The sequence below is a fragment of the Haliotis rufescens genome, unplaced genomic scaffold (assembly GCF_023055435.1).
Source record: "Haliotis rufescens isolate VD_foot unplaced genomic scaffold, xgHalRufe1.0.p SCAF_8, whole genome shotgun sequence".
In the NCBI taxonomy this organism is placed as follows: Eukaryota; Metazoa; Mollusca; class Gastropoda; order Lepetellida; family Haliotidae; genus Haliotis; species Haliotis rufescens.
This window is the reverse complement of record NW_025964372.1, coordinates 32,303,088-32,434,697: the sequence shown is the minus strand read 5'-3', so window position 1 is coordinate 32,434,697 and position 131,610 is coordinate 32,303,088. Positions and strand designations below refer to the sequence as shown.

At 40.3% G+C, this 131,610-nt stretch overlaps 2 protein-coding genes across 2 annotated transcripts; one reads left to right on the top strand and one right to left on the bottom strand.

The window, feature by feature from the left end:
- Positions 1-11,354: 11,354 nt before the first annotated feature.
- Positions 11,355-67,429, top strand: LOC124115979 (DENN domain-containing protein 1B-like). The gene is made up of 22 exons (XM_046477163.2): positions 11,355-11,677; positions 24,087-24,148; positions 24,558-24,601; positions 27,387-27,436; positions 28,120-28,227; positions 29,965-30,124; positions 32,374-32,427; positions 33,536-33,597; positions 34,740-34,838; positions 35,449-35,499; positions 36,214-36,259; positions 36,761-36,862; positions 38,021-38,129; positions 38,616-38,752; positions 39,719-39,850; positions 40,941-41,000; positions 43,594-43,626; positions 53,334-53,387; positions 54,119-54,226; positions 55,288-55,343; positions 56,956-57,115; positions 59,589-67,429. Exons 1-22 carry the CDS (start codon positions 11,661-11,663, stop codon positions 60,660-60,662), a joined length of 2,778 nt encoding a protein of 925 aa, XP_046333119.2. The 5' UTR covers positions 11,355-11,660; the 3' UTR covers positions 60,663-67,429.
- Positions 67,430-76,692: 9,263 nt separating this feature from the next.
- LOC124115980 (histone H3.3-like) lies at positions 76,693-83,380 on the bottom strand. Its single transcript, XM_046477167.2, has 4 exons — positions 83,261-83,380; positions 80,649-80,812; positions 80,324-80,398; positions 76,693-79,752 (listed from the first exon to the last, which is right to left on the bottom strand). The coding sequence occupies exons 1-4, from the start codon at positions 83,337-83,339 to the stop codon at positions 79,618-79,620; spliced, it is 453 nt and encodes a 150-aa protein (XP_046333123.1). The 5' UTR covers positions 83,340-83,380; the 3' UTR covers positions 76,693-79,617.
- Between the last annotated feature and the right edge of the window lie 48,230 nt (positions 83,381-131,610).

Genomic DNA, 131,610 nt, shown 5'->3' with positions numbered 1-131,610 from the left:
AGGTAGATCACCATGCTAGGGACCATGGGGACTTACAGTACTTTAGCTTCCTGCATGGAACCCAACAGGATTTACATTATCCCTTCAGCAACTAGCGATTGTACGCAAAGTTAGCCACAATTATAATTACAAATATACTACGTTTAAAAGTGTAGTAGGCAGAACTATTCTTTGAATGACATGGACTTACTATATCCTCTCAGGGGGACAATTATTTTAGACTTCGTCAACCCCCTTTGAGGATACAGCCAATAACAAACTCAGATATAAATTCATTCTACCAATTTAAAAAGTCAGTCATTTTATACAAGACATATTATCAAATTTTACCATACAATTCTATTTCATTTAAAAACTCAATAATTATATGAAAATTAATATTGTTAATAAGATCCTTTAGAGAAGATGATTTGAAATATTTATCCCTTGTGATGACAAAATCAATACAGTCAAGCAGGACATGCTTGACCGTGATTCTCTCATCACAAGGGACACAAAATGGAGGATCTTCACCTTTTAATAAATATTCGTGACTATATCTACTACGGCCAATACGACATCGTCGTAAAATGACCTCTTCAAATCTGGACTGACAACCCAAGTAGGTGTAACCGATATTTGGTTTAATTTCATGTAATTTATTGATACCTACTTGAGTGTCCCACTTCTGTTGCGTTTGATCTCTGATGTAACATCTAATACCAGGTTTGATATCGCTGCATCAGAAGTGGTGTCACACATTTGTTGAGAGCTGCTTTTGCAGCAGCATCGGCCACTGTGTTCCCAGTGATTCCAACATGGCTGGGTAACCAACAAAAGACGATGTCATATTGGCCAGTAGGAAGTTTATTATATAATTCAATAATTTGGATTAAAAGTGGATGGTAACATGATATATTTTTGATAGCCTGAAGACATGAGAGAGAGAGAGTCTGAAAATAATACAAATTACCTATGCTTAGATTGTTTACCAATACATTTTAGAGCTGTTAAAATAGCATGGGATTCGGCTGTAAAAATGGAACTATGATCTGGAAGTCGTGAAGAATCCAATGACAGTGGCGCTGGCAACCGCGTCACCATCCTTGGATCCATCTGTGAATATAGTTTTGTAAGTTTTATATGTGTTCCGCAACTGATTAAATTCTTGTTGGTAAATTAGTTGGTTTGTTTCGGATTTCTTAAGTTTAGTTAATGACAGGTTGTACCAACTGCAATGGTGGAGATGACAAAAGCTGATTTGGAGCTGTATTTATAAGATCGATATTAGCAGCTGAAATAGCAGGTTTGATTCGTAGACCGTGTGGAGGAATAAGGGGTGGCTTTTTAAGGTATGTGTCCTCATAGAGAGGATGAAAAACGCAATCATATGCAGGATCAGTTTGATTTGAATACAGCTTTGTAAGATATTGTAATGAGAGTTTTATCCTACGTTGATTAAGTGATGGCTCGTCAACCTCCACATACAGACTTCCGATAGGGTATGTTCTGAAGGCTCCTAGGCTAAGCCTCAGGCCTTGATGATGAGTACTATCTAATATTTTTAAGTTACTTTTACAGGCTCCACCATAGATGATGGAGCCATAGTCCTGTTTAGAACGGATAAGTGCTCTGTACAGTTGGAGGAGGGTTTTCTGATCCCCTTCCCACTTTGAATTTGAAACGACTTTCAGAAAGTCAAGGGCCTTCGGGCATTTATTTTTCAAAGGTTTTATGTGTGGTAAAAAGGTCGGATGGTTGTCAAAAATAATGCCCAAGAACTTGGCTTCTTTTACAACTTTAAAAGAAGTGCTATCCAAAACTAGTTCTGGGTCTTTATGTGATTTGTATTTTCTACAAAAATGTATACATTTCGTTTTTGATTTTGAAACTTTAAAACCATTTTCTAATGACATTTATGGATTTTATTTAGACAAAACTGTAATTGTCTTTCAATAGTATGCATATTTTTACCACGACATGAAATGTTAAAATCATCCACGAATACCGATCCATCGATGGAATCATTTAAAAACTTAGATAAGCTGTTTATTTTAATACAGAACGATGTGACAGACAATATACTGCCTTGTGGGACACTCTGATCCTGACTGAAATGATCAAACAGGTAGGAGCCCACACCAACTTGAAATTGCCTGTCTGATAAAAATTTGGAGATAAATTGAGGCAAACGACCTCGCAACCCAACATCATGTAACTCTTTTAAATACCATGTTTCCATGTAGTGTCATATGCTTTTACTGAATCGAAAAAGATAGACACTGCATGTTGTTTGTTTATGATGGCATTTTTAACAAAAGTTTCCAAACGAACTAAATGATAGATGGTACTTCTGTTTTTACGGAAACCACATTGTATATGTGTCAGTAGATTATTGGTTGCCAGGTACCAAACTAAGCGATTATTGATCATTCGTTCCATAGTTTTGCAAACGCAGCTGGTCAATGAAATTGGTCGATAATTTGAAGGATCAGTATGATCACGACCAGGTTTAGGTATTGGAACAATAATAGCTTCACGCCACGAAGAAGGAAATTCTCCTGAAGTCCAGATGTCATCAAATATTGTTAAAAGGGTTTCTAGACATGATTGTGGTAGACATGATTGAGTTGATAAGGTATATTATCAGATCCTGAAGCAGTATCATGAGCTTGCCTAAGAGCAGTATGGAGCTCATGCATGGAGAAGATTTCATTATAATCTTCCCCATTATCTGATTTGAAATTAATAGATTTCGTTTCTTGCTGCTCTTGGTAGGATTGGAATGTAGGGACATAATTCGACGAGGAGGAATGTTTAGACACCAAGTTTATTGGTAATATCTGAAGTATCTGTCAACAAGTCATCCCCATTTGTAAGATGGTGGATGCTAGTTTTCGAACCCTTACCTTTAATTCTTTTAATCATGTTCCATACTTTAGACAATGGAGTACGTGAATTTATTTTAGAGACATATTTTTGCCAAGATTGGCGTTTGTTTTGTTTAAATATGCGCCTGGCTTTAGCATTCATAATCTTGAATTTATTTAGATTATGCACCATTGGGTGGCGGCGGAAGTAATGCTTGGCCTTTTTCCTGGCCTCCCTAGCTTGTTTGCCAGCATCATTAAACCATGGTTTTCGTATGTAAGGAACCGCAGAAGACTTTGGAATACATTCATCAGCATTTTTTGTTAATTCATCAGAAAAAACATTTGATAGGATCAGGAACACCAATAAATAGATTACGTTTAAGTTTGTTTGTACAGAGAGTTCCATCGAAGGCCCAGTTTGCTTTATTAAAGTTCCATCTTGATGATGGAGGGACATCAGATGGGGTCACAGGCTTTAAAATAGTAGGGAAATGGTCACTTCCACAGAGGTCATTGTGGACTGACCATTCAAATTCATTCAGTATTTCTGAATCTGTAATTGACAAATCCAGAGAGGAGTAAGTACCTGTTCCAGGACCTGTGTCCGACCCATCATTATATATGCTCAAATCGTTATCAGAAATGAAATCTTCTATGGTCTTTCCTTTGTTACTTGTATGCGCACTGCCCCAAAGCGGATTATGTCCATTGAAATCGCCCATAATAATACATGGCTCGGGGAGCTGGTCATACAGGGCCTGAAGGTCAGTCTGCGTCATAGAAGACGATGGAGGGATGTAAACGAGCAAAGGGTAGGAACAATGTGCATAGTTATACGGACAGCGACAGCTTGAAGTGGGGTATCAAGAGGTACAGGGCTGTGAATAACACCCTGGCTCACCAAGACAGAAGAACCTCCAGTTGCTTTAGCACCCGGAGGTGAATAGAAATGGTTACGAATTATATTGTCTGATATCCATTAGATCAGTAGTTTTCAAGTAAATCTCTTGCAGGCAAAATGCTGATGGTTTGGGAGAAACTTGACATAGATGTAAAACCACTTTTTGCCAAATATCTAAAATAATTACATTAAATGAGAACCAAATAAGTCAAACAGAAAGATGATGTGTCTATAATTCGCGAAAACACATGCAAAGCACATAAACGTAGCGTTTGGGGATCAATTTTACAGCTTCATCCAAACGCAACCGCCTGTAAAAAACGTGCAGCACAGGATCCTGCATTTAGGCATGCAGGCCCCCTGCTGATTGGGTATAAAAATCCACATCTACGGCTGTTCATACAGTCCTTATAACGGCAGTAGAGGCGGTGACAGAATGCCAAGACTGAATGCAGCTCAACGGAACAACGCCATTGGGAGATTACAAGCTGGAGCAACTCAGCAAGAAGTGGCCAGGCACTTTGGCGTATCCAGACAGACAATCTCCGCACTGTGGACCCGATACAACAACACCAACAAAGTTGACGACAGACCAAGGTCAGGAAGACCAAGAGTGACAACCCAAGCACAAGATCGATACATCCGGCTGGGACACCTCCGAGACCGCACTACCACAGCCACGTCTACAACCACACAGATCCCTGGGGTACGCAGAATATCAGATCAAACGGTGCGCAAAAGACTGAGGGAGGCTGGACTTTTTGCACGAAGACCTGTTCGACGTCATGTATTGACCCCACGTCATCTAGCGGACCGTCTGCTTTGGTGCCAACAGAGGGTTAGATGGGCACGTGCAAGGTGGAGAAATGTACTGTTTACTGACGAGTCCCGTTTCCTACTCACACGTGCTGATGGGCGCGCACGTGTCTACAGACTTCGGGGTGGACGTTACGCCCAACTGTGTGCAGCAGGTTGTCCTATTTGGCGGCGGGAGTGTCATGGTATGGGCCGGAATTCATCACGGTGGTAGGACGCCTCTCGTGCATGTGGCAGGTACATTGACAGGTGTGCGTTACAGAGACTTGATCCTACAGCCTTACGTTCTTCCTCACGTCAACGTTCATGGCGGACAGTTCCAGCAGGACAACGCTCGACCGCATATTGCACGTGTTTGTCAGGACTTCTTACAGCACAACAACATCCAGACATTACCTTGGCCAGCCCGGTCACCAGATTTGTCCCCGATTGAGCATCTGTGGGGCGAGTTGGATCGACGCCTTCGCAGAAGGAATCCACCACCCCAAACACTTCCGGCGCTTCTTGATGCACTTCAGGATGAATGGCAGCACATCCAACAGCGTGTTATTGACAACTTGATTTCATCTATGGGTCGTCGGTGTCAAGCGGTGATTGATGCACGTGGTGGGCACAACCGATACTGACTGTATCATGTACGTGTGTCTGTCTAGGGGACACGATTAATGTTTTGAACATTGTGTACATTGATCTTCAAACAGTGTTTCAATTATGGTTTCTGTGTCCTATTTTGAAACAATCGCATTATATTACATTTTGAAAGTCAGTGTCAATTTTCTTTTTTTGAAGAGTATATATTTCATCCTCGGATTAACAATATAATGCTTATTATACCCCCGTTTACGTTTTTATTTTTTGCCGTTTCCATGGACACATTAAGAAACATCAAGAATGTATGTTATGCTAAGCATTGATTATCTCACACTAGATTGAAATATATTTGCAAAAACATGTGTTCATTTCAAACATAATGCATCCTCATGGGGTTACAAAGGAAAGGGCAGTTCCTCTAACTTAAAGCAACAGGTATATGTAATTAATTAACAAACTATTTACTATTTGTTGTTGACCAGCGGGGATAACGGGGGTATGTCAGCTTTGCTCACTTCTTTCTTGTTGAATATAGTTCAAGTTATAACTTTGTTTGTTTTCGCTGTAGCCAGGGGTCAAAGGAGACAACAGCATTCAAGGAAATACAAACGGAAATGTTAGGTATATATTGAGGAATACACCAAATACACAAGGGGCTGTGAATGATGCAAACGTAAGTGCAGAAAATGTTGTTAAATACCATGAGCTACTAGATGAAGTATCTTTTGAGGGTTTGTGGCTGTAAATTAATGCTAAGAATTGGATTTGTATCTGCACTCAGCCACTGACCGTTAAGTGGGTTGGGGTGTTCCTGGTGTACCACTTTTTGTATTCAAAGTGATGCTTGATGCTGTAATACTATTACAGTTACCACAAGAATTTATCAGTCTCTGAATGAATATTATAATATGTTTCCACCAAACACCGACAAATATATTATTGTTAGAAAACTGATGTAACGTTATCTTAAATGGAATATCGTCTCTTCGGTATGATGTATCTCTCTCTCTCTCTCTCTCTCTCTCTCTCTCTCTCTCTCTCTCTCTCTCTCTCTCTCTCTCTCTATATATATATATATATATATATATATACAAAAATGAGGTAAATGTTCACTCGGTGTACATGTAATATATAATAAAATAATAAAGTCCACGTTAGTCCATCATCTTCTTTATATCAGTTTCATACATAGTACTTTCGCTGTCTCATGACAGCTCTTCAGTGTAACTGACATTGACATATAATGACGTCATACTTATGATGACGTCATAAATTACAACTGTGACGTCATAATGTATTTACACACTCCAGCGACGACACCAAGTAATTTAACAATTGTAGGGAGACATTTGAATTAAATATACAGTATTTGTAAAGTAACAGTGCAACATTTACGATTGAAGTGACAAATCTATTAATACATTCTAGAGTTCAATTTTGGTTTCATCAATTGGATAAACATTTGTTCTTTTTCCAGTCTCAGCTGCTTGTTACTTGTATACAATTTATAAAACGTAAAAATAGTAAATTTCCCGTTTCCGCAATCATCAATGTGTTTGCTGACACCTAAGCATCGAACATTAGGGTCTCTAATCTGCTGTTTGTGTACAGTGACTCTATCTTTTAATTCCATGCCGGTTTCACCGATGTAGTTTTCGCCGCATCCCGAACATCTCATAACATACACCACATCTTTGCTGCGGCAGTTCATGTCGGCTTTCACATTGAAACCCTTGCCATTTGCAAAAAGGAAAGTAGTACCTTCACTTATAATGTTACACGTGCCGCATCTTGGTGTGTTACATCTACTTACACATGCTACACTCTCTGTACAAGAATATTTGGATGGACACAGAATTTGCTTGCGATTTTTTGGTTGCCTGGTACTTTTTATAATTTTAAATTTATTCAGTCCTTGTTTCATTTTATCGCTTTGCTGTAGAATTGGGAGGTTGTCCCTTATGACTGGCATGATATCACAGTTATTAGGATTGAAGGTGGACACAAACGGTATAATTTGATCGCCCACAGATTTTTCATTAGGTTTCAGGAGAGTATGTCTTGGAATTTTTAAAGACTTTTCTATTGCGTCATTTATGACGCGAAGCGGATATCCTAGCTTCCTGAGATACCCGAATAATTCTTTCAATCTTAAATCTCTTTTATCCATTTCCGACACGATGGTACATACTCTCCGCGCAAGTGAATAAGGAATGTTAGTTCGTGTATGCCTGGGGTGACATGAACCGAATTGTAGGTATTGATGGGTGTCCGTTGGTTTGTAGTAGATATCAGTTTTCAATTTAGTATCTTCCTTAACTACAAGGACGTCCAGAAATGGAATTTCGCTCTCGCTAGTCTCCATAGTAAAACTGGAAGGATGGAGTTTATTAATAATATCCAGAAAAATGTCTAAATTTTCACGGGTTGAGAGCCAGACTAAAAAGCAGTCGTCCAAGAATCCAATAAATGACGCAATAGAAAAGTCTTTAAAAATTCCAAGACATACTCTCCTGAAACCTAATGAAAAATCTGTGGGGGATCAAATTATACCGTTTGTGTCCACCTTCAATCCTAATAATTGTGATATCATGCCAGTCATAAGGGACAACCTCCCAATTTTACAGCAAAGCGATAAAATGAAACAAGGACTGAATAAATTTAAAATTATAAAAAGTACCAGGCAACCAAAAAATCGCAAGCAAATTCTGTGTCCATCCAAATATTCTTGTACAGAGAGTGTAGCATGTGTAAGTAGATGTAACACACCAAGATGCGGCACGTGTAACATTATAAGTGAAGGTACTACTTTCCTTTTTGCAAATGGCAAGGGTTTCAATGTGAAAGCCGACATGAACTGCCGCAGCAAAGATGTGGTGTATGTTATGAGATGTTCGGGATGCGGCGAAAACTACATCGGTGAAACCGGCATGGAATTAAAAGATAGAGTCACTGTACACAAACAGCAGATTAGAGACCCTAATGTTCGATGCTTAGGTGTCAGCAAACACATTGATGATTGCGGAAACGGGAAATTTACTATTTTTACGTTTTATAAATTGTATACAAGTAACAAGCAGCTGAGACTGGAAAAAGAACTAATGTTTATCCAATTGATGAAACCAAAATTGAACTCTAGAATGTATTAATAGATTTGTCATTTCAATCGTAAATGTTGCACTGTTACTTTACAAATACTGTATATTTAATTCAAATATCTCCCTACAATTGTTAAATTACTTGGTGTCGTCGCTGGAGTGTGTAAATACATTATGACGTCACAGTTGTAATTTATGACGTCATCATAAGTATGACGTCATTATATGTCAATGTCAGTTACACTGAAGAGCTGTCATGAGACAGCGAAAGTAGCCTGCAACCTCGGGGTATCGCGGTACTTGTCATGTACGCTAAACGGAACAAAATGAACTCACTCACCTTTTTGATTATTCGTGCTCTCTATATCAGATATCATTAATTTGATCAAACAATGCATATTTTACTGATAAAAGTTCATTATTTACGTCGGTAGCTCCCAGTAAAAGCCGGGCCTCGCGCTCTGTTTTACAAGGGAGAGAATTCCATCGTATCGCGGTACAGAGAAAAGTTGTGTATGGAGGTCCGAATTGGACAAAAAGAGGACATAATTCTACCAACCACTTGGTATGATCATGCCAGACATCAGTGATTTGTCCAGACAAGTGCAAAGACAGCACAAGTAAAATTCTAAGTGTGTTATCAGCAATAGGTATTCAATGCATATTTACCGAAAAGTAAGAGAAAAATATTTTTATAAGTCAACATCAAAATATCAGAAATGATATTTTAAGATTGTTTAAAAAAATTGGATGACAATAATTTGTCACAAAATGGAAAAATGTTAAAAGTCAACAATAAATATATAAAAAGCACTCCTAGCATGCCCAAAGTATGTATTTATCTTTTGGTTACTAGTGAAGAACGTATTTCTAAGTTTGGCATCATGGCCCCTTATGATCTCACAATAGATTCTGGGCACAGAGCGGGAAAAAATGTGCGGACTACGTAACTTCCGTTACCTCATTAGTCGCTATGAATATGCAGATGATCTAGTTCAGGTCGATAGAGAAAGCTTACTTGGGGAACTCCGGGTTATGTCGTTGGCCATTGATAGATGGGGGTAAGGCAATATTACAACAGATGCCAGAAATATGTATCAACGGATTAATAACTCCTTACTTACAGCAGACGGAACATTCCGAGGAAATTGAAATTGTTTACGAAGTGAGCACTTCCTGGTTACTGATTTGCATTAATAGACAGCCGCTAAGAGGCGTGTCCCGCGTGAACTATCGGAAATCACAAATGCCGCGATACGATGAATGCCGCGGTACCACGGGGTCCGAGTATACTATGTATGAAACTGATATAAAGAAGATGATGGACTAACCACTCTCCTACTCAGAATTCCATGCGGCCGGCAGCCAGCTAGCATAGTACCTCTGCCACAGGCCAGCGCCATGTGACGATTCGTCACATCTTTCACAGTCCATTCAAGATATTGCATATGCTTTTCATCCGTTTCATGTTTGACAAGTCTACACATTTTCATAAACAAATGTCAAAGAATTGTTAACTTTCATTGAGAAAGTATACAAATACGTAAAAATCTACTTGTTTTTGCGTAGTTATCCTATGTTTACATTGGTTGTACGGCTCCACGTGCTGTCATCGAAGCGCAACGGAGAGCAAGCGACACGGTCACTTTGATGCATAAATATATATTGTCATGCAACTCATTGTCGCAGTTGTAGTAGCATATCTATATAGATATGCAAAACAATATGTAAAGCTCCCCCAAATACTTGCATTAGTCCGTTCTATACTGATTTCTGAAAAAGCGCGTTTATTTACAAACAAGAGAAAAGTCCGGTCACGTGATATGCAAATTAGCCTGTGGCAGTGGTGTTATGCTGAGTCACCACTGCGACGGAGTGTGTGGACTTTATTATTTTATTATATATATATATATATATATATATATATATATATATATATATATATATATGTTGTTGTTTTTAATACCTGCTTTAGATTATTTCAGAATTTGTTTTATGTTTCAGAAACGTGGATCAAGGCAAAACCAAAGAAAGAAAACTGTGACAATCAATAATTTAGAAAGGTGTAAAAGGTTTCTAAACATATTGTTATCTCCAGAGAACTGAGTCTTGGGGTTCTTTGTTGACTGAATGTTGAAGACACGGCATGGATTATCACGTCGGTCAATGATATTGTGTTTTCTGCAGTACATGCCTGAAGGGTATACAATCCCTGACTATTTGTCCTAATCTTTTTATCTTGTTAACTGTGAGTTGGTGTTGTAATCAAAACACTGAGCTTTTTCAACACCCTGGTTCGTTTTCAAAACATTTTGTAACGTAAAACCAAATGTTCACAGAAAACGTTCCTGAAATGTTTCCGGGACCATACAAATTCACTTGAATAAAACGTTCCCAAAAGCATTTCTGGAATATTTTACAGAAACATTTAAGAAACGTTATAACCAAATGTTTCCGGAAAATGTTTCCAAAACGTTGCTGGAACCATACATTATCACGCGATGAAAACAATTTTTAAAACATTTCTGGAACGTTTCGTAAAATGTTTTAGGGATGTTTTTTATAACATTTTCGAGTTAGCTGGGTTCAAGCAAAACATCTTATAAATGTGCCTACTGCCTATGTTTGTGAAATATACACTAGAATACTTTGGTTTAAATGTTTTATTTCTCTAGAAAAATGAAAAGGAGGACATATGAAAGTGGCATTTCCAATATAAAAAGAACGATTTGTTAAATCAGCCTGAAGAAATGAAATAGATTGAGATCTCGCCATCTGGAACCATATAACGTTATATGTTTTATAACAAATAAAAATCAACCGAATTAGTAAATTCACCGAATAAACACACACACAAAAATAATTAGTAAACACTTTCATTCTTTGAAAGTTCTCTAAATTTATTTCAAAACAGTTCAGGACACACTGAAAAGAAATGACACAAAATAGCTTTAAGTTAGCATGTTCGATCTATTGGTGTTATTCAAATTCACACTATTAATTCCACGAAATATATACCAGTGAGTCGACACTCATTTATATTCTGTGCGCTTGTGTATGACTCATACGACGGAGTTATCTGCCCCTGACGAGCACTTGTTGATAAGAGATTTCCTAAAATACCGTCACGACTACAGCTACTTAGTGACATCATTGTACATAATGATACACAAGTCGTCGCTATGTGTGTGTGTGTTCATAGTTCGTACATTTCTCTCAAATTGAAGATAAAAATGCAACAATAATCACGTGACCATCCATCAAGATGGCGGACGAGGGTGTACTTCCGCTCTTATGATGTAGATTGTGAAAAGAAGATTAACGTTCATCAAATGCTGAGGTGTCTTTGGAATATTTCGTGGAGCGCACCTGCTGTGTAGTTCCCGACGTGAATCTACAGACATGGGATCGCGTGTCAAGTATGTCGATACTGTTTTGTTCAAATACCTGCTTCCGTGTTGTTGGGGACACCTTTCATTTGTCATTGATACAGTTCAGTTTTGACAACTGTTGCAAATACCGCAGGGGAGGAGTAGCGTGCTTGTTGTGCATGTAGCTTAACATTTCATTCATTTGGGGAAATGTGCAATTTTAGTTATAGAATTAGGGTTGAGATAAAGTCAAAGGAATATATTCTGGAGAAATGACAATACTGTTAAGATTCCAGCTGGCATATAAATCGCAAATCGTTGTGGATCACATGACAGTATGCGTACAATAAGTTGACAGTTTCATGTCAAGGTGCTTCTATTCAAGTTTAAGATACATATTTCTTTACAATATAATTTACCACATATTTTGAGTATCCTCTGGGCCTAATTATTCAAAGCCAAATGAACAGGTTAGATATTAAATATTGACAGGTATTCAGCTGGTGATGAAACTATGCTTGTGAAGATATCCAGTAACTTTAATATTTGTGAACAATACTTTCTTGCAAGTCAGTGCAGGGTTTTAACTTGACCTACCAAATAGGGCTGGGACGGGTCCAAATTTACTACCCGGGTACCCACCACCCTATTACCCGACCCTACCCAGGTACCCGCTGTAGATATTTAGAGATAGGTACAAACTGTTGGATTTGGAAAAGTTTGACCGTAGCCATGGCAAAATGTATTCAGATACACGTGTAAAACGATCTGGTCATGCATACACTGAAGTTTAATGCATTAGGTTTTATCTTTATTCAAACATATAAAAGTAAGAAGTAATGGGTACATTATCAGAAAGAAATGGGAACATTAGTGTCTTATATTGTCACCAGAGTTTCAGATAATTTTTGTCATTAAACAATATATATCACGTGACTAACCACGGGTCCGGGTAGTTCTGCGGGCATGGTGGGTACCACCCGACCTGAGTTACCCGTCCTAGCTCTACTACCAAACTAGGGCTCCAGGGAAACCCCAATAGTAAATTTGAGGGTCCTGTAAAGTAATGAAATAATGTAGTGTACTGTATTGTAAGATTTCATAATTACTTAAATTAAAGGACCTTTATGTTTCTTGTCAAGAATTTGGTAGAATGGCATGGTAGGTTATCCTTGTGAGTCTCGCATGCCAAGTCACCCATGATACAGTACCTGTGTCCATTGAATGGTGAAATCATGGGGAATGTGTCGATTGATACCCAAAATATCTCTATCCCCCAAATTTAACATGTCTTCCTCAAGTGAGAGTGGGGCCTTAGAGCATACACTGTCTTCTTATTCCAAGAACATAATACTTCATGGGCAATGGATCTACAGGAAATATCAGCTGTTTCATCTGATCCATAGTGATACTTGTGCCATCAACATGTTTAAACAATACTTCCTTTGTTTGTGTATTGTTTAACTCGGCAAAATTCCACCTATATGACGGCGGTCTGTACAACACCTCTTTTCCTGTAGCAATACAAGAGTTTATCTATTTACCAGGCATAGAGAAACAAGACAAGTCCATTTGCTTTGATATTAAAGGCATCTTCTGGGGGCAAGTGGGTTTTTTGGATGTGTGTGTGTGTCCTCGTGTCTTCTTACACAAGTTATTGCAATTTGGGGTAGTGAACATTTTATGTTGAAAACAAATATTCTACCACTGAAACACTCATCTTGTACATTCAACATCCCCCATCTCCTCCAGGGAATATAAAAAGATAAATATTGTTTCAGAGTATTTATATTTTGTATGACAGAAGCAAAATAAATTCTTCATCTGAATCTCTTAAAAACTTCCATGCCATTCACACCCAAACCCAGAATATTGAGTGATCAGTTCCATTGATTCCTTTATCTTCAACAATAATGTAACACAGCATGGTCAGAGTAACAATAATCTTCTAGGTGATTGGTAAACGGTTGCTGATGATCCTGATAATGATATTCAACATTTTTCAGTGGACACAGTTACCATTACTTATCAGCTTTGTCATAACTTTGACAATAATGATTACTCTTCAGTTGACGTGTTAGTTACTCTAGTAGAGTTCTCTTGTAGTCTTGCAGTGCACCTGTACTAAGCAAGCATCTGTCACCTGTAGTAGTAGGGGATAACAAGGGATAAGGGATCACAAGACTTACATCGGAACAACGAGAAATAGGGTTGTCTCAATACACCGATGCGTTGCAACTTTACACCTGGTGATATGATACAACACCTACCCATGTGTCTGTCCAGTCATGTTGTAAATCTGTAATTCGATTTTCAAAAAGTAATATTTACTACATTTTGCAATAGGCCTAACCCAGGCAAGACCTTCAGGGATTTATCTAGGATTCCATGGTTAGTGCCCTTGGCAAGCAAATTGGGACAAAATTGTGATATTGTTCAAAATTTGATTTCTAATGTTCCTTTTTGTAATTTTTAAGAAGTAGGAAATGTTTAATTGAAATTGGGAATTTAATCATTTGCTGCAGACTTTGACCTGAATATCGGCATCTGATCAGGTCCAGTTAACGCCCAGATCATGAATGGTTCCTCATGAAGTACAACTGAATACTAACTAACATTCCACTCAGGGACATGAATCAAAGGAGGATATGACTTTCATCAATGGATGAGGATGAAAATCTGATAGTTATATATTTCCTTAATGCAATATGTCTGATAACTTGACTAGCCATCAGATCTTTTGTCAGTACATGTCATTGTGAAATACATGTGACTGTTCCTTGTAAATAATTTTGTGTCCCTGAAAGCACTTGATGACATTTGTTCTGCAGTATGGTATTCTGATATTGTGAAGATGTGTCTAATTCCACGAACAATGAGAGTATATTTTAAATCATTTCTCAGTGGTAGTTTAAGAGTTGTCTTTCCCTGTCTCCTATGTGACAAGGTCCAAGGCACTCATCTATGACAGATTCAGTGGTTATTGTGCAATTATTGTAACAAAGAAACTCTGACTTGAAGCAGTGGCTATATTCTAAGGTTGTTCTGCCACTCCCAACAATACTGCAGTTAACAGATATCCTGCCAAGCCTTTGTCTAACTATTGCATAAGATGAGAATATTGCATAAAATGAGAATCTCATTTCCACCATGGTGATGTCAGCTCAGTATATGTCCCCTTGACTCCATCCTTGTTCAGAAAGTTGACTTATATGGGGGATTGGGTGTTCATTGTGCTTACTTGTACTTTGATAGTTCTTGATAAAGGAGAGTAAAGAAAATAAGTGTAAAATAATTTTTTGTATTAATCACAATTCTGTAATCATGGTAATAAATTTAGCAATGCATTATGTTTTTAAAAAAAATCTAATTTGTTATTTCCTACTACCCCCCCCCCAACTCCACCCCATCCCAACCCTGGCCTTCAGGTATTTTGGTGAAATAAATATGTAAAACTTGTTACTAAATTGGTTTCGTCTATGGTCTGACACCCTTTTCTAGACTTCACTATTGTGACTGTAAATCACAGGTTTTCAGTCTGGTCAGAAGTGAACTGAATCCAGAATACAGCATCATTTGCCACAGTCGTGATGGTCACTCTATCTCATATCGTGCTTATCAAGATTGTGAAGATGTGGCTGTAGGTTATCTCAAGAAAGTCATGTGATAACTTATCATATAGCCACAAGTCTTATTGCTGACTTGACATGCTGAATGTGAATCCTGAAATTGTCTGCAGCGTTGAAAGAAAGGGACCATTATTTCAAAACCATAGTGTTTCACGTAAAATAATTACTAGATTGAATTTGAAGTTCTTGGGCAATAATTGACTAATAGTAATACGATGTTGAAGTCCCCAGGTTTTGTATTTTTTAGTCTTAACACTGCAGTATAGGTTGGTATTGATCTGTGTATCACCGTAAATATCTCATTAAGATACATATCCCGATACAGACAGACGATATCCCGATACACCACAACAGATACTGAATAGTAAGCAATGATGAAATCACAGAAATACAACTCTATAACTTCTTGATTCATACATTTGTTTATTATTGCCTCAAAGACATTAACAACATAAATATGAGAACAAAATAAAACAGTTCTTTTAGACAATGGGATGGTTATTGAATACTTACTGTGAGTGCCATGCTACTTGCATCATTATGGGAGGTAACTCCATCAGTTCCTGTTCTATTTATAGCGTGTCACGTTCTCGCAAACTGACAATTCAAGTATCCTCTGTACCTAAGTATCAATGATATTGTAGGTATTGGTGAACTGTTACGGCACTTTCATCGCTAAATGAGGTCTTAGAAATTATAACTTATGCAACGAAAATGATTTTTCAATAATAGTATCAATACAAATTATCCAGGGAGTGAAATGTTTTCAAGCATGCATCAGGCACACTTTACGACAATACTTGTCATAGGAGGCGACTATCAGGATCGGGTGGTCAGGCTCGCTGACTTGGTTGATGCATGTCATCGATCCCAATTGCCTGGATTGATGCTCATGATGTCAATCACTGGATTGTTTGGTCCAAACTCGATTATATACAGACCACCGTAATATAGCTTGAATATTGCTGAGTGCGGCGTTAAACAACAAACCAACCAACCAACCCTTAGGGATTCCAGGATACACTGCTGATGCTTTCCAATACAAGATTAGCCCGCGTGGTATTGTTGATCAGCATGTGTAGTTTTCAGCAGTCGAAATAAAACATGAAAGTCATGTGGTCATTATCGTAACGAGTGTGAAAAAACGTAGGATTTAGATCCTGGTAGTCCACACCGCCTGCTCAAAATGTAGGGGTTTCTTTTCATTACAGACTAGAAATGGATGAATTTATAATTTATTCATTGTGGTAAATGCCACATAAATATGAAAACTAAATGTCAAATTGAAAATGGCTGGCAGTAAAAATGGTAAAAGTAATTTTGTGATAAAATCACATTCTTGGTCAATAATATGGACATGTAGACTCTGCTTTTGGACAAGTGAATTTGTACTGTTTATCTGTGCATGGACAATTCTTCAAGGGTTGGTAAAAAGTTGAGAGTTCTTTCAACTATTGGCCATAACAATGTGAACTGGTCAATGTAGTACATTGTTTGAGTAGTTCATTGCAAGTGTATTTGGTCTGTTGAGGCTGTTTGTGTAGTAGTGACAGCCAGTTGAACGTGATAGGGGTCCAAATTGACACAGAAAAGGAAAAGAACGAGTACCTATCAGTCATCAAGTTTTTGACTTTAGAGAGAAGTACTCCCCAAGAAATTCATGACCACTGGTGTCACAAGTGTATGGGGATAAGTGCCCTAGATATTCCACTGTTAAATGTTGGGCAGCTATGTTTAAGACTGGAATTATCGGTGCCTACTATGCTGATTTGCTTCATCGCCTGAGAGATTCTATCAAAGAAAAGCTGTGAGGAATGCTGACTGCTGCAGTTCTAATATTTCATACGCGATTCGCTGTGCAGAGTTGCGTCCCTTGGGCACGCCAGAAACCTATGATTGTGGGTTCGAATCCCGATTCGCCCCCATTATGTTTCTAGGTTTGTCAGCACCATACCCATGCTCGTGGGTTTCACCGAAGTGGTAAACGTCTGAGACCTGCATCACTTCGGGCTTTCCTCCCACATTAAGCTGACACGCCGTGATATAACTGGAATACTGTTAAAAGCGGCGTTAAACCCAACTCACTCGCTCACTCACTCTAATATGTCATGACAATGCCTCTTCTCACACCTTTCAATTTGCAAAGGCTGCTGTGTGACAATGTGGGTTTCGAAGGGCTTCCTCACCCTCCATACTCTCCAGACCTGGCACCAAGTGATTTCCATCTGTTTCCTAAACTGAAAGGACACCATCGTGGAAAGTGCTATGACGACAAGAATTACCTCAAAGCTGCTGTGAATGAATTTTTCAGGGTGGCTTCAGAAAACTTCTTTCTTCCTGACTGGAATTGAAAAGCTTCACTATCGATATGAGACGTGTGTTGAAAAGCAGGGAGAGTATGTTGAATTTGTTTTTTAAAGAACACTTTCACAATTATCATGATTATTGGTTTTGTTGTTTAGGCTTTACCATGTTGACCAGCCCTCATAGTATTATGTTTAAGACCTGTATTGCCCTGTTTAGGCCCTCATTAACATGATTAAGATGACACGATATCACAGAATTATGAGTTTAGTCAGTGTTTGTTAGGTAAATCAAAGTAAGTGAAGTAAATGAAGGATTTCTTTCCTCGTTTACATATTGTCATCTGAGCCAAGGGATTTTTATGTTGTTTTACGCCGCACTCAGCAATATTCCAGCTATATGACGGCGCTCTGTAAATAATCGAGTCTGGAGTCGAATCAGACAATCCAGTGATTGATATCATGAGCATCGATCCACGCAAATTGGGATCGATGACCTGCATCAACCAAGTCAGCGAGCCTGACCACCCGATCCCGTTAGTCGCCTTTTACGGCAAGCATGGGTTGCTGATCTTCACGGGTCCTTGTCATAACGCTAATGTTTAAAGTTGATTTTTGAAAAGGCCACTAGATCATGTGGAGATTCAAGTACCATGGCAACAGACTGGGACCTCCTTTCATTTGAACACTGCTTTTGGGGTTTGTCTTGAGTATTCACTTGATGATAGAGCATGTCTCCATAACATGCACAGTATGAATGAGTGAGTGAGTGAGTGAGTGAATGAGTTTGATTTTATGCCGCTTTTAGCAATATTCCTGCAATATCAAGGCGGGGGACACCAGAAATAGGCTTTACACATTGTACCTATGTCGGGAATCGAACCCGGGTTTTCGGCATGACGAGCATACACTTTAACCCCCTGGCTACCCGACTGCCCCCATGCACACTGTGACCACTGTCTTGTTTTCATTTATTGTATTTTGTCGTGTATGGGGGCGGGGGTGGCCCAGGTGTATAAGACTGCAATTCACTGTGGAGAGTTGGTCCCTTAGGCACACCAGAACCATTCAAAATCCTGGATTGCCCCAATTATGTTTCTGGGTTTGTCAGCACCACACTGTGCTCGTGGGTTTCACCAAAGTGATAAACATCTGAGACCTGCATCACTTCAGGCCCTCCTACCACATTATTTTTTATTTTATTTTTTATTTTTATTCCATCATATTTTACATTTCAATATCATACATGAATGTGCATGGATCCTACCACATTATTAAACATGTTACTGGAGTACTGTTGGAAGGGTGTTAAACCCAACTCACTTACTTGTATTGTGTATAATATCACAGCATCATGTTTCGTTCTCTCATTCTCCCATGATGTCAGTTGGTTTGGCCTGTATCTGACAGATGAGGTGTAAGATGGCCATCTGTAGCTGAAAGTCCCGCTGACCACAGAGTTCCACACACATAGCCTTTGACATTTCAGATTATTCATGACTCATTGTATTGTTCACTGGGAGTCAGAAATATTTGAGTCCTGGCCCTAGCATCAGATAAGCTGAGGATTTGTGTAAATATGCAAAACAAATCGCAATTACCCAATTATTTTTGGGTTGCTTCCACTCAAACATCCATGAAAATATTCAAACCCCAAATAATGTTGTGGCACTGTATAATTACCCAATGTATACATGTATCAACTTGTGTGCTATATTTCTTCACAGATCTGTATTTACTGATTAAATGCAGGCATCACATATACTTTAACTCTTGTTTACTGCTGTTGTGGCCTAGTGGTTAAAGCGTTCGCTCGTCACGCCGAAGACAAGGGTTCGATTCCCGACATGTGTACAATGTGTGAAGCCCATTTCTGGTGTCCCCCCACCGTGATATTGCTGGAATATTGCTAAAAGCGGCATAAAACCATACTCACTCACTCACTCACTCATAAACAAGAGGCTGCATCTTGCTTATTGTAAATTTAGTCATGTATATGGCTGTTGTGAGTTTATATGACATGTTACCATGGTTACGCACTTAAGGCATCAGATCTGTGTCACATTTAAACGGGTTAAATCATTCTGCCAACACCTCATGCTGCCTACAGTTTATAATCCACATACAATAAGTTTATTAGGAGATTAGTTCCACGTGATTGAATGCTTACTGAATACCTGTCTTCCCCTTCCCATAATGGACTAATCCTTTTAACACAAATTACAAAGACCAGTATATAAAGAAATGTGAATGCATAGCAACCTACTTTGTCTCATAACATAAAGTGTGGACTGGCATTTAGTGAAAACGTTTCACCTTATCTACTAGGGGTGAAATGATACAAGATATATTTTTTTCTGTATCTATACAAGACGATACACTTTGCATGGATCGATGCTCATGATATCAAGCACTGGATTGTCTGGTCCAGACTAAATTACTTACAGACCGCCGTCATATAGCTGGAATATTGCTGAGTGGGGCGTTAAACAACAAACAAACAAACAAACTTTCTAAAATACATTTCTCACTACTTGTTTAACGGCCCCAGTGTGTTTGTCTGTCAAATATCACAAAATGTGTTGTAATTAGAGTTTCAAGTTCACTACTGAAAATAGCCACTACAACATGTCCACAGCGTTTGAACCTGCTCTGAAATATTTATAGTCAAGTAGTTTCCATGCGAATTGAAGTATCGCTACATGTATCGTACCCTGATATATGTATCATGATATCATATCGTGACATTACTGTATCATTTCATCCCTACTATCTGCTGTAATAACATCAGAAAACCTGATGTAAAGAGTCAGTAATGGCTTCTAGTGACAAAAGGGCGGTCGGGTAGCCCAGTGGTTTAAGTGTTCTCTCGTCACGCCGAAGACCCGGCTACGATTCCCGACATGGGTTACAATGTGTGAAGCCCATTTCTGGTGTCCCCCGCCATGATATTGCTGGAATATTGCTAAAAGCGGCGTAAAACCATACTCACCCACTCACTCACTCACTCTTGTGACAACATGTCACCCGATCTACTGAAAGACCATATCCAGAACTGGCATCTGACTGCTGAACATAAGTGTGTAATAAGTTATGATGTGATGTCATGTGTGATAATGATATGAATGCAATGCAAATGCAAGAACAGATTAATAATGCTGCCTTCAGTTTATCATCCACATATAATAATTTTATGAGGGGATTAGTTCCACATGATTGAATGCTTACTGAATACCTGTCTTCCTTTTCCCATAATGGACTAATCCTTTATATACAATTTACAAAGACCAGTATATCAGTGGTAGATAAAGAAATGTGAATACATAGCAACCTGTCTTCATGGTCTTGTCTCATAACATGAAGTGCAATGCAAATAAATGAAGAGATTAATAACCTCCGAAAATAACCTAATAATTTGCTTCTGTCAATGTGTTAACAAATGGTCCGAGGTTAGTCAGCTTGTTCTAAGTGCAGGCGCAATGAGCCATAGGCAGCATGAGTGCCCCAGGAGGCAGGGGAGTGTCGGCTGTATATTTATAGATATGACCCAAGAAATAAAAACAATAATGGCCGTAAATTGCAAGATTGACTAACACTGCACACATGACAACAATTAAAATCTAAATCTGTACTATCTTATTTTATTTTACTTCCGACCGACCGAATACTCTCTCTCTCTCTCTCTCTCTCTCTCTCACTCACTCACTCACTCACTCACTCACTCACTCACTCACTCACTCACTCACTCACTCACTCACTCACTCACTCACTCACTCACTCACTCACTCACTCTACTGTATCACAATACACATTTCACAATACACATATACCTGACCATGAATTTTCTCTCACAAGTCACAACAAATACAGATAAGCTCTTGAAGGACAAAATAAACATCTGTACTATCTTATTTCATTTTATTTCTCGCTTTCCGACCATGAATATACTCACTCACTCAAGGTGTCACAATACACATTTGCCTGTCATTGTCAATACTCATCCCCAGCACTGTAGGCTATATCATGTTCTCCATATGAACATGATGAAGCCACAGCCTTGCAGCATGCAAGTCTAAGGCTGTAGTGACTATCTGTGTCATGCTTGGGTAATCATTAACTGCAAGATTGATAGTCATCAAAGACTCATCATAAAATCTCAGCCGAAAGGTAAACAAAGCAGAGTTTTCAGTCCCTGACTCTAACTTGCCAGGACAGCCAATTAACCTAAACCAAGCCGACATTGCAGTGTGAAGTCCGAGGCCTTGCTAGATGCCTACAGTGAGCCAGTGCAGTCCTGCTTGGGCAACTCCGGCCAGTATTGCCACGGGGCATACAGGTGTTAACACTGTGGGATTACTTTACAGGAGCTGTCAAAGTGATGTATTCCTTTCACTTGGGACATTCACATCCTAACACCACATAACCCGTAATAAGATTGGTTTGGGTTCCACATTCCTGACTAATGTGATCATAAAATGTCAAAAGGTTAAGCTTTTTGTTATAATAGTACCATATGCAGCATAATAAGTGCCCTAGGTGCTGAGAGTGAGATAACTGGAGCATGCTTATTAAAACCATGCACAACGAGTAAAATGTATTATCAGAGATATAGGTAGTGAATTAACTTAGTTCAAACATCCATTAAACCAAAACATTTCGATAATAGTCACTTGTCAATTATATACCCCTTCAGCGCTGCTGGTTTCTGTAACCATGGTAACAAATGTTTAACATTCACCAGAAAGTATGGAGACTCGTGGGTCTTGGGCAGTTCTAAAGATTTCTTACAGATTGGTCTAGGTGTTGTTTATTTTTGGAACAGGGTGCTTAATACAACAGTTATAGTATATTTTTAGTAATATTTGTAACATATTGTATATACATGATATAAGGATTTCTGTGAAAGTAAGAAACATTTTTGCTGCTGCTGCTGCTGATGATGATGATGACGACAATGACAATAGTAATGATAATAATAATAATTCGAATGATTACAATTGGGCTCTACAGCCTTTCAGCTTAGAACCCTAATAATACTACTAATAATGTGTGTACTTATAATGCGCTAGCCCTGATACACACGGTGCATGCTCAAAGCATTACACTACAAGCATGAAGCTGATTGATATAGGAAGTGCAAGTTGTTTATTAAGGAAATGGCTTGGCAGAAACCGTAAGCATGGTAAGTGGACAAGTACTGGTATACTTAGAATTGTTTTGATGGGTTGTGAGTATAAATGTTTACTTGTCCTCATTCAGGAAAATTGTCAATGTCTGCTTGTCCTGAGTGGAGGTTACTTTTTCGAAATTTTGTGCCCACAATCTGGCCAAATCTGGTAAATCATGGAAATGGGATGAACAGCTGAAGATATGTGATATGTGACAAGGAGATGTTTTCTGGCAAATATTGGTCTTTGGAAACTTGAGTTTAATTTCTGGTAAACTGTTTACCTGAACAAGTTAAACACAAAGTTCTAACGAGAATTTATCTGTCAGTTTTCCACACCAGGTTTTGGGGTGGGGGGTGTTGATAGTGGTTGGGATTTGGAGGGGGATGTTAGGGATGGGGAGGTGTAGGATACAGGTGCAATGTGTAGGATAGATATTAGATAGTGTCACACACCCGAATTATCTCCTCAGAACTGTGCCAGTGTGAATGTTGCCAGTGAAGTTCCAACCAATGATATCACTCCCATGGAAGTTTGAATTTGATCCACCACAGCAGCCATATTGAAAAATCTATTTAAGGTTATCACTTGGCCTTTTTTGTTCGGAATGAAATTTGGCATTTGTTTACCGGTAGTTTCCACAGGGTTGTTTTTTTGTGGGTTTTTTTGTAATATTTTGAATTTTGTATTGTTTTGACCTTGATCTTTGATACTCACTCATTGGATATTTGCCTGAGGTATCTAAACGTTGGCGTGTATGTTTCTCCTGATGATGACATCGTATTTTGTTCAAATCAATAAGACCGCATCCTTGGTCTTGTGGAAGGTCTGGGGTCTGGGGTCTGGGGTCTGGGGTTCAATCAAGGTGCGCCATACCAAAAGACTTTAAACCTGATACTTGTTGTTACCCTGCCTGGCGCTCAACATTTGGAGCTTAAACTCATCATTGGTTTACTGTGTCTTAGTGGGGTATTCATGTTAAACTGTGGCATGGTATGCCAGTTGGCTAGCACTAAAAATATAAGTGCAATAATCTTGGACACAATGTTAAACCCCATTTCACCTTACCTCGTATCATTAAATTCTAGTTTTAGTTTTAAGTCCTCAGTATTTATGTACAAAGGCTTTGATTATCAGTGCTGACAGTTACAGCAACTTGTTTCAAGTGTGTCAGTGTTGACATTTTGAACTTGTGACTTCACGTCTAGGTGAGCTACAGTGCCCTGGCACTATTTGTTAGGGGTTTTATTACTGACCATGATTGACAGCTGGCGTCAACATTAAGACTTCAGGTTTGCAAATGATATGGAAACACATTTGAACCATGTTCAGGGTTGTTTGTTTTGTTTCTATTCAGAGAGAACCCGGTGAAGTTGTTCGAAGTGTTTGTGGAGGTGGCCAAGCCTGAAGCTGGGCAGGGTGAGTTTCTTATACATGTTACCATGGCTAGGGCACATTGTAAAATGAATTTGTGCTGCAATCTGATTGGTTGAAAAACAGAAATCTTTTAGTCGTCATGGTCATTATCATGATTATAATCCTTAATGTGATAGCTATTTTGTCAAGCCGAATTGCAAGGGTTTTTTTAAGTCTGACACTGACAAAAACAATAAGGATTATAATGTTTTATCAATATTTTTCAGAACAACCATAATTTCTCTGGGTGTTTTAACCAGGCTGGTTTCCTAATCATAAGCCAAGGTGTGGAATAAATAAGAAAAATCTGTCCTAATAAGAAATATATTGGGATATAATGTTTTGGCACTATTTAGCCGTAAGAAAAATGGTCATTGGATTCCAATTATTTCATGCCTCTTGATTTTTTCAGATGCTTTCATCCTGCAGCAGTATCCTCCAGAGTATGATGATGCGGTGAGTTGCATCATTATGTTTAGCTCACCTGACTGTTTGGTTCGATTCGCCGCGACCACGTCATACCAAAAGACGTTAATAGATGGTACCCTCCTTGGCGCTTGGCATTATGGGGCTAAAACATGGACTGGTCTGCTGAGAGGCAGTATCCCGTGTCTGAGTAGTGTATTCATGTGAAACTGCGGCATGGTATCTCAGTGGGCTAGCACTATAAAATCAGCAAATGACTATTTTGTGTTACAGGAAACACAATGCTAACCCACTCTGTGAATTTTTTACTTACTATCAACATGTAAAACAAGGCTTCTGTAAACAATGGAAATGTTTAAGTATTTTATTCTTGAATTTTAAAGTTACATTTTCATTTCACGACCATCCTTGTACGACAGAGACAGTTTTCACCATTTTGGCTGGACTTGGCATGTCAAATTGTATCCCAGTTAGACCTGCATATGTAATTATTATGGGGACTATAGTGGACCTTTTGGTTCCCACATGGGGCATGGGACATGTGGGAACTGCAGTGCAGAATACGTCTGGTGTAACCATGGTAACAGCAGACTTAACAAGGATTTGATGGTTACCATGGTTACCAATGGATCGCCTGACTGGTCATGTGTCATGGACCTCAAGGTCATGGATTATTATTTCAGAATTGACTTCAATACTTTTTGTGGTAATGGAGGTATAAATGTGAAAAAACAGTGTGCATGCTCTTTATATCCGCTTTTTTTCAATCTCAATAAAATCAGATCTAAGTTCTCGCTGCCACTAAACAAAGATCTGAGGACATCCCATTACAGGTCACATCAGAACGACCTTTCACAAACTTTGAACGACCACTGAAACGAACAACAATAAGTCGATATCAGCCAATGAGAAAGCAGCTTTCTTGAGCTTTACGGCACTCGTTTCAACCTGGCGACTTCCATTTCAGACTACGCTTGAAAAATGTGTTGACACAGTTCTCGATTAAAATTTTAAAAACTGAACAAAAGAACAATCCGGAATGTCTAATATATGGTTACGATTTTATGGCAGTGCTTCCCACATACTTTGCAACGCCTCCTCCGTTCATATGTTTATCCTACGGAAGCGAGAGACAGGCCATAATTTTGACGGAATCAGTCGTACAGGCCATAACTGTCGTTCGGAATACCCCATTTTAACGTTTTTTAGGTTGCATGTTTAGAAAACACATTCCGACTGTCACTCTCACGATCTGGTAAGCCACGCTTTAATTGGTCTGATGAAAGGTCGTTTAGCGATAGCGAGAACTAAGATCTTATTTTAATGAGATTGGCTTTTTTTACTCAAAGTGTGACTAGGTAGACACAATTTTATGGATAACACCTTCTTTAATACTGTAAAAAGCAACGTTTCGGTATGGATCCTTATACCATTGTCAAGCAGGACTGAATGAGGGACAAAGTACAGAATATATATAGTAGGTGGAGGAGCTTTTTACAGTATCAAAGAAGTTCTTATCCATAAAATTGTGTCTACCTTGTCACCCGTCAATTTCTAAGGAATGCCTATCAAACAAGTCAAAGTGTGACACCAGATTTGATGTGTGCACTCCAGAAAACATATTGAAATCAATTCTTAAGAACAAGAAAGACATGTCAACAGTAATAACTTCACAGAGTGCTTATGTAGCCATTAACACAAGAAACCAGACAACAGTATGAATCGGTGATAACATTCAGCACAGTAATGCACCCCAAGCCCTGCCCCTTCTATTACCAGCCGATCAGGAAACAGTAGCAGAGCTCCAGATAAGCTGCGTATCTGCATGAAATACGCGTCAGAAATGCAGAAAAACACAGTAAAATAAAATCCAAGCGTATCAAATACGCAACGAACATTACAGATACGCTACAAAAATAAAACTTGAGCGTATCATCAAAATATTGTGAAGTAACCGTGCGTATTCGATTAGCAAATCAGCAACTTAGTTTGAAATTATAAACGGGCATTCTGTCAACCTTGCCAAACTCCATGATGACAGTTACATCATGATCATTTGCCATCACACTTTCTTGTGGAAGTATCGTGGTATTTTTGAGTCCTATAGAGCTCTCGAACCCACACGACACCAGTTTGCAGGGCCTAGATAAATAGAGTTTTTAAATATTTAACTTAAATACCCACATGTGTAAAAACTGGTGGGATAAAGAAATTTAAACACCCAGATAGAATTACTGATACCCAATGATTTTAAAATGCATGGGTAAAATACCCACAACACCAAAAGCTTATCTGGAGCTCTGAGTAGTCAGCTGGTGGGCATGGTGCAATATATCATGTATATTTTTTGGGTTGCTTGGTTAGCCCATCAAATGCCGCAGAATCACTTGCAATTTAAACATTAATGCTAAGGATGACTGTTTGGCAATGCCTATATTTGATTATTTAGGAATATATACAGCCTGGCTTGAAATTGCTGGAATATTACTGTCTCAACAAGTGTACCTCAATGAACTTGTTGAAGCTGAGTGCATCAGTTAAATCAGGAAGTGATATGGCATGGTTGCAAGGAAAACTTTGTTCCTGTCATTGAGTGGTTTTGAAGTATTGTTATATTTAACTGTTCATGTTATGGTCGGGGAGCATGTCACGGTTGTTTGTGGTGAAGATTCAGTACACTACTGAATTAGATTGCTTGTCGGATCTATTTGATTCATGTATTGAGAAAAACAATGTTTGATTTTGTTTAATAAAAGCAAGCAATTTAAGCATGTTAAGATTCAGTGCTATTAATGGATATTTTGACCTTTTTCAGGAAGTACTTAAGACTATACCAAGGTTTGTCTACCCTTGTGAGATGGACTGGTGAGTTCAGTTGTTTGTTATTTGTTATTTGTATCTTCTTTTCTTTCCCACCCGTGAAGATTTGGGGTAGAATAGGCCTTCAGCAACCCATTCTTGCTATAAAAAGCGACTATTCTTGTCGTAAGAGGCGATTAACAGGATCTAGGGGTCAGTCTCGCTGACTTGGTTGATGCATGTCATTGTATCCCAATTGCTTGGATCGATGCTCATGAAGTCAATCACTGGATTGTCTGGTCTAGATTCGATTATTTACAGACCGCCGTCATATCGCTGGAATATTGGTGAGTGCGGCGTTAAACAACAAACAAAATACAAACATCTTTCCTTTCTGGCCCAGGTGTGGTAGAGTTGTCCGTCTGGAGAGCGGAAATTCAGGGTGTTCAATAATCTTGGACGCGATGTTAAATTCCATTTCACTTCACCTCACCTGGCATGCTGCAATTTGCTCTGCCAAAATTGCTTAGTTCCAAATTATGCATGAGAGGTATCCATTCTAAAGTGAGAGGACCCCAAATCTCCTAATTAAAAGTATTAAGAAATGACATCCATAAGTCAAATTTAACTTTATCTTTGAAACGATTCATTGTGGCTTAAGAGAGCTTTAGTTTGGCAAGTCATCTTGTTTGTTTTTTTAAATAACTTTGTTAGATAGACACATCTGATGGGATGATTCACTGTTTCAGCTCCAACGTAGATCACTTCACCTTTGTGTTGACCGACCAGGACAGTCAGTACAGGTTCGGCTTCTGTCGACATGCAACCGGCGCACAAACCTGCCTCTGTGTCATCAGGTAATACGTTCCGCATGTCTCGCACTCAGGGTTCGTACTGTTTTGAAATGACCTTGACTTTTCTAACTAATCCCAATCTCAAATATATTACCTAGAACTATTTGAAAATCAATGTTGATATCTGTTAACAATAACAATGAAAACAGTTTGTATGGATCTGTATTAAGTCAGTAACCATAGTAACCATAGCGTTATCTGCTATCCTGCTAATCATCTTCTGCTCTCTTTAGAGTCGAATTTGCCAGAATCCAAAACAAAATTGAATTGATAAATATCTAATGTCATTTGAATTTTGGGGTGCGAACATGTTTTGAACATGTTGGTAAGGTCATAAATTTGTGACTGAATTTGTGAATGCATATGTCTCTGTTCATATTAACAGAGGACCGCCTCCATGGTCTAGTGGTAGAGCGTCCTCCCGGAGAGCGGAAGGTTCGGGGTTCGATCCCCGGCCGCGTCATACCAAAAGACGTTAAAAGATGGTACTTGTTGTTTACCTGTCTGGCGCTCGGCATTAAGGGGCTAAAACAAGGACTGGTCGGCTCGGAGTCAGTATACTGTGTCTGAGTGGGGTATTCATGTTAAACTGCGGCTTGGTATCTCAGTGAGATAGCACTTTAAATTGGCAACAGTCCGGACTAGTACAAGCAGCCACAGACACACACGCATGCACGTCGCTATATAAGTGCAATAGTCTTCGACGCGACGTTAAACCCAATTTCACCTCACCTCACCTCATATTAACAGAGATGAAAATTGGCAACATTCACAAGTCCGAGTTAGTTCATCTAATGTTAAATGTATTCAAGGTTACAATGTTAGCTGGCATCTTTGTATTACATCACTTCCTCTGTGCTGTGTGTTTTGAGCGTCCGGAGAGTGGAAGGTTGCTGGTTTGATCCCCAGCCTCGTCACACCAATAGATGTTCTAATGATGGTACTTGTTGACCTGCCCGGGGCTTGGCATTGAGGGGGATTAATCAAGGACTGGTCGGCTCAATAAATATACTGTGTCTGAGTGGGATATTCATGATAAACTTCGGTATGGTACCTCAATTGGCTAGGACTATCAAATCGGTGTTAGAATAGTACAGGCAGCCGCACGCGCGCACGCACACATCACTATATAAGTGCAGTAATCTTCAATCTCATTAAAATCAGATCTTAGTTCTCGCTACCGCTAAACAAAGATCTGAGGTCATCCCATTACGGGTCACGTCAGACCGACCTTGCGCGAACCTTAACCGACCAATGGAATGACCAATCAGAAGGCAGCTTTCTCGTGCTTTACGGCACTAATTTCAAATTGGCGACTACGCTTCGAAACATATTCTGACAAATCCTCGATTACAAATTTGAAACCTGAACAAAAGAACATTCTGGAATGGCTAATAGATGGTCTAGATTGTATGGATTCAGTCGTTTAACCCGTAACTATTGTTCAGAGTTAAAAGTTTTCGGGTTGCATGATTAGAAATCACATTCCAACTGTACTTTCATAATCTGGTAAGCGACGCTCTGATTGGTTGGATGAAAGGTCGTTCTGACGTGACCCCTAATGGGATGTCCTCAGATCTTTGTTTAGCGGTAGCGAGAACTGAGGTCTGATTTTAATGAGATTGCAGTAATCTTGAACGCGACGTTAAACCCCTTTTCACCTCCCGTCACCTCACCATTGTGTTACATCCTTCTGGTTTAATTAAATGTTCCATTTAAATAACGACTCCCTATTTTCAGCTTCCTGCCATGGTTTGAGGTGTTTTACAAGCTGCTGAATATGGTAGCGGAGCTGCTGAACCGCACGGACGACAACAGCCTGACGCCCCTGCTGGAGAACACCTTCAATCATGAGATCCCCATGCCGGGGGTGCCTGTCACCATCCTTGCCCAACAGGAGGTAGGCCTCGGCTCCAGATAATGGTTGAAGCCATTGATGTTTTTGCTTACTTGTTATCAATCACGCTGCGTGTTTGATTATTTTCTTAGGGTATTCCATATATTTTTACTCCCTTTGATCCAGTTTATTTGGTGTACTAAACCAATGATGTGCCATTTTAAAAAATACTTCTGCTTAAAATGCAGTTTCAGTAACTTCTAATTTTCTTCCGTTTGTGTGCTGCCCCAAATTCACATAAGCGATAATGTCTCGGTTGCAATGTGCAGAACGTAGTCCTTTTGTGCATTATGCCATGCAGTAAAGTTTATGAATAGTTGATGCCTGCATTCGATCAGTAAATAAAGATAAGTCAAGATATTCAGGTTCGCAAGCTGAAAAGGTGTGTTGGGTAATCTTGCAAAGTGTTGTGCTAAAAACAATAATAGTCTTGGTTCTCAGGCATTGCCCGCATCATCATAAAGTTCACCGCACAATTCGTTTGTATTTCCATTTAAAAAAAAAAATCCTTAAATATTCCAAGTCCAAAGGTAGTCAAATACTGTATTCCAGTATTTTACTCATCAAGGAATACATATATGTAGGGAGGCCCTTTCCCAGATTGATTGTACCCCATTGTTTATGTATTGGAGAAAACACGCTTACTCGGTTTTGGTAGACAGTATGCTTCGCCCCCATGCTTTTTCCCGACCCCCAGGGCATGCTGTGTCTACCAAAACCGAGGGAAAGTGTTTTTCCATAGTTATAAACCGAAAACAGAAACTTAAAACAACATTTTTATGATTCGAACATACTTTCCATGAACCTTAGGAAACGCGCGTAAAATATCTGTTGCTGGCGTACGGATCTTGAAAAGGACATTCTTAAAACCAGTGTGGCTTATCAACACCTCTGTAGCCTCGTGGTACACTCACTGGGCTACAGATATGAAGGTTGCGAGTTCGATCCCCGGGAATATAAAGAAAACATTTGTAATTTGATTTTACATTTCATTACATGTTACAATCTGAACGGAAGTTACATTAATAAAATACCCAGGACATCAAATAAAATCCCTGGGTTATTATAGCAAATATGACTTGAATATCCTATAAAATCCCAGGGATATTATATAAAATGCCAGGGACATTACACCGTCCCTGTTTATGAGATTTAACCCGACTGGAAAGTAAAACCTCACAATAGGTTTTAATGCCTATTAAGTCTCTTACTTAATAGCGATCCCAATGAATAGGTTTATGATGTAGTGCCCGCCAACACAATATTTTCAAAAGCCATTGCCTGAGAACCAATTCTTTTATTTTTTTAAGCCTTATTCTATTTGTTTTGGTAAACTTTTTATGTGTATTTGCAAGTATCTCAAAGTTAATTGGGTAATGGTGATTTATAGGGCGTATTTTCTTTACTTGTCCTCCTGAACCCTCTCTGCAGAATATCTGTGTTTAATGAAAACCAGTCTCGGTTATTGAAATAGGCAAAGCATAGTTAGGTTTATTCCACATGAATATATAAACTACTCAAAAGAAGTTAAGAACATGACAGATTGACTTTAGTAGTATGAAAGAATTGGATGTTCTTTAACCACTTTTGATTAGTATGTGTAGATAAATCAGCATCGGCAGCGGTAGAAACTAACAGTTTTAGTCCACTAGTCCTTATAATGATAGCATATAGCAAACCCCTTAAAAAAGGCAAATTACTAGTCATTATGATACCTTAACTATTGGGCAATTTGGCAAGGACTACAGGACTAGTGCCAATTTCTAACACTGATCAGGAACAAAATGGAAGGGAGACATTTATTGTGTTAATAAGAGATTTCAATGACTATATGTTAGCCTGGAGGTTGAACCGGCAATGTATAGCACCGAAGGTTCATATGACTGTCAGGACACCATTGTGCTAGCTGAGGTACTGGCCTGAATTACACAATATCTTCCAGGGATTGAAGTTGTTTTGTCTTCTTGGTAAGGTAGTAGAATTTTAGACGTTACAGAAATGTCTTGTTAGGTAAATAACATAACCACGACTTTGCCTGGTTGATTTCTACTGCTCTGAAGCAGTCTCAAAGTGTGTATTTGGAAATCCCAAGACAAATGTGATCCATTATCTGTAATTCCTTTGTGCATGGTATTCTCTTAAGGGCTGGTAGGTTAGTGGGTGGCCGAGTGGATGAGGTGTGTGATCATCGTGCTGAAGATTAACAACCAGCTTCCCTTACTTGACAATATTCTTTGATTGATCTGTTTCAGATGTTCAGCTTCACAAGTCCTGATCTCTCCCAACTACCCAATATTCCTTCTAGTGTAAGTGTCTCACCGTGATTGTGGTACCATTCAAAGACAACTGTGTGTGTGTGAATGCAGGTTTACAAAGCCACCAGTGAGCACATGGTCATTACAGGAAGTTTGATCGGAGTGGCCTCCCCTTAGACAATACTGCCCAACAACTATCCCTAACTCATAAAATAAGCCAATACTTGTGCTGTTACCTGTCAATGACAATAATAATGCTGAACTAGTAAAGCCTAGCCTTCCAGGTACATACAGCTGCTCAGTGGATTTATAGAAAGACATTAAAAATCATACAGGTTTGTTTGTTTGTTGTTTAACGCCATACTCAGAAATATTACAGTTATATGACATGGCTCTGCAAATAATGAAATTTGTGACTGACAGTATGAGCATCGATCTACACATTTGGGATGCCATGACATGCATCAACCAAGTCAGTGAGCCTGACCACCCGATCTCGTTAGTCGCCTCTTATGACAAGTATGGGTTGCTCAAAGCCTTTTTTAACCCAGATCTTCACGGGTCGGAAATACAGGGAAAATATCTATAAGCTTGTGCAAAGAGAAAAGTTTATGAGTTGACGTTGGAAAGAATCATGAGTCTACTTGAGTTCCGGAGCTTTGGACTGATAACAGAGAAGGAGAGTTCCACCAACTTTGTTTTGGTGTCTTTCACTTTTAAGGATTTCGCTGCTTGCCTTGGATAAGATTCATCCAGGGCAGGGGGCACGGGTGGACCAGTCATCTAAGGCGCCGCGTTTCGCTGTGCAGAGTTGCGTCCCTTGGGCACACCAGAAACCTATGATTGTGGGTTCGAATGCTGGTTCGCCCCGATTATGGTTCTAGGTTTGTCAGTACCACTCCCGTGCTCGTGAGTTTTACCGAAGTGGTAAACGTCTTAGACCTGCATCACTTCGGGCTTTCCTCCGACATTAAGCTGACACACCGTGATATAACTGGAATACTGTTAAAAGCGGCGTTAAACCAAACTCACTCACTCATCCATGGCAGAATGAATTTCCCATGTACTGGTATGAAGAGCTTGTGTTGAATCATCCATGAACCTCCATCATTTGATTTTAACTATGTCAGTGCATAATGAAATTCTCTTCTGTTTTCAGCGTAATTTAACAGAATACTACAATGCAATAGATACAAACAATATGATGGTCATTTTTGCCAGGTGAGTCTGATTTTCCATAGTATCCTAATGTTTACTGAAGCAAAAATGTCTGAAATGCTATTTGCTTAAACTGACTTTATTTTTTCTATTATTATTTCAAATATCAAGAAAAAGTACTTTATATCCCAAAGGTGGCAGTGTTTGATATTTAGAGGTGTCCAGGGGTCCCTCAGGACTTCTATAGTATTTGAATCTAAGGTCCACTAAATGTTTAACACTTACATCTGAGTCTTGACACAGCCCCTTTGACTTGCTTGCTTTATTTAAAACACTGGGTGTTACCACTTAATCTATCTTCTTCACTTACATATAGATTTGACTTCATTTGCAAATGTGGACAGGCTGATATTCTGCCCCATTGTCAGTAAATATTCCAAAATTGGAATTGAAATTCGCCAGGTCATGTTATTATAGCAATAACAAGTGTTATTGTTTTGTAGACATGACTGCATTTCACTGACAACATGTTTCAACGTTTAGTTTTACATTTTTGCATTGAATGAAATATCAACATACTCCTGAATTTAAGAAAATACGAACTTGTGGTTTTTTTCCCAATTTGTTTGCCAACATCTTCCCGAGGCAAGAGAGTTAACTGACTTTAAAAGTCCAGTTTCCACCCTTGCTGAACTATGGCTACTACGAGTTATGTCCCTTCTATGCCTCTCCTATGGACCAATCACCTACCACCTCTCGTGTCACTTGCATTTGCTTCAAACAATACAGCGGTGCCCAGTCAAGACGATCTGATCGATAATCAAGATCTATATATTGTGATTCAAATCAGTGATCCCTTGATTAAAAACATGAAAAGATTTAGAAAATATCTGTTGACAACTAGTTAGCGGTGCACATGCATTGCAAATCCTGCAATCGACCGAAATCTGCATGACAGTTTACGAACCGTATTTCGATTTCGGAGGGCAATTTTGATTGGTCTATGCATAGACTCGTTAGTCCAGCCAAAATGTAACTCAATAATACCAGCCTAGTTCGGCAAGGGTGGAAACTGGACTTTTATAGTCAGATAACTCACTTGCCTCAGGAAGGTGGTCTGACAGGGGACCTTGGTTTAGAAGCCTAGAAAAATCCCTGGTTGATCTCCTGCATATAACATGGTGGTTATTATTGAATCATTTCAGTATGCTCAATGAAAGGCGGTTGCTGTTTACTTCGAAGAAACTGAGTCGGTTGACGGCGTGCATCCACGGGGCCGAGTCTCTTCTTTATCCTATGCATTGGTAGGAATTACAAAACACTTTTTATATTTTTAAGTGTACAGACATGCTGACCATGTTAAAAAAAACTATCCCTGTGAAAATACAATTAACATTATTTATGATTAATACACTGTTTAATACCTGACACACCTTTGTGACTATTAAAAATGGGAACAAAAGTAAGCTGGTATAAGGATGGACAGAAAAAAATGTGAGAAACTGAATAAAATGTGCCATGAAATCAAACTGTGGCACTCACTCAGGTAGAAGTGTTTTTCTTTTAAAAATTACAACCAGCACTAACAATCATTCTGAAAAAATAGTGTGTAAGCTTAAGAAAGAAAATCATTTTAAAATACAAGCCTCACGCAGCCTGAGTAAGGCCTTGAAATGCCTTAAATGTCAGTAACATTAAAATGTTAATGAAAAACTGATGACTTGGTAATCTACTTTTTGTTGATTTCTCTAAAATATAACTGCAGAAGAATTGATTTTGGAATCAGATAAGAAATGATGAACAATCAGCTGATGTCAAAAAATAACTTATGAATTGGCGTATTTAAGAAGTAAATGCATAAACCTTTTTTACATGATTTATTGTGAAGTAACTTTTGACATGCTTCTGTTTCAGGCAGTACCTGTTTATACCTGTATTACCTGCCCACCTAATAGATTATGCCTCGTAAGTCGTTGTAACAATATGGCTCTGTGTACTAAGTTGAGTGAAGAGTTGTGTCCCTTGGATACTGATTATAATAATTGTGTTCATATCTCAGTTTTGGTACAATGATGAGTTTTTGTCTGATCATTTATTTCTCCATGGTACTCTGATAATGTGCACCAACCAATACACTTTATAGAACATTTCCACTTGAGCTGCATGTACCTCAATCCCTGATATGTAATATTGCTGACAGTGCATCTTTATACTCCCAATATGTAATATTGCTGACTGTGCATCTTTGTGCCTGATATGTAATATTGCTGACAGTGCATCTTTTTGCCCTGATATGTTATATTGCTGACGGTGCATCTTTATACTCCAATATGTAATATTGCTGACTGTGCACCTTTTTGCCCTGATATGTAATATTTCTGACAGTGCATCTTTTTGCCCTGATATGTAATATTGCTGACAGTGCATCTTTATACTCCAATATGTAATATTGCTGACTGGGCACCTTTTTGCCCTGATATGTAATATTGCTGACAGTGCATCTTTATACTCCAATATGTAATATTGCTGACTGGGCACCTTTTTGCCCTGATATGTAATATTGCTGACTGTGGGTCTTCATGCTCTGACATGTAATATTGCTGACTGTGGGTCTTCATGCCTGGACATGTAATATTGCTGACTACAAGCCCCGTACATGACCTATTTGTGATGTTTCAGAGCACCCATGCCGTATGTGATAGGAGTCCACACAACACTAATGGGCGTGAGTTCACTTGCTCTTCCTCTATTTGTTTAGAGGGGTGAAAATTGTAATTGACGAAAACTTTACCCATTTTCAATATTGCCCACATTTTATGGACAGAAATGACATGATGGAGACTTTGCGACATTTCATTTATGATAGTTATTTTCTCAACATGTTGGAAGACATACAAAGTATGGGTAGGGTGTACAGAACCATTCTAGGAATTATGTACTTCAAAGTTCTGTAATATCTGCATATCCATTTTGGTTAATCTAAGACGAAGTCAACTCTAAAAGGCTCATATAAAATCTTAATATGGTCCACAATAAGAGTTAGAAAAATGTGCAGTAATAATGATGTGCCTTGTTCTTGCTGGGTAAATACAAATACATTTACACTCTTTTCGTAAAGTTCTTCAACACACGTGTAATAATCTCTATGTTGGGCATATGTAGTTACCTCCCTTCTTCTCTTTATAAGTGTTACTATATCCAAGATTATATTTTCTCTTTGCCATAGAAATTGCGGCCATCTGAACTTGGTGATGCTGTGATCGTTGATGCAGACAAGAACACAGTTCAGACAGAACATAGCGACCTCGAGGACCTGCCAGAGGAAGTGGTGAGAGCAGTGGGGGTCCTGGGTTAGAATTGGCCCCCAACCTGCTGCCAGGTCGTTAGAGGGGATGTAGTTTGTTCCTCGTAATATCAACCACTGGATTGTCTGGTCCAAATTTGATTATTTACAGACCACTGTCATATAGCTAGAATATTGCTGAGTGAGACATTTAACAAATTCACAAACCAACAAATACTGCATATTAATAGCGTTAGAAATTGTCACAAGTCCTGTAGTCCTTGCTAAACTACCCAATAATTAAGGTATCGTAAGGACTAGCAGAATTGGCCCTTTTTAAGGGTTTTGCTATAAGGACTAGTGGACAAAAACTGTTAGTTTCTACTGCTGCATCTACTAGTCTGAGGCTAGTATGTTTGAAGGGCTAGTGGATTTCTAGCACTGCATCAAAGATCATCCAGGGATCTCTCATAATGATAAACAAAATAAATAAAATGATCGAAATACAATTGAGATGTTATGCTCTCGAAGTCAAATCTCATAAAACATTAGTACAATATGATACCTCTCGGTATGAAGATCTGACAACCCAGACAACCAGAAGGTTGTATGAGGTGAACCCGCAGTGATCTTTGACCGCCCAATCTAAACGAAGGATGAGAAGAAAACACAGAACGATAATATTCCTTCAACGGTACTCCTGTGAGTGTAGATTCCATGGCACTCGTATATGACGAGATGTGTACAATTTTCATTAAACTATAAGCCCATGTAGATCCGGGGTAGGATAGGTCTTCAGCAACCCATGCTTGCCGTAAAAGGTGACTATCCTTGTCGTAAGAGACGCTGACTTGGTTGATGCAAGTCATCGTATCCCAATTGCGTGGATTGATGCTTATGATGTCAATCACTGGATTATCTTGTCCAGACTCGATTATTTACTGCCGTCATATAGATGGAATATTGCTGAGGGTGCCATTAAACAACAAACAAACAAACAAACATAAAACTATAAAGGCACACTCATGATATTGTTTCATTCAGAACTCACTAATTATATTCTTTTCAATGGCTGACGTTTGGTAAACTTCATGACTCGAGTCACTTCAGTCTGTCCTACAAGCTGAGACACTTCAAGACAAATGAGATGTACTTATAGCATGAAACCCAACTCACTCACTCACTCACTCACTCACTTTCCAGTTGGCCTACCTCAAGAAACATCTGAAGGGGGAACGTGTGAAGAGTTCCATGCTGGAATCGGGGGACGCCATTTCTCGTGCATTCCTCAATGCTCTCGTCAGACTCATAGGTATTCTTAGACAATAAATTCTTTCATTGGTTTATATATCTGACAACCCTAATAAAATAGAAGACTGGAAAAATATAACATGAAAAGCACTTATATTGTTTTAATCTGCTGCGTGCAAACTGCATGCACAGCTTTTAACTGTTAACTTGATGTTTTGAAATACAGAAATAGAAATCTGCAATTTCGTATTTTTTGTTCCACCCACCTACCTATTGGATTTTTTGTGTTATATGTTTGTTAACCAAGAAACAATAAGTAGGAGCCTAGTGGCAAATTGTGTCCATCTTCAATTTACTATGATGCTTGTTAGGAAAGAGGAAAAAAGAAGTAGGAATAGAAAGAAAAAGTAATCATGCTGAAACTGAATCTGAATATTGAAACTGAGAGATTATTATCAATAGTTTCATGCAAAAGTGATATTCAAAAGTGTTTTTTCACATGCTGAATTATTATTTCATGTCAAAATATTTTTATTTTATTGTCAAGGTGGATATCGTGATGCGCTCAAGTTCCACACGGGAGAGCCAATCACATTTGAGCCTGACGCTTTCGTGACATCACGTGCAACTCCCTCCATGCAAGCGTTCCTGCAGAAGATGCTCCAGCTGCAGATCTTCCAGCAGGTGCCCAAATGTTGCCCTAATGTTGCCAATAATTTATGCTATGATAACTTATCATTCCACAGGAGATATTGTTTGGGTGAGATCAAACAATATCTCTGAGAAGATACTGATGTTGCTGCAATGAAATTGCATGACTATGCTTTGAAGACCATTGTGACATCATCAGTTACCATGACATCACAATCAAATGACATCACTATTCTCTCTGGCACTGAAGTTGTCATGACTCTGGTTATTTCTTTTGATAAACCTAAAACGTTGGAAGAATGATTTTGGGTGATACATAGCAATCTCACACTTCTGTCTTCCAAGCTTAAATATACCAGGACTATTTAATAAAAGTAAAAATATCCTGAGCATTCCTTGGATATTTCTAACTTTTATCAACTTGTCTAGTATATAGGTGGGGGGGCACTTCGGGCTTTCCTCCCACATTAAGCATTAAAAGCGGCGTTAAACCCAACTCACTCACTCACTCACTTGTATAGAGTTGGCCTCGGAAGACACTCAGGTGAGATTCTATATATCATGTACCGGTATTTAAAGCTAAATGTATACTATAGGGGAATTTTGTTAAAGACAGAATATTTGTTATTATGTCACTGTTTAATGTGTTTCAAGAAATACATTTTTTTACTTGGAAGGCGACAAAGAATATTTTCCAGGCCATCCAGTGAATAAAACCTGAAGGAATAATTTTTTCCTATATTTTCTTGACACAAACTATTTTTGTTAAAAAAATCTCATGGATAACACTATCCTTTAATAAATAAATGATCTGCTTTGAGTTTAGCTGTTAGACCATACTCCTGATGAGGCTTTCATCATCAAAACGTTATCCGTAGCTTTAAATTGAGTTAAGTTTAAATAATAAGATTACTCTGTTTTTTGCAATAATTTTGAAAGGTATTTGTGAATCATAAGAGCTTAATTTCTGATTGTTTGGCATATTGTTTCTTTTTTCAGTTCATCAATGGCCGCCTTGAAATCCTGAACTGTGGTGAAGGCTTCAATGACCTGTTTGAGAAGGAGGCTGTGCTCCACGCTGACAAACTCAATACTCAGTCCAAGTACAAGGAGTGGGCCGGCAACATGAAGGTACAGCTACAGTGGTAGACATTGGCACTAGGCCTGTAGTCCTTGCCAAATTGCCCAATAGTTAAGGTATAATAAGAACCAGTAGAAATTGGCACTAGTCCTGTAGTCCTTGCCAAGTTGCCCAATATTTAAGGTATCATAAGGACCAGTAGAAATTGGCACTATTCCTGTAGCCCATGCCAAATTGCCCAATAGTTAAGGTATCATAAGAAACAGTAGAATTTGGCACTAGTCCTATAGTCCTTGCCAAATTGCCCAATATTTAGTGAGTGAGTTAAAGTTGAACGTCACATCGGCAATATGTCAGCCATAGCCCTATATTTAAGGTATCATAAGGACTAGTAGAAATTTGCCATTTTTATGGGTTTTGCTATATGTTAACATTATAAGGACTAGTGGACTGTTAGTTTCTACCACTGAGTTGCCTCCCTTTCCATCACCCCCTCTTCAAATAAATTTTCCAAGCATTGAACACTCATAGTTTTTGCACCAAGGCTTTGGGTTACTGTTGTTGTGCAATTATTTCACCAGTGACCACCCAGAAATGAGTGACGCACTGTTTTCCACTCTGTCCACCCAGTCTAGCCAGTTTGCCTTTTGCTACTTAGGGGTGTTTAGAAATTCTGTTTCCATGGCAACAACTTTGATTTTGACTGTTCATATTGGTGTGTACCTGACAAAGTTCCGAATCCCAATTCCATGGTATTGTTATGATAGCACAATAACTACTCTTGTATACGGACAGACAGATTAGAAGGAAATACTCTCATCAAGTTGGACCTAATGTGACAGGCAGGGGGGATTGTCATCTTAAGATGACTCTTGTTTTGTCTTTTTTAGTTCAAACTGGTATATAATTATGTAACCAAATAAACAGTTGTGTACAATCAGCCTGGGCAAGGGCCTCCCTATATAAATGTATTCCTTGATGAGTAAAATACTGGAATAAAGTACTTGACTACAGATGGACTTGAAATATTTAAGGATTTAAAAAAAATAAAACTATAATGGAAATAAAATCGAACCAAGCAGTGACGCAGGCGGTGCCTGAGAACCATGACTTTTTTTTAGCCTTATGTTTGTTTTCCAGCGACAAGGGAAGAAGTTCCAGAAGAGTGGGAAGGAGGTTCTGTCTGACGTGAGAGAGAGGGTAACTATCACTGTTCTCTGTACATTAACCCCACTGAGTGTCAGCCCTGGACCCACCCACTAGCCTGAGATGTGCAGCCAGTTCTAACTAACACAGACAGTGAGGGTGCACTTTGGACCTCATGAAAAAAAGCCTTTGTTAGGAAAGGAGACTGATCCTGCAACTAGCTGTGTGGGGAAAATAGCAATCAGCTTGTCTGTTTGTTTGTATGTAATCATTAAACAACTGCCCAATCTACCTATCTAATTTGAAATTACTGGATCACGTTGCCAGAGGTATATTGAAATAATGACCTCATTTTTTGGTTTAGACATTCCTATTGTAAGGACCCATGCTGTTATTGAACTGACAGAAACACAGGTCATTGTAAAGGGAATTGTCACATCAAGGGCACTTTCTGACCTAGGGAATGAATGTAATGGAGTTTCTCTTGTTGTAGACAATGATTCAGGAAAGCAATTAATCTCACCAAAATCAGATGTTAGTCCTTGTTACCCATGCACAAGGATCTGAGGACATCCTATCACGGGGTGCATCAGAAAGAGCTTTCAGCTGACCAATCAGAACGTCGCTTATGAGATTACGAAAATGAATATTCTAATGTGTTTTCATGCAACCTTGAGGAGGTTAACTCGGAGTGTTCTGATCATCAGTTACAGGCTGTACGACTGATTCTGTCAAAATCCTTTTGTGTCTCTAGCTTCAGTGGTATAATCATTTGAAACGGAAGAGATTTTCTATGGTCTGTTGATGGAATTCGCCATTTTGGTAACTAATTCCGTTAAGCTCGAGAAAGCTGCTTTCTGATATGTAAATGTCTACTTCCTGTTAATCAATTCATTGGTCGGTCATAGTTCCCTAAAGGCTGTGATGTGCCCTGTAATGGGATGTCCTCAGATCTTTGTGTAGTGGTAGCAAGCACTAAGATCTCATTTGAATGAGATTGAAAAGAAAGAAAATGTGATAGAGGGTTGGAGTATCACAAAACACATGTGGCTCTCGTGTGTAGATTTACTGGCTGAAACTCCCTGCATGTCTGCCTCTTGATCAGTTCAGAGCAGGATGGGACATCTTTCCACACTGGACAAAATTTGACAAAAACATCATTTGTGAAATATGCAAATTCATTGCTATAAAGTTATTGAGTAATATCTGATTCATCTGATTCTGAACCTTGTATGTCTCAAAATGGAATTTTGTCAAACTTGAGACCTAGTCATCAATGCTTCACATGTTTGAAACTACATTCCTCATCACCCGCGAGTATGTGCGACCACTTTACGCTATTTTGAACCGGCCAATCAAACCATGGCCTGGCACAAGTGAGAGGGAAATTAGCAAGTGCTCTGACCAATGAGTGCCCAGAATACAGTGCACAAACAGCACGTCTTGTAACATGTCATTGCCTTGCGGCCATCTACAACATACTCTATACATTGTTTCAAAATCAGGCAATGGCAGGTTTCACAAAAAAAATATCCTAGAGGAGTAGGGCTCATTTGTCTTCAATGACTTATGTACTGCCTCAGTTTATTGCTTATTAAGTAGATATGAGTCCTTGATATACTGCAAATTGGCCAAATGTGTTCATGACGGGTGATGGTGGAACGTGTAGACAAACCTAAGTATTGATGACAACAGGGCAGTTGATGAAGTGTGACTGTTTTCTGACTCATAGTATTGTTCGGTATAGCATATGATGCAATATAGACACCACACCTTTGCATGGTGCCATCATGATAATATTCTATTTACAATTTGTTCCTTCTTTTTTTCCCTCTTCACCTTGAGATTTAGGGTCCAATCTGTCCCTGTTTGGTCACAATTTATACTAAATTTTGATAATAATTTGACAGTATCACTGAAGCCCAACTCTGAGTTGAGTCATCGAAGGTTGATAGGTGCTCACATTATCAACCACTGGTTTGCCAGGCTCGACCAATCATTGAAATCCTCACATAGATGAGGTGATAGTGGCTGTGGTATAAAGCCCCGTACATCCACCTTCCTTGTATTTCAGCATATTGAGGTATAATAACCATATTTTATAGGCCGAAATTGTTTGGTTTCTATTACATGCTGTTAAAATCAGTGAAGAATTGTTATTAAAAGTTTGATATTTTCACAAATTTGCATCAAAATGATCCTCAAATATTTATATTTTATTGTACAATTTAAATGTAAGGCCCAAGTAACTTACCAGGTAGAGGTGGTATGTAATAGGAACCAAGCAATTTGCTTTAACATGTTCAAAGCACATTGGCCCATGTCTTTGCCTCTGCTGGAGGCATGGGATCACCCAGTGGTCTATGATGCCATAAGATGCTTTCAGAGTTATGTCCCTTTGCCATGCCAGGATCCGCTGATCTGGGATTCATCTCGGTGATGATCCCAGGTATAGCACCATACCATGCCTGTGGTATTGCCATAGTGGTACCCAGCTACAAGTTATGCCACAGTGGACTATCCTCCTATGTAATACCGACCTGCTGTGATGTAACTGAAATACTGTTCAAGACAGCCCGATACCCATCTGACTGACACACTCATTCTATCTTTGCTTCTTCTCATGTGACTGACTGTTTGTCAACAGGCACCGATTATGATGAATTCTGCTGTTCAGTCTGTAAGTGACAGTTTGCATGTCCTGTCCGACGCCTTCCTCGATTGTTCAGTGTCGTGTGTCTCTGTTCCGTTTCATAAATACCATGGACTCATTCGCCACCATAGTTTTATCTTTCTTATCACAAACTTGGCACAGAATTTCTCTGGCCCATGAGCTTCAACTTAACAGCACAGACCAGACTGTCTTATGAACAACAAGGCGAGCATGTACACGTCATATGCTACTAGTTTCAGCCTGGAAGGAACTGCGGTTTGAGTGGACGGTATTTTTAGCATCATGTAAATCAAGTTATGGCAGTAAATTGGTCCAGGGTATTTATCAACACAGGATGGAAAATCAGGGCTCGAAAAATTCTTAAATCCAACTTGTTCTGCAGGGCAAGTCGATAATATTTTGTGCTCGTCCTGCAATATTTTCAATTGTTATGTTAAATTTTTAAAAGTTTTATGTTGTTATTTATGTCTGACAGTAAAATGTAATTCAGAGTCCCCGCCATCTTTTTTTTACAGTCATACTGTATTTAAGAAATTTTCCTTTTTTTGGCCTGTTTGTTAATTAAATCATGTTTTTTTTGTCGTTAGCCCCACCATCCCCAACAAAAAAACTTTGTATGTCAGCCATTTTCCTCACAAAATCAATCATCAGCTGTTCACTATCACTTTGACATTTTAGCGTTAGTAACGAGTCACTTACAACAAAAATTTAAAAAATAATGATCTCCCATTAAAAACTAGCTTTGATAACTTCTGCGCAAACGCACTTCCATTTCTGAGACAGATACCAAGTATGACATCCTATTTATGATATGGGCGACATATATTTCATTGTTATTACTTTGATCGTGCGATATCTATATTTTAGGTTCAAAATTATCTTGCATCTTTTACTGAAAACGATTAGAGATGAATTGATACAATTGATACGCCCAGTAGGACGAGAGTTTCTTCAATTCGTTCTCGCCCTGCACCTGCTGGTCAATATGAGTTGATTTTTCGAGCCCTGGAGATACAATACACCTGATGATCGCAGACGGTCAGACCCGCACGTCTCTCCCCTAACCAGCATGTCCTTACAGTTTTCTTTCGTTTCCTGATTTCTCACTCTCCTCTCCAGAACAGAAATATGTGAATCTGTGTAAAAACATTGTTTTTTTCAAAACATGATTATTTGAAGAGAGTGTTTTTGTAGATATCATGTTGCAAGGAATTATGAATGTTCTACTTTAAATGTTGCATGTATATAACTGTGGAAACTTCAACCTTTGTATATATGTGAAGTCAGCATCTTGTAGTCTTACAGAAAATTACATGTATCGTATCATGGGCTGTGGCGTAACCTAGCCTTTTAAACATTGGCTCATCAAAGACCCAGGTTTAATTTCCCACATGGGTTCAATGTGCGGAGTCCTTTTGTGTTGTCCCTTGCTGTGATATGGCAGGAATATTGCTTAAAACTACAAAACACTCACTCACTCACCTTTGCATCTTCCTGAGTCAAGGGAGTTAACTGACTGTAAAAGTCCAGTTTCCACCGTTGCCGAACTAGCCAGGAATTTCTGGGCTTGATCTGAGTTATGTCCCTCCTATTAGAAAATCAGATTCCACCTCTCATGTCACTTGCATTTGCTTCAAACAAAATGGTGGCACCTTTTCAAGACAATCTGATCGATAATCAAAATCTATATTGTAATAAAACAGGTCTTACTTCACAAAAGGCATCAATTCAGGTGAGCACCTTGATAAAAAACATGAAAAGATTTGGGAAATATCTGTTGATGCCGAGTTGGCAGTATACATGCTTTGCAAATCCTGCAATCGACCGAATTTGTATGGCAGATTACAAACCAGATGCCAATTTCGTTACGCAACTTTGAATAGACTATGCATGGTCTTGTTAGTCCAGCCCAAATATAACTCCATATATCCAGCCTAGTTTGGCAAGGGTGGAAACTGGATTTTAAAAGTCAATTAACTCCCTTGACTCAGGAAGATGTCCTCTTTGTACCTCACATGTATGATGGAATGTCACATATAGGGAGTAACTCCTACATGTCCTATCTGTGGTCGATCTTACTATGTAATGGTTAGAAATAAATAAAAGAAGGTCAATTTTGTATGAATATCACCATTCTGACTTCAAAAACCAATCTGACCCTACAGTTTCTAAAGGTGCCCAAGGGCTAAGAGTGTCAGATCAGAATAATTATTTCATAAATTTGACTTGGCTATATGCCCTCGTCAATATGCCCACATTATATAACAGAATATGCCCAATAACATATCTTCTTATTTACATTATATTTGAGGCTGACGGATAAACAATGTTTGCATGCATATGTTATATATCTACCTAACTTTATCATACTTTGTCAAGGAGTATTGGACATCAGTTAACAAATTTGCCAGTAGTAATTAGGAATGAGTTTTAAATGTAATGAGTAATATGTTACTGTGCTGTCAGCCTGGGCCCTGTTGCACAAAGCTATCTTAGTGCTAAAGTGGTCATAACTCCCATACTTAACACAGGCTTATGATAATCGTAGCGCTAAGATCGCTAAGAATAATATATTATTGTGCTGTCAGCCTGGGTCCCGTTCCACAAAGCTGTCTTTGCACTAAGGTGATTATAACTCCCGTACTTTAACTTAAGCATATGATAATCGTAGCGCTAAGATCGTTTTGTACAACAAGAACTTGGTCTTCCAAGGAACAGTAAAGGGGAAGACAGATAATCCCCAAATCATATAACAGAAAAAGAGAGATTGTCAAGTAGACCATAGACCTACCTTACTAACCAAGGTATTAAATAGTTAATATGAAAATGAATAAATTGATATTTTAATGAATCATACATGTCATATTTTCTTCATGATTTTAACTTGGGGTAGCTGCTTTGTTTTTTCGTTGGTTTTAAATATACTTAATTTTCTGGGTGTTCTTGGTTTGAATTATTTTAATGTTTTGTCCTTTTTTTATTTAGAGTACCTTTGAGAACTTTTTTTTAACTTGTTTCTTTACATTCATTTTGATCAATGTAGTGATGACTTTCACCTGGTATTGCTTCTAGTGTTAAGTTTTTCTCTCTAATATTCCAATTTGTTTCAGAACTTTCCAACATTTTCATGGATATTTACTATGCCTTTAGACATTTGTAGAAATTAAGATATTGGTAAGACGAAATGTGGACCATGTTTCCAGTGTGAATCTAAAGTACAATGTCCAAGGCGCCTCGGATCATGATATACGTCTATACTAGGGCTGGGACGAGTCCAAATTTACTACCAGGGTACCCACCCCCCTGTTACCCGACCCTACCCAGGTACCCACTGTAGGTCTCAAGAGAGAGATACAAAATGTCCGATTGGGAATAGTTTGACCGTAGTCCTGGCAAAATGTATTTTGATACACATATATAAAAAATTCTCTGGTAATGCATGTATACACTGAAGTTGATTGAAGTTTTATCTTTATGCAAACATATGAAGTCAGAAGGAATGCGAACATTAGTCACTTATAGTGTAACCGTGGAAGTTCTAGATAGTTTTTGTCTTTAAACAATATATCACATGATTAACCATGGGTAGTCCTGTGGGTACCCGGGTCCTACTCAGTACCCACCCGACCCGAGTACCCGAGTTACCCGTCCCAGCCCTAGTCTATAACATGCATTAATTTTGCTTTTCTCACAACTTAACATGTATACCTGAGCTGACATTTTGTGCTACTACTGACCTACTGATGGAGACAGCATTAAGCTTACTCACTCACTTCACACACTGATGCAAGTCCATACATCCTTGTAGTCCTGTCTGCAGATTGGGGTACAAGCATGGCATATGTACACCCATGTCTGTTGATGGCATCGTATCCCAATTGCTTGATCAATGCTCATGATGTCAATCACTGGACTGTGTGATCCAAAATCGATTATTTACAGACTGCCGTCATATAGCTGGGATATTGCTGAATGTGGTGTTAAACAACAAACAAACAATGAAAACTTGATGTAATACTTCCTAAACATTGTCCTTCCAAACATTCAAGCTTCATGTAAATCACATCCGTCAGTAGTTCATGCATACCAATGCCATGAAACAGTTATAGTATCAAAATATAATGCCCCTCACCTTGCTTCTCTTGGGGTGTGGGGGCACGGGTGGCCCAGTCGTCTAAGGCGTTGCGATCTATGATTGTGGGTTCGAATCCCGGTTCACACAGATTATGTTTCTAGGTTTGTCAGCACCATACCCGTGCTCGTGGGTTTCATATAAGGGGGTAAAAGTCTGAGACCTGCATTACTTCAGGCTTTCCTCCCACATTAAGCTGACACGCCGCGATATAACTTGAATACTGTTAAAAGCGGCGTTAAACCCAACTCACTCTTTCACTCACTCTCATGGGGTGTGAAGGAAAATCTACAAATTGATTTATTTTGGCCTCAAGTATATATCCTAGTTTCTGTGTGCATCTTGAGTAAATATTGTCACAATAGTGCCTGATACTGTCTTACTTGCCTTCATTATGTTACAGTTTTATGTTAAAAGGTATCCGGTTAAATAGATTTTAAGCCCAGTAATAGATATTTTGTTCAGTCATTGACCATTGTTGGTCTTTGCTGTTGATCAATATGCATGTTTGTTTAGAAGTTTACATAAAAATTTAAATCCAGAGAAAGGTGAAATTTGATTTCTAGATCTTATCTTTTTCCACATTTCTTTTTTTTAAATGCCAGTTGATACGTAACGCAAGTAAAATAACAATATCATCAAACAAGACCATGCTTCCTGAGAAGGGTTTACAGGTACAAACAACATGGATGTGTTCGAGGGTACAGAGTAGGATGTAGAATGCTGTATAATCAGGCCATTAGGAAGTCATCATCATCATCATCATCATCATCATCATCATCATCATCATCATCCAACATGTCCAATACACAGCTGACTGCCTGTAATATTGCTGGTCAAATCCCCCACCCCAACACCATCCTCCTCTTTATATATAACACCCTATTCTCCCGCCATCCTGTTCCTACTACTTGCTGCACAACTATTTGTCCTTGTATTCAAGGTCTGCACAGGCTTTAATAGGCATTCAACTTTGATTCTACCTTTTAAAGGCATTGAAAATAGATACATTCATTTGAGATACCTTGAATAATCCTCATCAGCCCTATTACCTGTAGTACATTAGAAATAATACTTTCGACTTGAAGAAAACAATTTGTAAACAATCTACTTCTGGTTAGAGTTGAATATCCGCGAATATGTAACAAATTAAAAGGAAAAAATAAAAATAATGTATTTGCATAGTCTGGAAATTTTGTGAGGGAGCCTGAAAAGGCCTGGAATTGTTGGACTGAATTTTTATATGGACTTTTTTTATGGAGTATTTCTGATTTGATGTGTATCATGGTGTATGTATACCAAACAAAAGACGTCAGGGATCATAATTATTTTTGGAAATATTTTTTTGTAGTGACTGAGCGGGGCGGTCGGGTAGCCTAGTGGTTAAAGCGTTCGCTCGTCACACCGAAGACCCGGGTTCGTTTCCTGACATGGGTACAATGTGTGAAGCCCATTTCTGGTGTCCCCCGTCGTGATATTGCTGGAATATTGCTAAAAGCGGCGTAAAACCATACTCACTCACTCACTGTAGTGACTGAGCACGCAATTTATTAAAAATATCCCCAAAGATATTCATGATCCTTAGCTTTGTTTTGTTCAGTTTATGATGTATGTATGCTGTGTACAACAGTGCCTACCTGTCAGAGTCTCGCTTGTCCACCTGGGTCCCGTTCCACAAAGCGATCGTAACTACAATCAATCTTAGAGACTTACGTCGATTATAAAATCGTCTTAGCTAAAGTTTACGCCCGTTCCACAAAGCGATCTTAGGGCGATTGTAACTTTACAAGTTCTTAAGTAGCCGATCTTAACAAAGATCGGAATCTTCAGCCATGAAGATACGAAAGTTTCCCTAAGAGTGGCCTCCCTTGGTCATGTTTAGCAGACGACGCATTGTCGAAATATGGCTGAATCACAGACCTCTGTCGGCGTCAAACGCGTTCGTCGCAGCAATTTTTCAGCAAGCGAGATCGCTGTCCTTGTTGATGAGGTGTCTGTTCACCACACAACACTTAATTCCTCATTCAGCTCTACCGTCACCAATAAGCTGAAAGGCAGCATAAGGGAGGACATCGCTAACAAGTAAGTGAGCTGTGGACTGTCAGAATGTTATCTGATATAATAATAAGTCAACATACGCCATCTTTGTTGTTATGGTACAATATTTAAGATCGATTTTAGCGATCCTAAGTTGGTCCGGAGCAACTTAGCATTTTGATCTTAACTTACAACTCTCTTAGTTAAGATTGCTTTGTTGAACAGGCGGCCGATCGTAACCAAAATTTAAGATCGCGTACTTAGTGAGTTACAATCAACTTAGCCCTAAGATCGCTTTGTGGAACGGGGCCCTGTACTTAATGTCTTGAGTTTGTTAGTTGGCTGCATATGTGTACAAAGTGACTAAATCAGTCATATGGTTTGTTTTCAAATTAACTGTATAACCCACATTTTGTGTGGACTTATTAATAACACCGTCTCATTAAAGTCAGATATTTTACTCCTATATGATACCTCTCTGTGTGAAGATCTGATGACTTAACCATTCATCATAAAAGTTCACTTTCCACCCTTGCCGAACTATGCTGGAATTATGGACCAACGAGTTTATGCACAAAATCAGCATCCAGTTCATAAAGTGCCATGCAGATTTTGGTTGATTGCAAGATTTTCAAAGCATGTGTACCGTCAACAGATATTTTCTCAATATTTTCATGTTTTTAATCAAGGTTCTCATGTGATTTGATGCACTTCACAAAGTAAGACCAGTTTTATTACAATATGGATCTTGATAATCGATCAGATCGGCCTCACTGGGCCCCGCCATTTTGTTTGAAGCAAATGTAAGTGATATCAGAGGTGGACATAGAAGGGACGTTATTCGTAATAGCCACTGGTGGCGCTAGGATCCAGTCAAGAAATTCCAGCCTAGTTCGGCAAGGGTGGAAAATGGACTTTTACAGTCAGTTAACTCCCTTGCCTCGGGAAGATCAGCTGAACCCTGAGTGAACTTTGACCACCCAATCTAAAAGAAGGATGTGTGGGTTCTTCAGCCAATCAGATGTCAGCTTTCCTTTACCTCTTCAGTTGGAAAGTCTATTTTAACAAAGTAAACTTGTACAGAACCCAATTATTCCTTCGATAAGGGGTGTTCTGGAAGCCTAGTGGTTGAAGCGTTCGCTCATCACGCCGAAGACCTGGGTTCAATTCCCGACATGGATACATGTGAAGCTCATTTCTGGAGTCCCCCGCTGTGATATTGCTGGAATATTGCTAAAAGCGGCTTTAAACCTCACTCATTCAATCACTCCATTTGTGTTGCACACTGTTGTTTTTAATGTGTGTTTGTTTTTTAACGTAGCTCACAGCAATATTCATGCTATATGACTGCAGCCTGTAAATAAAAGAGTCTGTATCAGACAAACCAGTGATTCATATTATGAATCAACGATGACACATTCAACCAAGGCGCCGAGCCTGACCACCTGGTCCATAAAGTCGCCACGTATACGACAAGCATAGGCTGCTGGTAACCCACGAGGGGCGGCTGAAAAGTCTTGAGACGAACTATCATGGACTGGGTTGATGAAGTTGGTTTCTGATTATTCCTAACTCCGCACCTTCTTCTAACAGAGCTCAGAAAATATATTTGTGTAAAGTATCCACAACAATATGATGTCGCAGCCTTCATGATACACTTTCGGAAAAGGTCGTTTAAGTTTGTTCCGAGATACAGAAATCTGATATGCTTGTCTGTATGCCTCGATCACACATACTGAGAATTTAGAAGCCTCAGTGCTGATTGGCTGGATTCACCTGCCTCAAACTCCTATAGTCATCCTCAGATCTTAATGCAGTGAGGTATTGTATAGGAGTAAAAGATCTGATTGTAATGAGATTGTGAACAACAAATCCAAGGGATACTGTTTTCATCAATCTTTTTTCACAACTGGAAGTATTTTGCCCAACTACTTCCTCAATTGTGATGTATCATCCTCATGAGTGAAACCTGTATAATGGCTACCATATTGGACGTAATAAGCGCCCACAGCGACATTTGCTAAGATATTGGCTAGTGAACAATCCCAATTAGCACCCCTTCCGATTGATCAATGTACACAAGACTTATTCGCGTAACGAAATTTATCTTATAATTTTTTTTTCACCAAAATAATATTCTAATAAGAGCCCCCTATTTCTAATTTTGAGAACGCCCTGGGCGTTTATTACGTCGAATTCAGTAATGCTGTGCCATCTAATTTTATTATGTCATTTATCAGTAAAGATGAAAGTTTTGTCTTATATTTGAAAACAGCCATTTAGTTCACGAGTTTTTCCATATTCCTGCTTTTCGTCTGCTGGAAATTGCTTTTGAAATTTATCCAGCAATACATTTGTATCACGGGAAGGTTCCTCTTTGTCATGTTTGTCAGCATCACATTGTGGACCCGGGAAGATTCCGGGTTAGAATAGGTCTTCAGCAACCCATACTTGCCGTAAAAGGCGACTATGCTTGTCGTAAAAGGCAACTAACGGGATCGGGTGGTCAGGCTCGCTGACTTGGTTGATACATGTCATCGATCCCAATCCTGTGGATCGATGCTCATGATGTCAATCACTAGATTGTCTGGTCCAGACTCAATTATTTTACAGAGTGCCGTCATATAGCTGGAAAATTGCTGAGTGCGGCGTTAAACAACAAACAAACAAACAAGACAAAACAAACGTCACATTGTGACATCTTGGACTAAGGCCATTGGTGACTTGCTTCTTGGGTCAGGGCTGAGGTCTTCGACTTGACCAACACCAGGAAACAAACACAGGAACAACGGACAAACATAGCCTGATACTAATAACTTTGCACACTCCCCCTTCAACATGTAACACAGTCACAGCTGTTCATGCTCATAAATCACACAGGGTGGTTGGATAGCCCAGTGGTTAAAGTGTTGGCTCGGCATGCTGAAGGCCATGTTCGATTCCCCAAATGGGTACAAAGTGTGAGGCCCATTTCTGGTGTCCTTGACGTGTTATTGTTGGAATATCGCTAAAATAACTGTTAATACTCACTCACTGAAATAATTACACAGCTGACTGATTAATTATAACAGTTGCCATGGTTACGGAATAACATGAAATATAAATGTTAATTATATTAATTGAAATTAACTACTCCATGCTTTAAATGGTATAAAATAGAGTATGTATGTGTGTAATAATAGCTACCATTGCTTACTGGGTAAAATGTCACAATACTCGTATCTTGGATGCTGGACTTTTTTAACCACAGAGATGGGATTACTAGAGGGTAACAGCCACGCCCAAACTACTGGGAAATACCGTAAGTCAGATAGACCCAGTAGGTCTGTGAAACTATGGTAGATAGATCAACATAATAAAATTTGTGTTCCATTTTGAATCATGCTTGTCTGCCATTTTGGTTTAGCGTTGAACCCCTTGAGGGTGCTCAAAGGGTACTTATGGAACCAAATAATGTTCCACGACCATGTTTATGTTCTGGTTGCCTTGGATTCCAGAGATATATTTGTCAGCACTATATGTAGATGGTGTATGTGTTTTACAGATGAAGCACCAGGGTAAGAAGGCTGTTTCCGGTATCAAGGCAAGATTAAACGAGGTTAGTCCTACAACAGTCAGTTGACTGATTAAAACATGTTTTTATGTTTTAACATTTGGCATTTCTCTTGTAAACAGTGTAAACATGTGTCATGTTTCTTGCACAATTTAATGATTTTTCTTTCCTTAGGCTAAAAAAAAATATAGTCTCTGTTCTCAGGGACTGCATCATCAGAAAGTCTGCCGCATGTTTCGTTTTTATTTCCGTTTTCCAAAAAAATCAAAAGATCATAATTCTTAAAAACAATGCGATCCACTATAGCACGCAGTTACTTCCCTTTACTGCACATCTCATGATATGATAATGGCGGCAATAGGAGTTTGTATGCATGTATATTTAGGGAGGCCATTTCCGATGTTGGTGGTACACAACTGTTTATTTGGTTATGTACTAGCTTGAACAAGCAAACAAACAAAATCACCAACCGCCCGCACTATTTTTTCAAGTCATTGCCTGAGAACCAATTCTTTTATTTTTTTAGCCTTATATTGTAAAAACAGTATCAGTTTTCTGTTGACCTGTTAAGATTTCAAGCTTTTTTATAAATATAAAATTCTTGTATAGAATTAATCAACTTGCATTTGTGATGTATATTTCAACTGAATTAGATGCGGTGGTATGATATGACTTCCAGAACATTCTGACCAAAATTTGTTTCTTTGAAATATTTGTAATAGTATTTTTCTTTTAAAATGCACGAATGTTTCAAGAAGCACATTGTAATGTGACAGATTAACGAGAGCACAAAGAACTCGAAAGGTCTCCGGATGGGATCTCAGCGCACACCTGACCGACAGAGACCAGCCACTATCATTGGACCGACCATAAAGGGCTCGCGGGTAAGCTAAATAGTAGGGTTGTGTATTGGCAAAAAGATTGTATTGTGATCTGTATTATGAAATATTGGGAGCTAAAGTGTTGAGAGTGATTGACACTTATTTTACATGCAGATAATAATTTCGTTACGCGATTTTGATCAGACCATTCCTAGACTTGTAGTCCAGCCAAAATATAACTCCATAATTCCAGCCAAGTTCGGCAAGGGTGGAAACTTGACTTTTATAATCAGTTAACTCCCTTGCCTCAGGGAAATGGGAAAGTCGCTGCCATTTTTTAGTCATAGATACAGGAGAGATAACAACGTGAGAGCAAAATCACTTCCTTATTTCCGATGTTTTGTCAATCAATTACGAAGGGAAACATCATTTGTGAACAAATTTCTGTGTAGATTTTAGGTTAAATCATACAAATTACAACAAGACTTGTTTTCCCCCGCCCAACAAAGTTGGCGGGGGATATAGAAACGGGCTCCGTCCGTACGTCCGTCCGTCACGTTTCTTTTCCGGAGCATAACTCAGAAACCGTTCGATATTTTTTTATCAAACTTTGCAGGTCTGTCAGGTTCATGATGAACTGGTGCCTTTTGCTATTTAGAAATTTTAGAAATTTTTATTTTTAACGTTTCCATGGCAACAAGATGTACTTAGGTTCTTTGAGGGTAGGGTTCGTTTCCTGAGCATAACTCATAAACCGTTCAATATTTTTTCATCAAACTTTGCAGGTTAGTCAGGTACATGCTGAACTGGTGCCTTTTGCTATTTAGAAATTTTAGAAATTTTTATTTTTTACGTTTCCATGGCAGCAAGATGGACTTAGGTTCCAAACTCTTCTTTTTTTTACAATTTCCATGACAAGTTCCACCTCGCGTGAACTCGGTTAAAAAAGGTTAGGGTTTGTTTAGATTTAATTATGTCATAAATTCTGCAACAGGGGCGTGGGATATAGCCACATTAGTGGCAAACTCTTGTTGTAATTGTTTTTCCCCAACATAAAGGTGAAGAAGCTTTAAATCATTGGCTACTGGGAGTATGCCTACTTACTGAGTTCTTTCTTCTTTCAGCCTCCAAGACCTCCGCCAGTGTCAGCTGCCAATCTCAGAGCAAAAACATTAGAGAGGTAACATCAGACTAGGAGACAAGTGCTACATTTCTCATGCTGTGATAACTCTTGGTTTCATTTTGGGTCACAGGTGACCCGGTTCGCAAAACGGTGTGATTTGCTGTACAAAGTTGTGTCCCTTAGGCGTACCAGAAACCTATGATAGTGGGTTTGAATCCTGGTTTGTCCTGATTATGTTTCTAGGTTTGTTAGCTCCATACCTATGCTTCGTGGTTTCACCAAAGTGGTAAACGTCTGAGACCTGCATCACTTTGGGCTTGCTTCCTACAGTAAGACGACACACATAGATTTAACTGGTATACTATTAAAAGAGGCATTAAACTCAACTCACTCACTCATCTCAAGGATCATGTTGGTTCATTAACCAATAACAGCAAGGCATCTATGATCTGTGAATAAATTTTACATTTGCAGAAATATGATAATAGTTTTTTTTCATTTATACTTAGCAATATAAGACTTAAAAAGAAATTATGAAGAAATGTTATTTTGCGGCAATATGACAAATAAGAAATGCACAATGAAATATTTTAACAAAGATTAACATTTTTACACACACACACACACACACACACACACACACACACACACACACACACACACACACACACACACACCCCAATTGCGTGGATCAATGCTCATGATATCAATCACTGGATTGTCTGGTCCAGACTCGATTATTTACAGACCATCGTCATATAGCTGGAATATTGCTGAGTGCGGCGTTAAACAACACAAAACAAACAAACTTAGCTGAAACGGAGGTAGGTGTCATTTCCGGAGCAGAACTAAAAACCTGTTCAAAAGTTTTCATCCAGACTTGGTACAGTATTAATCAGAGGCTGAATTGGTGCATTTTGCTATTTAGGAATTTTTATTTTTTTATTTTTTTCCACTCTCCATGGCAACAATTTTGACTTTGACTCTATTCATAGTAGTGTGTTTGTCTGGACCATATCTCTAAAACTAATAAGTATTCTTTCATGAGACTTTGCACACACAGAGACCAGGTGGTCAACTGGTGTATTTTGCTATTTAGGGATTTTTAGTATTTATATTTTTTCCATTTCCATGGCAACAAGTTTGAATGGTCATAGTGATGTTGTCCGGACCATATCCCTAAAACTAATAAGTATTCTTTCTTGAAACTGTGCACACACAAAGACCAGGTTGTCAACAGGTGCCGTTTGCTATTTAAGGGAGTTTAGTATTTATATTTTTTTCCATTTCCATGGCAACAAGTTTGACTTTGTTCATATTGGTGTGTACTTGACATAGAAATACAAACTTCCGGATCCCAATTCCATGGTATTGTTTTGATAGCTCAATAACTACTCTTGTATAGGGACAGACAGATTAGATAGAAATTCTTTCATCAAGATTGACTTAAAGTAACAGTCAGGTGAGTTGTTCTTTCAAATTTGTGGGGGTGGGGTCAATTTGTCATCTTCTGATGACTCTTGTATGAACTTGCAATGATGACAGAAATTTACGAAAATTTCCAAATTTTCGTAATCATTGCAATTTAATACAAGAGTCATAGCATGGGAGGTTTTCTCTCAGATGCTTTTTCTGTCTCAATAACCCCAAACTTCAACCATATTTTCAGGCCAACGACGATGTACAAAGTGCTGGACGTCCCTGAAGATGAGTCTACGACAGACGATGACCCGATGTCAACATACCAGCGTGTAAGCTGCAGCCTCCTGTCCGACCCAGAAATACAGCAGGCATACCAACGATCTCCCACCTCCGAACTCTGTGGAGAGGTCAAACACATTATTACACGATACATAAGACAGAACACTATATCGTTTGGTCTTGGGTATCTCTCCCCCATAAGTAACCAGTCCTGCATGGTGCCATTATGCTCTGCAGCCAGACCACTGTGATGATTGTTTGTTTTACAAATCTGCTTGACCTGCATGTCCACACGAAAAGACTAAACAGGAAACTAAGAACATGTTGATTGGAGCTTAATTACGAGATGAATGTTAATTCAGTAACCGAAGAATTCAAGTGGTTTATTTGAAAATTACATGTCAAGCTGGTTTTAATTTCCTAGAATTTGTTTTGAAAAATATGAATAAAGAGACATTCAAAATATGCCACTCAACCACACCTTTGACTGAGGATGACTATGTTCGTCCTCAGCAAATGTGGAGTAGTGTAGTCATTTTTAATCAAACACCACATTGTATCTTCTTTTTTTTCTTTCATTTTTTTTTCGTTTTTTCAAAAGATAATAGAGGCTCGTATGTAAAGCAAACAAGAATTGGTCTGGCTTAAGTAAAATATTTACTCGTATCTCATCCTTTAACACTGACAAAAAGGCAAATCACAAGTCTTTGTCTGGAAACTAATAGCTCTTGACTCTTCTAATACACATATTCTCGACTCACTACAAGAGAATGAAAGGCCAAGAAAAGATTTGCTGATTTTTCGGAGAAGATTTTGAGGAGAAGGTCATGCTTAATGCAGGTTGCGGTTTACTTGTCCTGTCGGTGGTCATGGTTGTCATGGTGATGGTTGTCATGGTGATTAGGACTCTGAGGGCTAGGAAAAAACTAACCAGAATAAAAATCCAGAGAATAAATATCGGACAAAAAAGATTCCATCAATTGTGATCACTGGTGGCAATGTTCACATCTGTTTACAAAGTTTTCTGTGTATTCATAATCGTTTTGGAACAATGTAAATTTGTGAGAGATTTTGGAATTGTATTGTCAATGTGGGATTGCTTGTCGGATTGTGATAGCAGTGGTTACAAAGTGTGGGTAACTTTGTGTTATAAGCATCCCAAACATTACACCTGTTGTAAGCATGTGCTTGCGGTTCAGGAATATATTCACCTAAAACTTTAGGCATGTGCAGTGGCAGACATCATTCCTTGCATCCAAACACCATTGTCTGGCTAACCAATTAAACTTTTCCCAACGTAAACAAATGCATAAAGCTAGTTCCAACCGATTTGATAATGGCCAAAAAGTGAATTTACGTAATACGTAATTTATTTTCATATTTTGATACTTTGTATTGTAATTCGTCCAATTACTAGTGTACATTATAGAAAATACGGGAGCACGGGTGGCCCAGTCACTAAGGTGCCGCGATTCACTGTACAGTGTTGCGTCCCTTGGGCACCTATGATTGTGGATAGAATCCCAGTCCAGACCGATTATGTTTCTAGGTTTGTCAGTGCTACCTGTGCTTGTGGGTTTCACCAATGTGGTAAACGTCTGAGACCTGCATCACTTCGGGCTTTTCTCCCACATTAAGCTGACACGCCGTGATATAACTGGAATACTGTTAAAAGCGGCGTTAAACCCAACTCACTCACTCACTTATAGAAAATACCCATATTTAATTTCTTTTGACAAGTGTCTGTGAGTTATCTCCCCTTATTTGGTGTTCGAGTCCTTGAACTATGCCTCAAGTCTATCTATACCCATCCTGTACTCAAGTATCTGTCAGGCCTAACACTGTTGGTAGTTTTGGTGGTGGTGCAGCTTAATGGTGTAGTGGTAGTCGTTTAGAGTTATGTGCCCTTGCTGACGTAGGGGTACCCCAGTGGTTAATCATTTGATCTTAATACCTAAGGCCTGGGTTCGATTCCCTTTATGGTTGCAATGTATGAAGCCAATTTCTGTTGTTGCACGCTGTGATATTGCTGGAATATTCCTGAAAGCAACATAAAATCAATTATCTTATTTGTAAATTTCTATCTTGTTTATACGTTTCCAGGAAATTAAATGTTTGTAACTCATAATGATAGTCGGTTCCATGTGTCATTAGCTTGGTGTGGTAGATCATGCGCACATGGAGCGTACTAGGTCATCACACAGCAAACTCATAAAATCTTTGAATCAAAAATGTGTTTTAAGCCTAACCCCAGGAGGTTTCTATATTCCCCAGGGGCGGTCGGGTAGCCTAGTGGTTAAAGCGTTCGCTCGTCACGCCAAAGACCTGGGTTCGATTCCTGACATGGGTACAATGTGTGAAGCCCATTTCCGGTGTCCCCCGCCGTGATATTGCTGGAATATTGCTAAAAGCGGCGTAAAACCATACTCACTCACTCACTATATTCACAATGTCAGTGTAATCACACAGTCAGTCATGCAGCCTTCTTACTTACACTGACTGCATTTCCTACTAACATACCCATTCCTCTATCACAATTTCACATTCACTGATATGTGCCTTGTTATCCATCTCCCATTTCAACTGTTTTATTTTCTTCAGCAAGCCAGTGATGACTCCTCAGTGGAAACTCCCTCAAGTGGCTCGCAGACACCTGCAGAGATGGAGGATTCTGGGATACCATACATTGGGCTGAACTCAAGCCCTGCGCCACAAGTCACAAATGATACTCAGGCAGAGTTGTCTCCCTTACCAAGGTCCTCTCCTGTGATACGAAGGGCAAACGGAGCCCCTAGTATGGTTATTCAAGGACCTCCCCCGACTGCTGCCCCTAGGTCAAGGTCGTTAAAAATCGTAGGTCCACGTCCTCCACCACGACCATCAAAGACTAAACCAAATGAGGAACAATTGATAAGATTTGAGTCGATAGAGTCCGAGCCTGAAACTGTGTTTGATCCATTTGCAGTTAGTAATACACAGTCACCTGCCAGTCAAGCAAACCTAGCTGATGATTCCTTCGAATGTTCTCCAGGGTTTGATAGAGGGAGGCCTAACCGAAGTTCGCTCATAAACCGGTCACCTGCATTCCGAAAAACAGGACACGAAACGCCTGTACGAAACTCCTACAAACCGGACAATTCACCCGAAAATTCAGAAGTCGAAGACCCAAAGCTGCTATTCGATCCTCTGGCTGGATTCGACAAATCAATTAACCCAGCTCTTTCCAGTCTGTCAAACCCCACTAGCCCGAAATCCCCGTCATTATTACAAGAATGGTCATTCAGCCAGCTGACCAGCTCCCCAGTGGTCAGTCCGCCCCCAAGACCACAACAAGGCACCATGTCAAACCCTGCGTACAACATGACAATGCCACAATCCATGAGGAACCAAAAGCCACTGATGGCGCCAAAACCAGGGCAACCGCAGTTTTGTTCAAGTCCTCTTTACAAAGACCCCAGGGTGTCGAATCCGTTGTATGTTGGTATGACATCGAACAGTACCTCTCGGGCAGTGAGTCCGACTCCACCTGCTCCTGTTCCCCCAAATGACCCTTTTAAAGACATCGGTGAACTGAACGAACTAGTTCGGTTGAGTATTGGTCCTCAGATTACCAAACCAACGAATATCCCGCAAGGGGAAACCAGAAAGAGTCGTACATGGGAGACATTCGATTGACGTGCATACAGAGCTATATATTGACTGTGATATATTTCAGTTGTTATTTTATGTGTGTACATCGTTACATTTGTACGACGTTATGTGTGTACGCCAATGACCGTATACACCATTATGTGTGTATGGCGTTTGTGCAGGATCACGTTGCTGCCTGATTGGTCTCGGATTCATGTGGTACTCCATTGTTGATAATCATTGTTACTTCTTGTGTTCGTGTTACCATGGTTACCTATGTGTCAGTCTGTTATAGAAACTATACAGGTTATGTCTGTACAGGTTATGTCGTTTCTGTAAACTGTGCATTGAATCAACTCATGTGAGGCTGACTTGTAAATACAATAGGCTGTCAAACAATAGAAATTAAGATTCTATCACAAAGGAGATGTTAAGGTGTTGTCATTCTTGTAAAATAAGATGAATATATAAACAACATTAAATTCGAATGAAACTAGAGTTATCTCCTCCTGTTGGCCTACTAGAAATAAATTCATTAAAAAAATACATGCCTTTTGATTTTCACCCTCTGAAATATAGGTTCTAAAAGTTGTAGTTTTGTTCCAAATTTGTAAAATTATCAATTGATAAGAACTGTAAGCCAAATAATGAAGAATAAATTTCCCTAGTAATGAAGAATGTGTTTTAGGTGCTTTGGACAACAAAGATAAGCATTTCAGCTTCGAGGAAGTAAACAGTGAGCACTGTGTGTTATTGTAGATTGCACTGAAACTTGCCTCTTCGAGTGGTTAAACGCTGGTTGTCTGGTCGTCTGCTATGATCGTCATGAAGTATTGTGTAATTTTGATGTACCAGGCTGTAAAATAACACACAAAGATCTCATTTGACATTTGACGGGGGTCCGTGATATCAAGACGTTTGATGTTTGAATGAGGTGTATTTGAATGAATTAAGTTTCTGTTTCCTAGATGAGTAGTTTAGTGTCTCATGTTTTAGACATTATTTGTGTCTGTACAACAATGTTGGTATCATTACGATAATGAGGGTTCTTCAGTTGGTTTTGTTTTCGACTATTATCTAGACATGAATCTGCTCAATTAAGTTCAAGGAAACCTCGCTGATTTACATGTGACTAGACTATCGCTTACCGTAGTCTCAAAATATACATAATTTTGATTGAAACAAACAGCTCCATTTAGACTGAAAAGGAGCCCCAGTGAGATGGGTGATTCGGGAACTGTTGAAAATCTAGACTTGCCCCATTTGTAATATTTAGGGCTATAGCATTACAATAAGGGCAGGGTGGAAGGGGAAATATTCTACTCAAAACAAGTTTAGGAACACCCGTTTTGACAGATTAACATCTAGTATAGTAATATGGAAAAAAATGGGTCCCCCTTTCTTCTTTTGAGTAGTATAAAATGGTTCAGGGACTGTTAGACAGACTAACATCCAGAGTATGATTACGGTTGTGAAGGGCTGTAATCTTCAACTGCCTTCATTTAACATCTGGGGCGGTCCGGTAGCCTAGTGGTTTATGTGTTCGCTCGTCACGCTGAAGACCCAGGTTTGATTTCTGACATAGGTACAATGTGTGAAGCCCATTTCTGGTCCCCCTGCTGGGATATTGCTGGAATATTTCTAAAAGCGGCATAAAACCATACTCACTCACTCACTCACTCATTTACCATCTGTTTGTGTCTCAGTTGCATTTTTCGAGTGACTTTTTCCAAGATACCTCCTTGCATTAACCCTTGTGAACTAGTTTTGCACTGAACACATCAACTAGGTAAATCAGTTTCTTCTGAGATGATGACTAGAATTTATTTTGTTCTGCACAGTTAGTATTATGATTGTAGACCATGGGGATCAGTTTTAAGATTAGTGTTTACAGTCTTATCTTTTGGGGAAATATTTGTTAATCCCTGGTATCAAAAGGCGTCTGTAAGTATGAAAACATCACTGCTGTAAAGGGGCACCCATAGGTCAGACAAGTAACACTGACAGACCATGGTGCTCTTAAGGATTCCGTGCGAACCGAGGTGCCGTTGTGCAACGTAACCTTAGCGCAACGACTGTCGTAAGTCTGTTAAGGTATGGGAGTTACAATCACCTTAACGCTAAGATTGCTTAAGGATTCCGTGCGAACCGAGGTGCCTTTGTGCAACGTACGTAACCTTAGCGCTACGACTGTCGTAAGTCTATGTGAAGGTATGGGAGTTACGACCACCTTAGTGCTAAGATAGCTTTGGACAACGGCACCCAAGTTGTTACGTTACACTGTACCTTGCTGGACAATGTGTGACATTTACCTTTATCATATAATGGAAAGAGGTATCACATTCCCATAAATATGCAAATGAGATCAGTAAACAGGAACTACTTTCAGTAGGCTCTGTACATCAGTGGGATGTTTACTTGTCAAAACCTGTGCATCTCATTCCCAAATATTAAGATATGCTTTCCTGATGTGTCAGTGTCTATGTCAACAAACATGGCTGCATGTCATTTGGCACTACATCAGAAATAAGGCGATTTACTCAGGCATTGTATTCCTACACTATTTCAGAAATTACCCAATGTGAATGAAAACAAGAAAAATACTTTTTGTCAAAGGTTGTTTGTTTGTTTGTTTGTTGTTTAACGCAGCACTAAGCAATATTCCAGCTATATGAATGCAGGTTGGAGTGGTCTGGACTTGATAACGTACAGGCCTCTGTGATTTTGCTGGAATATTGCTGAAGGATTCATAAGACAACAATTCTTCACTAGGAATGAAGTGAAATATAGGCTGTGACAAATGCTAGAGATCCAGATATGCTGTGTATGTGCGTACAATATGTAAAACACATTACCATAACATAATTAATTTTGGTGCCTGTGTACAAATACAAATACACACGAAAAATTAAAAACCCAGTAGTATAACACAACACTGCATAATTACCCCATGTAGTCTTTTCAGATAGACTAACATCTAGTCTTTGAAATCAACCTATTTTACAGATAGAAACAGTTGTTAAATCATAGTTGTGAAATGTAATAAAAAGGAGCCCAGAGACTTCCTTCATTTTCAGACAAAAATATAGTCTCTGAAATGAACAAATTTTATGGATAAAAATAGTTGCTAAGTAATAGTTATGAAATATAATAAAAAGGAGCCCAGAGACTCCCTTCATTTTCAGACAAAAAGATAGTCTCTGAAATGAACAAATTTTATGGATAAAAATAGTTGCTAAGTAATAGTTATGAAATATAATAAAAAGGAGCCCAGAGACTCCCTTCATTTTCAGACAAAAATCTTGTCTACTGATTTCCTGATACTGCAGTTTTCTAGACTTGCTAAATATTATAGACTTGCATGGGCTGTATTGGATATATTTGTTTCAGGGTCTGTATGACAGACTATCTTTTCAGCTTGCATAGCTATACATCTTTACAGATATTTACTGACTGATATTGTAACTTAGACATGTATTGCTGTTGTGCTCATGTGACGCACTTGGGGAAGCTAATGAACAGGTGAAATAGAAGCCATTGAGGCAGAGCTACTGTAAAGAAAGGTCCTCTCATTGGTGTAACAATACCCACTATACTGGATCCAAGTGAGCAGAAACACATGGAGTACCCAAAGAATATTATCTATACCCCATGTGTTTACATGTGAGTAATAGGCGACTTACGAGATCAGGTCGTCAGGCTCACTGTCTTGGTTGAAGCATGTCACCGTGTCCCAATTGCGTGGATCATTGCTCATGATGTCAATCACTGGATTGTCTGGTCCAGAATCAATTATTTACAGACAACTGCCTTATAGCTGGAATATTGTTGAGTGTGGCATTAAACAACAAATTTACAAAACAAACAAACAAACAAACGTGTGTGAATACTCAGTAGCTTATAAAACTGTCTGGAGCCTTGAAATAGCAAGTTTGACATGGTATGAGTATTATTGTTCATGTGAATAGCAAGTTTGGGAGGGAAGAGACTGAACACCTCAATAATTAGATAAAATTTAATAAAGGTCATAGACAATACGCAGGAAATACTATAAGTTGTCAACTCTCTAGGGTTATATGGTGTGATGTACCCTGTGTTTGAGTCTGTGTACCCCAAGGCTCGGGGTACATAGGCTCACACACAGGATACATTACACCAATGCCCCAAATGAATTGACAACGAATTTATCTCACCGACATTCATTCATACAGACCCAGAAATAAAATATCTGAAGTTTCACTGAGTAAAATGCTTTGATTCAACCATTTTGACAGCTAGCAGATGATGCATACAGAATTAATTCCCTTTACCCAATGCATTCGAATAAGCATCGGTCCATTTCAGCTCAACGCGAGATTACCTAATGTGTGTTCCGATTAATATATCAGCGGGATGCATGGAAAATAATTGCCCTCTCCTTAACCAATTAGAAGCTAGTATTTTAATGTAAGGTGAGATAAAATATGTTATAGAATGTTATGAATTATTTTGCTATGAAGGAGATGAAGGTGCAGAATGCATCATATTTTTGTATGAAGTTGCAGTTACTGTGTGAAGAGAGCACTTGTTATCATGTTACTGCTCTGAGTGTTATAGTCAATTGTAGGATGGTTTAAACTTGTTTGTGTTACATTGAAGGGAAAGGTCAACAACCACTTACCTTGATCTGTAGGGAAATTAATGGGACTGAAATATGTTATGGTGTAATGATTCATTAAATATATATCAAAATCGTACAGGCACAGTGATATTAGCTCAATGCTCTTTCAGTGAGAGAGATCGTTATTTCAACTTTTGTGATCACCTGAATTTTTCTTCATCATCATCATGTGTATGGCAGGTACATTTGTCTTTTGATTCTATATTATGAGATGAGGGCCTTGTCCCACAAAGCAGTCTAAGCAGTACAACTATCATAAGCCAGTGGGGGGTACGGGTGACCCAGTCGTTTAAGGCGCCACAATTCGGTGTGCAGAGTTTAGTCCCTCGGACACGCCAAAACCTACGATTGTGGATTCAAATCCCGGGTTGCCCTGATTATGTTTCTAGGTTTGTCAGCACCATAGGTTTCACCGAAGTGGTAAACATCTGAGACCTGTGCCACTTCAGGCTTTCCTCCCTCAATAAGCTGACATGCCATGATATAACTGGAATACTGTTAAAAGCGGCGTTAAAACCAACTCACTCACTCACTCATAAGCCAATGTTAAAGCATGGGAGATACAATCACCTTAGCGTAAAGATCGCTTCCTGGAAGCGGGCCCTGACCAACTTTATGTCCTAGTGTAGACTTTGTACGTCAATAATCCCTGGTGAAATCCTTTTGTCAAAAGCTGTAGTGAGCGACTTCCACATCAGTGCAGTCAATCACAAGGTCACATAAAATTTTCTGTGAAGGGGGGTGGTGATTGGAGGGGAAAGGGGGTGGGGGTACAAAATGAAACATGATGCAGCGAAACGAGGGGTATGAAAAAGTTATATAGATCAGTCTCTCTTTCCTCCTCCACCTCTTCCTCCTTTACCTTCTTCTCCTTGTGTTTACTAGTGTCGGAAAGTTTGAAATATGTCCCACCTGTTGTGAACTAAAATTGGGAGGATCTGGTGATCGGGTGTTTGCCTTGGCTCAGTGTCTTTGTGCCTCATGGCGTAATTTGTTGCTCACCATTTCAGTCACTGGTTGACCTGGGCTCATTTGCACAAACCCATCTCAGCCATCTTAGCGTTACAACAGTCATAAGTCACTGTTAAAGTATGGGAGTTACAATCGTCTTAGCGCTAAGATACCTTTAGTGCAAGTGGTCGCTGGAACCCATTTCACAAAGCGATCCACAAATCATAGCGCTAAGACAGTCACCTCAGCTATGATTGCTTTGTGAAATGGGGCCCTTGCCTAGACTAGATAACTTACATGCCACTGTGATAGTGCTGGGGTTCATTTAGAAGATTATTCTCTTGAGATTAACGAACACATAATAGTGACCTCATTTCACCATCTAGATATGTGCTAAACTTCGAAACAATTTGATTAGACTACAGGTGAAATGGAACTTCAATTGTCAAGGTATCAAGTTACCATGATTACAGGATAATGGTTACATTATGTCGTCAGGGGGTGTACAGTTGAACCCTTTGTCTCCAACTCCTGGGGACCAGAGAAATAGTATAACTTGTCCAGGGTTTGACACATCACACTCGACCAGATTGACGTCAGAGTAACATTTAACTTATTTGTAATTCTTTGTACTATAAATTGACTAAGAGACAACCAGGAATTTGACACCTCCCTGTTTCTCACTTCTAGGTTAGGGCGGTTGGGTAGCCTAGTGGTTGGAGCGTTCGCTCCTCACCCCGAATACCTGGGTTCGATGGGATACATGGGTACAATGTGTGAAGCCCATTTCTGGTGTCCCCTGCCGTGATATTGCTGGAATATTGCTAAAAGCGGCGTTAAACCATACTCACTCACTCACTTCCAGGTTAATTTTGTGATAAATATAGTAAGAGTTTGCCAGGACCCGGATGTGAGTTTGACACAACCATGAATTTGGCACACCCGACCGAGTTCAAGACATGGTTTGACTGTATTTGCTAAGCTATCCAGTTGCCATGGTTGCTGGATAATTATTATGTTATCCCCTGGGTATATATATACTTAACTGTATATTGCATTGTAAATAGCATCTTTAAGATAAATCTGAGCTTTAAGTGAAGCTGTAAATGCTCGATGGGTTCTGCAATATGTAGCATAGTGTACTATAAGTCAAGTGCATTTGTTGTGTGTAGATATCAATAAATAAACAAGTGCACAGGTGCGTCCCTCTTTGTTGTTTGTATGCTGAAACATCCAGCACCCTGAGAAGACTCGAGTTACATGTTTTGTTTGTTTAACGCCGCACTTAGCAATATTACAGCTAGATGGCGGTCTGAAAGTTATTGAGCCTCGACCAGACAATCCAGTGTTTGTTTGTTTGTTTAATGCCACACTCAGCAATATTACAGCTATATGGCAGTCTGTAAATAATTGAGCCTGGACAAGACAATCCAGTGTTTGTTTGTTGTTTAACAAAGCACTCAGCAATATGACGGCGGTCTGTATGGGGCTGGACCAGACAGTCCAGTGATCGATGTCATGAGCATTGATGCACACAATTGGGATACGATGGAATGCATCAACCAAGTCAGCGAGCCTGACCACCCTATCCCGTTTGTCACCTCTTACAACAAGCAAAGTCGCCAGACAATACAGTGAACAACAATACAATATTGTGAGCAACAATGTGCGCTGTTGGGGTAAGATGATACACATCAACCAAGTCACTAGCCTTACCATCTGTTCCAATTGGTCATTTCTTACAACCAGCATCGATTGCTGGGGACCTATTCTAACCCAGATTCCCAAAGTTACGCTCATGATATCAACAACTGGTATACGTGGAATCTCTACAGGGATCTGGGGTTAGAACAGGTACCACCATTCTATTGCTTGTCGTAGTTGACTAGATTGGAACAAGGGACAGGCTTGGTGACTTGGGTGATTGTATCATCGTAGCCAACAGTATGGGTCAGTTCTCAGAATATTTGTTTTTTGTTGGGTGTTTGATGCCACACTCTGCAAAATTCCAGATGTATGGCAGGGACTTATGAAAAGTGGACCAGACAATCCAGTGATTAATATTATGAGCAACGATATATTGTCACCAAATCCGACCAGCTGATCGCATAGGTTGCTAGGGACCCATTCTAGTCCAGATTTCTAAATTCTGCCCATGATATACCTGTTCCGGACTTGAATTTTTGCAGGAGCCCCATATATTTCTGAGTGAGTGTTAAATTGTATCTTTTTTCATCTGACTATTCAGATAACCTACATATGAAGTAGGCAGATTCATACAGTTTGCACATCGGTTTTTCGATTCATACCTCAATGAACTGAAAAAAATACAGTCAATCCTTAAATACTGTCAAGGTGTGTCACAGATCTATTTATCTGTGCTGTTGGGGCTTGTCACAGATCTATTTATCTATGCTGTCGGGGCTTGTCACAGATCTATTTATCTATGCTGTCAGGGCTTGTCACAGATCTATTTATCTGTGCTGTCAGGGCTTGTCACTGATCTATTTATCTATGCTGTTGGGGCTTGTCACAGATCTATTCATCTATGCTGTCAGGGCTTGTCACAGATCTATTTATCTATGCTGTCAGGGCTTGTCACAGATCTATTTATCTGTGCTGTCAGGGCTTGTCACATCTATTTATCTGTGCTGTCAGGGCATGTCACAGATCTATTTATCTGTGCTGTCAGGGCTTGTCACAGATCTATTTATCTTTGCTGTCAGGGCTTGTCACAGATCTATTTATCTGTGCTGTCAAGGTGTGTCACAGATCTATTTATCTGTGCTGTCAGGGCTTGTCACAGATCTATTTATCTATGCTGTCAGGGCTTGTCACAGGTGTATTCATCTATGCTGTCAGGGCTTGTCACAGGTCTATTTATCTAGGCTGTCAGGGCTTGTTACAGGTGTATTCATCTCCAGGGTTGCAGTAGTAACCTCAACAGCTGCCCCGACAGATGACAACCACCTTCACATGACACATCCCGACAGATGAGAACCACCTTCACATGACACATCCCGACAGATGACAACCACCTTCACATGACACATCCCCACAGATGACAACCACCTTCACATGACACATCCCGACAGATGACAACCACCTTCACATGACACATCCCGACAGATGACAACCACCTTCACATGACACATCCCGACAGATGACAACCACCTTCACATGACACATCCCGACAGATGACAACCACCTTCACATGACACATCCCAACAGATGACAACCACCTTCACATGACACATCCCCACAGATGACAACCACCTTCACATGACACATCCCCACAGATGACAACCACCTTCACATGACACATCCCGACAGATGACAACCACCTTCACATGACACATCCCAACAGATGACAACCACCTTCACATGACACATCCCCACAGATGACAACCACCTTCACATGACACATCCCGACAGATGACAACCACCTTCACATGACACATCCCGACAGATGACAACCACCTTCACATGACACATCCCGACAGATGACAACCACCTTCACATGACACATCCCGACAGATGACAACCACCTTCACATGACACATCCCGACAGATGACAACCACCTTCACATGACACATCCCGACAGATGACAACCACCTTCACATGACACATACAGACAGATGACAACCACCTTCACATGACACATCCCAACAGATGACAACCACCTTCACAGGACACATCCCGACAGATGACAACCACCTTCACATGACACATCCCGACAGATGACAGCCACCTTCACATGACACATCCCGACAGATGACAACCACCTTCACATGACACATCCTGACAGATGACAACCACCTTCACATGACACATCCAGACAGATGACAACCACCTTCACATGACACATCCCGACAGATGACAACCACCTTCACATGACACATCCTGACAGATGACAACCACCTTCACATGACACATCCCCACAGATGACAACCACCTTCACATGACACATCCCGACAGATGACAACCACCTTCACATGACACATCTCGAGAGATGACAACCACCTTCACATGACACATCCAGACACATGACACATCCAGACACATGACAACCACCTTCACATGACTCATCCCGACAGATGACAACCACCTTCACATGACACATCCCGACAGATGACAACCACCTTCACATGACACATCCCGACAGATGACAACCACCTTCACAGGACACATCCCGACAGATGACAACCACCTTCACAGGACACATCCCGACAGATGACAACCACCTTCACATGACACATCCCGACAGATGACAACCACCTTCACATGACACATCCCCACAGATGACAACCACCTTCACAGGACACATCCCGACAGATGACAACCACCTTCACAGGACACATCCCGACAGATGACACATCCCGACAGATGACAACCACCTTCACATGACACATCCCGAAAGATGACACATCCCGACAGATGACAACCACCTTCACATGACACATCCAGACACATGACACATCCCGACAGATGACAACCACCTTCACATGACTCATCCCGACAGATGACAACCACCTTCACATGACACATCCCGACAGATGACATCCACCTTCACATGACACATCCCGACAGATGACAACCACCTTCACATGACACATCCCGAAAGATGACACATCCCGACAGATGACAACCACCTTCACATGACACATCCAGACACATGACACATCCCGACAGATGACAACCACCTTCACATGACTCATCCCGACAGATGACAACCACCTTCACATGACACATCCCGACAGATGACAGCCACCTTCACATGACACATCCCGAAAGATGACACATCCCGACAGATGACAACCACCTTCACATGACACATCCAGACACATGACACATCCCGACAGATGACAACCACCTTCACATGACTCATCCCGACAGATGACAACCACCTTCACATGACACATCCCGACAGATGACATCCACCTTCACATGACACATCCCGACAGATGACAACCACCTTCACATGACACATCCCGACAGATGACAACCACCTATACAGGACACATCCCGACAGATGACACATCCCGACAGATGACAACCACCTTCACATGACACATCCCGAAAGATGACACATCCCGACAGATGACAACCACCTTCACATGACACATCCAGACACATGACACATCCCGACAGATGACAACCACCTTCACATGACTCATCCCGACAGATGACAACCACCTTCACATGACACATCCCGACAGATGACAGCCACCTTCACATGACACATCCCGAAAGATGACACATCCCGACAGATGACAACCACCTTCACATGACACATCCAGACACATGACACATCCCGACAGATGACAACCACCTTCACATGACTCATCCCGACAGATGACAACCACCTTCACATGACACATCCCGACAGATGACATCCACCTTCACATGACACATCCCGACAGATGACAACCACCTTCACAGGACACATCCCGACAGATGACAACCACCTTCACAGGACACATCCCGACAGATGACAACCACCTTCACATGACACATCCCGACAGATGACAACCACCTTCACATGACACATCCCGACAGATGACAACCACCTTCACATGACACATCCCCACAGATGACAACCACCTTCACAGGACACATCCCGACAGATGACAACCACCTTCACATGACACATCCAGACACATGACACATCCCGACAGATGACAACCACCTTCACAGGACACATCCCGACAGATGACAACCACCTTCACAGGACACATCCCGACAGATGACAACCACCTTCACACAACACATCCCGACAGATGACAAACCACCTTCACACAACACATCCCGACAGATGACAACCACCTTCACATGACACATCCAGACAGATGACAACCACCTTCACATGACACATCCAGACAGATGACAACCACCTTCACATGACACATCCGGACAGATGACAACCACCTTCACATGACACATGACAACCACCTTAACATGACACATCCCGACAGATGACAACCACCTTCACACGACACATCCCGACAGATGACAACCACCTTCACATGACACATCCCGACAGATGACAACCACCTTCACATGACACATCCCGACAGATGACAACCACCTTCACATGACACATCCCGACAGATGACAACCACCTTCACATGACACATCCAAACAGATGACAACCACCTTCACATGACACATCCAGACAGATGACAACCACCTTCACATGACACATCCCGACAGATGACAACCACCTTCACATGACACATCCCGACAGATGACAACCACCTTCACATGACACATCCAGACACATGACACATCCCCACAGATGACAACCACCTTCACAGGACACATCCCGACAGATGACAACCACCTTCACATGACACATCCCGACAGATGACAACCACCTTCACATGACACATTCCGACAGATGATAACCGCCTTCACATGACACATCCCGACAGATGATAACCACCTTCACATGACACATCCCGACAGATGACAACCACCTTCACACGACACATCCCGACAGATAACAACCACCTTCACATGACACATCCCAACAGATGACAACCACCTTCACATGACACATCCCCACAGATGACAACCACCTTCACATGACACATCCAGACACATGACACATCCAGACACATGACACATCCAGACAGATGACAACCACCTTCACATGACACATCCAGACAGATGACAACCACCTTCACATGACACATCCCGACAGATGACAACCACCTTCACATGACACATCCCGACAGATGACAGCCACCTTCACATGACACATCCCGACAGATGACAACCACCTTCACATGACACATCCAGACAGATGACAACCACCTTCACATGACACATCCAGACACATGACACATCCAGACACATGACAACCACCTTCACATGACACATCCAGACACATGACACATCCCGACAGATGACAACCACCTTCACATGACACATACAGACAGATGACAACCACCTTCACATGACACATCCAGACAGATGACACCCCTATGTGGAATAATTACCAACAAGCACTGGTCCAAATTGAGTTTTTATTGGTAAATGCATATTTACAATATTTCTAAAACATGAAATATTTCATTTCAAAATTGAAAACATTAAAACATTATTAAAATATGAATGAGGAAAAATGCAGTGTATTCCAATTGCTGGGCAGTGATATCTAAATAATAATTCAAGGTGATCCCAACTGTTATTGCTGAAATGGGATTTTGCCTATGAAAACAGCCTTCCACTATAGCATGGGACTGTCTGACAGCATGACGCTTTCACTGAGGAATTATACAGGATTGACGTTAAGGGCTGCTCGTCATCATCCGCAAAGCGGAAAAACTTCATTACATTCAGATTCAAACATTCTGATGAACATGAAGCTTATTGCAGTGTTCAATGTTAGGCCATAATAAATTCACTGTTACCTACAAACTGGTAGCGGGACGATACACCGATAAATCAATGGATCATGATTCTATACTTCTCGACACAACTATCGATCACATTCACATATTAAGTAAAACACATAAATTTTTACCTTAAAATTTTGCTTAATAAATGTTACACCAAACATTAATTAGTAGTGAAAATTAGTAGTGAAAATGTAAATATTTTCATCCTGTGCATCATACTTGACACTACTAACTGTAAATCCTTAGTGTGCCAGGTATATTTGGCCATCCTGTCTATGAAAATGATGGCTCACGTACCACAGATAAGAGCACATGCAAGTATCGTGATACATATCGGATCGTGAGCACGGTATCGTGACACGCATCGGATCACACAGTTGGTGTATCATCCCAGCCCTACAACAAACTCTACTTTCTTTCCTTGCTGAGTTAATACACAGGTGCCATTTGTCTTAAATAAAAATAAAATGCCTCCTTCAAATATTTTAATATTTGGATGAGTGAGTTGGCCTATATGGTGCTTTTAGCAATATTACAGCAGTGGCACCAGAAATAGGCTTGACACATTGTAACCATGTCAGGAATCAAACCCGGTCCTTCTGCTAGATAAGCGAATGCCATAACCACAAGGTTATGCCACCACCCTAAAATGTGTATGAAAAGGTAATACAGAATTTATTTTGGTCCTAATTTCATATTTCGCTGCAGACAAAACATGTATGAAAATATTGAAATTGTAGATTATTTAGCTATCAGAATATTCATAATATATTGGTCTGAGAAAAATTATTCCCAACACATATTTTAAGAGACAGAGACGGAGAACATGGGAACGAGGAGATCTTTGTATCTAATGTCATATGAAGTAAAATTGGCTTTGAGTATCAAGTTATTAAAAACACAATTCATCCCAATTCAAGGTGAAATCAATCAATGAAAATAACTGAATCTTAAAATTGTCGAGTAAAATTACCAATTTCAGTGAAACACTTTTCTTGTGAACGGTGATAACATCAGGTCTATTTCCAACCATGCAGATTATTTCAGTTCTTATCTTATTCTCCCTCGATCATCCACTTTATCATCCAAAACTGGGCCCGACAGGAGATCTCACATGGGTGACATCAAGCCATAGCAACATTGCAGATAATGCTGCAACGAAATTGCATCACAATGCTTTGCAGACCATTGTGATGTCATTGGTTACCATGACGTAGCAATTAAATGACATCACTCAGGCTCTGCTGCTGAAGCTGTTAGCACTATGTTTTACACATAAGACACTGCTAATTACTGTCTTCAAACTGAAAAAGTTGGAAGAATAATGTTGGATGACAAATAAAATCTCACACCGTGTCTTTTGATAACAAATATATCAACACTGGTTAACATATTTGATATCAAATGACACTCAGGTGAGATTCTCTATGTATCATACCTACCGTATTCGACGTAAGAAGCGCCAAGGGCGCTCTTAAAATTAGAAATAGGGGGCTCTTATTAGAATATAATTTTGGTGAGATTAAAAACTAGGTTGAAAAATTGTAAATTTGTGGTTTATGCTGACAGCCTGAAATGATATAAAAGAAGAATCTGTGCGTATAATACACGACAGATATATTTTTCCAGAATTTAATTGCCCATAATAAGGGTGCATATAAAAAACGAGTGCGTATTATACACGAATAAATAAGTATTGTGTACATTGATCAATCGGAAGGGATGCTAACTGGGATTGTTCACTAGCCAATATATTAGCAAATATCGCCGTGGGCGCTTATTATGTCGAATACGGTATGTTCTATCACGATGTCTACCCTGGACCAATTTGCCACCTTAGCTTCATCTTTAGGCAGGTTTCAATGACACAATGCTTAAAATAGCCATCCAATCAAATGACACTGTTCTACCATGATTTATTTCCATCTCACCTGTACTCGTACTCGCTTGCCGTCGCAAATACAACTGGAACATCTTATAACTGTAGGGGTGTGTCATTTCAATACACTGAGGTCTTGCACAGATGAGGCCTGCGATTTTGAATGTAGATATATGCTGAACAGAAGAACAGAAGAGACATTTTGACTGGTTGTTGATCGAGAACAACTCTGCACTAAGTTAGTAATAATAATAATAATAATAAGAAGAAGAAGAAGAAGTCCATTTGTATTGCTGAAAATCATGCACAAAGCAAATTATTATCCCGGTCAAAGGATCAGTGTGTACATGAACTTATTCTCAGCTTTCTAGGGAGTATAGAAGGCGTAAGAAGGTTAACAGTCACACTGCCATCTCATCCTACCAGGTACCCATTCACTGCTGGGTGAACAGAGGCGTAATTCAAACAAAGCCACTTGGCCAAGGACACAACACATGTTGCATGTGCTTCAGTGTGCACAGGGAGATGCCGACATCACTTATACTATAGGCTATGGTGGTGAAAGGGTCCAGGGTATATCCTAATATCCTAATAGAGATGGTGAGGTGAGGTGAGGTGAAATGGGGTTAAACATTGCATTCAAGATTATTGCACTTATATAGCAACGTGCATGCTCGTGTGTGTGAATGCTTGTCCTGGTCCAGACTAATGCCAATTTTATAATGCTAGCCCACTGAGATACCAAGCCGTAGTTCAACATGGATGCCAAACTTAGGCACAGTATAATGACTCCAAGCCTTAATGGCAAGTGCCAGGCATGGTAACAACAAGTACCAAGTACAACTCTTTTGGTATAACACGGCCGGGAATCAAACCCCGGAACTTCCGCTCCCTGGGCCGACATTCTATGACTAGACCACGGATGTGGTCCACAATAGAATAGACATAGAATACACTGAATAGTCAAGGATGTATGTTTGTGTACAGTCTAAGGTCACAAATCCATTACCACAAATCTAAAAATACACAAGTACTTAGATTAACAATATAGTACATTGCCATTCCAAACTCTTAAAATTTAATGTATGGCCAATGTAATAGGCAAAATTATTCCAATCGTTGGTAGGGCTGTGTGTTGACCTGGATTTTGTATTGCAATATATTGCCATACTTTAACCTGTATTGCGATACGTATTGCAACATATTGCCAATTTACATTTTCATGAGTTAATCAGAGTTATACCCTGTATAAATGTCAGATACCATCAAGCTCCTTCCCAGCGTGTGACACCTTCGTTATACTCTCGGTATAGAGAGCTCCATGAACGGGCTGTTGCTGTGAGGAGCTTGATAGTTGCGATGTGTACACGTTAATTAATAGAAAGATCGTCAGAGGCAAGTTGTATCAGAAAGATACTATTTTCTATCTCCATATCGATTAGGTACACATAAATATTATACTTATTTATATTTGCCCCAATATATTGCTATATTTACAAACGTATCGCAATACATATTGCTTAAGATTGCACATATGTTGAAGACATTAAGTGAGTGAGTGAGTTGGGTTTAACGCTGCGTTTTACAGTATTACAGTTATATTGCGGCGGGTCAGCTTAATGTGGGAGAAAAGCCCAAAGTGATGCACGTCTCAGACCTCAGTGAAACCTACGAGCACGGGTATGGTGCTGACAAACCTAGAAACCTAATCAGGGCAAACCGGGATTCCAACCCATAATCATAGGTTTCTGGCGTACCAATACTCCAATACGATACCTCTCTGCAAACCCTGAGCAACCTTTGCCTGCCTAATTGACAATTATTTGAACAATATGGCATTTGCACTTTGCAGTTGGACATCCCAGGTTGTATTTGTTTTCGAGATAGAGAAAAAAGATATGCTTGTCTGAATGCTTTGCTCACTCGGAGCGAGAGTTTACAAGCCACAAGCTGAGTGGCTGATTAGAAAGTTCACCTGAAGAGAGGGTCCTCAGGTCTTCGTGCAGAGCTATCGTATTGGAGTAAAGATAGGACTTTAATGAGACTGACATCATAGCGAAGTCAGCCACAGCAAACCCACTTGTGAACCTCAAGAGGGACAATGTTATTGTTTATGTGAGTAAGCAAGTAACTTAGCAACATTACAGCAATATCACAGCGGGGACATCAGAAAAGGGCTTCACACACTGCACCCATGATAGGAAACACTTCAACCACTGAGCTACCCCCTACTCCTGTTGTTTATGTGAATAACAAACACTGGCTATAATAAACTGACTCCTTGGAGTTTATATCTGGAGTTGAGTGCATTTCAGAGTGTTTGGTATTATCAATTCTTCATGTTGAAGGAAAGTTGAAATTTGAAACTGTTTTTTAACCTGACAAAAAATATATAACACCAATACATTTCCCACTATACACTTGGCCTCCAACCAAGAAAGCACCCTTTCAGAATAAACCCAGAGACAACCGTAGCATTGTACCACAATCAGTCTTCAGTTAATGACAATAGTTAGTGTATCAGCATTGGTGTGGCATTTATGCGTGGAAAAATCCTGTTTCAGACATCAGGGGAGATCACTCTGTTTTTCCAAGCCTTGCCCGGGAAGGGGAGGGGGGGTCAAAGCTACCAGATAGAAAAATAAGACGGTCCTGAGAAACCTATTCTAGTGTAGAAAATATTTGCAAGGTTGAAAAAAGCAGACTAAGTCAATTTGTACAGCTTTTGTAATCTATTGCTTTATCGACAAATGCTAAAACGACTTCTGTATGTTGGGAGTACTGTTTGTACAGAATTTCACAAAATTCAGCGGCCTTTTCAAGGCTCTCTAACCAAAACACATGGCAATGCATACAACCTTACAAATACCACTCGGTCATTTACAGCTCTATGGCTAATAATTTACTAACTAGATTGTATACAGATACAAAATTCAGAGTTCTCAACACATTCACATTTTTTTCAATGCATGAAAGTATTTATTTCTTTATAATTTTCCAGATTCTGATTGGTGAGCATGGTGAGGAAATTCAAGGCCTTTTTCAATACACATCACCCATTTTCAAGGCAGAATCTCAATTCAAGGCCTAAAGCCTGTGTGAACTTTGTACTAACAAAGTCTTTGGCCAAATTTCTGTAAGTACTTGGATCATGGGTAAACATACCCAAACCTTTCAGAAAGTGGAAAGAAATAATTTTGTCTCTTTATACTTTCACAGGTCATGCAGAGTTCTTTTTCACCAAAGGGGCGGATGTAAAACCGTGGGGTTCTTCACCAAATAGTTTGTTGGTTGTTTAACGCCGCACTCAGCAATATTCCAGCCATATGGCCGCGGTCTGTAAATAATCGAGTCTGGACCTGGCTATCCAGAGATGGACATCATGAGCATCGGACCACGCAATTGGGACCGATGACATGCATCAATCAAGCCAGCGAGCCTGATGAGCCGATCCCGTTAGTCACCTCTTATAACAAGCATGGGTTGCTGAAGACCTATTCTACCCCGGATTTCACGGATGCAGCTACCAGTCAGAGGGGTGGACAAGAAAGCCAGTACTGTGTAGTTTATGTCCAGTACATAGAAAATATTAAATGGTGATTTGTTCAGTATTATTCTTTTGCCCAAAAACCGGGTCCTGCCAAATTAGTGAGTAGATATACTTCATGCCAGTCAGCAAAATTCCAGCTATTTCATGGCAACCTGTAAATAAACAATTGGTTGATGGAACCAGCAACTATCCATACTTTCAGGGCATGATGACATGAAATCATCAATGCCACCCATTGCGGACACCCAGTTTTCAGTACCCTAACGACAAACGCGGGCTGTGACCTTAGCGACTAGTTCAAGCCCAGCTAATAGTTGTCGAAGGAAGATACGACAATCATACCAATAAGATCTTACTGCAAAACAGGTACAAGACACATACAGGAGATTCATGACGACAACTAAATCAGATATTAGTGATTTGATTCCTCCACTGTGTACTTCATGGCACTCGAACAATCTTTCACAGGAAGAAAACGCTTAAGACGGTTTTATCAAAGTCTCTGTGTGTGAACAGTCACTCCATGTGATAAACATCTTTGGCACTATCTTCACTATGCTGAAAATCGATCCTCTCCCCGAAGCCGCCGAGCTAGCCACATGTCCTTGGGCATGATGGTCACCCGCTTGGCATGGATGGAACACATGAGAGAATCCTCGAACAGGTACACTAGATATGCTTCAGCGGCCTGAAAACAACAACAGGGTATCTTTACTGTGTTCAGGGATGTATCTGGGCCTGCACAGAGGCAGATATTCGGCCCAAAGTCTGCAGCAATTGTCAGTACAAATTCCCAAAGTGGACTTACAAATTTCCCAATTCATGGAGCTATATAACAAATGTTATATTCGGGATAACTCTTTCTTAGTAAAGTACAGATTCTAGTATTTTTTTGCATTGAATTCCCACCGGGATTCGAACCCACATGATGGTCAGTTGGGGAGTGTGGGGATGGGGACTCAACCCAAAAAGGTACTAAATTCTGTACTTTACTAAGAAAGTGATATTCCAAACATAACATTTGTTACATTTGACCATATTTAAATGGTATTATGTATTCATGAAGTGATAGTTAACTAAATTAATCCATGTTATGGCATTGTAGAGGGGACTTGTATTTCACTGATAACAGGACCAATCTAGCTCGTCATCTCATAAGGTGGTATTCTATCTCACAATCATGTTGGGACAATAGGTAATCATTTGGTAAGTACTTTAGGAAGGTTGTTAATTGTTTAACCAATCTCCTGGAATATTACCTCTTGTAGAGCCATAATAGCAGTGGCCTGCCAGTTCAGGGGCTCTCTGAACATATTGCTGGCAATCTCTCGCACCTGAAAACACAGACCCGTTACACATGTACACACAGAGCAGTTGACAGATTTGGATATTCAGATTTGACAGATTCAGAAATGACCTACGGGCTTTCAGTACTGAGTATTGAACGCCTTCTCATTTTCAATGAGGCTAAAAAAAATAATAGTCTTGGTTCTCAGGCACTGCCCACATCATCATAAAGTTCATTGCATGTTTCTATTTTGTTTCCAGCAGTTACTTCCATGCAACTAGCCCTGATATTCTCACCACCCGAGAGAAGGGTAACTTCCTGATGAGTAGATCTGTTGACTTCTGGAACTTCCTTATCTCCATCAACGCCTTGGTGCCTGGCCTGTATCGCCGCTTGCGGGGGCTCTGTCCTCCTGGGCTCCTGTCGCCCTTCTTGGAGTGGCCTCCCTTTTTCCCACTCCCTGTTAAAAGAAACAAAACTCAAGTTTTGGGGAAGTTCTTTATTACTCATGGATATAACCATTTTTCACCTTGAATCTATTAACTGGTATATTTCTTACAATTATAACGTTTTCATGCTTAATCATGTGTCTGAAGGTAATTCAGCCAGATGTGATTACCTCCCTTGAACATACGGCTTGACTACTTCCAACCCATTTCTCCAGATTTGATCTTTTTTCACGACCTTGTTACACATGAAAGTTTGGAGTTATACCAGTATTATTATAATCAACATACAAGCTCTGCAGTTAGCAAATGAAACGACCCTACATTATGTAAGAATTTTGAAACATTAATCCCTCTCTAAGTCAAGATTACTGTTGTTCCTTTTCAAAATGAATATTCTATTTCTTTCTTTTTTAAGGTGAGTTTACACTTCGTTTGAAAGATGATGAATGTGTAAAATCAGGTCTGAAATGCTCTAGTTAAGTTCCAACAGAGTTATGGAAATTGACCCCCTCGAAAAACTATTAACAAGAGGTCACTCAAACTTTTTTGTGTTTCTTGTTTAACGTCATACTCAGCAGTATTCCATCTATATGACTGTGGTGTGTAACCAATCCAGTCTGGACCAGACTGTACAGCGATTGATATGGTGAGCAATGATCCACACCAATTGGGTATGATGACATGCAAAGAACCAAGTCACTGAGCCTCCCCAACTGATCCATTTAGTAAACTCTTCCAACTAGCATAGGTTGCTGAGGACCTATTCTTACCAGGAATCCCCACGAGGTTCATTTGCTAATGCTAATAAAGAATGTGTTGCTTCTTGAGCCAATTAGATGTATTCCAAAAATGTTCAGCTTCAGTTCAGCTTCTTTATTTGGAAAACACAGACCACACTTATTCCTTTGATGAAACTCCCTTATGGGTGTAGATCAATCTCACTGAAATCAAATCTTAGTTCTGGCAACAGCTAAAAAAAGATCAGAGGACATTCCTATAAGGGAACAATCTTTTGTGAACTTTGACTGATCAATGAAATAACTAATAAGTCAACATTAGCCAGTCAGAAAGCTGCTTTCTCGAGCTTTACAGTGCTTGTTTCAAACTTGCGACTTCCATTCCTGGCAACGCTTTGAAAAATATGGATTCAAAATTTTATAGCTGAACAAAATAAATTCTGGGGTGTCTAATCATGCTAACAGATGGTTGATATTGTATGGCAGTACTTCCAACGGGCTTTGGAAAGTCTCTTCCGTTTTCAATCTGCATCCCATTGAAGCGAGAGAATGTAAAGCCCGTAACTGTCTTTCAGAATACCATGTCTTAATTTTTTCGAGGTTGCATCATAACATAATACATTACGCTGGTTACTTTCCCGATCTGGTCAGAGACGCTCTGATTGGTCGGATGAAAGGTCGTTCTGACGTGAACCTCAGATCTTTGTTTATCTGCAGCGAAACTGAGATCTGATTTTAATGAGATGGGGTGTAGGTGCCAAATGACACAGAGTGAAAATATCCACAACAATATGGTGGTAAGGACTACATATGAAACTTGAAATCAAATATGCATCCTTCGCCCATTCATACAATTTAAAAACCTTGATGCTGATTCACTGCCCAGAGAGAGCTGACACGACCTACTGTGGTGGGGTGCCCAGATCTTCAAGCAGAATGGTATCGTAATAAGCAAAAGATCTGATTATAATATATTGGGTCTCCAGAAACCTTTATGCTTTTTGTTGGTTAGTAACTTGGTGTCTTGGATGAACGTATGTGTCATCATACCTGGGAGGGGGGGGGGCGCGGGTGGCCCTTTCGTCTAAGGCACCACAATTCGATGTGCAGAGTTGCCTCCCTTGGGCACACCAGAAACCTGTGATTGGGGGTTCGAATCCCGGTTCACCTCAATTATGTTTCTAGGTTTGTCAGCACCATATCCATGCTTGTTGGTTTCACCGAAGTGGTTAACGTCTGAGACCTGCATCACTTTGGGCTTTCCTCCCACATTAAGCTGACACGCCATGATATAACTGGAATACTGTTAAAAGCGGCGTTAAACCCAATTCACTCACTGTCTGGCCCAGAGTCGATTATTTACAGGGCGCTGTCATTTAGCTGGAATATTGACGAGTGTGGCATTAAACAACAGAGAAACCTAAAGAAGATCATAGTATTTCGCACGTTTGGAGAGTCTCATTATGTGTTATTGTTAACGAAAAGGACGATGTTTGAGCAGAATGAGTTACTCACTGCTAAGTTGATTCCGTCCGCGCAAAGACCTTGGGGCAGACATTCATTCATGGTACTAACTGTGGCAATTAAAAGCACGAACAACTTTACGATATGTATAAATGATTGACTTTATCAGTGATAGTTGACACCCTGGTTGCAGTCCTAATCTATAATTATGTAGCAACGGTGTCATAGAACACATCCTATTCGGACAGTTTCACAAACCATCATCGTCCCCCGGAGTTCGTCGTGCAGGCGATGGTTGTTTTCTCTTTCTGGAGGAACTTTGGCTTATTCTGGGCATGTTGTCTGTTTCATGACAGCATCATTTGAATGAACCGCTTCCGGTTATTTGGAAATTAAAAAGTTAGATTGGTATTAAAACGGAAAAGAATCTCTTACGCTCGGGTAATCTATGCGACTGTGCAGCAGCTTATGTGTTATATTTGTGAGTATTATCTTTCTCAACGATGACTTTTCATTAATAGTTTTCTTACATATCTTAATTTGAACTCGCAGCTATAGATCTACACATTTTATGGTCAAAAGAGTAGATCTAGTACTTATCAGCTCATGGGAGAATAGAAGTTTCATTGTTAAATGGAACTGTATCTGTGCCTAGGATCCAAACTATTCTTTCGATATGTTTTGTTTTATTCGTTTCATTCATAGTTTCTAATATTGTGTTTAGTTCCTAGACTGGTACACTGTCTACCGACTGCACATGGTAGTGCAGCGAGAAGCGCAAGCGCTCTAGGACAAGTCAAACCAGTCTAGTTTAGTTCCACTTGTTCTAGTTATCTCCCTTCCACTAACCAAGAACCAAGCTCCTTCCCAGCGCGTGACACCTTCGTTACACTCTCGGTAACATCGCTGCCACCAGTGTGGGCGCGGCCATTTCAAGAATCTTGAAATTTGCCCTCCAACCCCATATGTAGTAACGTTTATACTTTTGTTTATGTCTTTGGGAATGCAATCATATTTCAATTTGAAAAGGTTTACGACTGACCATGTTTGCCAGATGAATTTACTTTGTTGTTTTGATAATCAGATTGGTTCGAGATTGCAGACTAACGGAAAATCAACCAACTTCTCCCTTACATTCTTACTATATCAATAACACGATAGTTTTAATGAAACAGAAATTCAAATTGACAAACGAAGAAAGTAATTTAGCTGCGATAAGTGTATTCGGCGTCACGACAGTCGTCACCTGTTTGTAAACATAACGGTCATTCGGTTGCGAGTTCAACTCCAAGCATGGTTGTGGCCACCTATTCACAGTGGAGAGTTTTGACTGGTGGCAGCGATAGTATAGAGAGCTCCGGGAACGTACTATCGCTGTGAGGAGCTTGAACCAAGAACATCACAAGAGACATGAAATATCGCGCGAAGTTTCGTAAAATGTATTTGATAACTACTTTCACAGAGATCTTAATATTTATTGCACAATACAATTCTCTCTTCTAATTTTTGTTTTCCTGATGCTGATTTCATGTGATATAGAGCTGGCTAGTCTTGATTTTATATGATCTGGATTGGTTTTGGTTTCATCAAATACATATATCCCACAGTCATGGTGCAGGACTACGGGGTCAGACCCTGAATAGATCACGGAAAAAAACTATTTATTTGTCAAATAAGTGAGTGAGTTGTGACTAACTACATTTTGAACATAACAGCTTTGTGTAGGAGGAACGCTTAAAGACCAAGATTCGGAATCAAGGAAAATCTGGGAATGAGGAATCTGCATTTAGGAAGGTGGTATAAAATATACATTAATTTCTAACTCACATTGCATGATACACATACATGGACAAATTTCGTACGACATCAATGTTAACTCAAGATTTTAGAGAGACAAATTTGTCGATATTTGGACGAACATAAAACTGCCTTTTTAAATATTTATTTCTCAGATTATCGTATCCTGTATTTTCATAGATTAACGTTTGAGCGTTAGTATGCGATTAGAAAAGCTTATGATGATAACATTTACTGGACTATAAAAGGAATGGTGTAAGCCCCAAGCCTCGGCGGGTTAATGATCCGCAATTCCTATCTAATTATTCAGTTTATTAATAATTTTCATAAAGTAAAGTAATCATATGAAATGTCATTTCTGAAGCGAAATTCATTGAGGTGTTTACTGTTTAGATGAAGTGTAGTGTCAGGAGGGATGGGTGAGCAGGCGAGGTTCATCGCGAACAATGGATGACATCATATAATATATCTGCCATTTTTATCGCTCGGGTTTTAAATGTCGGAAGTGTTTTATCATTCACTTGAAAAACAATCGTCAATTGTACAACATTCTGGTTGGCCATTAGGAAATTAACAACGGGCCTCAAATAAACGCGATCTAATATTACGTCGGTGTGAACAAGCAAACGCCCAACCGCGTATTAGAGGAAATCCGGTATGTATCACTTTCTCACTCGGACGTGGCTGTAACCTGGTCACAGTCTATTATACAGACCTGAAACAAATATATGCAATACAGCCCACATAAGTCTATAATAGTAAGCAAGTCTAGAAAACAAGGAGAGTCTTTGAGCTTCTTTTTTATTATATTTTCCAAGGATAATTTTATTTCTGATTTTTTTCCTGTGAAATATATTCATTTCAGAGACTAGCTGTTAGTCTAGCCCGGTTGGTGCTTCAGTACTGAGGTTAAGCTCAGACGCCAGGTCTGCGCGGAATGTACGAAGCGGTCGTAAAATATACCAGTCCTAGTCGTGTTTGGTCGATGAACTGTCACCGTTCTACAGCGACAGTATGGACACACACACACGAACGCACGCACGCACGCACGCACGCACGCACACACACATCTTTATTCATTTATAGTAAACATGATAAACACTAAACAGAGAAATGTGACACTTTGAGGGACACAATATTTTGCCTCAAGTCTGTCACCATAGGGGGCACGGGTGGCCCAGTCGTCCAAGGCGCCGCGTTTCGCTGTGCAGAGTTGCGTCCCTTGGGCACGCCAGAAACCTATGATTGTGGGTTCGAATCCCGGTTCGCCCCGATTATGTTTCTAGGTTTGTCAGCACCATACCCGTGCTCGTGGGTTTCACCGAAGTGGTAAACGTCTGAGACCTGCATCACTTTGGGCTTTCCTCCCACATTAAGCTGATACGCCATGATATAAATGGAATACTGTTAAAAGCGGCGTAAAAACCCAACTCACTCACTCACACTGTCACCATAACATTTCATCAATGGTTGACACTTAAAATTTTGATTGACTTCATTACTAAGACGTGGTATATCTGCGGCGGCGGGGTAGCCTAGTGGTTAAAGCGTCGAAAGCCCGGGTTCTATTCCCTACATGGGAACAATGTGTGAAGCCCATTTCTGGTGTCTACCGTCGTGATATTGCTGGAACATTGCTAAAAGCGGCGTAAAACATACTCACTCACTCATGGTTTATTTAACTAGCAAAGACCACGAGCCGCATCTTCAAAAGTCAGTCAAGAGCAAGTTAAGCTGGAATGGTATCTGGCCTCTAAGTTAATGTTAAAACACGGAAGACCACAGACTGTGACGAAGCTGATTCGAGCTATATTCAATGGCTGCTGAAATCAACACTTGTGAATGCGAAGTGTGTCTTGTTGATTAGGAAAGCTTTGACATACAAATAAAAGAAAATGACAAACTAAAAGCCAATCTGACCACATATAACGTATAAAGTATTTATGTTTTTACTGCTTACACATATGCTTGAATATTCATTTGAACCCAAAGTGATATAATGCACCGCGCAGAGTTGCGTACCTGAGTAATGCCAGGATCTGCTGATTCTGTTGAATCCAAAATTCGCCCGATTGTGCGACGTGGTTCTCCTGCACCAGACCAATCAATGCTTGTGGGTTTCACTTGAATGGTAACCATCTACGACCTGCATCATTTAAAGCTTTCTCTAAAATGTAAGCTGACACGCGTCGATGTCACTACCATGCATATAAGGTGGCGTCAACCCGACTCACTCACGAACTATAACCTCGATTTGGATTTAAAATAATGAAACAAGTATGACAATACATGAGGATTGAATGGTAGGAATTGTGATTCAAACACAAGCAATGAGGATTGAATGGTAGGAATTGTGATTCAAACACAAGCAATGAGTATTGATTGGTAGGAATTGTGATTCAAACACAAGCAATGAGGATTGAATGGTAGGAATTGTGATTCAAACACAAGCAATGAGTATTGATTGGTAGGAATTGTGATTCAAACACAAGCAATGAGTATTGATTGGTAGGAATTGGTGATTCAAACACAAGCAATGAGGATTGAATGGTAGGAATTGGGGATTCAAACACAAGCAATGAGGATTGAATGGTAGGAATTGGTGATTCAAACACAAGCAATGAGGATTGATTGGTAGGAATTGGGGATTAAAACACAAGCAATGGGGATTGAATGGTAGGAATTGGGGATTCAAACACAAGCAATGAGGATTGATTGGTAGGAATTGGGGATTCAAACACAAGCAATGAGGATTGAATGGTACGAATTGGTGATTCAAACACAAGCAATGAGGATTGATTGGTAGGAATTGGGGATTCAAACAAAAGCAATGAGGATTGATTGGTAGGAATTGGTGATTCAAACACAAGCAATGAATATTGATTGGTAGGAATTGGGGATTAAAACACAAGCAATGAGGATTGAATAGTAGGAATTGGTGATTCAAACACAAGCAATGAGTATTGATTGGTAGGAATTGGTGATTCAAACACAAGCAATGAATATTGATTGGTAGGAATTGGGGATTCAAACACAAGCAATGAGGATTGAATGGTAGGAATTGGGGATTCAAACACAAGCAATGAGCATTGAATGGTAGGAATTGGGGATTCAAACACAAGCAATGAGGATTGAATGGTAGGAATTGGGGATTCAAACACAAGCAATGAGGATTGAATGGTAGGAATTGGGGATTCAAACACAAGCAATGAGGATTGAATGGTAGGAATTAGTGATTCAAACACAAGCAATGAGTATTGATTGGTAGGAATTGGGGATTCAAACACAAGCAATGAGGATTGATTGGTAGGAATTGGGGATTCAAACACAAGCAATGAGGATTGAATGGTAGGAATTGGGGATTCAAACACAAGCAATGAGGATTGAATGGTACGAATTGGGGATTCAAACACAAGCAATGAGGATTGAATGGTAGGAACTAGGGATTCAAACAAAAGAAATGGGGATTGAATGGTACGAATTGGGGATTCAAACACAAGCAATGAGGATTGAATGGTAGGAATTGGGGATTCAAACACAAGCAATGAGGATTGAATGGTAGGAACTAGGGATTCAAACACAAGCAATGAGGATTGAATGGTAGGAATTGGGGATTCAAACACAAGCAATGAGGATTGATTGGAAGGAATTGGGGATTCAAACACAAGCAATGAGGATTGAATGGTAGGAATTGGGGATTCAAACACAAGCAATGAGGATTGAATGGTAGGAACTAGGGATTCAAACACAAGAAATGGGGATTGAATGGTAGGAATTGGGGATTCAAACACAAGCAATGAGGATTGAATGGTAGGAATTGGGGATTCAAACACAAGCAATGAGGATTGAATGGTAGGAACTAGGGATTCAAACACAAGCAATGAGGATTGATTGGTAGGAATTGGGGATTCAAACACAAGCAATGAGGATTGAATGGTAGGAATTGGGGATTCAAACACAAGCAATGAGGATTGAATGGTACGAATTGGGGATTCAAACACAAGCAATGAGGATTGAATGGTAGGAACTAGGGATTCAAACACAAGAAATGGGGATTGAATGGTACGAATTGGGGATTCAAACACAAGCAATGAGGATTGAATGGTAGGAATTGGGGATTCAAACACAAGAAATGGGGATTGAATGGTACGAATTGGGGATTCAAACACAAGAAATGGGGATTGAATGGTAGGAATTGGTGATTCAAACACAAGCAATGAGGATTGAATGGTAGGAATTGGTGATTCAAACACAAGCAATGAGTATTGATTGGTAGGAATTGGTGATTCAAACACAAGCAATGAGGATTGATTGGTAGGAATTGGGGATTCAAACACAAGCAATGAGGATTGAATGGTACGAATTGGGGATTCAAACACAAGCAATGAGGATTGAATGGTAGGAATTGGGGATTCAAACACAAGCAATGAGGATTGATTGGAAGGAATTGGGGATTCAAACACAAGCAATGAGGATTGAATGGTAGGAATTGGGGATTCAAACACAAGCAATGAGGATTGAATGGTAGGAACTAGGGATTCAAACACAAGAAATGGGGATTGAATGGTACGAATTGGTGATTCAAACACAAGCAATGAGGATTGAATGGTAGGAATTGGGGATTCAAACACAAGAAATGGGGATTGAATGGTACGAATTGGGGATTCAAACACAAGAAATGGGGATTGAATGGTAGGAATTGGGGATTCAAACACAAGCAATGAGGATTGAATGGTAGGAATTGGGGATTCAAACACAAGCAATGAGTATTGATTGGTAGGAATTGGGGATTCAAACACAAGCAATGAGGATTGAATGGTACGAATTGGGGATTCAAACACAAGCAATGAGGATTGAATGGTAGGAATTGGGGATTCAAACACAAGCAATGAGGATTGAATGGTAGGAATTGGGGATTCAAACACAAGCAATGAGGATTGAATGGTAGGAATTGGGGATTCAAACACAAGCAATGAGGATTGAATGGTAGGAATTGGGGATTCAAACACAAGCAATGAGTATTGATTGGTAGAAATTGGGGATTCAAACACAAGCAATGAGGATGGAATGGTAGGAACTAGGGATTCAAACACAAGAAATGGGGATTGAATGGTACGAATTGGGGATTCAAACACAAGCAATGAGGATTGAATGGTACGAATTGGGGATTCAAACACAAGCAATGAGGATTGAATGGTAGGAACTAGGGATTCAAACACAAGCAATGAGGATTGAATGGTAGGAATTGGTGATTCAAACACAAGCAATGAGGATTGAATGGTAGGAATTGGGGATTCAAACACAAGCAATGAGGATTGAATGGTACGAATTGGGGATTCAAACACAAGCAATGAGGATTGAATGGTAGGAATTGGGGATTCATACACAAAAAAATGGGGATTGCATGGTAGGAATTGGGGATTCAAACACAAGAAATGGGGATTGAATGGTATGGGGGTAAAGAAGAAAGAAAAGAAAAGACCATCTGTCGGGTGCGACTCTGCGTGGATTGTCCTTGCTCATGTTCCGATAGTGTGTGGGTGCTCTCACTATCAACCATTGGTTTGTCCGTGACATTCCTGTGACAATTCTCCAGCGTAATATCGCTTAAATTTCACTCTCACTCACTGAATGTATACATACAAGTTGCATTTGTTACAAAGTTACACAATGAAGGACAAGTTGAACCAGGGTGCACCCCGCACAATTTACGCTTCATTCGAGTGAGGGAGTGAGTGAATGTTGTCTAACGCCGCAGTCAGGAATGTTAATGCTATATCACAGCGAGTTGTAAAACAATGTCTGGACCAGGCAGCCAGTGACTGAAAGCATGAGCAGCGGTCTACGTCAGCGTTTTGTGCTACGTCAGCGTTGTCTGACGTCACACAGTCAGCAACGCAGTCAGTCCCATCACACTGTTTCATCTTCCCTGCCAACAGTGTGAACAAACCGAGTTTGACCCGGATTCCCACATGTGATGCGCTGTTGTCTTGTGTACGTTCGGGTGCATGTGCTTGCGTGCGCGTGCGTGTATGCGCGCGTGCGAGCGTGTGTACATGTGTTTGTGTTTGTGTTTGTGTTTGTGTGCGTGTGTGACAGACAGATTATTTATTTGAGTCTCACCTCGACCATACATTATTTACAGATAATACATACAGTATTCAAATTATGCACAAGCCAACGAGAGACTATGAATATACATGTAAAAGACAAACACAATTTAAAATATTTAAAAGTAAGAAATACATATCATTTGTATAAAAGCTATTATCGTTGTTGGTAATATTAAAAAAAGGTTTTGGCACACAGTGGGTTCATCCAGTTGGTATTGAATAAAAAACACTGAAAGCTTTTTTCTGTATCTGATAACATAATCAAAGTAATGCTTAGACTACCAGCTTCGGTTAAGAGTCCTCCTCAGATCATCGTGCACAACATGCGCTTCATCTTCAACACAATTATTTTGGCACACAGGACACACGCAGTCCATCTTCAGAGGTTCATACCGTCCTGTTTCAAGTCTGATTGGTGCCATCCCATCTAAACTTAGCAAGAACACATCCCGGAATAGTCGACTTTACATAGTGCTCTTACAGTACTCAGGAGTGTGCGTGTGCGTGTGCGTGTGCGTGTGCGTGTAGATGTGCTTGTGCGTGTGTGCGTGTAGATGTGCGTTTGCGTGGCGTGTGCGTGTGTGTACGTGTGCGTGTTCGTGTGCGTGTTCGTGGCGTGTGCGTGTTCGTGTGCGTGTGTGTGCGTGTGCGTGTAGATGTGCGTGTGCGTGGCGTGTTCGTGTGCGTGTTCGTGGCGTGTGCGTGTGTGTGCGTGTTCGTGTGTGTGTGTGCGTGTAGATGTGTGTGTTCGTGGCGTGTGCGTGCGTGTTCGTGTGTGTGTGTGCGTGTAGATGTGCGTGTTCGTGGCGTGTGCGTGTGTGTGTGCGTGTAGATGTGCGTGTTCGTGTGCGTGCGTTTGCGTGTTCGTGTGCGTGTGCGTGTGCGTATCGCGTGCGTGTGCGTGTGCCTGCATGTATATCAGCTAGATAAAGTATGTCAGTTTTAGAGTGCGAGCTGGCCCACTGAGAAGCCATGCCGCAGTTTAACATGGATAACCTCCTCAGTCACAGTACACTGACTCTATAATTTTTAAAAAACTGTTAACATTTCTCAGGATCGACAAAATTAGCACCCGAGGCCATAGTGTGTGGACTAACGCTAGAGGCGGTGCTATGTCAATTGCCGGCCACTTGTTGGTAAGGAAGATTGCAAACTGGATAACTGGGGCACTTTTATCGCGTCATTAGAGCGCCCGTCTGTCAGTGCATGATAAGAGCGGGAGGGGGGGGAGGGAGATTTATCAGCACCCCAGCCGCGAAACAACCACACCGACAGCCTTCTCAACACAGACTCTGACCCCAAGTTCAACAGTTAATGGGAGTGTAATTTCTCGTAAATTCTTTCAAACAGATTAGTGATTATTGGTTAGAATCTAAGTACAAAGTATTAAATTACTTGTTTAATTAAAACGCCTCATTTCACATCCTGGCCTACATTTTCTACCTCCTAAAAAATCGACCTGGGACGACCGGGAGTGTTGAGCACAGGGACTACTCCTGCTTCCCATTCTACGACTACACCGACCACAACCATGAAAAAATAAAGTATTACTGCTGCAACTATGCTGAACACATTATAAACGTAACAATTGCATTTGTGAGTTTCAGCGACGAAGCGTTAATTAAGATCTGCAGTTATGTGGGATCGGCGCAGCTGCTACTGCTAGAGCTGCGTCCGCCAACAAATCTGCTGATGTTACTAATAATACGTCGACTACTACTACGGCTGATGTTACTAATAATGCGTCGAATACCGCTACGACCGAAGTTATTAATAATGCGTCAACCAATGCCGCTCCAGCTACTGCTACGGCCAAAGTTATTAATAATGCGTCAACCAATACCGCTACTGCTACTGCTACGGCCGATGTTACTAATAATGCGTCAACCAATGCCGCTCCAGCTACTGCTACGACCGAAGTTATTAATAATGCGTCAACCAATGCCGCTCCAGCTACTGCTACGGCCGAAGTTATTAATAATGCGTCAACCAATGCCGCTCCAGCTACTGCTACGGCCGGTGTTACTAATAATGCATCGACTACAGGTATTAATAATGCCGCAATTACTGCTACGGTTGCATGAACTAACAATGCTCCTGTGGCTACTGCTACGGCCGATGTTACTAATAATGCGTCAACCAATGCCGCTCCAGCTACTGCTACGGCCGATGTTACTAATAATGCGTCAACCAATGCCGCTACTGCTACGACCGATGTTACTAATAATGCGTCAACCAATGCCGCTACTGCTACTGCTACGGCCGATGCTACTAATAATGCAACGACTACAGGTATTAATAATGCCGCAATTACTGCTACGGTTGCATGAACCAACAATGCTCCTGTGGCTACTGCTACGGCCGATGTTACTAATAATGCGTCAACCAATGCCGCTACAGCTACTGCTACGGCCGATGTTACTAATAATGCGTCAACCAATGCCGCTACTGCTACGACCGATGTTACTAATAATGCGTCAGCCAATGCCGCTACTGCTACTGCTACGGCCGATGCTACTAATAATGCAACGACTACAGGTAGGTCGATGTTATTAATAATGCCGCAATTATGCTAAGGTTCCATGAACCAACAATGCCCATGTGATTACTGCTACGGCCGATGTTACTAATAATGCATCTACCAACAATGCTGCGCCAGCTACTGCTACGACCGGTGTTACTAATAATGTGTCGACTACTGCTACGGCCGAGGTTACGAATAATGCCACGTCTGCGACTACCAACAATGCTTCTACGGCTACTGCTATTGTCGATGTTGCTCATAATGTTCTGGTTACTGCTTCAGCTGCGTCTACTATGCAAACGAATGCTGCAACTACTGCCGTTATTACTCCAAGCATATTGCTGTTACACAATTACTACTATCAATAAAACTTCTACGGATGGACACTATCTCCACCATTGATGTACAGTCGTGCTCTATACCTTGACCTGCTGGTAAAAGGGTTGGTTAAAATTTACTCCCAGAAATGTTATCACATTTTTAAAAATTGTACAAAATAATATAATAAAATCCAAATGGAGCCCAGGACAATGTTTAATGTCAGAGCTGAAGCAATCTAGACTTGCCCAATGATTCTTGACTTGAGCTGAATTCGTTTTATAATTTATTATCTAGGGTCTGGGAGACTAGAAAACGGGGCTAGGCTTGAGGTAACTGGCAGTTCAAGTTAAACAACACTACCAATCTGCAAACTCAAGTCTTGTGATCAATATTAATCCACAGATCAACGATAACCCTCATTACACTCGCCACTACTTATTCCGTCTCGACCTTATACACAAAATGGCCAACTTAGAAGTCATTCAACTAATAAAATCGTGCTGAAGGCGTTACCAGATTATTTCTAGCACCGACGTTCAATTTTAAGAGAAAATCAACAGTAAAAGGCACAAAATATATATTGAGTCTTCACGCATGTGCATCTCTAAATCCATGGATCATTCAACCCCTGAATTTGCACGGGTTTTGTAGATTACCCGCAATTAGAGCGGCTACTAGGGACTACCTTGATGAGAGAGCAACCACCTTACGGAGTGGCGGAAACGCTTATCACGTGTCCTCCCATCGCATTAACGGCTTTTCTCATTGGATAGGAGTAGTATCACATGACAGGGCTCGGTGACTAGGGAGGGATCAGGTGGCAAATAGGAACATTCCATTGGCGGAAAAGGTATCCCGTATCGACTTTTTTCAAAAGGAATTGTCCAATTTGTGACGTCGTGGTCTCAGGTGTATCAACTCCTAATCCATTAAGTGCGTGCTGCAGATCCGTCTTTTCACACTTACCTACCAAGATGCGTTTATTGCTTGTCTGTGTTAGGCAGTCCGTGTGATATGGATACTGATAGGTAACGACGTGTACGGAAGGCTATGGATTCCACGTTGCTTTGTATTGATGTTCCGGGACTACACAGCACGCGGGTAATTCATTTGAGGAATAACATCGTATTTATTACACAAATTAGCAGCGCAGTAGGAAAAACATCGTTGATATATGAGTAAACCGGACTCGCAGTCGCTACTGAGACGGGTAACCAGTCTAGGTTGTCGTTGGGTGACTGGGCACTCTTGTAATAATATTATGTTTGTGATTCGCTGTGTGAGTTCTGTAGCAAACTGCACCCCAATCCGTAGTTGATCATCATCGGTTTCTTCATCGGATTCCTGTTTCTTGAAATGGCAACTTGGTATCCTCTGATCTTGCAGTTGTTTTGTTTGGTTGTATCAAGGTATATCAGGAACTTTTTAATGTTTTTTTTTCTGAGTTATAGACGGGATCTGTTCTTTTCAACTTGTCACCTGTTATATCGGCGCCCTGTTATGTCGAAGCTGCAACTGTGTATGTCTTTAAGACTGCTACATGTTGTAAAGGTGACCTTTTAAGATTGCTACATGTTGTAAAGGTGACCCAACTTTAAGCCTGCCACATGTTGTTACAGTGACCTTTTAAGACCGCTACATGTTGTTGAAGTGACCTTTTAAGATTGCTATATGTTGTAAAGGTGACCTAACTTTAAGCCTGCTACATGTTGTTACGGTGACCTTTTAAGACCGCTACATGTTGTTGAAGTGACCTTTTAAGACTGCTATATGTTGTAAAGGTGACCTTTCAAGACTGCTACGTGTTTTAAATGTGACCTTTTTAAGACTGCTACGTGTTGTAAATGTGACCTTTCAAGACTGCTATATGTTGTAAAGGTGACCTTTTAAGACCGCTACATGTTGTTGAGGTGACCTTTCAAGACTGCCACATGATGTAAAGATGACCTTTTGAGACTGCCACATGATGTAAAGGTGACATTTTAAGACTGCTACGTGTTGTAAAGGTGACCTTTTAAGACCGCTACACATTGTAAAGGTGACCTTTTAAGACTGCTACGTGTTGTAAAGGTGACCTTTTAAAACCGCTACACATTGTAAAGGTGACCTTTTAAGACTGCTACGTGTTGTAAAGGTGACCTTTTAAAACCGCTACACATTGTAAAGGTGACCTTTTAAGACTGCTACGTGTTGTAAAGGTGACCTTTCAAGACTGCCACTTGTTGTAAAGATGACCTTTTAAGATTGCCACTTGTTGTAAAGATGACCTTTTAAGACTGCTACGTGACTAAGATCAAGACTCTGAAATGAAAATAGCGTACAAGAAAACAACTGTTATCCTAAACTACCTGATAAAATATAATAAAAGGAGCCCGGAGTAATATAGACTTGCAGAACTGAACTATTCTAGACTTGCTTTAGCTGTATTGGATCCATTTGTTTCAGGGTCTGTGTGAGAGTCTCAGACTAGATTGCTACTTGCTCTACCTTTCCACACGAAAAGACACCAGCGTGATGCCGACATCTCAACCTACGGTATTCCTTCCGTGGAACCCTAGACTAACATCTAGTCTCTTAAATGAACATATCTTACAGAAAAAAAACAGTTGTTAAATTATCTCAATAAAAATATGATAAAAAGGTGCCCAGAGACTCTCTTCATTATGAAACTGCAGTAATCTAGACTTACATTATAGACTTGCATGGGCTGTGTTGGATATATTTGTTTCAGGGTCTGTATGACAGCCTACCAGTATACGGTCAGGGAAACCAGAGATCCCCACAGAGCGCAGACAGCTTCTGGCTGCAGAAGCTGACACATGGTCAATATTGTTGTTTATATTTTGTTGACCTGGGCAAATTTGACCAGGCCTGTCCACCAAACTGAGTATTGTTTGATCAGAACTGACAGTTAGTCTCGACCTAAATCTCACTGTGTGTATTTCTCACTCCAATAGAACCCGCTACGCTCCCATGTTGTAAGTTAACCGCTCATACAGATTGAGGTGGAAATGTTGTAGAGTGTTTAAGTTTATTTCGTGTGGTGTTATCGAGTTAAATGTATTTGCTGTCATTTAAAGGATTTGTTTTTACAACATTTAAAGCGGAAACAAGATGTGTAACTCTGTAAGCACAACATAATGTACATATTTTAAACAAACGAACCAGATCAGCAGACTAGGTATTTTAAGGTTGTTGTTTTTTTCAAGGAATTAACTCCCATGGCAAAGAATAGTGGATCTCTCTTTCAGAGCTTATGTTAAATATAGAGGATAAGGTCTAGTTTGTAGGGTTGTGTGTCCAACCAAGACTATTGAATCGGGGCTTCTTTGTGTGAGTTGTAACATTAGGCAATTTCTACTTAGTAAAGCCAGTTAACAAATATTCTTCTTTTTCATGATTTCTTTTCAAAACTGACTTGGCAGGGATGTATAATTTTAAGTTATTGATTTCATTTCTTAAGTAGGTTGTACATATATAAAAGTCAATCTGATTCCAGTGTAGCGTAAGAGTTCTGTTGACCGCGCCCCCTATGATTGGAAGTTTGAATATGCAGACCCGAGGCTATGGTGACTTCGGCTACGTTCACCACACGGGTCCAGCAGGACACGCTTGTCATGAGTTCAATCCAATATTCTGCCCATGTCTCATGTGGGCGTATCGATTCCCACTCACTAACTCACTCACTCACTCACTCACAAAGCCCACTCACTCACTCACTCACTCCAGTACGAATGTAGGCGTATCAAGTCCTGTACACTTTCTCATCCTTGTCGCTGTACTTCATAACCCGATGAACCATTTATTACCAAATTACACTGAATAAATGCAGACATTATGTTGTTTTTTTATATTTTAGATACAAGTACATACTTAACCCGTGTTAATCAGTTGAATGTGGTGTCCGATAGCAGTCAGTTGTTGACACACAACGCCGGGCCCAGCACTTAACGCGGTCAGCCTCCACAGTCACAGTGTTCACAGTGAGGAAACTCCTCATTTGAGTGTAAAGGATAGTGGAGAAGGCAAAACATCAAACGAGGCACTCCACATGTTTTTTCTTCACGTGTATTTCTGCACAGTCGGACAGATTATTTAGGTTACGTCTATCTACATCCATCAACTTCTGTCTACACTCCCGTCTACCTCTACTTATGCCTGTCTACGCCCATCTACGTTTACCCTTGTTTACGTCTACTTATATCTAACTGCTGTCTGTCTACACCTGTCTACGGCTACTTACGTCTAATTATGTCAGTCTACGGTTGTCTACGACTGTCTACACCCCGTATACGTCTATCTACGCCTGTTTACACTCGTCTACGTCAATCTAGACCTATCTACACCCCGTCTTCGTTTATCTACGTCTATCTAGGCCTATCTTCACGCGTCTACGTTATCTACGCCTGTCTTAACTCGTCTACGTTTATCTACGCATTTCTACACTCGTCCACGCCTCTCTACACTCTACTAAGTTTATCTACGCTTTTCTACACTCGTCTACGTTTATCTACGCCCTTCTACACTCGTCTACGTTTATCTGCGCCTTTCTACACTCGTCTACGTTTATCTACGCCTTTCTACACTCTACTACGTTTATCTACGCCTTTCTACACTCTACTACGTTTATCTACGCCTTTCTACACTCGTCTACGTTTATATACGCTTGTCTACACTCATCTACGTTAATCTACGCCTGTCCACACTCGTATACGTTTATCTACGTCTGTCTAACTCGTCTACGTTTATCTACGCCTGTCCACTTCTATCTACGCCTTTCTACACTCTACTACGTGAGTTTGGTTTTAACACCGCTTTGAACAGTATTCCAGTAATATTTCTAGGCGTGTCAGCTTTATGTGGGAGGAAAGCCCCTAGTGATGCAGGCCTCAGACGTTTACCACTTCGAAACCAACGAGCACGGGTATGGTGCTGACAAACCTAGAAACATCATCGGGATGAACCGGGATTCGAACCCACGATCATAGGTTTCTTGAACTTCCTCGTTTCCATTTGTCTTGGACCCTGTTGCTTTTAACGTAGCTCTCAGCAATATTCATGCTATATGACTGCGGCCTGTAAAAAAAAGAGTCAAACAAACCAGTGATTCATATTATGAATAAACGTTGACACATTCAACCAAGGCACCGAGCCTGACCACCTGGGCCCACTTGCACAAAGCGATCTTAGCGCTAAGATGATCGTAACTCCCATGCTTTAACATAGGCTTACGGTAGTTGTAGCGCTAAGATCGCTTTGTGCAAGTGGGCCCTGGTCCATTAAGTCGCCACGTATACGACAAGCATAGGCTGCTGGTAACCTACGAGGGATGGCTGAAAAGTCTGCAGATTAACTATCATGGACTGCTTTGCTGGAGTTGGTTTCTGATTATTCCGAGGTCCACACACTTCTTCTAACGCTGTTGGATCCCACTGGTGATGAAGCCTTCCCCCTAGTGGCGTAAAGTGTCCTCCAAAGCAAAAATGACGTCATCGCCGTTTGCAAAATGCTTGCCAAACAGTTGATTTTTCAGATTGCAAGTGTAAATCTGACGTTGTCAGATCTGACGAATAGTGAGGATGTTCACAGTCATGCGTTGCTGGCATAGCGACAACAGACGTGTGCATAGTGCATTGTCCGGGTGGAACAACACATTTAGTGACCTTTCCATGACTTTAGCCTTGATGTGCTTACCCCCTTGAGCAGATTATCATAATATTGGTTATTAATGGTTGGTCTGATTTTTCTTCGGGAGGCAGTCACCAAGTAGAATTTCTTTCGGATCCCAGAAAGCCGCGACCTGTGAAGATCCGGGGTAGAATAGGTCTTCAGCAACCCATGCTTGACGTAAAAGGCGAATATGCTTGTAGTAAGAGGCGACTAACGGGATCGGGTGGTCAGGCTCGCTGACTTGGTTGAAGCATGTCATCGTATCCCAATTGAGTGGATCGATGCTCATGATGTCAATAACTGGATTGTCTGGTCCTGACACGATTATTTACAGACCGTCGTCATATAGCTGGAATATTGCTGAGTGCGGCGTAAAACAACAAACCAACAAACAACCAGAAAACCGAAGCCAGCAGATGGAACCTACTTGCCTTATTCATCGGAGGAGGAGACGTCAGATGTTTCCGCTGCTTTGACTGTTGTTGAGGCTATGACTCATCCATGGTCACAAATCGCTTAACATATTCAGCTCCTTCAACACGACGAAAATGATCACGAGAGACGATGAGCCTGGCTGGTTTTCTGATCAGGAGTCAGAAGCCTTGGAACCGGCGTGCTGAAACCGCTGTCATGCCCAGTTCATTCTCAACTCTATCATGAGAGATGTAAAGGGTACTGGTTATGTGACGTGTGATATTTGTGGTGTCAGTTGAAGGTCTTCCTACACATCTTAACAGTGACAAAGGAGCATCATCCCCTAAAGTTGGCACCATGTCCCCATGGATGACTGTTAGACTTTGCCCTTTCAGTTGGAGATACCTGATGACAGCCTTATAGCTAATTTTGTCCATTCTCACCAACAGAGAATATCTAGTTACAGTAAACTACGGTTATAACGAACTTAAAGGGACTGCTAATTTTAGCTCGTTATAACCGTAGTTCGTTATAAGCATATATACAGCATAACTACAGCAAATAGTCGGGACAAAAAAGAAAGTTCGTTATATCCGTCAGTTCATTATAAGCGTGTTCGTTATAGCCGTAGTTTACTGTGCTTTAAAGTCAGTTACAATCAAAAGTGAATTAAATGCTTAATTGTTACATTCCCTCGTGAAGTTCGAGGTAAAAATTGGTCTTTTGAAACCCATGCTTGTTGTAAATGGCCACTGACGGGTTCAGGCTCGCCGACTTGGTTGATGCATGTCACCGTATCCCAATTGCGTTGATCGATGCTCATGGTATCAATCACTGGATTGACTGGTCCGGATTCGATTATTTACAGACCGCCGTCATATGGCTGGAATATTATTAGTTATTGTGTTATTATTAGTTATAGTTATAGTTATTATAGTATACGGTGTCATATTAGGTTAGCAGGAAAATATATATACCGCATACGGCAACTAAAGACACCATAGCGATTTTATTATGCCGAAAAGTTTACACTATTTGGTATCTTTGTCGCACATGTCATGTCAAAATGAAAACTTGACACTTACAACTGGTATAAACGAAGAACCAGTACATATGTTTCCGATACAACGCTTTAATGTAAACATAAACGTTAACAATGGAATATATAATGCACTAAATGTGAACGTTTAAAGTACTATAGCTAAAATGGATAGAATTATCATAAAAATGCCCGCATGTTAACAGAAATCTGCGGGCCACTGTAACTTGATAGTAGTCTGCTTTCCCCTAACGACGGGCCGCTATCGATTCTCGTGCCATGTAACGTCACTGGCGTCACGTTTCTTGTTTGTGACGTCATCCTATGGTATGTTCTATGACGTTGCTATTTGTAACTCACTCACCTCCGTTGTAAGCTTTTTTCTCTATAATTTTTATAAATAAAGTCACGAACGTGTTTTTTTTTAATAAATAATGTCATCACAATTAATGATATCAAACACAAAACAGTGTACTCGTAGACAGTATACATGGGTTGGCTGACAAGCTCTGAGCCTCTCTTTCATAGACTGTAGTGATGGAGTTGGATGATGATGGAGTTGGATGCTCATTATTTTTTAACATAATCCCCTACAAGGTCCACACACTTCTACTAACGATACTGGAGTGCCTGGATCACGCTAGTGTGGAAGGCTTTGAGTGAGGGTACCAAAACAGTCAGCCATGAAAGGACTGACAATTCAGAAGGCACGGCACCAATAGGACTTTTTGAAATCCGTACACAAAATCGGCTGTACCTCCTTCAAATATATTCTCACGAGTGATGATGAACCTCGCGCGTTTCTCATCAGGAGTTAGAAACCTTTGAACCCAACGTGCTGAAACCTTTGAACCCATCGTGCTGCAACCTCAGTTCATTCCCCAGGATGTTCTCACCTCTATCATGAGATGCCTACTGCAGTGGCTATGTGATGTGTGGTGAGGTCGATCGTCCATAAGCATATGAATTTTACCAACATTATTTCAGGGGGTGGCAGTTGAAGGTCTTCCTCCTCCTTTATCCCTTTAACGCCCAAATCCAAGCAGGGAATCGTTAGGGTTCATCTTTTAATATCATTTGGAAGGACGCGGCCGGGTATCAAACCACCAACCTCCCGCTCTCCGAGCCGACGCTCTATTCAATAGTCGTTTTCACCAACAGAGAATACCTAATCACTTTGATGCATACAGAAACATGCTGTATTTGCTTCAAATGCAGCCTGTAAGCATGGAAGGTATTGTAGTTAATACATGCAAATGTTAAAGGTGCACTATACGTCCTTCGTGGAACCTTTCAGCCACTCTTAGTTTTGTGGTACTGGCAATTAGAACTATAGTGAGTGAGTATGGTTTTACGCCGCTTTTTAGCAATATTCCAGCAATATCACGGCGGGGGACACCAGAACTGGGCTTCACACATTGTACCCATGGCGGGAATCGAACCCTGGTCTTCGGCGTGACGAGCGAACGCTTTAACCGGCTACCCGACCGCCCCAATTAGAACTTTAAGTGTGAGATGAAATATGCGTGTGATAATTAACACGTCCCGTTGATGTGCAAGGGACACCGGAAGCGTGAACAGAGGGTGTTACATCATCCTAAGAGGGGGAAGTGATCGGACACGCGGCGGAGGAAGCAACACTTGAGCTAAAATCCTGTGTATCTCTCACCTCGCAAACTCCCACGGAACCAAACATACGCTTTCGCTACGATTCGCCCTTTTCTTCATCTGCAAGCAGCATCCATCATTGCTCGTTCGCTGTCGTGATTTAAAGAAGCATTCATCATCACTCGCGATCAGGCACAGGTGGCCCAGTCCCCTTAGGCGTATCAATCCGCTGGGCAGAGTTGCATCCCTTAGGCGTGCCAGAATCCTGTCGTGGGTTCGTGCGCTGATTATGTTTCTAGGTTAGTTCTCGTGGGTTTTGTACAGAGTGCAATACTTTATGTAAGTGAAATACTGTTTAAAGCGGCGTTAATGAAACTCACTCACTTACTAGTAATCATACCATGAATGTCTATCTGTAACCTCATTCGTATTTATCCGTAACCCGCAAACGACCCGGCCACGTAACCCGCAAACTGCATTTGTCACCATTCGTATAATTCCGTTATCTGCAGGAATGAATTCGGTGTGTACTACAGAAAGTCAGTGGCATGCACAGGCTTAGTCCTTCATGAAAACATATTCAGTTTGTATCGGAATGACACGAGTGGTCACGAAAGCTGCCACGAAAAGTGTGAACAATGATCCTTGCCTTTCGGGTATGAAATCACACCAACACAGCCAGACATCAATGTTTGTACTTTCCCGAAGGGCATGTATATAAATATTGACAACAAATGATAATGTTAATGATATTACATTTTATGCTTCCCAGTTTCTATTACGTATCCTTCGAGGTGGTGGTGGACGAGAAACCCGCTAACCACCATATATATGTCTTATCGGCATTGCATGCCCCGGCATAGAGTACAGCGTGTACCGTCTCAGCATGTAGTGACCGCTGCTATCACGTGTGTTGCTAATTGATTCATGTTCCCATTGCTCGCCCGTCTGACCCAGCTCAAGGTCAACTGACCCATGTCCCAGTTAGAGATTAATTTCTGTCTCGGTCACATTTTGACACCGACCGTATCCGTATCACATTCCTAGTTTTGTAAACAACCGTGAGAAATTACTTCGCCATGCAGAGCAACGTCCATTTACAAGCTGCAGGATACGATATCAAGCCGTTAGCTATCTATAGGTCACTATCTGTTGACCACTACTTGTTTCGGTTTAGCCGGGAGGTATCACGTTCTAGAATTTAGTAGAACCCGTGAGAAATATTCTCGCTATGACCGATCGGCAGTTATCATAATACCGCCTGTCGGATATCGTGTCAGTAGTACCGGCAACTCGCAGTCCTATTTCCTTCTTAAATTCTATTTATGATATATATAAACTGGCAAAAAATAGATAAGTATGCCACAAGTGTATGGGAAGCAGTTGAAACCGTCAATGAGAAACTAGAAATGAATAGTTATCATTCTAACTGCGTATAATTTAATATACAGCAGTGCATTAATATGACAGCCAAATATATGCGGGTTGTATGAAATGTTATTTTTTATTCTCGAACATTATTAGGAAATACACACGTCTTTGTTTGTTTCTTTGAAAATAGGGAACCAGTTACATGAAATATTATTTCGGTTTTGAGACAGGTTTAATTCCACGAAGAATAAATGAAAACCACGTGGATTAAAATAAATATTACCCTTTCTTTCATTTCAAGTTGAAAGATGCCATATTAATATTCATCTTGTATTATTGACCACAGACTATATTTATGCACAGAAAGAATACAACATTAGATCATTTTGAATTAGGTTCTAAGTTAATTAATCTTTGATAAAAATTCGAATATAGTCGATATATACGAAATACATTGTATAATTTAACATACAGCAGTGCATTAATATGACAGCCAAATATATACGGGTTGTGTTAAATGTTATTTTTTATTCCCGAACATTATTAGGAAATACACACGTCTTTGTTTGACATTAGATAATTAGGTTCTAAGTTAATTAAGCTTTGATAAAAATTCGAATTCGAAAATAATTGTAAATATGAAGAAGAAATTGTTTGCAAGTGTGAAAGTAAAAATTGTTTGCAAGTGTGAAAGGAGAAAGTGCAAGTGTGAAAGTAGAAAGTGTTTGTGAACGTGAACGTGGAAAGTGTTTGCAAGTGTGAAAGTAGAAATTGTTTGCAAGTGTGAAAGTAGAAATTGTTTGCAAGTGTGAAAGGAGAAAGTGCAAGTGTGAAAGTAGAAATTGTTTGCAAGTGTGAAAGTAGAAATTGTTTGCAAGTCTGAAAGAAGAAATGGTTTGTGAACGTGAAAGTGGAAGTGTTTTCAAACGTGGAAGAAGAACTTGTTTGCAAGTTTGAAGGTAGAAATTGTTTGCAAGATATGACAAAAGAAAGTGCAAGTGTGAAAGTAGAAATTGTTTGTTAACGTGAAAGTAGAAATTGTTTGTAACGTGATAGTGGAAAGTGTTTGCAAACTTGAAAGTAGAAATTGTTTGTAACGTGATAGTGGAAAGTGTTTGCAAACTTGGAAGAATAAAGTGTTTGTAACGTGATAGTGGAAATTGTTTGTAAACGTGAAAGTGGAAATAGTTTGTAACGTGAAAGTGGAAAGTGTTTGTAACGTGATAGTGGAAATTGTTTGTAAACGTGAAAGTGGAAAGAGTTTGTAACGTGAAAGTGGAAATTGTTTGTAACGTGAAAGAAGACATTGTTGGCACGTGGGAAGAAACACTTGTTTGCAACTGTCATGCACATTTCTTGTTGAAAAAAAGGAAAGAGAAGTTATAAATGGACATTTCAAGATTCGCTTATTAGAATAAATAAACAATTCATGAACTAGAGCGACTCGGAAAGAAGAAATGAATGCGAAAACATGATCGGATGCTGCACGTGATAAGTAGTTGCAAGATATACGTAGCAAAAACATTATTACACAAACATTTTGATTGTATGCACATGTTAGTTTGATCTATCATTATTTGATGTAAATATTTTATCAGATATAACATTACAGATAGCTTGAAATTTTTTGAATTAAGACGTTATTTAGGCTTAAGCTCATAGAGGTGAGTCGCAACGTTTTTTCTCAAGGACAGATTCTACATTATCTTGATATGGTAAATCAGACTAATCAACTGTATGCCCATCATAGTGAGTGAGTATGATTTTACGCCGCTTTAGCAATATTCCAGTAACATCACGGCAGGGAACACCAGAAATGTGGGGGGTCGAAAATGGGTCTTCGTGATGAACACACGCTTTAGCCACTAGGTTTTCCTACACCCCATACGCCCACCATAACACTTGGCAAGTGTTTGTTTAAATTTTATTGAGAAAAAAAGTAAGACATTTAGAAAGCCAGTCTAATGTTTGCTCCAACCAAACACCAGGCTACATAAAATTAATCAAAGGATTTGGGAAAATGTTTGACTAATATGCTTCTGAAACATCACAATATGATATATAAGAATGATATTGTTGAAGTATATCTTTTATTGTGAAGAACATCAGTTAACTGTTTTACCGCCTGGTGCTATCAATATCGTTGTAAATATTTTGTGCACAGGCAGTGTTGATGGTAATTGCCTGGCACTAAACTATGAGTGAGTGATTTTAGCAATATTCCAGTAATATCACGGCGGGGGACACCAGAAATGGGCTTCACACATTGCACCCCTCCGGCACGATGAGCGAACGCTTTAACCACGTCCATAAACTTGGCAGAGTAGTATTTAACGGTCTAAATCGTTAACGACAATGAAAATGAATCCCAAAGAATATTTGGTTTCCTCCTAAAGGTTACCAGATAATATATATATATGTGTGTGTGTGTGTGTGTGCGTCTCTCTCTCTCTCTCTCTCTCTCTCTCTCTCTCTCTCTCTCTCTCTCTCTCTCTCTCTCTCGTTCTCCCTATCTCTCTCTCTCTCTCTCTCTCTCTCTCTCTCTCTCTCTCTCTCTCTCTCTGAGGTTTTACGCCGCTTTTAGCAATATTCCAGCGGTATCACGGCGGGGGACACCAGAAATAGGCTTCACACATTGTACCCATGTCGGGAATCGAACCCGGGTCTTCGACGTGACGAGCGAACGCTTTAACCACGAGGCTACCCGACCGCCCAGGGACAAAAGAAAGTACCCCTACCATGTTTGAATTGATTGATTTTCAAAGATGTCTAAGATACCCATCGGCAGTTGTTTCTTATGCCAAACTTATTATTTATTTTTTTATATTTAAAGTTTTAAATCAAATTAAAACCATGTAGAAGTATTCTTTCCCTGCTGACTAAAGCCCAGTACAGTTATTGTTTTGGGATATAACTTATTTTCATTTCATTTGAAAATCAAACATATGATAAATAAACTGTGAGGTATAGTTTCTTTATCTCCCAAGTTTATTATCACAAGTCATGTTACAGATTTAAGAGTAGAACGGGCGTTTCAGAGTAGAACAATCAATCCAAAAGTTCAAAGACAAAATTTATAAAATTAAAGTATTTTAGTGCCGACTGAACGCCATGTTTTGTTCCACAGCTCTGAAAGCATACATTGAAAACCCTGTCGCGTCTCGGGGGCAATACGCTGTAACACAAAGCAAATAGAATTGTTCTGTGGAGAAGACTACAATTTAATCAAGGCCAAACGCGGTAGAAAATTAGCTCCGTATAAACTTAAGGTTAGCGGGCCCACTGTTGAAAGAAGTGCAAACACATTGATCAATATTGGTGTTTAATCAACAACACCGCAGCCTGTGCACGCAGGATTTACTGGGGTGTTGGCGAGTCCCTCACAACTGTGCGAGCGGAGGTAGGGGGAACTGTAGACCTAGACAAACGTTTAGTCTCTAAAATTGAAATATTTTACGATATGTTTTATTATATTGTCTATTGACATGAGTCCAGAGAATCTCTTCATTTTCTTGCTAAATTATGATGGACTTGCTTGGGAGTTTTCCGGATTTGTGTTTTTCAGGCTATGTTTGAGACTGGAGATGTGGGTGTGGCCTATGCGGCTGTAACGATACACTTTGTCCGATACGATACACATCTCGATAGCAAGATCAGGATACGTACATATTTCGGAAGAGAGAGAAATCACGATACGATTAATATCTCAATAGCGAGATCACGATACTATACACATATCGAAAGCGAAATCACGATACCATACACATATCGAAAGAGAAATCACGATACCATACACATATCGAAAGCGAGATCAAGATACCATACACATATCGAAAGCGAGATCACGATACGATCCATAAAAACACACACAAGTTAGTCTTCTTGCACCTCCTGTACATGCCGTCATAAACGTTATATTATTACAATCATACATAAAGTCCATACAGCAAAGATTTACATATTGCCAAATAAATATGGCTATGTACTCGTGTCGGAGGAGGCGAGGGGGTAAGGGTTGGGTGGGTGGGTGTTAGCCTATTAATTTAAACGTTTGTTCGTCACTCCGAAGGCCCGGGTTCGATTCCCCGCATGGGTATAATATGTGAAGCCCATTTCTAGTGTACCCGCCATGATATTGCTGCACGGTCAAATGTTTCTTGCATGCTGAAGGGGCGACCCCCCCCCCCCCCCTGGACTTCAATGTTAATAATTTGTATGTAACTCTGCATTTTGACTCAGTGACTCTGCCAGGTTACAATTGGTCTCCAGCCTCCGATGCTGGTCGCTATGGGCGACTAAATGAATGGTGGGTCAGGCTCGCTTGATTGCGTCTCATTGTATCCTGACGGCCATGGCAGTTGCACATAATATCAATCACTGGATAGTCCGGACTCTGATATCACCATGGCCGCCGCCATACACCTGAGATATTGCTAAATGCGGCATTAAACAACAACGAAAAAGAAAAAACCCAACAACATACAACAATTAATTGTTTCTGTGCAAAATATTCATTAAAATCGATGAAACACGTTGATATTCTCGGATTCTATTATATACTATCACACATTTGCTGAAGAAGATATTCGTCAAGATTATCGTGTACCTAACCTACATGTGCCCTGAATACAGAGTGACGGCATTAACGGACTTGAACTTTTGCTTTGTCATGAGTGAGTGAGTGAGTGAGTTGGGTTGGCCGATTCATAGTGCTAGCCCACTGAGATACCAAGCCGCAGTTTAACATGAATACCCCACTCAGACACAGTATACTGACTCAGACCCGACCAGTCCTTGTTTTAGTCCCGTTATGCCGAGCGCCAGTCAGGGTAACAACAAGTACCATCTTTTAACGTCTTTTGGTATGACGCGGCCGGGGATCGAACCCCGGACCTTCCGCTCTCCGGGCGGACGCCCTACCTCTAGACCACGGAGGCGGTCTTAGAGAGAAGTCTAACACGTAGCTGTAGTCGCGGTGGTAGGAGTGCGGTCAGGGCTGGGAAGGGGTAAAATAAGGTGGTTCAGGGACTGTGAAACAGCCTGCATGTAGCAACAGCAGTAATAGTGAGTGAGTGAGTGAGTTGGGTTTAACGCCGCTTTTAACATTATTCCAGTTATATCACGGCATGTCAGCTTAATTTGGGTGGAAAGCCCGAAGTGATGCAGGTCTCAGACGTTTACCATTTCGGTGAAACCCACGAGCACGGATATGGTGCTGACAAACCTAGAAACATAATTGGGGCGAACCGGGATTCGAACCCACAATCATAGGTTTCTGGCGTGTCCAAGGGACGCAACTCTGCACAGCGAATCGCGGCGCCTTAGACGACTGGGCCCCCCGTGCCCCCTGCTTTGTCATGAACTCATGTACATGTATATCTGTAATCTGTTGCAAATATTCGTCCTCATTCGTATTTATCCGTAACCTGCAAACTGCATTTGTCACTATTCGTATAGGACCGCCTCAGTGGTCGAGTGGTAGAGTGTCCACCCGGAGAGCGGAAGGTCCGGGGTTCGGCGCGTCATTCCAATAGACGTTTAAAGATGGTACTTGTTGTTTCCCTGTCTCACTCACTCACAAAGGAGGAGAGGCAACATTTACTCAGCATTTGGAAAACATGAATTTTATCCACCCCTCTGTCATAATTAGATTGTGAATTTCATGTTTAGATGTCAATGTTAAGAATTTAAAAGGAGCTTTTACTTTAATTCATTTAGAGTCCTGTAAGTTTGAAGAGGTGTATGTAACTGTAATATGATGAAAGGCTGTTTAATTGAAATGCATCAGTAAATTAAATTCCAGTATAATATTGTTCTGTATTTCTTATATCTTACCCAAGACTTCAAATATTAGGTGTTCTAAACTAACAAAGACTTTACTTTCCATTACGTTTGTGGATTATATGATTGTACTATGAGTTTAATTATTGCTCTCTATAATTGCTATTGCACCAAATAATTAACATTTTAATAGTATCTGCAGTGTAACTGATGACCTACCATAGAGGAATACAATCTTTGAATCCTTGAATTCTTGACTCCCTGAATCCTGTTCATATATACCAGATTGGCGACTCGTGGTAGAACCAGAGGCTCTTTAACTGAGCCCGATATGCAAGCTTTAAAGCAACGATAAATATGAACAAGTGCACCAATTTCTTTCAACTGCAACTTGAATAAGTTACGTCATCAATTAATCTTTCATTTTAAATGGATGAGCACTTGTTGCGAAAACTGACTCACATCCTTTGTCAAAATGCATTCCCAGATATGTCCTATCATGGTCATCTAAAAGATGAAAGTTTAAATCGTTAATAATGCACGGGGATATATACAAAGGGGGGTAACTGCAGCAGGCGGCAAGCAGAAATTGACAGAAGTGGTTGCATTGCGATAATCTGTTTCCTCGGTTGGACGACAGAGGGCGCAAGTGTTTTCACCTTTGACCTTATGCAAAACATTTTGTTGTCTTAATATTTTCCCAGGTGGTAATGATTAGAACTGGTGTGTCGCAGCTGTCGGGACGTTACGTCACCCACGTGACCGTGTAGACCACGTGACTGACTGCATACGTATATTGCTCTCTACTAATTTGACAGGATTTGAAAATATTTATAAAGTTTGGTCCGTATGGAAAGCAACAATGCTACGTGGTGTTAACTTTGGTCCCTAGACATGCTAGAAATAGGGGTGGGGTGGGAGTTTAGCGGTGTGTTTCTCGGGGATTGAGGGGGTGGGGGAGGAGGGAGGAGTAGTTCAGCAGATGTGGAGATTTCCCAAGACGTTGATTCTGTGGAACCATTCGACTATGTAGCACCTGTGAAAATATAACATAACGAAACAGAATAGTATAACACAGGAAACTATGACATATAATCACTTATACCATAACCGTTATATATGTATGTAGCGACTGGGTTCCGCCTAGCGCAAACGGGCATAGTTAAACGAATTGTCAACTCGTTGCGTACTGATTAACGTATATTTGCCCCACGTCATATATATTCCAAATGCTATTGAAACACGTCGGGACTTACGGTAAGTATGAATGAACACATTTTACTGTATCTGGGGTATAAGTTTAGATACAAGACATGTGTACAATCAAAACATATTCCTGAGGGATTCTTCGCTTCTTTGCCCGAGGTACTTGAACTCATACGCGCATTCTGATTGGTTTCTCGTATTTTCGCACATAACATACATCGATAGGGGGACGAATCTTCTTGCAGATTACGGAAAGGGGCGAGTGGTGACGAATGGGGTAGGGTGAGGGATGATGGGTGGTCATTTATTTTTGGGGCATCCGAAGAACAATTTTGTGTTTGTAAAACGCGAGACGTTTATAACAGTTATTCCAGATCAAATAAAACCCAAAGATGATTCATTAGCGTATGTATTTCGTTTCCCGTAAATTGATGTCATTCCTTACTTTTTAAAGTAGTACACAGGCTCATGAGTCAATCAGTGGTATTTAATGAGTCAGATATTCATGGGCCTTTTCCTTACCAACTACAACCTGATAATAATGCAAAAGGTGATAAAAAAGATAGTTCTGTCTTACAGACCCTGATACAAATATATATCAAATACAGCCCATGCAAGTCTATAATGTTTGGCAAATCTAGATTACTGCAGTATCTGAAAATGAAGAGAGTCACTGGGGCTCCCTTTTATTATATTTTTATTCAGATAACTGAACAACTTTTTTTCTTTACGAAATGTTCATTTCAGAGACTATAGATGTTAGTCTAGTAGTTCCGGAAAAGGACGGGTAGAAGAACCCGTTTTTCATTGGTTCGAACCCCAGTTGCGCCTCCATTATGTCAGGACGTGTCATGTCCTTGTATGACTGGGCCCTACGCCCTACGCTCTACGCCCTACACCCTGCGTCAACTTTACTCACTCACTCATCCACTCACTGTTTACACAGAGCTGTCGGTACAGCACGTTTCTCAAGAATAACCTGCCAAGCGCGGACTCGGAACAGCTCGCTCGTGTTATCAAACCGATCATATTCCGTTTCAAAGTAATTCTTTGTTTTCTATGAATCCGGTTACTATCAATCATTTCGTAAGCAGAGCACGTCCAGAATTTCGACAATTCCTTATCACTTCAGCTCCACATTATAGCTTTGTATCGTTTAGAATGCGCGCGCATCGTGATATAACAATTTTCCCATGTTACGCTACATTCCTATCATAATGACCGACCGAGACGAGACGCTCTGGAACTCTTTCATTGTGTGTTTCTTTCACCATTTGTTATGATTTATCCATATTGTGTGTGGCGTGGCTGTATAGCTGGTTAAGAAAGCCCCAATACTGTTTCGTCAGCCATTTTCTTTCGATTTCAAAATGTGGTGTATCGTATTTAGATACAGATGCAGTGGAAAGTTACACGCGTGTGTGGTTTTATGTACCGAGTATCATGCACTTAACATATCGCTGCATGAAAACAATACAAGAAAAGGCATGAGCACCACACCATTGAGTGCCACAGAGCCAACCCTGGGACAGAGCCGTGCCGTACACCGACGTTATCTCCGACCAAGCCAAGCAGTAGAAAACAGTGTCTGTGTTACACAGATTCTTCTTGTGAACAATGGTCCATGATATGGTTGAAAAAAATTGGCTAAATTGAATTTGAAGCCCGGAAATGTTCCTTTTTCCTGCCTATGTTTTGTAGGTTCACAAAATGATGTCCAAAATCTGATGGGTTAAACCAGAGACCATATAATTCTATTATATGGTCTCTGGTTAAACAAATGGCAAAATGGAATTTGAAGACCGGAATTGTACTTTTTTTTCTGCCTATGTTTTGAAGGTTCACAAAATGATGTCCAAAATCTGATGGGTTAAAAAAATGGCAAAATATAATTTGAAGACCGGAAAGCTTCCGGACTAAAGATAGTATTATGCATATTTTTTCCCCAGTGTGTGTTTTTTAGGGTCGTCTTGTGAACTAAATATGATCCATAATCTGATGGGTTAAAACAAGTGGTTGAATGGAATTTGAAGACCGGAAATGTTCCGGACTAAAATTGGCTTCCCATATTTTTCTTTTTATGTTAATCATTTTTCTAAGTCGATAATTGAGATATATTTACTCGATAGTGTGGCATAAATATTTATAACAAATAATTTATAACAAATAGAGTAGTGTGCGCCAGACTCGGATTGATTAAAAAACGTTCTTTCTTACCACGTGCCCCCTCCTACCCAGAGTTCCGTGCGTCAACCTAGGAGTGCATTCGTCACCACTCGCCCCTTTCCGTGACTTGCAAGAAGACTCGTCACCCTCTCGATGAATGTTATGTGCGAAAATACGACAAACCAATCAGAATGCGCGTATGATTTCGAGTTCTTTGTCAAATAATCCCTCAGAAATAATTTTTGATTTTACATGTCTTGCATCTAAAAATATACCCAAGACACAGTTATATGTATAATTCCGCACGTCCCGATGTCCTTTAAATTGCATCTGAAATATATGTAATATATGGGGAAATATATGTGAACCATTACGCAACGAGTTGACAATTGTTTTAGGTATGCCCGTTTGCGCTAAGACGGAACCTAGTCGCAAAAATGGCCATGAGAGGGGCACGAGCCGCTATTCGGAATAACACGAGTTGGTCACGAATGCTTGGAGTGTAATGCTAAGTCCCCACCGAACCGGTGTGTGGGCTGTGACGTAATGTTCAGCCTGAAATCTGCTTAACTTCTTACTCTGTATGAATAGTTGTTTTACATCTATCCTTTTTCTCAATCCGATATTTTCGAACAAATGTGATCGGGCTGACGCTGTTAAGGTTATATAGTGGTACTGATCCAAATGATAAGAACAAATTTGCTGCTTTCTCTGAATTCTGCCGACCAAGTTGCTTTCTCTGCATTCTGCTGACCAAGTTGCTTTCTCTGCATTCTGCTGACCAAGTTGCTTTCTCTGCCTTCTGCTGACCATACGGTTCAGCACCATCCAGCGCGTAGCATCTCTGTCACCCTCTTGTCCTAGGTGAACATGACCCGTGAAGATCCGGGGTACAACAGGTCTTCAGCAACCCATGATTGCCGTAAAAGGTGACTATGCTTGTCGTAAGAGGCGCCTAACGGGATCGGGTGGTCAGGCTCGCTGACTTGGTTGCATGTCATCGATCCTAATTGCGTGGATCGATGCTCATGATAGCAATCACTGGATTGTCTGGTCCAGACTCGATTATTTACAGACCGCCGTCATATAGCTGGAATATTAAACAACAAACCAACCAACCAACCTAGGTTAACATATAGTCTATGAAATCTTTTATTACACAATACATTTCTCTGCTCTAAATTTAAAACAAAAAAATATATTTTCTAATGCTGATTTGGAATAGAGTTGTCTAGAGCTGGCTAGACTTGCTTCGAGATTGATTTTGTTTTCATAAATATTCCACAGTCGGGGTGCAAGACTATTACCCTCCCTGTATCATTGCTGCGTACGGATTGCAACAGGAGCGTACGGATTGCACGTCTCGCTGTGACGTCGACTACGGTCGTCCTATGACCCACGACTATGTACGTCGTCGATGAAGAGTCTTCGTTCACTGCGAGCCTGTGAGAACGGGTCTCTGTGGGTCTCTGTGGGTCTCTGCTCCGGAATTAGGATCATTGCCCACTCACTCCGGGTGTGAGAATATCAACATGACTCGGCCGTTGTTTAACACAACAATTCTGGATGCTGTCGTCATTAAACCTGATAGGAAGTCATGAACAATGGAGGCTGTCACCTTCACTTTTTTCTTGCAATACGTTAATCCGTTCACCCTGGCTCGTCGGTTCCCGGATGTGCGTTGATATGACGTCATATTCCCAAAAAATGAAAACAATGGAACCTGAGGATCACTCAGACTGGAGAAAAACTATTATATTCCGTGAGAAAAATACATTATGTTACGAGGTAAATTCCCGACCCTGGTATAATATATGATTTGTATTCTTCCGGTTGTCTGTTAAACAGCAGGGGATTGGTGGTCCAGTTGTCCGGGGTGCCACAATTCTCTGTGCAGAGTTGTGTCCCTTATATATTCGTGGGTTCGAATTCCAGTTCGTCCTGATAATGTTTCAAGGTTTGTCGGCGCCATACCTGAGCTCGTGGCTTTCATCAAGTGGTAAACATCCTAGACCTACATCACTTCGGGTTTCCTTCCACGTCAAGCTTACACGCCATGATTTGACTGAAATATTGTTTCAAGCGGTGATAAATCAATCTCACTCATTTGATATAATCAGTGTGAGTGAGCTTGTTTTTTAAGCTTTTAGCAATGTTCTATGGCAGGGGACACCAGAAATGGGCTGTACCCAATGAGATCGAACCAAGGCCTTCGCCGTGACGAGCGAACGCTTCCACCACAAGGCTACCCCGCCGTCTCTCACTGATCTAACTGTCAATCTGTGAACGACCCCTCCATCTATTTTGACATATAGAGGACACTTTACTCATCGTGTCAGGTCAAACCTCACAAGTGACCTGCCACAGTTGAAGTTGAGTCAAAAGAGGAGACTAATGTGTAATTCCACAGCTATTCTTATATCGACAGCAGTAGGCAGGAAACAAGGGGAGATAACTCACGGATACAGAGAAGAAAAGTAGTTCCGGCATTATTTCACTCCATTTCATGATGATTTAGTATTACACCGCTACCACAAGCTGATTTGCATATCACGTGACCTGATTTTTTTCTTGTTATTTAACAAACGCGTTTATTCTGAAATCGGAGCAGCACCTCCTACTGGAAGCTACTGGAAGCTCCTACCTTTCATTGCAACTTACCTATTGTTTTGCACAATTGTATAAAAACGCTACTACAACTGCGAGGGGCAGATTTCTTCATACAACAAAGTGAGCGCAGCGACAGCTATATGAGAGGGTTCGATGTCTGCACGTGGAGCCGTACAACAACTGTAAACAAAGGATAAATGCGCAAATGTTGAATAGTTGTTCTAGTTTTATGACTCTTTCTCAATGTTTTATAATGTTAAATAAATATAGAGTATAAAACATGAAACATGAAAATGGACAGAGAAGGACGTGACGAATCGCCACTCTGGTTGACCTGTGGTAGAGGTACAAGGTTGACCACAAAGAAGGAGAGTGGTTTCACTCAAGTTTGTTTGTTTGTTGTTTAACGCCGCACTCAACAATATTCCAGCTATATGACGGCGGTCTGTAAATAATCGAGTCTGAACCAGTCAATCCAGTGATTGTTATCATGAGCATCGATCAACGCAATTGGAATACGATGACATGCATTAACCACCCGATCCCGTTAGTCGTCTCTTACGACAAGCATTGTCGCCTTTTACGGCAAGAATGATTTGACTCAAGTGAAAATGCACATCTAATACTTTTCAGAAAACTTTGTGATTTCATAACTAAAGATATTTACATTGGTTTGTTTCAGAGTTCTTTCTCATGCAGTTGACTTATCGTGTTGTCACGTGACACACCGCACACATGCACACTGGATGTGACGTGTAAAACCATGACAACTATGTCCCAAACACGCCCTTTGTGTGAAGTCGAATTCTGGAGGTCCAACACTCAATATGGAATAAAAGAAACGCTAAATATAATATTCCTCCAAAAACACGAAAGCAGTGTATTGTTTCTATGACAACAGATTTGAAAACGACGTAAAAACAAATAAATCCCTTTCAAAGACAATTCTCACATCTAAAGTTGCGTCGCGAGCACCTGTTGTCTATTGTGATAAGCATGTTTAAATGTGGGGATGGGGAGGGGTCGCCTTTGTCCCCCCAGCAGAGAGAAAGATGAAAGATGTTTTTTATACGAACATGTCTCAGGTGATTATTAAAAGAAACGAATAAAAGTCTTTTTGAAAGATGAAAGGCAAATTTCGAAATGCTTTATCACATTTAACTGTCGAATTTAAACACGCTAAAATATGTTTTGTCTAAAATCGACGACAAATGGAATTGATACCATTGTTGCAAAAAGACGTCGGATACGAGAAGCATTCATTTGATTGCGAAATGATTTTAATCATTTTTCAATGTTAAAATTATATTTACATTCGAAAGCAGAATGTCGGAAATATATAATTAAGTTTTGTGCAAATAGAGAGACCGAATCCTTTTAGAAATCTGACATCTAATTGGCTCAAGAATCCACCTATCGATCTTTTAGATTGGGCAGTCAAAAGCTGTTAAAAGCGACGTTTAACGCAACTCACTCACTCACTCGTATTACGAGATTGCGCTTTCTTGTTTCATTCATCCCCCGAACTGTGAAGATGTTAGAATAAAGTCTGTTTTGTTCAATTCTCTAATGATATTGTCCCCTAATAGTTTGTTTGTTTGTTGTTTAACGCCGCACTCAGCAATATTCCTGCTATATGACGGCGGTCTGTAAATAATCGAGTCTGGGCCAGACAATCCAGTGATTGCTATCATGAGCATCGATCCACGCAATTGGGATACGATGACATGCTTCAACCAAGATAGCGAGCCTGACCAACCGATCCCGTTAGTCGCCTCTTACTTGTCCCCTGATAAATTATTATGAATTAAAGAGATATGACAGAAAATATTTCAAACATTGGCGAGCATTCATTTTAACGTTTTGACATGCATGATTTTTTATGATTTAAAATGATATATAAATATATTAATGATCAGATGCAATGTACATTAATGTAAAAAGTATATATAGGAATCATAAAAAGATATGTAATGCATATCCGTTATGCTACATAATTGTGTAGTTTTTTATCTATTCTAAAAGTTAACCTTTGACACGAAACAACGACATGGAGAAATAACCTTATAGGTTTATGCAAGATTCTTTTATCCACAATTCTGACATACCTATTGTACAAGGCCACTTATAAAGATTTCTTGTTTCACATCACCGACAAACACCAAAAACCAGATCGACCCTGATGTGAAACTAATTGCCAGCCTGGTTCCCTTGGTATGCTGCGCTGGCGCTACACTAGCGGCGATCAACGGTGATCATCATTGCTTTTCTTCGTAAATGTGTTTTTGTAATCATATCTAGAAGGGCCAGCGATTGGAATAGAATAAGAACGGGAGTTCATTCGCCATCTGCTCCCGCATTCGTCACCACTCGCCCCTTTCCGTAACACGAGTTGGTCACGAATGCTGCTACCGCATTCGTGGCCACTCGCCCCTTTCCGTTGTCCTTCCGGTTTGCTCCGGTTAAGCCTTGCTCCAAGGCTGTCCTTAAGGATAAGTCCATCGATGTGTAGTAATTTTATCCTCCTAATAGGCAAGTCAAGATATGTAGACAATCTAAGGATTACAGTCTCTTGTTGCGACAACTTGTTCTTATTATTTACACAATCTAGAAATTATTTTTAAACTAATAATGTTTGCATTAGAGACTTGTGCAAGTTTACCCCAGCTTGATAGGAGTGGTCACGATTCTATCTAGAGTGAGTTAAAATTATGTTATTTCAGCCATATAGCGACGCTATCTAGACTGCATCAGGAATTATCATCGGCTCAAAAACGCCTTCAGAGTCTTCCCAGTTCTATATTTAATTTAAAGTTATTAAATCTTGGTTGCAGTCGATATTTTCTTATTTTTCAGTGACTGAGATACTGTTCCAATTATATTTCATTTTTAACTATCCTGCATGTCCTAAGTTTGATTCCTATGCCTTTAGTTACATTCAATTAGCATCTTGAAGAGATTCCTTGAATAGGGTTTGGACTTTAGACTTTATTGTCTCTATGAACGCTGGTGATAGGAGTTAAATTACTTAATTTAAGATAAGATAAGATAAGATAAGATAAGATAAGATAAGATAAGATAAGATAAGATTTGTTTGTTTGTTTGTTTGTTTGTTTGTTTGTTTGTTGTTTGTTTGTTGTTTAAGGCCGCACTCAGCGATATTCCAGCTATATAACGGCGTTCTGTAAATAATCGAGTCTGGACCGGACAATCCAGTGACCGACATAATGAGCATTGATCCATGCAATTGGGATACGAAGGCATGCATCAACCAAGTCAGCGAGCCTGACCACCCGATCTCGTTAGTCGCCTCTTACGGCAAGCACAGTTGCCTCATACGTCAAGCATGGGTTGCTGAAGACCTATAGTACCCCGAATCTTCACGGGTCAGATCCGATAAGATACTAAGTATTGTATTGCATAAATATTACGTTTATGCGCGGTTGTACGATGAGAAGGGGCATCATTGCAAGACGTTAAAATGAGTGTGTATAATTTTAGTGTTAATATTTTGTGTGTTTGTCCAACGCCGCAGTCAGCAATATTTCAGTTACATCACACGGCCTGTAAATAATCGAGTTTGGCACAAACACGCCAGTGGTTGATATTACGAACAACGCCCCACGAGACTAGGGTACCAGGACACGCAATCAACAAAGTCACCGAGTCGGACCACCCAATTCACATTAGTCGCCTCTTACGACAACCATTAGTTACTTGGGACCTCGTCTAGCTCGAATCCAGACATTTCATGAACGCCCATTTGGGGAAACATGAAAATTGGATTTGGCGAAAGAATTAAAAAAATTATCAAAACATTACTAAAATGAAAACAGTCGCCGAAAAACTGCAGACCTCAAGTCCAAAACGCAACCATGATACCTGTCTCAAATACATCACCATCGAATGACCATTTGATGTTTGTTTCATTTTTAGCCACAATCAAACATGGGCGTATACTTTCCTTTTCCTTGCTGTACTCGGCTGACTAGAACGAATAGAATAAAATGCACATAATGTACTAAATGTGTTAAATTTAGAACATTACTGTTACGGTTTCAGGTTTGGACCAGTGGTAAGTGACCAGGAAGACTAACTATTTGAGTAGGCTATATCTGTGATCTGTGACTTCACAGGGGTGTGGTTCTATCACAGGAAAATTGTCGCCATGTGTAAGTAGTTATCACGGACACTGTGAACGACAGAAACAATGCCATTGTTGACACGCCATATTGTCGAGTGATAGTAATCGCCGAATCAAAGGGAGCAACGATAGTGTTATGACATTTCGCCAAAATTTAAACTTTGTCTGAAACATTTCATATAAGATTTTCTACATATCTATGCTTAACACTCCCAAGGTATTATTACGCCTACAAACAACATTGAACAAATAAGAAAAATTGAATTCACATTGAAATGAAAGTAACTATTACGCAAAAGCCGCTTTTGTGGGAAAATGTCGAAAAGAAAGGAATTCTCGTGGTTGACACAAAAACTTAACCCTGCGCTTGACACCGGAATGGCAAGCCTGGGAAACAGGTCGTGAAAATATGACCCGAACAACCTTGGCGACAAAATGTTGGCGGGACCGTCTTGGAACTTACTGTGTTCATCAAACTGTGTTTTTATGGCATAATAAATTCATTTATTTCCTGTCAACTAGCAGGTCTTATTCCGCACAGACAGGGGGATCGGGCAAGTGCTGCAGAAGTCAGCTCCATGTTTTAAACAGCGCGTTTTTTTTTTGTAAAGCGTTTTTTTTTAAAAACGAAACAAAGAAAGCTTTTGTTTTTATGCCTTTCAAAGAACCAGTTTCTTACTTCGTGTGTGAGTGGAACTTTTGGTTAATCATTGCTACATATATTACAGGCGTGTCCTTCTTGAAAGGGGGACTGACTGACTGAGTATGGTTTTACGCCGCTTTTAGCAATATTCCAGCAATATCACGGCGGGGGACACCAGAACTTGAAAGGGGGAAGTAGAGTTTAATTCCGTTTAATGTTTGTGGGGTAACTACATTGGTAAATACTATCTATGAAAGCAGAAGAAGAAGAGGAGGAGGAAGGAGAGGAAGAAGAAAGCTTTACATAAACACCCACAGGGGGCAGGGTACAAAGCATGAACATGGCTAATTATAAAAGAAGCAAAATGGCATATGCAAGGGTTATAAACGTTTGATATATACAATGTAACAGAAATATCGCTGTTTTAATATAGCTATGATGTCTAAAGAGATGTAGAATTTCTTTGCTTGAACATTAGTTCCTGTACTTATACATACTTATTGAGAAATTGGTAAAACGGTTTATCTTACTATGTTAAATGAAGGTATTATATTTAACTTCCAAGCGCAGTTCTTTGCAGATACATTTACTCATAAAACAACTCAATCATTAGTACGTTTCAATTTGATGTAATTAATTCCTCAAACGAGACATATATTGAGTGTAAATACCGAAAATTGAAATAAATAACGCATTACTCTCGTTTCATAATTATCTTGAAAAAAAATGGTAAGGGACATTGAAATGAAGGCGCAGCCATGTGCTTCTTAATGATCACGCGATGTCGAAGGCTATAGAATTCACACACTTGTTGCTATTTGCCCTCACGTCCCTGCTTTCTCTGGTTCTCACATGAGCGGCGACATCGGGAAACCCGAACCGTGTCAGGGGGCCTCGGGAGGGGAGGGGCTGCCTGTCGGGGGAGGGGCGAGGGCCAGAGGGAAACAACCTGTTGATTCACTCAAACACTCCGTGGCCATGTGGTGCAGCAGACCTCGGTGCTGCTTGTATGTACGGCCGAGGAAACAGAAACATTAATTAGTTTAACCCATTTCCCTCTATCTAGATGGTATAAAGTCCCGTTCAGATCACACGCTTAAGTCGTGTTCCTCTGTGTTGAGGAGATGATCAAGGCGGTGATTAGTATATTGATCATGATCATAATAGTTGTAGCACCAGCAGTAGCAGTGGTGTGTCTAGTCTCTCTCTCAGTCCCTGATCCATATTATTTCCCCTTCCGACCAGTCCTTTCTGTAATGCAAATGCCCTAAATGAAGCAAGTCTAGATTATTCAAGTTTCAGGCTGAATCTCCCATCTTACTTGGGCTCCTTTCAATTTAATAGAGAATCTCACCCGAGTGTCTTTTGATATCAAATATATCAACACGAGTTGATAAAAGTGGACAAATTCTGAGGCTTGCCGAGGATTTTTGCCACTTTTATCAACGAGTGTTGATATATTTGATATCAAAAGACACGAGGGTGAGATTTTATTTATCATCCAACATCATTCTTCCAACTTTTTCAATTTGTAGACAATAATTAGCAGTGTCTTCAGTGTAACAAGTACTGCTAACAGCTTCAGTAGCAGAGCCATTAGTGATGTCATTTGATTGTTACGTCAGGGTAACCAGTGATGTCACAATGGTCTGCAAAGCATTGTGATGTAATTTCATTGCAGCGATATCTACAGTGTAGATATCACTTGATCTCATCCAAGCGATATCTCCCGTGGGAGCCAGTTTTGGATGATAAATTTAGTTATTTGTTTCTATCAAAATTCTTTATTTTCTCACAGTCCCTGAACCAAATTATTTCCCCTGCCGCCCAGTCGTTTATGTGAGGCAATAGCCCTAAAGTAAACACGGTTCTGAATCTCCCATCTCACTGCGGCTCTTTTTCAATTTAAATGGAGTTGTTTGTTTCTGACAAAATTATTTAATAGTCTACAGTAGCAGCATTTAATGGGATGTAAATGCAAGTATCAAAGTAAAAGATGTTTCTTTTTTTCTCTGGAATTCCAATGGGGAAACTATCAAGGCGTTCTTGAGGACCTATATTCAACCCTTGAATCCAAAGGAGATGGGACATATTCTGCCCCAATGCAAACATCGGGTACTGGGGACCCACTCTGCCATGGAATCCATAGGGGTGACATGTCAGAAAGCCTTTTGAGCCCAAATGTCTATTATTTCGTTTCGTTGTTTAATTCCACTTTTGTTACATTTTTTTTCGCTTCCTTTACCATTTTCCAATTTCCATATGTACCAAAATGGCAGCCTCCAGCCAGGAGTGTTGACCATGTGCTTGACCAACAGAAATACAAATATTCCGACATCAATACAAGGACGGGGAACGATGTCCCACACATATTCCGACATCAATACAAGGACGGGGAACGATGTCCCACACATATTCCGACATCAATACAAGGACGGGGAACGATGTCACACACATATTCCGACATCAATACAAGGACGGGGAACGATGTCACACACATATTCCGACATCAATACAAGGATGGGGAACGATGTCACACACATATTCCGACATCAATACAAGGACGGGGAACGATGCCACACACATATTCCGACATCAATACAAGGACGGGGAACGATGTCACACACATATTCCGACATCAATACAAGGACGGGGAACGATGTCACACACATATTCCGACATCAATACAAGGACGGGGAACGATGTCACACACATATTCCGACATCTAACGGAATACGATATACCCCCACATAATCCGACATCTAACGGGATACCATATACCCCACATATTCTGACATCTGACAGGGTGCGATATACCCCATATATTCTGACATCTGACAGGGTGCGATATACCCCACATAACCTGACATCTAACGGAGTGCGATATACCCCACATAATCTGACATCTGACGGGGTACGATATACCCCATATATTCTGACATCTGACGGGATACGATATACCCCACATATTCTGACATCTAACGGGATACGATATACCCCACATATTCTGACATCTGACGGGATACGATATACCCCATATATTCTGACATCTGACGGGATACGATATACCCCACATAATCTGACATCTAACGGGATACGATATACCCCACATAATCTGACATCTAACGGGATACGATATACCCCACATATTCTGACATCTGACGGGATACCATATACCCCATATATTCTGACATTTGACAGGGTGCGATATACCCCACATAATCTGACATCTGACTGGATACGATATACCCCACATAATCTGACATCTGACGGGATACGATATACCCCATATATTCTGACATTTGACAGGGTGCGATATACCCCACATAATCTGACATCTGACGGGATACGATATACCCCATATATTCTGACATCTGACGGGATACGATATACCCCACATATTCTGACATCTGACGGGATACGATATACCCCATATATTCTGACATCTGACGGGATACGATATACCCCACATAATCTGACATCTAACGGGATACGATATACCCCACATAATCTGACATCTAACGGGATACGATATACCCCACATATTCTGACATCTGACGGGATACGATATACCCCATATATTCTGACATTTGACAGGGTGCGATATACCCCACATAATCTGACATCGAACGGGATACGATGGTTAAGGTAAGGCAGAGTAGCGTGTAGTTTGCTTCAGTCAAATCGTGTCAGTTGGTCGTCCCGGCAGTAGATGCGCCACCCCCAACAACCCCGGCGGCGAGGCATGAGGAGGGTCCCTGAAACCAGCCACAAATCCAAGAAGGGGTTAAGTTTCGTTTGCATATCACCCACGATGTAAAGGATCGAGTTATTCCAGGCGATTTTAAATTATTGGCATTTTGCACTGTAATCCAAAATTAACCTAATACTTGATAACTGGCGGATCCTGTTCCTGCTCAGACTCACATTATGTCTCTGAAATGAAAATATTTCTTTAAAGATATTTTTGGTTAAATTCAGTTTTTCTTTAAAATATAATACAAAGGAGCCCGGAGAATCGCTTCATTTTCAGGAACAGAACATCGAGAAATCAAGACTTGCTAGAGTTTTGTATGGGAGACTATTTCCTGCAGCAAAAATAGTATGGGATGGTGTTTAACCTTTGACGCGGGGTATATATATAATTATGTATATGCTAACTATCAATTCATTTGAATAGAATTCCTGAAATTTGAGGAGCTGTTAAGCATTCATTCCATATGCTGCATGTTATATATGATTATATGATAATAAACTGTTAATCTGAGTGAGTAAGTGGGTGTGTTGTAATTAAGAAGTTTTTGAGTATTGCCGATATATCAAGGCGTGCCAGCTCAATGGGGGAGTAAAGTCTACATTATCCACGGTGAAACCCACGAGCACGGGCATTATGCTGACAATCCCAGAAACTTACTGAAGACGACTCCGGGATTCCAGCCAACTGTCGTCACAGTTCAGCGCAACCAAGGGACACAACTCAACGGTGCTCTAGCTGACAGGGCCCCCAGTTCCCCCTCTTTCAACACAAGGCGGTTAATACACTGTTATAAGTTTCTTTTCAATTTCTAAATGTATTACTCTGAATGTATTTTTGTGTAGATAGTATACACGATATTCATCGTCCCTATCAGCCTGGTAAAGCGTCGAATACCTTATATTAGGACAGATGTTTGATCGACATACAGAGAATCTTAAACGAGGGTGTTTTGATATCAGTTATTTAAATTTGAGAAGCTTGCAGAGGAGTTTTAGACTTTTCTTTGTATTTGATATCAATAGACACGGGGTTGAGATTCTATTTATCATTCAAAATCATTCTTCCAAATTTTTCAGTTTGTAATTATAAACAGTAATATAAGATGGACGCCGTGATAATTCACAAAGAACAACGAAGCGTGGTTTACGTCACAATAAAACATTGTTCTATCGTGACATCATTTCTGGAGATTCGAATATGCGCTCGCAACTTGATGACGTCATATATTTGGAGCGTTGTTCCCCATAGATGTAGATGGGCTACGCAAATAAATGCAGTGGCCGAACGATCGCATCCAAAATTGGTTACATTTGGCAGTCGGTATCAGGAGACAAGTTACAGATAATGGACGTGAGGATTGTGAGAATGTGCCGGGAATACCAAACTAACCCACCTGTTCGTAAAATGGACTTCTCCGACATTTCCGAGGTCGGATTGTATTTAGGGAGTCATCATTATTAAGATTTGGGTAATTATTTTTAAAGCTTGTACATTTTATCATCTTCCTTAAAAAGGCAGTACATATCACGGATATATCATAATTTTATAAGAAATAAACGACTCGTGGTCGTTGTTTATCATACAATAATTAAATTTTCGTTGTGTTGACTTAAATTCCGGCATTCTGATTAGCTGAATTGGTCACGTGTTATTGCATTCATTTCCCAATGAATGTAGAAAATTAAGCCACGCCCACCGAGGCGCACTACTTTTATTACTGCGGAATGTCGGGGAATCCCAATATCACAGTCGAGGGAATTCCCTTTCTGCTCACGTGTATCGTCATGCACAGGACATTTAGCGACTTTCATGCATATTAATTGTCCAAACTACACTTTGAAACAGAAGGCCGAGAAAAACCGATGTGCAAACTTTTGTAAGAATCCGCTTTGTAAGATACAGCTAGCCAGCTTCAGTGGTAGAGCGATCAGTGATGCTATTTAATTATGACGGCACAGTCGTCTGCAAAGAATTGTGATGCAATCTTACTGTAGGATATCGCTCAGGGGATATCTCCCGTGGAAGCCAGTTTTGGACGATATATGGCCTTGCACCTATGAAAACATGACCTCTGATATAGCCTATACAAACTGTACCTGCCGAATGAGTGTGCACCTTGTTCAATATATCACTGGATATTATAATACACAGAATACCACCAGCACCGATTGCTAATCCATAGAATCATTGCCCTGGCAATTAGCTATAAACCTTTCACAGCAGATTCCAATAACCGTTTATCGGCGCCAGAGTGCAAATCTTCCATTCAACCAGCGAAACACGGCATTCAACAATACAAGCACCTGTTTTGGCGCAAGCATTGATACAGGTTAGCGATTCTGAAAACATTCCTATAAGTCTATTGAGGGAGGATAACGAAGCACTCCCTTTCCGTACTCGAGATCACGCATATTTTAGCAGAACCCCAAACCTGAATGGACGTCTACTGGGAGTACGGTTACGCAATGCGGTTGTTTTGTTCGGTATTGTGAATTCATTCTGTACATTTATACAGAGATACATACAAAGATGTGTACCTTGGCACAGGGACCGCCATTTAAGTGCGGGATTTAATAGTGCGTAGCATACCAAAGCGCGTTTGATACGCAGTCATTACACATTAAAACATCTGGTATGATGGTAGAGTAGGTTTTAACTGAATGAAGAAGATAAAGTGAGCGCCAATCAGTATAATTTAAAGTAGTCGTGTTGTTACCAAGATTCCGGAGTGTTTTGCGCATTGAGTGACTGAGCGAACATGGTTTAATACCATTTTGTATTACCTACGAGGGCGGGGGCACGGGTGGCCCAGTCGTCTAAGGCGCCGCGATTTGCGTCCCTTGGGCACGCCAGAAACCTGTGATTGTGGGTTCGAATCCTGGTTCGCCCCGATTATGGTTCTAGGTTTGTCAGCACCATACCCGTGCTCGTGGGTTTCACCGAAGTGGTAAACGTCTGATACCTGCATCACTTCGGACTTTCCTCCCACATTAAGCTGGCACGCCGCGATATAACTGGAATACTGTTAAAAGCGGCATTAAACCCAACTCACTCACTCACTCATTCTGAAATAATATACAGTTGCTGAATACCATCTCCATAGTTAACATTGAGAGAGTTAAAATTAACGTCGTATCAGCATTATCTGAGCCATTTGGAGGCACCTGCGTTAAGTCTAGTCTAACACTAAAACTATATATTTGATAGAAACAAACAACTCCATTTAAGTTGAAAAGGAGACCTAGGGAGATGGGGAAATTCAGCCTGAACCTATGAAAAATCTAGACTTGCTTACTTTAGGGCTATAGCATTACAGTAAGAGTTGGGCGGAAGGGAAAATAATATGGTTCAGGGGCTGTGAGATAGACCAGAGTTAACCCGTACAGTAAACGTCACCTAAGCGATAAATATTACGTGTATGTTTTTCTTACAGAAACAGATGTAGATATATCTTTTTACATTTGAATTTTTCAGTTTTGGCCAGATACGTCCACTCTTCTTCATGTGTTAGTTGTTTACATTAATTGCAGTAATTTGTTTTACGTAAACACCGATATTTTGTACAGCTACATAAAACAACAGGAATTTTAAAATATTTTCCACAAAATTCCCTTTCCAACATGAGCGATTGAAACAGCATATGGAATGACGGTTACAACTGGCATAGACGTGCATCACGGCTGACGGAGTTTACCGGTTAACCCCGAAGTGTGTGTCGTCCATCATCAAGAGGTGGAACACATTTGTCACTGTGGCGGAATGAAAAGATAAGAGTGAGTGAGTGATTATGGTTTTACGCCGCTTTTAGCAATATTCCAGCAACATCACGGCGGGAGACGCCAGAAATGGGCTTCACACAATACCCATGTGGGGAATCGAACCCGGGTTTTCGGCGTGGCGAGCGAACGCTTTAACCACTAGGCTACCCAACCGCACCGACAAGAAAAGAGGGGACTGCCTCCGTGATCTAGTGGATAGAGCGGAGGGGTCAGTGGTTCGATCCCCGACCGTGTCATGCGAAAACACGTTGAAGGACACACACACAACACACATAAAACATAAAACATACATGCACACACGCACACACGCACACACGCACACACTCGCGCGTGCATCACAAGCGCAATATTCATGAGCGCGGCGTTAAACCTGATTTCACCGTCGTTATAGAAGAAGAAGAAGAAGAAGAATATTTTAGTATAGTGTCAAGCGCTGTACATATAAAATGACAAGACAAGAATGTAAAAATTCAGCGGCCGGCCAAAATGGCCTACGAGACACTAAAAGACTCATAAAAACAATATTTTATATATGTACGCACCACATTTAATAGTAATTATAAAAATAATATTCACAATATTATCCCCCATACAAACATCCTATATACACACAACCACGTCCATTCCCACATCCAGGCCTTCACTCACAGCAGCTTACGCAAACCACGCGTCCCTAGCAACATAACCCTTCATTCCCCGGCTCCAGATGATCAATATGTTCCGGTAAAACGACAATTTACAATGGTGCTTGTTTCCAAGAAATACAATAAACAACTCGAGAAGCACGCATGATTTGGCTATCTTGGAGAAACAAACCTTGTTTATTTGCCACGCCTGCTTTTAAGTAATTGTTGAATAGATCATTGTTGCAGGCCGTGTAACCCTGTGGTAAATCATCTTTTTAAAAACAAGACCTTTTGGGAGAAAAACCTCCTATGTCATGCCATAACATATATCAAATCGCCCACATTTGTGAAACTGATAGATATAGATTTGATGAACAGGGCTTCTAAAATATGAGAATCCATGAAAGACAAGCATATTCGCATGATTTCCTTTGTGGTGGGAATGTGGAGACTTGGATGCGAGGTCGCTGCCTCTGTAGGCGAAGTTGACCTGTAGACTGTCATTTCCGACTCACGTGACCTGCAAACCGACAAAACGGACTGATGCGATCTGTTAACTGGCAATACGGCCACCCATAGTCTGTATATCGGCAAAACGGCCACCCATAGTCTGTATATCGTCAATACGGCCACCAATTGTCTGTAAACCGGCAATACGGCCACCCATAGTCTGTATATCGGCAATACGGCCACCCATAGTCTGTATATCGGCAATACGGCCACCTATTGTCTGTAAACCGGCAATACGGCCACCCACAGTCTGTATATCGGCAATACGGCCACCCATAGTCTGTAAACCGGCAATACGGCCACCCATAGTCTGTGTATCGGCAATACGGCCACCCATAGTCTGGAAATCGGCAATACGGCCACCCATTGTCTGTATATCGGCAATACGGTCACCCATTGTCTGTATATCTGCAATACGGCCACCCATAGTCTGTATATCGGCAATACGGCCACCCATTGTCTGTATATCGGCAATACGGCCACCCATAGTCTGTATATCTGCAATACGGCCACCCATAGTCTGTATATCTGCAATACGGCCACCCATAGTCTGTATATCGGCAATACGGCCACCCACAGTCTGTATATCGGTAATACGGCCACCCATAGTCTGTATATCGGCAATACGGCCACCCATAGTCTGTATATCGGCAAAACGGCCACCCATAGTCTGTATATCGGCAATACGGCCAGCCATAGTCTGTATATCTGCAATACGGCCACCCATAGTCTGTATATCGGCAATACGGCCACCCATAGTCTGTATATCGGCGGGGCGGTCGGGTAGCCTAGTGGTTAAAGCGTTAGCTCGTCACGCTGAAGACCCGGGTTCAATTCCCGACATGGGTACAATGCGTGAAGCCCATTTCTGGTGTCCCCCGCCGTGATATTGCTGGAATATTGCTAAAAGCGGCGTAAAACCATACTCACTCACTCACTCACTCACTCACTGTATATCGGCAATACGGCCACCCATAGTCTGTAAACCGGCAATTCGGCCGCCCATAATCTGTAAACCGGCAATACGGCCACCCATAGTCTGTATATCGGCAATACGGCCACCCATAGTCTGTATACCGGCAATACGGCCACCCATAGTCTGTATATCGGCAACACGGCCACCCATAGTCTGTATATCGACAATACGGGCACGTATGATCTTCAAACCAACAATACGGATTCGTGTGACCTGCAATCTTCCCGAGGCAAGAAAGTTAACTGACTATAAAAGTCCAGTTCCCACCCTTGCCGAACTAGGCTGGAACGTCTGGGCTCGAACGTAGTGCCACCAGTGGCTATTACGAGTTATGTCCCTTCTTTGTCCCTCCTATTGACCAATCAGATTCCACCTCTGATATAATTTGCGTTTGCTTCAGTCAAAATGGCGGCGCCTAGTCAAAACGATCTGATCGATAATCAAAATATATATTGTGAAGAAACCGGTCTTACATCAAATCAGGTGAGCACTTTGATAAAAAAAAACATGAAAAGTTTTGGGAAATATCTGTTGACGCTGAGTAAGTGGTGCACCTGTTTTACAAATCCTGCAATCGACGGAAATCTGCACTGCAGTTTATGAAGCAAATGTCGATTTCGTTACGCGATTTGATTGGACTATGCAAAGACTCGTTAGTACAGCCAACATGTAACTCCATAAATGCCAGCCTAGTTTGGCTAGTGTGGAAACTGGACTTTAATAGTCAGTTAACGCCCTTGCCTCGGGAAGATTGTGCCCTGTAAAACGACAAAACGGACTCCGTGTGATCCGTAAACAAACAATTAGGACTCGTGTTTCATAGGGAGCATCCATTTGAATTGTGTTGTGTTTTGCATCTATCAACATTTCACATAGACACAGTTGTCCTATTCATGAAACATTCAACACGAATGCGATATTTGGTATTGAACGATTTTAGTCACATGTTCGTTAACCGGCGTAGTGCACAAACGCAACCGTTTTAAACACTTGTAGCTTTCTACAGCAATGTTCATAAGACTGAACAAAAATGTAAAATGTCCCAGAAGACCGGCATTTGTCCCTGTATTGGGACGTTTCCATCGACGACAACGTATGCGATGGAGCAACACCGTACAGGCATGGACTCTGTGAGAAACTGGCGGCGAGTCTGGTCCAGTCAAATCAACGTTTTCTCCAACGCAGAGATAGAAGACAGCGTGTCCACAGACGACGAAATGAACGTGATTTCAAGAAAATGCAGTAATTTAACAAATTCATACTAATTCTTTTAACTCTTTTTTTCGCCACTGCCAACACGCAATTCATTTTTGGCACATTTCTGAACGATCTATTCATTTTAAAAATTCATGGTATTACAGATTAACTATAGTAATATAAAAGAATCGGATGGTCCTTACTTTTGTTTAAGTAGTATAAAAATAACAGTCTGAAAAGTGACGAGAAAGATTGTTTGTGGTTGTTTGTTGTTTAACGTCGCACTCAGCAATATTCCAGCTTTATGACGGCGGTCTGTAAATAATCGAGTCTGGACCAACAATCCAGTAATTGAC

Excerpts from the sequence above, each read along its gene's own strand:
- LOC124115979 (XM_046477163.2), top strand. Across the intron at positions 53,388-54,118 it reads TCAAGGCAAGATTAAACGAG|ATTAACGAGAGCACAAAGAA; the intron begins GTTAGTCCTACA and ends GTAATGTGACAG. Across the intron at positions 55,344-56,955 it reads AGAGCAAAAACATTAGAGAG|GCCAACGACGATGTACAAAG; the intron begins GTAACATCAGAC and ends CCATATTTTCAG.
- LOC124115980 (XM_046477167.2), bottom strand. The coding sequence starts at position 83,339 with ATGCCCAGAATAAGCCAAAGTTCCTCCAGAAAGAGAAAACAACCATCG. Across the intron at positions 80,813-83,260 it reads AACTCCGGGGGACGATGATG|GGAGTGGGAAAAAGGGAGGC; the intron begins GTTTGTGAAACT and ends TTCTTTTAACAG. Across the intron at positions 80,399-80,648 it reads AGTTACCCTTCTCTCGGGTG|GTGCGAGAGATTGCCAGCAA; the intron begins GTGAGAATATCA and ends CTGTGTTTTCAG.